The sequence below is a fragment of the Tauraco erythrolophus genome, chromosome 15 (genome assembly GCF_009769465.1).
Source record: "Tauraco erythrolophus isolate bTauEry1 chromosome 15, bTauEry1.pri, whole genome shotgun sequence".
NCBI classification, from domain to species: domain Eukaryota; kingdom Metazoa; phylum Chordata; class Aves; order Musophagiformes; family Musophagidae; genus Tauraco; species Tauraco erythrolophus.
In genome coordinates this window covers 11,452,579-11,596,757 of record NC_141479.1, presented here as the reverse complement: position 1 = coordinate 11,596,757, position 144,179 = coordinate 11,452,579, and the positions used below count along the sequence as shown (strand labels likewise).

General features: G+C 42.4%; 2 protein-coding genes across 7 annotated transcripts; one reads left to right on the top strand and one right to left on the bottom strand.

The window, feature by feature from the left end:
- The first annotated feature begins 67,215 nt into the window (after window positions 1–67,215).
- SLC7A10 (solute carrier family 7 member 10) lies at window positions 67,216–108,837 on the top strand. The gene is made up of 11 exons (XM_086620683.1): window positions 67,216–67,327; window positions 93,426–93,630; window positions 99,237–99,388; window positions 99,955–100,080; window positions 101,080–101,233; window positions 102,900–103,023; window positions 103,119–103,222; window positions 104,355–104,451; window positions 107,640–107,789; window positions 108,114–108,291; window positions 108,710–108,837. The coding sequence occupies exons 1-11, from the start codon at window positions 67,231–67,233 to the stop codon at window positions 108,835–108,837; spliced, it is 1,515 nt and encodes a 504-aa protein (XP_086476809.1). The 5' UTR covers window positions 67,216–67,230.
- A 5,472-nt stretch (window positions 108,838–114,309) lies between these two features.
- LRP3 (LDL receptor related protein 3) lies at window positions 114,310–142,415 on the bottom strand. Of its 6 annotated transcripts, XM_086621190.1 has the most exons (8): window positions 141,988–142,029; window positions 137,114–137,161; window positions 131,698–131,829; window positions 131,258–131,396; window positions 122,551–122,759; window positions 121,181–122,267; window positions 119,867–119,999; window positions 114,310–118,929 (listed from the first exon to the last, which is right to left on the bottom strand). In XM_086621190.1, the coding sequence occupies exons 3-8, from the start codon at window positions 131,744–131,746 to the stop codon at window positions 118,117–118,119; spliced, it is 2,430 nt and encodes an 809-aa protein (XP_086477316.1). In that variant the 5' UTR covers window positions 131,747–131,829; window positions 137,114–137,161; window positions 141,988–142,029; the 3' UTR covers window positions 114,310–118,116. The 6 variants fall into 6 exon arrangements, with proteins under 6 accessions (XP_086477316.1, XP_086477313.1, XP_086477312.1 ...); XM_086621187.1 differs by lacking the exons at window positions 131,698–131,829; window positions 141,988–142,029 and adding an exon at window positions 142,328–142,415; XM_086621186.1 differs by lacking the exons at window positions 131,698–131,829; window positions 141,988–142,029 and adding an exon at window positions 141,398–141,756.
- Between the last annotated feature and the right edge of the window lie 1,764 nt (window positions 142,416–144,179).

Sequence of the window (144,179 nt, the reverse complement as noted above, 5' to 3'; positions counted from 1 at the left end):
AGTTGATAAAACCTCCAAACCTCTACCTGAGTGCTAGTAACTAGTTCAGAATCAGTGAAGTTGATGCGTTTTTCCTATACATATCGCTACACACGGAGGTCAAAAAGGCTCTGCGAGTATACTGTAGTACAGTACGCATCACATGAAGATCTGGCATCAGATACTTTGAAATACATACAGTATCTATGTGATCTAGTTTGATTTCTTAATCTGAAATGTCAATTCAAGTCTTCTCTCAGCTTCTAGGGTTCTTCCCAGAGGGCTGTTCAATCCTTACACAAGATTCTCCTATGTACTTTATAAAAGGCCAGGGAGTCTAGATTAATATTCAAGCTGTTGGAACAAGCAACAGGTCTCTTCTTAGCTTTTTAAGTCAAACATCCATCCATCCATCTCCCAAAGGATGTTTAACTGCTAGTACATCTGCATTTCACAGTGGTCTTGAGAGAACCCAGCATATAACAAATTTGACACTAGTTTGTATATCTAATACTGAGGTAAGACATTTCCAAATAGCTGCATTTTCTTAATGTAATACTAACCCTTTTCCATATTTTCCAACTCAGTCTCTTCCACAGAAGACAGGTATGCTTTATTTTTAAACATCTGTTGCGGATAATAACAGTAGAAAAAAATATTTAATAGGAATAAATATGACAGAGATCTTATAGGGTATAACCCTTAATTTTACCTACCTCTGACCAAAACATTTAATTGTGAGGGTATAATTAGGTTCACTGTGTCAAAACCTTCTCTGTCAACTATATTCCCAATACAGAGCATTGTCCTGTACCCTACATTTAACACAGGTGATGGAAAAGGATTCTAGCCAGTTCTATTCCCTAAACCACAGAAGCTGTCCTTCCACAATAATCTCTTGATCAAACCACCACATTGTTTTCTTGCTTAATATGACAGACATAATAAAACATTGGGGGCTTTGAGTTTCTTTCCAAAGTTCACAAGGTATGTTGGCTTGTACAAACATGCTTTAATGACAAGAGCTAAAACACACTGGAAAAATATGCAGCAGCATTGAAAGTGATCCAGGATGAGCAATGCGATATTCAGCTTTACTAATTAGTGCAGAACATAGTTACTAACTTACCAATATCATTAACACATTGCATGCAACTTTGCATAATAGACTGTAAACTAACCACATTGTAATTCCTGAGAACAGATAAGCGCATTTGGTAGATGAGGCTCCTGAAGAAAATTTCCTTAGTCATAACAGGATGCAACTCCTCTATTTTCCCTCCCGATCACATATTTTTTTTAAGCATATGAACTATTGGACATAGGTTTTTAATTTTTTTTTCCAAACAATTAGAGAAGCTGATAAGAATTTGTGCAAAGATGAGTGAATTTCCTGGATAAAGCATTAAAATATAGGTCACACTCAGTCACTAATCATCTTTATATATGCAAAACTCCACAACACATAGATAAGAGAAGATAAAAGCCTGACAGACTCCCAGTTACTTACCTTTCATATCACATTACTTATTTCAACTGAATTTGAGAAGAAAGGGTATACAACCAAAAGAAAGATAATGCTGTAAATAAGAGAAAGTTTTATATATTTTAAAAATTCAGGAATCAAGAGTTTTTTGGCTAACAGCAAAACAAAACCTCTGCCTGAGTTAGCCTCCTCTGTGGCGGCTGCTCCACCAAAGTTGACACAATAACTCTTAACCTATAAGTGGCCAAGAATCTCCCAGGAGCTTCCGCACAGCATCACCTCCATGGCTAACCTACCCAGGTATTTACGTGAACAACACTACTGAGCACAGATGTGAGCCCCTGCTCTCCAAAAGTACACACACTCTAACCTTTCAGTTTCACAGTTACCCACGTCTGCAATCATATCTTATAGTACTTTGGGCAGAGATGCTTTAGGACTCCTTTCCAGACAGCTGGCCCAGCTGCAGGAGAACTTGGCTGTCTTCCAAGAAAACCGTGGCAAAGGCATTGCAGGACTAGCAGCCATTGAATGATTTAGACTGTCTATAAGGTGGCACAAGTTCCAGTCCACATGACAGGTAAATCAGTGCCAAGACAGGCCACTTCAGCAAAATTTGTGCTTAAACCTCCTTGATACCTAAATCAATAAACTCTTACAGGGATACCAAAGGGACTAAGTCACGAATTCAGCTAAGATCCAGGTTGGCAGTGCAGTATCCATATACTCTGACTAAAATGCGCCTTGTGGGAAGTGCCCCCTCCTCCTTGAGTTTGGCAAACATGGTGCGTCTAGAAGACCTTTCACATCAGTATATACAACCTGAGGCAAAAGTCACCCACTTTCTCAGTTCTAATCAGATGCCAGAAAGGACTGGCTGAAAGCAATTTTTGTCTCTTCCTCCCTCCTTTCTCTCTCTCTGTCCCACGGACTTTGCTTAGGACAATACTTTGTGATTTGCCTGCAGCACGGTCTATTCCTGACCAGTCTAGGACATGGAGACTCTAGTGTGGTGCTCTTTTCCAAATCCTCTTGCACATAATTAGTTGATATTTAAATACAGTCAGTTGGAGTTGAGTATGTTGTCTGTAAACAATGTGAAGGGAGTGAAAGAGAGAGACAGTCAAGCCAAACAACTTGACATCCTGCCAGCCCAGCAGGCATCTGAAAGGAGTTTTCAATTTCACATCAACATTTTTGTTCCAAGAAAAAAAGAGAACTTGCACTCTATTTAAAAACTGTTAAAATTCTATACACTGCCTGAAAAGGACCGTACTTCACCTAAACTCCTCACATTTTATAAAAGAAGCAACCAATCGACACAAATTAGGAGCTATGATGTTCTTCCATCCCTACCCATCAACTCTTTCTGCCAAAAGGCTTTATATATTTAAATGTACTGGAAAAGATTCAAACCTGCCCTTTAATCTGGTGTGAAATGTTCTTCTAAGTTAGTGTGTAAGTTTCAGCATTTCATATCATGCCACGTTCTCCTTCACTTTTTATCCTGGACCACATGCTTTCATCTCTGTAAATGATGCCTGTAAAAATTTGATTCATTTGCCAAATATAATAACTATCCAAGAGTGATTTTTGTCTCTATTAATAAATTGAAAACATACATGTTGTTAAAAATAATCATACCTCTATTTCATTTCCACCACTGAAAGTTTGCAAGCCTGTGTCAGGCTAGGTAAAACTACTGGGTTCCTGAAGATACTTATGCAAGACAATTAGACAGATCTTTTCAAAATTTAGAATTTACAGACATCTAGCAAACTTTCTGTTATTATGTCTTCCCCTCTGCATGTTTTTCCTTTTCATCAGTTCTTGCAGTCAAGTTGATGAAATACTTTAAAACGTACTCTTGTATTTTGAATAAAATGATTAGAGTTCAAACAAAAAAGCTTCCGGAATATTGTCTCAGTAACACTACTCCAGTCCCCTAATGTGTTTTATCCACAAATGTCTTCGTAGAATCATAGAATGGTTCACGTTGGAAGGGACGTCAAAGATCATCTAGTTCCAACCACCCCTGCCATGGGCAGAAAAACCCTCCACTACACCAGGTTGCCCAAAGACTCATCCAGCCTGGCCTTGAACACTTCCAGGGATGAGGCACCTACAACTTCTCTGGGCAACCTGTTCCAGTGCCTCACAACCCTCAGAGTGAAAAATTTCTTTCTATCTAAATCTAAATCTGCCCTCTTAGATTAACAGGCATATGAATTTTCTGCTAGTTCTCCTTGCTGGCTAGACATTATCTGAACTTTAAAAGCCACACGGACTTCAGCACAGTCCTGAATCTGAGTTGATAAGCCTTGCTAATGAGGCAGGCTTATTAGCTTGGGCTTGGTACTGTGCTACTGCATTTGTACTCACAGCCAGCCAGCTCAGTGCACAAGCAGAAGAGCGTGTGAGCCTTTCTTCTCTGGTAGACATATCCATTGCATTCTACAAAAACAGTACCCGTAACCTGCAGGCAACTATGCAATGAGATAGAAGCAATACCTGTCAAAACACAGACTCAACATTCGGCACCCACAAATACTGCTATTGCAATAAGAAGGGTTATAAGCCTGTAAGATTGGCTCATCCTCAAGAGTACAGTTAATCCAGGTACACACACCATGTGCAATGCTATTCCACCGTCTCTATAGAGTTCACTTAAAGCACTTTCGTAGACGGCTTTTATGGACTTTGAAAGTGCTCCAGGTACTCCACTCAGCTTAGAAATGTTACGATCTCAGTGTGGCATACACCATACAGAAAGCAGCTGGGTTTTCAAACAGGTTCTCCTAATGTTTCACACTCTCCCTTTTTAAGCCTTCTTTCCCAGGAACTCATGAATACTTCTTCACAGCTGAGCCTTTCCCATCTCAGGCAGCCACATCTCCCACCTTTAAAAGAAATACACTTCACATAGTCTATAGATTATAGTATTTACATTGTCTATCCCACATCATCTTCTAAACTGAAAATGCAGTTTCTCAGGAACTACAAAGTGTGGTGAATTGCTTGGCGTTCACATGTGTAACATGCTAAATTAAGATGCCAGAAAATCTAGAACCTGTGTGCTTCATCCTTTAAGGTTTTGGCCACAGAGTAAGTCACCAAAGCAGGCCAACAGTCACACAGAGTTGATCTACAAGCATTTGATGATTTCAAGAATGAGTCACAAATGCCATCCTAGCATAGGTCAGATATTTTCCTTAAAACCAAAAAAAAAATAATTGGGAAAAACACATCTGCTTTAATACACTGCTTACATGGGGAAAGCTGAGCAGCAGTGCCATCGGTTACTGCTGATATGAAGAGTGTCTTCCTTCTAGCCACAAGGTCACAGCAATTAGATGAACTCTGGCTGCTGGTGTAACATATTGTGCACTAAGATGCTGTCAGAGGACAAGGTATGCTCAGATGTTTTTCATAAAAGGTAATAGGCTGCCCAGAGAAGCTGTAGAGTCTACATCCTCAGAGATATTCAGATGTCTGGACATGGTCCTGGGAAACCTACTGTAGGTCACCCTGCTTGAGAAGAGGGTTTGTATAAGGTGACCTCCACAGGTCCCTTCCTACTATAACCATTCTGCGATTCTGGAATGATATGGCTCCTTTCCAGAGACATGAAGATAAAATCCACTGCTTCACACTGACACTACTTCAGAGCATAAAGTGACAAACCATAAGAATGAACATGCAGTGCAGATTTTATCACATTTTAGAAGTGGCACTTAGGAATTCAGCATGCCACTCCCTTGTCAGGGCTTTATCAGTTCCCTTTAGCCATCAGTCAGTGCTGGTCCTTGGTGACTCAAGTTGCCTATGTGGTGCTTTCCTGTGGTGCCACATAGGTGACCCTCTGCCAAAAAGGACTCAGTGCAGAGCAGAGTTCCTTACAGCACACCATGTCCTCTTCCTCCCTTGCTGGCAGGACAGCAGGAGCAGCAGAACAGATACGTAGGTTGATCTGTCCATACAAAGATCTACTTTGCACCAAGGGACCCTAGGCTGGTAGTTCCCAGGCAGATGAGTCTAAACTGCAGTACTTGAATCTCACAAAGGAGCCACAGCCAAGCTAAGACTCAAATCTCTCTCTCTCTTTTTTTTCCCTTTTTTTTTTTTTTTCCAAATACAGGAGCTCTCCTCTGGGCAGAGTTTCTGCACTGTTATTCCCCTCTGATATTATGTTTGCCAAAGAGCTAAAGGCTTGAAGAACATCTTCTGCCTCATTCCTCAAACCATGGGCTACACATCATGAGCACAGCAACACATCCTCAGCCCTGGGTCATCCTCCTCAGATGTCCCACATTTTGCAGGACATCAGTCATGTTAACGCCAGAATACAGTTCATGGAAACATGAAGTCCTTTCCTTTTATTTACTCAAGTTATTTACTGAAAATAAAGGAGTCATTAATCTGAGATTACAAAGAGTTATTTCTATGGATGAGATCTACAGTGTTTTAAGATTTTGTCTCTCTGACTGGAGCTTGTGTCCACAGGAATGCTTTCCCAGTTACATGGCACAATTACATTGGTGCAGTTAAACCTCTGTAGTTATATTAGAATTACTTCTTCCTCCCTGTGGTGACTTTTATTCCAGAATAAAGGTGGGGTTTTATGTTTTATTTTAACTACTTTCAACTACTAAATGAATAAATAAACAAACAGACAAAAAGGTGTTCTTGTATCTGTGTAACAGTGCCCAGACACAAGGCAAGATCCACACCACTCCCTTAGTTTCTCTGCACACTAGATTTGACCTGAACACATTTTTTTTGCAGACAAGCCCCTTGCTGCTGTTGCATTGTACAAGTTTTCCCCAGCTGCTGGAGAAAAATCCCCACAGGAGTTAAGGCCCTGCTGTGCACATGCATCAGGCCCTGTGCTCGCTTGGAAGTACCTTTTTATCCCCTCAGTAGCCATTCTCGCATCGCAAAATGTCTTACTCCAGAAGCTGCCCTGTCGGAGTTACTGTAAAGGGAGCATTTTCTATAAAGAGTAAACATACACCAGTTATTAAGATGGAGCTACTGTGGGACTCTTTACCCGTTCAGACCTAGACTGGGGCTGCTCTGCATTTGCAAAAGCTAGACTGAAGCTTCAGTACGTCCTTACTAGAGACCCTCCAAGCAGTCTGCTCACCGCCTGCCAGACAGGGAGCCACAGAGAGGCACCGCCTGCACTGGAGCGACAGCAGTAGCAATGTACAACTCTTCAGAGATATTCATCTTCAGGCCACTGAGTCTGGGTGCTTTGTCCTCTCATGGTAGCAGAACAGTAATGCAGAGGCAATTCATGGATACAACAGCTTATGGACCAAAAGCAAAAATTTCCACGTCATTGTGACTGTCCACATCGAGGGAGGCTGTGGCCCACTATCGGTCGAGTACCATGTGGACAACTCTTAGTGAGCTTCACCTGGCTGTCTCCAAACTCATGTTATAAACTGCTTTTGAAAGGCACTGTCATCCTTCTCCTGCCACCACCATGGAACACATTGGGGTCACAGCCACTATAGCAAAGCAGGACCAGCTGCAATCAAACCTGAGCTGAAATGATTGAGTGACCACTTCCCTTCACCACACCACGGGGAAGATGAAGGTCCAAAAGGTGGCTCAGATGCCTTGCCATAACCTGGGAGGGGCTGGGATAGCTGCAGAGGTGGTGCGCTCAGCTCCCTGGAGGGAAGGTGCGCCTGGAATCACTCATCAAGAGGTTCCAAACCAATTAAGAAGAGACGTTCACAGGCTACATTGTACTTTCCTTTTATTTTTTTCTCAAAGGAAATTGCTGGGCCACAGTATCAATGAACTCGTACCTCTTTTCTGGAATCACATGCAGGAGATTCTATTGGGGAAAAAAAAAGTCCACCACAGATTTTTCCGTGAAACTTTATCACTGGCAAGAGTTCCCAGTTTGTTCCCAACTGAACAAAATCCCACAGTTCTTGTTCACAGATAACTCCAAAACTATCAGATCTCAGTAAAATTTCTAAAACGAAACCATTTTCCCAGTACAAAACATCATTTCACTGAAAACAATCTTTTTTCTCTAGCTGCATACTCTACTTGTTAACATTTACCAATGGGAACTCTGAAAGCAAGTTCTTCTGCATTAATTTTAAAATTTCACTCAAAAAATATTTCTTATATAGAAATTTCCTGCCTTTTTTTTTTTTTAAACAGGAAGGACAACTAAAAAACCTCAACTTTCTAATAGTTGTTTAAAGTATCAGTTACTTGTTTGAACTTGTTATAGGAAAAACACTAGGAAAAAGACAACACTGACTGTATTTGGTTTATGTTACAAGTTAATATGCTATTAAAATGTTTAGGCCTTATTATGCACTTTAAAAATGTTAGCGCTTAATGTGCTCTGATTAGGGCTTAACAAGCCCTTTAAAAAGTTACAATGTTAAACCACCAAATCACATTGTCTCTAAGGAGTAAGAGGCTTAAAAAAATCTTCTGTTCTTCACAACCTAACCCTTACATTAATAAAAACAAAATCCAGCCATAATGAGTTTATACCATATATCAGAATGTTTTGACATCCTTAATGACTGGGAGTTAAAAAGTTGGCTTAACTCTATGTGCTAGTGTGTGCTTGTTTGAGTGTAGGAGTTAAGGTTAGTGGTTTTCTGAAAGCCTTAAATAACAGAGATAATGGAGATGAACATCGTGCGTTTTTGCCATAACTGGTGTCTGGAATCCTATTGCCTAATTTAAAGGGCCAGTTGTGTGACTGTGAATAATTGAGAAAATATCCATTTAGCCTCATAGCTGTGACGCAGTGGGCAGAATACCGAGGTAGTGACACTGCCTGTGAAATCTGGTAAATTCTGGTTAGTACCCGCTGCTAAGCACTAAGGCGCAGATTTTCAAAACAGGTATGAAAGTGTACCCACAGTGGCACTGGGGGACGATGGCACAGACTAACAAACCTGGGCCAGACTCTGCTACCTTGCTCAACCCACCAGTATTACATGCCAGTAGCAGTCTTGCAATGGCACTGGTGGTCATGGATTTCCAGTATTAGACACTTCTTACAGTCACACTCTCATAATAAACAGCTTTCGTTACTATTCCTCACTTGGAAAAAAGCTTCACAGCAAGGGACATCTGTCACAAACTCCAACATAACATGACAAACTATTAACAGAGTAACAATGTTGGCTTCATGAAACTGATAAAATAATTGCAAAGTACAACATTTTAGTTGGGGGAAGACTTGTTCTGTCTGTACAACAAAGGAAACCTGCAACGGTGGTCAGCGGATGTCCCCCACCTGTGCACAAAGCATTATGGCAGTAAACGTGATAAACATGTTTCTTTGTTCTGCTCGTCTCATTTAAATGTGGGTAACTCTCTGGAATTCGAACGATCACTTCAGTGTATGCCCAGCTTTCTTGAAAACTATAAATCTGGGAGAGATCCAATTGCAGCAAAACAAATCCACATGACTTATCCAGCTAATTACAGAGCATGAACAGTGAATTCTAAAGTAATAGCCATGGCAGATAGTTCTCGAGGTTGAAATACGTTTGCACGCTCTATTCATCAAATAATTCCAAATAAATAATTCAGCAAAATGCTCAGTCTTCATGGATAATTAACAGAAAAAGTGGCCTAATTAGCTCAATAAACTGTTTGCTGCAATTAACTCCACTAAGCTTTAAAGGGCCATTCTTCATGGGTACAGTTTTCAAGAGGACTATTAAAGTATTACTGAGTATTTTCCAGTGACGTGGGATGTATTTTCGAGCTGAGGACTGTCACAAATCAGACCATTTCAAGACGTCGGGAGCACTGGTGGCTCCCTGCATTTTTTTCTCACAGCAGATAGCTCAAGGTAATGTCATCAACTTAACTCACACACACCTCTGTGCTACTATACCACCCTGCTACATTCAAGCCCACAGTGTTTACTCACTCCTCGTTAAACTGGATCCAAATTTCTTGCTAGATAACATGACATGGAGAATTTTTCCTGCCTTTGGTTTTACTTGTTTACTAACATCAGCCTATTGTGAAACACATGAAAAATGTTCAAAGGCTTAAAAAGTTCTTTCCCTTTCTCTTGAACTTTCATGTTCTGTTAATTTTAAATATGTGGTAAATCGATTTTTTTCTTTTCCATATTAATTTCCCCATGTTCTTTTGCATTAAAAAAAACTAACACAGAAGAATGATTCCATCTGCTTTGCGCTCAGTTGTTTATGCCTTCAGAGACACTGGGCTCTGTGCATAGTGCAAATAGAGTGCTTCAGAGCTACTCTTCCCAGTCCAAATTTTCTCCAACCTCAAGAACCCAAAATCACAAGGTTAGATTAAAACTAATTATTATTAATCAAACTCATCGAGTAATCCAGACACAAAAACGCCCAGTGCTTTAGATTTCTTTCCATTTTTTTTTTATGATCTGAACTTTTCTATTATACACATGGCACATTTTCAAAGTCTTCTGCTTAACAATTACAGCCTAAAACTTCTAGGGGAGAGAGAGAGAAGAGACAGAGAAAGAGAGAGGGAGAGAGCAATAGGAGAGAAAGACAGGCAGATAGCCATGGGATTGCTGACTCAGCAGGTATTCCTTGCCCATGAGGGGACTGAGGTACCAAGGCCAGGGATGGGTGCCTGGGCCAGCACCTGGCAGAGCACCCTGACGTGCCCAGGCAGCAAGGTCAGCCTCACACTTCCCCATTTTTTGGGGACATGTGGCTGTGGGAGCTACACGAGCACAAGGTGCACGCCTGGGGCCAACGACTCCCCAGGACAGTCCACAGGCAGATGTTCTGCACAATTGCCTGCACATTTCCCCTCTGTGGGCCCATAAAACACCCCGGCCCATCTCCCTGCTCTCTTTTGTGCTCCTCTCTAACTCGTTAACTTATTTCAACAAATTGGGATTTTTTTTGTCCTGTGTCAGCCTAGTCTGGGTGCAGTAACAGCCGACCAAGGCAGAAACTTTGCAGGAAGGAGTTTGCGAAGAGGCACAGGGCAGGAGGACCTGGCAGCATGGACGTGCTCCTTTATCTGGACTCCACAAGCTGCTTTCCAGCTTCCTTCGCTGGAAGGGGGCTGGTGTGAGCACACTTTGCTTCATGCGTATTTCACCCTGCACCTGGGACGCTAACCAAGGCTGGCAGCACGCTACAAGCACAGGAGCTTGCAAACACACCTGGTGACATGCTGTGGAGCGTTACTGCCCTGCTTTTCTGCAGAGCAACAGGGAGCGCCATTTACTGCAGTGAAGAAACTATTAAAATTCGGATCCTGCTAATACTCCTTAATAGGCAAAAGGCAGAAGAGTGGGGAAGAGAGCAAACAATATATAACAATGTTTAAATTACAGCAAAGTACATTAACAATAAATACTCCCCTGTCAAGAATATGTCATGTAATTATAGTTACTGCACTGAACAGAGGTAACCAATGTTTTGAGAGGGTTGTTTTGCACTCCCAAGATGACTCTCCTTTGGGGACAGCATATGTGAATAATCAGTCAGACATGGGGTATCAGCTGTGAAAAAAAAGTCCTCCAGTGCAGAGTGTCAGTTGTGATGGCTAGAAAGTGAGCTCCCTCTCCTGGATTCGACCAGAAAGTTAACATACATTGCGCTGATCTAAACCAGGGCTCAGGCGTTCTTCCGCATTTTTGTTCTTTTTCTCCCTAGTCCAAGAATCTCAGTCACGGGAAATCTATGCTTCCCCAAGAACTGGGTCTGCAGAGAGATACAGCGTATCACCTAAGCAATGACAACAATCTCGCTGCCAAACTTACTGTGACCTTCGTTAAATTGCCATACAACTGTAGGATGCAGAATACGCATCTGCAGAGCCCGAGCAGTGTGACCTGCTGTCACAAAGGGCCAGGATCCATAAAAATGTCATTGAAAACCAAAAATCCCTCACGGCTTTGACACTGTCCCGAAGCCCTTCTGCAGGCAAAAGGACCATTTCTGTGAGTAGGAATTGGCCTGGACAGAGTGCACATAAGGACAGCAGGACTTCCTGCCTGAGCTAAGAATTTAAGAACTAAGGCAGAGGTGGAGACAGAGAGCAGATCATAAGAAGAAATTTTACTGGGGTTTTAAGTGTTTTTACTAGGTGTCTTTGCAAAAAGGATGAAGTATTGCACAGTTTTCAGACCACATGGGAACACAAAGCACTTCTATTTGGAGAATTACAGCTTCAGTTTGCAGATCACAGAAACTTGGAAAACTGAGATGCAACTAGGAAAAGAATGAAAATGTAGGTGTTGTAGCTCCCTTACCATTTGGGATTTGATCAGATTCAGATAAAATCGATGGCAAAGTAACTAAGAAGTTCCCTTTGTTTTAAATGTAGGGCTTACAATAGCTATATGAAACTGCTCATACAAAAGTTTAAATAAAGTTGTTTTCCTGTCTAACTAGAATTTATTAAATGCTAAATAGAGTCCTTTAAGATTACATAGAATCTTTCATCTGAGAAACTGAAATTTCTTCACACTTTGAATAGTACCCTTTGAGATAAACATTTACTACTTATAAATGAGAAAACAAGGCAGAAAACAAACAAACAAAAAAACAAACAACAACAAAAAAAGAAATGCACACAGGACAAGTGATCTGTCCAAACAGGAAACCATTAGGATTAAAACCCAGACTTTTCAACTCCTCTATCTCTGCTTTCACTACAAAAAGAGCCATTCTAAAATGGAGACATTTAAAAAAACAGGGCAAGAAGAGACATATCTATGGACAATTCAACCTCCTCCAAGTTGGAATCACCTCCTGCAAGAGGCTCGCTCTTTCTACTGAGCAGTGAAATGCCTTCCAGCTCAGACACTCCAGTTAGGTAGTCAGAGCCTTTTAAGAGCAGTATTGCCAAAGAGTTTTAGAGCAAGCATGGGAATCCACGCCATAATAGGAGAGGTTACACCATGTATCTTACTAGCTGGGTAAGAAAAACAATCTTGTTATCCAAACTCAAAAGCTTTAGACTTTATATTACTATTATACGTAGATATTCATAGATACACACAGAGCTGTCTCCAGGGGTGTTGGTGCTGTATAAACACTGAGCTAGCTGAGGTTACTCTAGTTCAATTGCTCAGATAGGACGAGCTCCTGAAAAAAATTGTGAATCTCTGTTGCTGAGCTTGGATCCTCCAGACCATCTCTCACACAGCCATGACTCAGTCGCAGACTTTGGGGCCACTTTGAAAAAACTCCATTACTCTGAGGCTTCAAGGGGTGAGAGAGTCCCTTACTGACTGGCAGCCTTTCCCACCACGAGTGAGGTGCAAATGGGATGGATAGTGTTGTGGACAACGCCTGCATTGCCCTGCTCACCAGATCTGTCAGTATGGAAGACCTTCATAAGAGACAAGACATATCCAAGCAGTTTTAATAAAAGTAAATAAAAATCATATTAAAAAAAAAAAGCTTCCTCTACAATAAGCACAAAACAACATAAAATTTTATGAACAAGAAAATATACAATCCATTTCAGATATTATTTTCAGTATACCATATTGAAAGACTCTCATAAAATAAAATATTCTACCCTGATGCCACACAAATTAGTAGCTAGGTTAGGGCTAGTTGGCTAATACTAGCATTAGATGAGATAGCTTATAAAATGTGCTCTCTTTGAAACAGCAAAATATCACACACAGAACAGCCATCTCTCCCAGGAAAAGGTGCAGAATTTTCTGCCTCCTAAGAAGATCAACAACTGTTGATTTTCACTCCTGGGATCTGGATGAAGTTTGGCTGTAGCAAGAGATCAACTAGAACACTTCCCACCTTTCAACTCAAATTGCACAGGACTCATTAGCCTTGATAAACACTGGGGAGGAAAAGGGACAGTAAGGGCTATCAGCAGCCCTGATCATTACGTAGGAATTCAGTCAAGAAAGGAAGAATAATGCTGGATAACGAAGCACAGAGATACAGAAAAGATACACGCATACTGAAAACCTTCAAAGAGTCCTGCAAATAGCCTTTTGCATTAAAAATGTTGATTAACATCTGTGGCATGTATGTATATCCCCAGAGACACACGTATTTTGAGGCAAAAGGAGGACTCAAGTTGTTCTAAACTGTGTTTTCCTGGCTCTCTGCTCAACTGGTATCTGTAAAGGAATCTTGGGAATGGAGCATGGAGCACAGAACCTCTCCCAGGACTCAAGCTAATGACATCATTTCTATGTCAGGATCAATCTGATTTGCCAGAAATTATTTCAGCTTCTTCAACTTCTACAGAACTCCTGGAGAATTAAATATTCCCAAATCTTAGTTTTGAAAAAGCTGTACCTTAAATTTGGCCCTATTTATGTCACAATACTGTACAATCTGGCAGCATTTAAACACAGATCGTTTGTGCTGAGTGCACAGTAGTAACTAACAATACAACCGGTCTTTTATTCTGAGAATGGGGTAGAAGAATTTGTAAGCATGTATAATGTTCCAGGGTTGTAATATTACACATCTTGGAGATTTACTGTAATTCGTATTGATATGAACAACAACAAAAAATTCTTTCTGAATGAAGTTAGTGAAGACTTTCATTCTCTGCTGCATAATCTGATTCAAGTTTAACCTCAACATTAATATTAGCTGTGACAGCTATATTAAGAAACGCCTACAAAAAGTAGCAGCTCTACACTCTCAAGTTCCTGCAGTGACTGTTGAGCTCTTTTCAGTCAAATAATGTAACTGAAAATAAAAGCAAACTGTTTATTTTTTACACATGAAATGTGTATTTTTATGCTTTGCTTTTGCAATTTTTTAAAAAAAGAAAGGAAATCATGTCCATTATATTAAGCGTTTCCCATAAACTCCCCCGATAAGTTCATTGCCAATATTTTTGTTGCTAGTTCCCATGGAAACCAATACAATGGCTTTCAAACATGCTTCTTAGAAAGGACTATTCCAGTCCCATCTTTCAGTCTCTGTAGATTTTCAGTGATTGCTGAGATGTCCTGATGTTCAATGATGCTATCCAAATAGGTGTCAAATTTGATAACAGTGCTATGTTAAAATAATCCTTTTAAACACTATATGCACACTAGTAAGAACTTGTCAAAAAAATGACAAAAAATTATCTGTTAATTTAAATATAGTATTTTACTTAAAGTTACAATAGAATTGTTTACGATTTAAAGATTTAAAGCCAGCTGATCACTTTGGTATTCTCAGCTTTTCCATTGCTTAAATTCAGAGCCCCCCTACTCCCTTTTGATTCCACATCTCTGCAGTCATGGTGTAACGGGAAAACTAGACAGAAAGTAAGAGATGAAAAGTTCATATTTTCAAAGACTGGTTAAATTTTAACCCATTTCAACTAATTCACAACTATCTTTAAAAAAAAAAAAAAAACAGACACACACAGATGCAAACAAAGCTCTTAATGGATAGGTCACAGTCTGTATTTCTTCTAATTAGCATCTACGCAGGTAGCTAGCATGTGCAATGAGGTGCAAGACAAGCACACTGCATACGAGGCTATTTAAAAGCTAACAGCTATAGAAATAGTAGAGCAGTGAGACATAAAACCTGTATTTTTGAGATTAATGAAGAGGCAGATGAACAAATACTTAAGACTTTTTCTAATTTACTTGATAATTTGAATAAAACCAGAAAAAGTCTCAAAAATTGTGTCTTAAGAACTTGAGTTCCCAGTAAGGAATGAAAAGTCTAAGTAACTGGTTTTTAACAAGTGTTTGCTGCCATGATCCATTTGCAAAAATAGCCTTGACTTTCAGTGAAAAACTGTGAATCATTAAGCTAAAGCTGGAATATTAATGACAGCCAGTAATCACTTTGAAGTTTTATGCATTTGGCCTGTTTGGATGTAAGCCTAGCTTTTCTGGTCTTTTCGATTGGAAGCAGATCCCCCTGATGTCGTCCTGAGAACTACAGTGAGACTGTGTCCTGCCACTCTTCTCCCCATGTTCCCACAGTGCTGAGAGAAAGCCAAATGCACCTGTCCTAATGCCGAAGCACGTAAGAGAAAGAGAATATGCATCTAGGGACAGCATGAAGGTCTGTGGCCATTCTCACATCACAAAATGGTTGTGAAAAAGTCAAAGACGCATCCAGTGACTCAGGAAACTGCACTATGTCATTAATCCTAGACTCTGTTTATGAGACCTGTGCAAAAAAAAACCAGCCATTATTATCAGCTTATGCTCTGTCAGCTATGGAAGAGTGGCTTAACTCCTACTTAAATAAGCATGCAAAACATGGGAGGTGATCAAGAGAGTGTCTATATGAGAAGAGAGTCTCTTTCTTACTCGGAGGAAATCCAAGAAGTACTTTGTCCTGCTTGGAGACAACCACCATTGCTGAAGTAACTCAGCTGCTCCTCAGGACTCCCTGTCAGACTCTCACCATTTCTGGCAAACAGGACATACAGTACGTGTTTCTGTTCTGTGCTGTTTCTCGGTACCGCACCACTCATAGCAGGAGCTGAGCAAGCACTTCATTCCAACTAAATAACAGTGCCCCATAGAGCGAAGAGGATTTTTACTTTTGATTTCGATGAAAGCAAATCACAATGTATGTGATTGCATTTCCTTCCAAACCATACACATTGAATCCTAAGTGGTCAATTAATGTTACTTAAAAGCATATATATCATCTCAGTTCCTTTATACAGGTCAGATGTATTTGAAATGCTTCTTCAGTATTATGAAGCTGGTTAGCAAAAATGTCTGAAGTTCCTCTTTTATGGAGGGTATATCTTGTACAGAAAGTGCTGCTTTTGTTACATCTTGAACCCTCTTTTTGTGACCTGTCTCCTTAGGTTAAAAGGGCAAGGGTTGGCCAGCAGTTGCTTTAATGAAGGACTTGAGCTAACTTATAAAGGCCATAATGTTCCTCTGTTCACAGTGGCAGTGTTCAATTTACCCAGCTAATAGGTTATTTCAGTTAAACATTCACATCCTCCACAGAGTGAATTTCTGAACTATGAATGCTATCTGTGCTATTGTTGGTGCACCCTTTCAGAATCTATGGTGCATCAGTACATGTGGTTTTTCTGTCCAAGCATCCTTGAATAACACCAGAGTATTTGTATAAACAATATGGCAAGAAGGGAAGCTAAAAACTGAAACCTAAGATGAAATTTGAAGATATAATTATAGTTAAAGAATTTGTGTTTGATTACTGGGCTTTACATCTGGGAGTGTCCTATTGCACTCTCATATTTATATAATCTTGGCAATCTGAGAACAACTGGGCAAAAGAAAAAACCTATCATTCTGCACAGATGTGAATCAGCAGAATTGTGTCTTCTCAACTGGGAAGTGGTTTAAACTTCCCCTTTCATCTCCTATTGTTTTTAGAAAATTGTCTTGTGATTGTTCTTCAGCTACACAAACTAAGCCACTCCCTGGATAGGCCCAGGATATGCTCTGATTTCATTAACAATTTGAAACAAAAACCAAGGGACCTGGCAGTAGGATCAGATATGTACCAAGAGATATGACACCATCTCCCTGGCACAAAGGGGTTTTTTCCACTTCAAGCAATGCTGAACTTTGATTAAATGCAGATAGCCAGGACATAATCTCTTGGCTTCAAAAGAGAGATGCTTGTCCTCCATTCTTCCCTTGGCAGTACATACGTAGTACAACACAAGACTAAGCCACCCTCTGCTACTTCCCTTGCAAATCCCATGGCAGTGAACCCCAGATGGTATCTGCAAGCTACAGGTCTCTCTGCAGATTCGGGGCCTCAGTGTGCCTCAGATCTATATACAGAGAGCTGCAGGAGCTCAAAATCTGGGGGTAACAAAGACAATGTTACAAAGAGCTCCCCTCACCCAGATGCACCTTTTGCTCAGACCGCGACTCCCACTCTGAAGTATCACACACATTGGCTGACTGTCTTCATACTGCAGCAAGGCCTACGATGCATCTGTTGAAACGTCCACCAAGCCTATCCCTGTTTTATTTCACTGACAAGTAGAACCAACGTAGAGAAGGAAGGAAAAAAGATAGAGGAAAACGACTCTCATATGGTCTGCTACCAGCACTGGCTGACAGAAACACCCTGCTGGAAATTTGTTTGCCTTTATCACAATCAAATGCATTGACCTTCATTTGCTTGCCAGGAATTGTTATATTTTCACTTTCTTTCAGTGGAGATGGTGAAAAGAGATGAGCGACAAACGAGAGATGAGCACCTATCTAGTATCTGTGTCTTTACCATACCTGGTAAGTCTATCCATGCGTCAAACTTTCGTCTTAGACACCAAATTATACCAGGATACTAGACGCATCCCAGGAGTAATTCCAGGAGTGTTAACCAGATCGAGCTCATTAAAAGCACACTTGTCTCATTTGGGGTCACTAATATATGAAAATTGCCCAATTACGGCTTTCAATTTAGATATGTCAGAATTCCTAGGTGACTGAGTTTTGAAGGAGAGGGACAGAAATTGCAGTATGCAGCATTAATTCTGCAGAAGAGCTCCCATGGGGAGAACGGCGAAAGCTGCTGGGCTGCAAACAGCTGGAGGCACAAGGGGATCTGCAGGGTAACACCTGTGTTTCCCTGTATTTTCTCTCTTCCCTCAGCATCTGCTTCTGGCCGTTGACAGAGACAAGGCACAGGGAAGGGAGAGCTGAGAAAAGGGGCTGAGGCAGAATCTCCAGGAACAGCAGCAGTCACTAAAAATCTTACAAGTTACTTCTGTATTTTTTGTTCCTGTTGAATTAGAAGCTATTAACTGGTCATAAATTTGATCGGAGAGATTTATTATTTTTAAACTGGGAAAAAAGCTGAAATTTTAAAACAAAATTTCCCTTAGTCAGTAAATGACTTGAACAGACTAAGGGAGAAGTGATTTCATGGCTATTAACATCAGAGCAGTCAGTTGCACAGCCTTCACATGTCATTGTAGAAACAAGCACATAAACAATCTCCTCCCATTGTTTGTAGTAATCACAGACTGCTAAATAATTTCATGTCATTATTTCAGTTGTGCAACGAAAAAGGGAAATAACAAATGAGGTCTAAAGCTCCTTCTATGTGTTTTGTTCTTGTATTTAAAATTTGTCCTTTTTTTACCTGTTGAAGACAAATCTAGGATTGACCCATGGTGTATGTGAAAAGAGGACAGGCATGGTTTTGCCAGAACAAAAGCACATCCCAAATCTGCTTTCCCCAGAAATTGTGCTAATTTATACATTAGTTTTAAGATTTGATGGATGGACCACTCAGTGGATAAGGAATTGGCTGGATGGTCACATTCAAAGAGTGTGATCAATGGCTTGATGTCCAAGTGGAGACCAGCGATGAGTGGTGTTCCTCAGGGGTTGGTATTGGGACCTGCACTGTTTAACATCTTTGTTGGCGACATGGACAGCGGGATCGAGTGCACCCTCAGCAAGTTTGCCAACGACACCAAGCTGTGTGGTATGGTCGACACACTGCAGGGAAGGGATGCCATTCAGAGGGACTCTGACAGGCCTGAGAGGTGGGCCTGTATGAATGTCATGAAGTTCAACAATGGCAAATGCAAGGTCTTGCACATGGGTTGGGGCAATCCCAAGCACAAGTACAGGCTGGCTGGAGAATGAATCGAGAGCAGCCCTGAGGAGAAGGACTTGGGGTGTTGGTTGATGAGAAGCTCAACATGAGCCGGCAATGTGCACTGGCAGCGCAGAAAGCCAACCGTATCCTGGGCTGCATCAAAAGTGTGGCCAGCAGCTCAAGGAAGGTGGTTCTCCCCCTCTACTCTGCTCTCATGAGACCCCCACTTGGAGTACTGCATTCAGCTTTGGGGCCCCCAACACGAGGAGGACATGGACCTGTTGGAACAAGTCCAGAGGAGGGCCATGAAGATGTGATCTGAGGGATGGAGCACCTCTCCTATGAAGACCGGCTGAGAGAGTTGGGGTTCTTAAGGCTGAAGAAGGGAAGGCTCCAGGGAGACCTTACAGCAGCCTTCCAGTACTTAAAGGGGGCCTACAAGAAGCTGGAGAGGGACTTTTTCCAAGGACATGTCGTGATAGGACAAGGGGCAACAGATTTAAACTGAAAGAGGGGAGATTTAGATTGGATATAAGGCAGAAATTCTTCCCTCTGAGGGTGGTGAAGCACTGGAACAGGCTGCCCAGAGAAGCTCTGGATGCCCCATTCCTGGAAGTGTTCAAGGCCAGGTTGGATGAGGCTTTGAGCAACCTGATCTAGTGGAAGGTGTCCCTACCCATGGCAGGGGGATTGAAACTAGATTATCTTTAAGGTCTCTTCCAACACAAACTGTTCTATAATCCTATGATTCCAGTTCTCTCAATGCCATATAGAATCGAGGCTGTGGAAAATGTGTTAAGTCTAAGTTTTACTGACTAGCAGAATACCATTAAACTTTCTAATCTGTAACACTGAGAAAGCCTGGACACTTACCACCAAGGGAAAAAGGAAGTGTCTATTATTCAGTAAAATTCTCACCTCAAGCTTGGTAAACTCCTTTAAAGTAAATTAGTGGTTAGGGTACCTAGAAAGCTAAGAAAGTCAAACAAATTCCGAATTCTATTCATTCATGTTTGCATTCTGATAGCACATATTATGAAATAGATCCTATTGGTTTGGGTTCTGTTCAAATACAACAGAAAAACAATCCCAGCCTCCAGGAGGTAATTAATGAAATGGATAGAATAATTCTAGCAGACTTAAGCTCTGATTGTTCACCCGTAACATCTACAACATGCCCTGTAGATGGGATGGTATCACTGCAAGATGAGCTTATACATCAATAGCAAGATATTTGTTCTTCTCGCTTGGTACAACTTGGTATTGATCTCTTACTGCTGACACAGATTAAAGAAGAATGTTTTCAAACAGATCCTTTGCTTTTGTTTTGTTTTCCAAAACCACATAGTAACTCTGACCTTAAAATAGATATGTTGTACCCTTGATTTCCAAAGCCTAAATCTAGAACCAATATTAAAACAATATTTTAAAAACAATTCAGAAAATAATTAGAAAGTCTCAGATCATTTTTATGCCAACTTCGTATTGCAAACTGGTGTTAACTATCTCATCATTCACGAGTGCAGCACCTGAACACACTGAAACGCAGAGTGACTGATGAGTTGCACATTTCTCAGTGTGTGTAGGTAATGAGCAGGGAGAAGAAGGAACGTATCTGTTAAAACTACTTTAGGCCAAATATGTTCATCCCTCATTCACTGCAATGTCACAAGATGCTTTGCATACACCAGCATGACTTTAGATAACCCAGGGGCTACGACAGCTCAGCATCAGAGTCAGCCCAGTCTACAGTGTTAGCTGTTTACTTGCTCAAGCTGAACCTAAGAATTAGATACTTTGGAGGAATGTATTCATATCTGTTGCTTTGACAGCACAAGGATTGCTTTTCACTATAACACACTTGAAGCAGAGACAGGTCTGGGCAACGTGAACACCCAGTGTTGAAAGAGAAGACGACCTTGTGGTACCATTGTTTGTTCTTACTAATATACTGAAATTGTTCAACAGTATTCTCCATGAACCACTCTGGAGAAGACAATGGAAGGAATTATATGTCAAGTTGCATCTTCCCCACAGAATCTATGACCAAGTACAACACTGTGGAGCCACCGAGGGTACTATTACTACACTATCATCACGGACCCAGGCAGATGTGATGTTAGCTAAATGCAAAACAGCGCAGTCATGACAGGAAAATGCTCTTCCCAGGTGAATTTATCTGCTAAGTGGCCTACACAGAATGTTTCCCATCACTAAAAGCATTCATTTGGGGAGATCTCAGATATTATGGCCCAGCCCTGAAGAGCTGTGTGTCCTAGTGACTTGGGCCATGGAAGTGGGAACTAGAAAGAAAAGAGCAGAGTCCCATTGGAAAGAAAGGGTGGACAGGCAACTCGAAAGAGCAAACAAATGGGGAAGAACTTAGCTAGGAAGAGGGAATATAAAGAGGAGGAAGAAAGAATGGAGAGACAAGCTAAAGAAACAAGAATGCCACAAAGGAGCAAGGTCAGCAGCAGAGTGGAGGAGGGTAAATTTACTGGGAAATGCTGCTTTAGTCATCCCGAAACTGTTAAGTGGTCAACTGGTTTCATCTTGAGAGAATTAGCAGGGGCAGAGGGGGAGCAGATTCACAAAACTGCCAGAGGAAGTGGTGGTGTTAACCCCCTATCACCAAAAGCTTGGCTGTCAGCACACTCGCTCAGGTCGTGTGGGATCAGTTGCCTTTTGGCTGATGGCACCTGAACCAACATTTCGGGAAGTGCCTTGCCCTAGGGCATTCAGAAGGGTGTATTGAGCAGGGAGGGAGGGATGGAGCAGTCTCTCATGTTAATGCTATTTCACTCTGTATGAAATACTTTCATTCAGCATGTGTGAAGGATGAGAGAGCAAAGTGAAAATTACTCCATTACCTGGTTGTTGACAAGATGGATGAACAGGTTCAAGTTGCTGAATAGTGAGTATCTAAGAATTTCTGCAAAGTGGAACAGCGATCAAAGGATAGATTGAGAACAACCAAGGGAGCCCAGACTACATCCCAGTGAGGGCAGCTGCATGCACTCTTAGAAGATGTTGCTTCCAGTTATGTCAGGCAGAATAGGAATCTGTAATCCTGAGCAAGTTCTTTAACTGCTGGGCAACTGGACAGAAAAAGGTTACTAAAAACCTTTTTGAATGGTTTGGAACAAAAGGAGAATTTCACCTGACAAACAGCAGCAATTCATGTGGTTTTTAACCTGGTAAACAAAAACTGTAATTTAATGGTTTGCAGGAATATTTTTATTATTACCATTATTATTATTATTGTTTAGCTTGGTGACCAAGCCAAAAATTGATTTATTGTATGGATTCATAAAAGAGAGGAACAGAAACAGTGGTTTTTTGGCTGTGAAACACAGGAAGTTTCAGGAGAATTCAGGCATCAGCAGTGGGGAAGCTGCAAAGAGCAGCCAAAATCAAAGGCAAGAAAGCTGAGAAAGGAAAAATAAGACACGAAGAGGAAGACCTAACCCCACCCTATTCCTTTTGGCACCACAGGCATCCAGAGTACATGACACATGATTTCTTCCACTGTATTATGGGAGTAGGAGGACTCAATTTCTGCCATGTCTTCTTCTTATCTACCATCTTCCACCTATATTTAAGATTCAGCATCGTCAGAATTCAGATTTTTCTCTCTTGTCAACATTCTCTTGTCCCTTCCCATTTCAGTCTGAATGTGCTGGGGTTACCAGGGTTTGCTTTGATCCTGAACCAGATCTGAAGATATCGGCATAAGCCCTGTTCAAGCTGTGAAAACACCCTTAGGTTAAGCAGGTTCTTCAACACTGCTCAGTTATTCCCTCACAATTGTGTATCAAAATATGTAGTTCTGTTTTACAAAATAAAACAAAACAAAACTAGTTAGGCAGATGCAAGCATGATGTCATTCATTCATTTATCTCATTCTTCATCCACACGTAAGTTCAAAATCATTCAGTCTAAGTAATTGTAACACTAAAATCATTCAGAGACTTTGCAGTGAAATATCACTCAGAAAATACCAGCCCAGATAGTTCCAGAGGGCCAGCTGTGTGACTGTGTTCTTTACGTCTTGAACACAGTGGAGCTTCTGTGTGCAAAGTGAACATAATAGTGTCTTCAGGACTTCAAGTCAGCTGTGTTACAGAACATAGCAAATATAAAATATATAGCTTGTGTATCGCTTTAAACCGTCTATTGCTTCTTTTATACCATCCAGTAGAAAATTGGGATTTTTCTTGTTATTTATCCTTAACGTGTTTTAACGTCCTCTCTTGAAACATATCACAGGGTGGTTTAACAGCACACCACGAGCATGATCAGTAGCAGCCGTACAGCTGAGGAATGGTTTGAGCCCTTTGCAGTGCACTATATTCATGTCACTTCTGTGGTGACCCATGGGAGGTACAAACTTACGAAACATGAGATTTGTGTTGAGTTTTCATGACAGGTTAAATAAGTCAAAAGTCATTGTGACTTATTAAATCATTTTCATGCATGTCATTAGGATTGCCTATCCTGTGATAATTGCACAGTTATGGTTATGAATCTCATAATTAACCTGTATCTTTAAAAAAAAAAATAGACCAGTCAGAGAGCCCTAAAGAAGGATTCCTGTGGTGCACAGCATTATGCGCAATTACTACACATTAACACAATCTTAATTATTAATCTTTTATATTTGCATAGTACTTTTCATCCAAAAGCCCTTTGAAAGCTACATACAAAGAATACAAAAAAAATGCTGCAATCTCTAGAATCCTGAGGCAAGAACTCCCTGTCCCAGGAAGCACTCAGCAGATGGGGATACAAGCTTTTGGCCATTCACACCAAGGCAAGCACTGCCACAGAGGGCAAGTACCACAGGACATTTGAAATTCTTACAAAAGCAGAGAGGAGCTCTACTTAACATTTGTCTTACTTTGAAGAATGTAACCGTGAGATATCTTAGCAGTATTTTAATACAAAATGCCAGACATCATATTTGATGCTTCAATTCTGTTTAAGAAAATACAAATTTCTGAATCAACTGAGTTGCACACCTTTCCCAGTCTTTCCACTTTGTCACTTCCGTGCTGCCCCTTTATGCTAACAGCACATTATCCAGATAATAAACTCTGTAGAACAAGTATTGTTCTTTTTTTTTTTTTTTTTTTTTTTTTTGCACTGTTATGGGCCAAGTAGTTTGTCATCTTCTAATATATGTATTGTTAGGCTTACATAACAGCTGAAATACACTAATGTGTTTGGCAGTCAGAAAACACCAGATATCAGTCAATTAAATCAAAGTGAGCTTAAAGTGGTCAACTTGATAGGAACTCTCCCAGTCGTTTACCAAACACATCATTCAGCCTCTCCACTGTCAGAACTTCTCTAAAATACCACAACAGATACCCCAAGAATAGAATAGTTGTCGTTTTAACACATATATATCATAATCAGACAACAAGTCCTGTTGAAGCGGACGCTGTGATGTGTTACATCACATCTGTACACCAATGTGTCACTGAATCAGAGATGTTACGCACTGCGGGCACTCACCTCCTTTCAGGGGGTCAGTAGAAAAGCTGCTGCCCAAAACAGCTCCCACTTTCACACCATAGTCACGACACTGTTGTATAACCAGACAACAGCAAAAGTGAATAAATATATAAATAAATATTGTCAGTGCTGTCTCCTCACTCCTGTTTACATTTTAATGAAGTCTTCTAATAATAACTTCCAGTTTCCTCCATTTCCAGCAAGCCAGCACTCCATAAATATTGAGTCGTACTATTATCTGCTGATGTACCAGTTTTCTATAAACAGAGAAAATCCAAACTTATCACTGGACTTAGCTGTTGAAAAAAGTTAATATAACTAAATAACAAAACAGGAATGTTGTTTACTTGTTAATGTTCTACTAATGAAAAAAAGCTGTTATGGCTTTGATTAATCTAGACCGTACTGGACAATTCTGGCATAACTTTCCCTGAAGAGTGACTATTGATTTCCTTTTCATGCTACACTTTGATACAATGTATCTGGAATCTAGCCCAGGTTTCATAACTGCTACTATCTTCACATTAACAGCCTGTGCAAGATTAGAAATAGCTTGTGAAGATATATGCAAGGGTGAGGCAATCCAAGAATTTTCTCCATTTCCACAGGTTGAGCTTTTACATCTGTCTGTGTAACAGCTTTTAAGGAATTAAAGGTGTTTGTAGGCATGATCAAATTCATCATTTGCAACTAATTAATTCTGCCATTGTTTAATCTTTTAGCACTGTATTGTTTTTTCTCTTCTCTTCTCTGTCTGTATTTATAATACCTGCCATAGATACAGTAATTACCAGATACTATGGGATGGTGACTCCTTTATCAGCATGAGCTTGGGAGAGCCACAGTCTCATAAACGGTGAAGAGTAATACCAATGGTGTCAAGTAGATGCCAGTAAAAATCTTTGTGCTACTCCCCTCCATCTCATATTCTCTCTAATGATGCCCTATATAAATCTGTATTCTGTATGGATCTCTTGTTACTATTTATACACACACAAGGCACAAGCACAGCTTGTCCAAACACTGAAACGCTAAAGTTTTCAGTGCATCTTATTCAATATGCCATTTGAAACTGGGATGTGTGTGCAGAGGTCACAAGGACAAAAGGAGCAAAGAGAAAGCCTCAGAAAGAAACCAAAGTAGCTGGCTTGGTTGGCAAAATCCAAGAGGGGTCAAAAATCATTGTTTATGAGTAAAGCTACAGGAATATGCACTAAAGAAGGAAAACCCATTTAAACACATAAACAGTGTTTGCTCATTGACAAATGAACATAAGCTGGCCTGGAATACAGTCAGCTGATATTCAAAATATCATTTCTAATTATCAGAGCAATCAGGCTTTGGAAAAGCCTTCAAATCAGAGCAGGCAAAAAAGGGTAACTGATTTGATGATCTTCAGTACCTCCATAAAAAGGATCACACACTGAGGGGTCTGTGTAGAAGGGTCTCGGTCTAAAGGTCCATCAGTCTTCAGTATGCACACATGATGCAAAATGAGGGACATATTCATCAAAGGAAGTAAGTACTGACAGAAGCCTGAGACGCTAATCATAAATCATTTCTCAAATAAGTTAAGCTGTCTTAAGGTCTCTTTGGTGGGCCGAAGAGTGGATAGGAACAACAGGTAAGGCAACGGAAGCCCATCCTCAGTGCGTTAGAGATTTAAGAGAAGCCAGACAAGGCAAGTCTGCTACAGCCCCATATCTCCTACCTGGCACTGACATAGTGGCCACAGTGGGCACACAGAGTCCTTTGACTGTCAGCTGCACTCCATTTAGACAATTCAAAAGTTGCATTTCTGCAATACTGAATCAGTGTTGCTTTCCTCCAATGGAACTTTACCCCTAATCTAGCTTAAAAAATAGGAAACAACTTTATTCCATCTCTTCTTTCAAGGAACAAGTTTTTGTGACAACATAATGAAAATCTTTATCAAAATGTACAGGGTTTTAATACCATTGACACTGATAGATTTTTGCTTTTGCTATGTTTTCATTTTAATTGAATTAAAATATGTTTATTTCAAATAATACAAATTAGTAATACTTCATTAAGCTTTCCTCTTTTCAGTTCAAACGACACTAGGTACTATTACGATTATTTAGCACAAGAGTTGTTTTTAAGGTAAATTCAAAGTGTAAACTATAAAAATCAACCCACAGTGAACAAATAATTCAGCCATTATTAATGTTAGCGTGTGTTTATAATGCAATATGTCCATGACAGAAATCAGAAGTACTCCTTTATTGGAAATGTATATTTACTGTGAACTCCCAAGCAAACTGGAAATAGTAATTTATCAACGGAAGAAAAATACAACCATACCTTTCCTGTTAATTGTTAGAAACTGGCATAGTCAAGGGCAATGAGATACCCATTCTTACAGAAAATCTAGTTTATGGATCTTCCTTTTTGTAAAAATATCACTGTTAAAATTGCTCTTTTTAACTCTTGAATTCTACATTTATTCAATGTCCCAATACAGTAATAATAAATTGCTTAAGACAAAAAAATGTTGCGTAAATTTAAGACTTTTGCACTCATTGCTGCCACAGTCTGCGAAGCACTCACTACCATGAGGAAATTTTTTCTATCTAGGTTCATGCTGGGCAAAAACATTAGAAAATGAAGCTGTTATTCAAAAGAGAGGCTTACTGTTACGCAACATGTTCAATGAATATTTTGCAATTGTCATGAGCTCCAGAAGGACAAGACGGGTGTCGTGACAATGACTATCAGACAGAATAGAAAGCCTGGTGAACTGCAGGCTGAAGGGAAGTCTGAACAGTGCTCTGGTGTTGCAAAGTGAGCGCTCATCAGGTTGAGAAGTGAGAATGAGCATTATGCACCGAAGACAAAGTTACTTCTTCCCCCTGGGTTATTGATAGCCTTAAGCTAGAGCTCTCTGCTCAGATGTGGAACACGGGGGGGAGGGGAAAGGATTCAGCAATTGTAGCGCTCAGGGAGCTAGAAACTGGTGCAGGCAAAACGAAAGAACTAAAACTGTCTTCTCCCAACAAGAGAAAATCAAGTACTAGGTAAGGAATTTTCAGGTACGTAAAAGATTTCTGCTTGGACAAGTACCAAGCAACATTGCACCTTACTATTGGGTAGTGCTCTCTAACATAGAGTAGCAGGGGAACGAAGTGACCTGAGGGCACTGGAGCTCCTTTGAAACCATTTACAGAAGCCTCTGTCTGAAAGTTTTAGGAAGATCTGATTCTGTCTTGGAAGAGGAATAGCAACAAAAGGACCTTTGCAGCCCAATTGGTTTTGATTTTTGTTGTGTTTGTTTTTTTTTTAATTAATGACCTTAGTGTGTATGGGTTTTCTATTTTTGTTGTTCGAGCCACAGAAATAAGTAAGAGAGAAAGGGAAACAGTGCCCACTCTCAGCTTCCAGTGACACTGGACAAAACAAGTAGCAGTATTTGCTTCATAGCCCTGAAAACACCAAGTCACATTCTGGATTTGGTTTCTGCAAAAGCTCATTTCAGAAAGCTATAGGCCTAATGGGAGCATAGACTGGGCTTTTCCATCCATAATCTAGGTTCCTGAAAAGCCAAAAAAACATGCTGAACTGAGCTACTAAGAGGTTTTCTAGTGTGGAGATCAAAGGTCATGGGAACGGGCCATATTTCAATGAACATGCTCCCTGTTTTGAGCAATGAGATCCAGTCTCATACGCACAAAGTAGATTATTACCCCCTTGACAACCAGTTGCATTCACATGGAGACTCACTTGAAAAACTGGAAAATTTGCTTCTTATATTTTAACTGGGTATTATAGTAAAACTATAGACAAACACAGGACGAACTACAAACAAAGGAAGCAGAAGTTTTAGACCAGCAAAATACACGCCATGCATTTTTAATAGTGCAGGTGATTAACCAAGTTGTCAGGGACGTGTACTGAAGTCTTTACATCAAGGTCAGATGTCTTGGTACCTAACTAGAAGATACTGGTTTCCTGCAGGTATGGCTTGATGAAAGTCTATGGCCTTTGCCATACAGGTCAAAGCATTCCCTTCCAGCCCCAAGAATGTGATTAATAAGGGCAGTAACACAGTAGGTAAAGGATGGAACAAAGGCAGCCACAGGCAAAAGCAACAATTAATAAATAACAGTCTGCAACACTCTAATAGAGCACTTCACATGTCCAATGTGATAACTAATTAATCATAGCAACAACTTTGTACTCTATGCTGCCTTTCATCCAACACCTCAAAGTGCTTTACAAATGTTAATTAATATGTAGGCTGTACTTTGAGGAAAGAGATTATGGCATTGGCCCCAGTCAATGTTAATTTGTTCTTCAACAGCAAGGCTTGTGAAATCTGGTCGACTTTCCCAATGAAACATAAAATGTGCAAACCTTCCTGGCAACAAATTTGAAAATGTGTTTCTCTATTCAAATATAAGCTATTCCATTGTATTGCTGACAATATGGCATGCTCCATCCCTTCACGTTGTACTCCAGTATAACCTCACATAACACAGCATGGTTTAAATGTAAGAGGAGATTAACTTTTCACAAGAAAATTGGATAACTGGTATTTTAGTCTGAACATCTGGCACATTTTAGCTAAACTGTTTCTTTAAAAAGCTATTTCTTTGCTATGCATTCACGTACTACAAGCGTTTGACTAACTTTAGCTCAACAGCTGAGACAGAAAGCTAACTTCTTTGCTGCAATGACCAGGCTGAGGCTACCCAACATGACTGCATGTCTGCATATTTTAAAGTTATTCTAATTCCTCTACTTAGCACTGTAAATTTACATGACATTTTGTATATATTCAACCAATTTCTGTCATAGAATCAATCTCCTGGCTTCAAAGGAGTGTGTGCATGAATGAGACACACAGGATGTACCCAACATCCCCATTAAAAACAATCATAACAGATTTCTCTTTAAATTCTTTGAGTGCATTAATATTGTGCACACATTCCAGACTACAGAGTTGCTGAAGCAAAACTTTTGGGGCCCCTATGATCAGAGCTTGAAAGGTCAGCTAGTTCCCCTCTGTTACACAGGTTAAGTAGAAAATGGTTAATAGTTGGAAAGCTATTACGAACTGTCTCAACTTCTCTCGTCTTGTCTTCTTAAAATCTCACAATAGAACATCCAGACAACCTTAAATTTACACTGTTAGAAAGCTCTATTTATCCTGCAGAATAAGAAATCAAGGATACATTCTTATCTCATTCAGGTTTTGTATCAAACCCATCTTTGCAAACATACTTTTTAAATACAAATGCACACACATACATTTAAGTTGTTGGAAGGAAATACTAAGGAGAAGCAATACCAAACTAATCTAATCACTAAAACACTAACGTTATAGAAGGGGCTGCCTAATATTCTGCAACAAACATTTACCATTTATTTTGGGAACCACTTCACATCTTCATGACCTAGAAAACTACCAGCAGTGCAGGAGAGAAACAGAACTAGCAATTCCTAACTTTTGAAATTAAAAGAGTTCACAACAAAGCCAAGTTTCACTTCAAGGGCTGGAGAAGGGAAGGGGAAAAAAAAAAAGAGAGAGAAGAGTACAAGAACTATCATTGAACAGGTGTCTGCATAACAACAACATGAGTAGAACTAATAAGCTTAATTTCAGTGAGCTTTGAAGTCAGGTGCAGGCTATTAAGAGAAACAGTGGGTTAGCATTCCTGGGAGCAGGTTTACTAATAGTATTACACAAATAAGAAGTAATTTCTTTACGAATTGAATGGTCATAACCAGCTAGGCCTTACAGCTTTCCTTTATCAATAAAGTGAGTAAGACAATCCAAATCACAATCACTTTGTGTGTGGCTCTGTGTATGTGTGTGCATGTGTAGCAACTTCTTGTAAATTATGCAGAGCATCTACCTGTGTTACATTTACCCTAATTGGTTTAGAACTTAAAAACCCAGATAATGTAAACTGGAGAAAGATGAAAACCCTCTATCTAGTGACCAATATCATGTTTCAATAAATCTGAAATATTCTTTAGTAGTAAGGAACAGGAAAGAGTCAGAGTCAAACTGTTGCTTGGATTGTGAAGCAAGCAGCCTTCTGCTGCTCTTTAATCAAGATGTATTTCAACTTCTCATCCTTTCTCCCATCAAGGGACCTGACAAGCAACTCCCTAGCTGCTACTAGTCTTAAAAGACAAAGACAGCATGTCCCAGTGGCACAGAGAACTTTTGACATTGTTCTCTTTGGGGGGTTTCTTTGCGCTTTTTAATAAAAGGAAGAACAATCTTTTTATCTTTGAGATAATAAGGAACTTAAGAATAAATGCAACTTCCATCTAAACACAGTTTAAGTGCGTTGATGCAATATTTCTTTGAATTCTTAAGGGTACACAAACAGCAGCCTCCTGATTTCAGCAAAACATGGCCTTCACTTCATTGATCCAATATCTTCTCCCATGATTACATCATTTAAATCCTTTAAGACTAAACATAAAGACTGTACTCTAAAAAACTAGCATATATGGCATATCTGGAGATAGTAGATGCCTGCATTGAAAAAAAACCCTATTCTTCCACATATCTTTCATTTCACTAAAAATGCTGAAGCTTAAAGAAGAAACATGATTACATCAGTTTGTGACCCACTGTATTTCTGGTCAGAGTTTTTTCTTTTAAACCCAATCTAGATACCCATTGTCAAGGTCAGAGATATTAAAAGTGATTTGTTAGATGTAAAATACTGTTTATTATAGTCTAAAGAGCAAGCTAGCTTGAAATAATAAATTAGTGCCAGATGAAAAACTGCCAGAATTCTCTATTATACATGCCTTTCCCTGGAAAGTATCCCAGATTTTTTTTCTTGATAGGCTCTTTTACTAAAGACTCCCTAACTTATGGAGTGTGAGCAAAAGTTATAGCTTATAAAAGGGTCAGTGAGGAGCATTAAGGGGCTCTGAAAACAACAACAACAAACAAAACTCGTGTATAAACTGAGCTGTGGCTGCAGCCTAAATGGTACAAACTGATGAACTGTAACAAATGCTAAGAAAAACTTCTGGAGTTCACTCACATAATTGCACTGAGTCAGATACTTGTAGCATCATCAGAAATCTGAAAACTACATGAAAGAAGAAACCCAAATTATTCCTCTCTTCCCCACACTCTGCATTGCTCTATGTTGCTTTACAGACCACATGCATCTGAAAGAAATAAGTAACTTGTCTGAACCATGCATTTCATTCTTAACATGAACTGAAGTGATTTGGGAAGAATGCATCTTGTCACCATGAAAGAGAAAAGCACTGCTGATACTAGCAGGAAGGCTGAACTATAATGAAAGACTGTTTCCTGTCCCAAGGTAAATGTCGCCAGGTATACTGCAAATGGTTATCTGTTGCTACTCTTCAATTCAAAATAACATACTTAGAATTTATGTCTTTTTTGTGAGACCAAGGAGAAATGGAAAAGTCAGGCTCTTTCTCTCATGCATGATTATTGATTTCACCACTATATGCTGAGAAAGCAGGGTGGGACCATTGGTCACCACAAGTCAGCGTTAGCAGCAGGGGCGTAAGGAAGTGCTTAAACCCAAGCAGCCGGCTGTGGCTGGGAACCGGGACAGAGAAGGGGACGACTAGAAGTTTTCATTGTACATGTTGCAAATATCGTGTGGTTCCAGGTCTGTTGGCTTGCTGCGTCCTCACAAATACGCCAAAAAGTGCCATCAAAAGCAGCCTGCCAGCAGTAAAGCAGCAAAGAGGCCCCCACCGGAATGGTCAATGCTGAAAATAAAAGTCATGTTATATATGTTTACATGATGTAAGTTTGGAGTGTAGAGTCCAATAATTCTCACTGGCTCTTCTCTCTCACTTCCGTTCTTGGCAGCTAGATAATAAGTTCAGCCAAGCAACTTACTTAAAATGTACTGACATGAATCCCCATAGTATAAATAACATACCTTACCTATGAAGGGTGATTATGTTCCCTTTATTCTTGAAAATAACATCTTCCCAGCCTTTTCATGAAAATCAACTGTTTGCATTCTTCGTACAGTTCATAGTATAGTCTATAAACACAATACTGAGTATTGCTGTTAATAACTAGAAATTTGATGTGGGCCCAAATCTAAACTATGGAGCTGACACCCCAGAGTATAGAGGAAGTTTCAATCTGAACATTGCATCTCCAGTCTGTATCTGCGGGAAATGAATTCACAAAGCAATAATAATATCATAAACAGCACTTAACGTGTTAGGGCTGATTCTGCCAACCCGTACTCCTCCAGTGCGAAAACTCTTGGCAGGTCTTACGCACTGCTGAAGTCTTACTGAAACTCTCTAAATGGGATTGAAGAATCATACCATTGCCAAAGGATGACCTTAACCCTTCTTGCCTGTACCACTGAAATCAGTCATCATGCTCGCATAAGCAATACAAGCAGACCAGGCCATACATCACCCCTGCAAGAACACCAGTCATCTGATCTTTGTCATCCTCCCTTTTGGGATTTTATCACTAGTGATTTTTAAATAAAGGCAGATAAATCTCATGAACACAGAAGTCATGAAACACATTTGGGTCACCTTCTGCAACATCACAACTGCTCTGCAAAATGAGATCCATTTTGTTGATACTTTCTGCAGCGACAGTCCAGTTCAGCCTGGCTGTACGTCTGTCAGGGACTGGCCTGGAAGGTATGGTACAAACCGAGAAGGAAGCCAGCAGAGGCAAGTGCTGTGTTACTGGAGGAGGCGCAGACATGCTGAACATGTTGGAACAGTACAGCTCTGCTAGCTAAGATCTGTCCCCTGTCCTCACACTACTGGCACTGGCTGCAGTTTCATTCTCCAGCTGGCTAGATGTGTGCCTTCCACAGCAGACCAGCATTATCCGCCTGAATACACATGTTTCTTGCTTTCAGACTTTCACAGCTGAGACTTTCTTTTCTCCTAACATATCTACAAAAATTCAAGTTTTGTCTGTATCTTAATGCATTTGCTGAATATGAATTCCTGGAACAATTCTTTACCTTTCAGTCTTCTACAATCTTCAACGAAAGCATTAAAAGTGAGAGTATAATTTGGGCGAAATTTCCAGACAGTGAAGAATGCTTTCTGTGCAAAGAACAAATTGGCATACGCAAATACTGCATACGGATAAGATTACTTGCAGGGACAGGTACCATAAAGGTACTTGCATAGACAGGTACACAAAAATACATACAATACCCAACTCGTATACTGTCACACAATGTTTGCATAAGAAATTCAGAGGTATATCTCCTTTAATTTATTTGTTGCATGCACTATTAAACTTCTGAATTTTTAACATGTTTCTCCACTCTAATGTCAAACTGAACTTCCAGGGATTTATCATGAAAGAGGAAAGTGAGTATTTAAAACAATGGAAATTGCCTTAGCAACACTCAGTTATTATCACTTTTCAATCTAGGCAAGTCTCAAAAGCTGAGGAAAAAAAATCTAAACACTGAGACATATTCTTTTCAAGTTGGAAGTGAAGGATGCCAAGAAGTAATACTAAATTGCAGCTGCCCTAGGAAACCTAGTTCAAGACAAGCCAGACTGACTTGGTGTGGATTCTTTTCACTGGGGCAAAGGAAAATCAGCAGTACAGGTTGAGATCAACAGAGTAGCGTGGTTCTCAGAGGATGTTTGTCTCACATTGACCCTCAACCAGAACTTCAACAGGTTCATGCCCTGTCAGAAGTGATGCAAAACCTTCACAGAGAGGGAAAGATAAAACAGCACTTAGATGGTATAGGACATGCGAGCACCAGAGTTCAAGAACCTCCTCCTTGACCTCAGCAGTCACAGGGCTGATGTGACACAGCAGCTCCAACCTGCTGAGAAGGAATTGCCTGCTCTCCTTGTCATACTTAGCCCTTTATCTGCTCCAGGATAACCAACCAGAAAACCTTTAACTGGAAGACAACAAAGCTAATAGGAAAGAGGCATGACTTTGTATGTTTGAATGCTCATACACAAACACTTACGGCTGATCTCTTCCCTCTTGACACATTCCCACCTGCAATTTGAAGGACACATCACAGAATTCATAGCATTTGGGATTTATTTACTTGCTGTCTTAAGGCTTTCCTTAAGGTAACTTGAGTATAAAAGATTTTAAAACTAAGCAAATTAAACAATTAAAAAACCCAAACATCTCAAATGGAATAACCCATGTCAGCAAAGATAGCTAACAGCTGACTATCAAGCAAAAGTAACCCATATCTTTGTGGTTAAATGCACAGAAGATGAGCTTACTAAAATATATCTTCATTATATAAATATAACGCGAGTTGGAACTCTTTTCTAGCAGAACCATAGCAGATTTCCATTAAAACTGTTGCTGGAACTCAGCAATACAGCAGACCAGCTTGGAACTCATCCTCTTGCGCTTTAAGTGTTACACGTGGCTTTTGATTTCACTATCAGACAAAAGTCTCAGAAAAGCACCTTTCCAACTAGCTGCTGAGCCATTGCACATTCCCTTACCACCCCTCAGCAAAAAAAGACACAACTTGGGATAAATACATAAGTACTAGTTGTACAATCATATTGCCCATTACTTTTAATAATGTTACCTCCATTAATTGTAATAATGTTTTCACTTGTTCCTGCTGTCTAGCAACCCCTGGCAATTTTCAAAATTAAATCTTCTCTTCATACAATGATTGAGGAACTGAAACACAACAGCACCGTAATATTGTTAGAGCTTCACTGGATCTGAAATCCTGCAAACAATTTCACCTGAAGAGTGGGGATTTTGTGATGGACTTTCAGAGCTTATATCTGAAGTGAGATGGTCTCACAATACAAAAAGCAATTCATAAGATTTGCTTAGCAGTTATGTAGTTTTTCATCCACAAACGTCAAACACTCCAAAGCAGAGGCAAAACTTCCAGCTTTATTTCACAGACAAGCAAACAGACAGCAAACAGATACCAACTCTGCAGAAGAGCTGGTACTGGAATCCAGGTCTCCTCACATTTCCTGTTCCATGACTTAAGCACTGGGACTACATTCCTTCCATTCTCTGGGCATCTTTCCACCTTTTAATTAACCTCCAGTAGCAACCATTAACTTGCCTGGAATTACTAAAGAGAGGGGAACTGAAGGTCATCTGTGTTTTTGAGGAGATGGAATAGAAGCCCACCAGCAATCTAATATCAGGCTCACTCCTGGCAGGGAACGTTGCCACATGGTTCTTTCAAACCTTCTTTGGCAGCAAAAAGATACTGCAATGTAAAATACAGCCAGGAGTCATGAAGTCTAATGAAGAGGCAGAATGAATTCCTAGACTTTTTCCACCTCAGTTCCACTGATACAATGAAGTGACTCCCAACAAACAGCGCAATTGCTCCGAGTGCCAGAGCATGAATCAGCACATTGGTCATCTCTGACCAAGGATTCTCCAGTGGTTATCACACTATTCTGTAAGGCCTTTGCTCTGTTCAGATCTCCTGTTGCCAGCAAAATGAAACCTTCCGCGTTTTATTTGTAGGATCTGTCATAGCACCTCATTCAGGGTGAAGAAGTCTCGCACTAACTTATTCTGCATATTTCAGTTCTATATTGTCTCAAATCAGTTCAGACACTACAAGAAATCCAATAAAATTTATCCTTAAGCACCGGAGTAACAACGTTAACATGCTGTCATGTACAGTAATTGAACATATGCTTCTTTCAGGATTCTGGCAGCCAATGTTCAGGGACTGCACTGTCATCATCTTGTATTTTTTGACGCTTCCTTTTTGACACGGGACAACTCTACCAATAGCCTGTCACTCAAGGCTTTGCAATAACTAAATTGAAAATATAAGGTATTTTGTGTCCTGTGCATGTTTAATGCAACTGAAGTAAACCAAAGTAGTAGATACAAGCATTCTGAACAGGCCCCTTTAATTTACAAATATGTGTAGGGATCCAAGGATAAACTCTCATGAAAGATGCAGGCATTTTACAGTATCATCTAGGAGGAAGGCAGGTACTTCAGTACAAAACTGTGATACAAAACCTTGATGCCTCATCTGGATATGTCTTAATTCCAAAGGAATCCTTAATTTTTACTGTATCATCTTGTTCCTTGAGTTCTGCTCAGCACCTATACAACCGCTAACCTGGGTCAGGATGCTAGAATTCAGTGCCTTCCCATCAAAGCCTCTTGACTTGCCAGATGGTCTCAGCCATGCCTGACAACAATCAGAAAACCTCACTCTTTCAAAATGCAGCCAGAGTGCAATGCAGACTCTCTTGAAGCACTCATGTGCAGAGCGGAATTCAGAACTCACTAGACCAGAAAAGAGAGAGAAGTCAATATGAACCTGCCTCCCTAGCCAGGTGCTCAGAGACCTCACCTGGGAACTATGTGGAATTGGGACTGGACCCTGATTTCCGGTGAATTCTTTAGTCGCTGACAGATTCATTCCCTCCCTTGCACTCAAGTCTCTCTTATACAGTCTTGTATTCCTTCTTCCAGGCAGCTGACACAGCTCTTCGGGGAGGAGGAAGATGCAGGCTGGAGACTCTCCTACCTGAGAAGGCTCCGAACATTGGCTTCCTCATTAAACTGCTGGACTATTGTATATACAAGTGGGTAAAATACCTTTTAAAATAAATTAGTTCTACTCAATTCTTTGAAAGAACAGGAGCCACCATCTATCCTCAGGGAAGTGGTCTGAGGTATGAATCCACAGCTCCTGCTCTGTATCAGCCCACTGAACCACCTGCCTACATATTCCTGCTGGAGACCCAGTGCCCTCCACATGGAGCCAATACAGGGCTCTACTCTCTCATACTGGAGGATACCCCTACAAGACAGGGTGTAAAGCCTCTTAGAAAGACAGAAACAAGCTCTCAGTGACTAAGCTCTGCTACCAGACATGATACAAATGTGTCAACTTCTGCTCTACCTAGGCTGGTTTATCCTCACCAGAAGAATGGCAGACTGCCTCACAGGAACAATGCACTAACACAATTATACCGTTTGCCATATCCAAATTAGCTTGTTCAGCAGTTGCCTTGGTACCACTGTACAGCCCTGCGCTGCTCCACATAGGGCATTAAGCCATCACTGGAAAGAACTACATTCCAACATGAATCTACCCTCCAAGTTTGAAAGCTCTTGACAAAGGACTCAGATCAACAGTCTCCCTCCATCTCACTAAGTACCCACATGAACACCAATTCTTGCATTTCCCTCCCAAATTAATCCAGCTATGATCCCTTGCAAATTGATCAGTTCCTTGATCCTGTCCACTACGCTGAAAAACATGGCATGGCAGAAGTTCACTCAGAGGATGAGAGAGGTGAAAGGGTAAGGGAGGAGCCTAAAACATGAAAGTGTCTGCCTTAAGCACATCAAGAGTTGGCTGAGAGAAGATGGGGACAAACTTGTCTGTCTTTATGGCAAGACAGCTACGTCACCAATCCGTATAAACAGGGAACTTCTTTACTTCCTCAGAGTTGTAGCACAACATCTTGTAGAAGTTGCATCCCTGAAAGGCTCAACTTACTTCAACTCCATTAAACTGGAAAACATTAAAAGCTTTCTCTGTATACAATTTTTAGCAGCCGCTGTCAGCCATTAGAAAACTAGTGTCCTTTGCAATCACAGTTGTCTCAGCTCTGTACAAAACCTAATGTAAAGCTACCTGAGTCCAGCTGTGACTTACCAATATGAATATCCTGAAAGTGCTAATATTCCATTTTTTTATACACTATGCATCTGTAATGAAAGAATTAAGAGTGTCTTTTAAAATGAGCATAAAAATTACCCTGACCTTGGATGAATAGGGAGAATAAACTTTGACAGACAAAACCAGAATTCTGCAAGAATATCCAACAGACCTTTTACTGCGTTACAGTGGTTACAGCCAGCACTTCTGCAACAAAGGGGAGTTTCAATTACACTGGGGCACCAGGCACAGATTGAAACTCATATTTCCTTATCTATTTAAAGTTGCTCAAATAAGCATAAAGTAGTGGTGTAATCAGAGAAGCTATTTCCATTAATCTTTATATAGATATTATTTTTTTCTTAAATCGGGCCATAAAGTTAGTTCATAGGGATGATCTTCCTTCGCATGCAATCTCACAAAGCACACAATACCTGTGGGTTTACCCAGGCAGAAATCCCACTGAATCTATGGGGAATTTTTTCCCGATTATAGAGCACAGAGTCATTTCCAGTATTTTACATTAGTTACCTCTGAGATTAGCATTGCCAGTACTGGAGCAACTTTAAACAGACAAGCAGGACTAACTCCTTAGTAGCTTTCAACTGAATTCTGCTAGCTATGACATTTTGTTAAGTCCAGGACTATAGCTATTATTAAGGTCCCTGGGTGTATGCTAGGGCAGCCCAACATGTGACATTCTGCATTTAATTAGAACTTAAACTGAAATACATTGAAACAAAAGTCAGGATAAAAGGTGCCCCTCCCCTTCATTCAAAAGAAATTATACTCTTCAACACACATGTGAGAAAATTACATTGTTTCAAACTCTAATTAGGAAAAAAATAGAAAAACAATCCAATTACCTCACATGTATTCCTGTAAGTTATTCATACAGCGCATGTGAATGCTGTATCTTCGTTACAAATAATACAGACACAAATTTATACCTAGTATGCCAGCAATTGCAGTAGATGATGTAATGCATACAAAGCAGGATGCTGAAGAGGACAGACTCATTTGGTAGATTTACCTGGAAATAGGAAAAAATGCACAAACCCAAGATACTCCCATTAACTTCAGCAAGCTTTGGATCGGGCTCTACTTGCCTGCCTAATTAGGGCTCTTCTGGCTTCCTGGCAGCAAATTTCCAAGAGGCCACCCTGCCAAGACCTCTCCTACTTGCTGCTGACTCTACTACTCCCCCTCCCCAAGGAGGTGGGGGTTCTACAGCACAGAAACCAAATACATCCTTTCCAAAACTGCCAAGACATGTATGAATCCAAATGTGCAATCCAAACTTCGGTCCAGCTTTAACAATATTGCCTTTGTCATATGGAAATTATTGCATGCTCTACTCCAAGGAAAATACAGATATCTCAAAGTCTGCTCAAAAGCCCAGCTTTTAACACTTTGAAGTAATCTACAAGAGTCGAAAGCTTTGGCTAGCTTTACCAGCCGGATTTATCCGATGTGTTTTAATTGCCATCTAGCGGGAATAACGTGCCACTCCAGCTCTCGACGTTTCTAACGTTGCAGTCCTTCACAGAAAATCCTGTTCTCTCCATCCCAGACGAACGTGTAAATTTGCAGGACATATCTGCCCATAAGGTGTTCGTTCTGGGCTGGACACAGTGACCCATTTTGTCTGGGCCAGGGGATGTCTATGAAACCAAGCATGGTGATGACTTTTCATCCTCAAAAACAAAGTTATACCTAATCTGGATAAACCCCACACCTTTCTAAGGTCTGAGAAACAAACCATTTCTTTCTGCCATTCCCAATGTGAGGTTTTCAAAGCTGTGGGAAGACTCAGACTAAAATGCCAACAGCCTAGATGACATTTACAGCTACTCTTAGGCATTGGTAATGAGAAGATACTGCAATGCTTAGGAATCATCATTCAAATCCCAAATATTTATAGGGAAAGAAAAAACATAATTCTTCACTTACAGGTTATTAAATCTTTAGGGCTAACTCGACAAGTAGGCTAGCCCTAATTTACAAACATATAATCAAAAATATTTTCTTATTTTCCAAGAGTAAAGCACTGAGCCTACGAGCAAACTCATTAGGCAAATGCAATTTCCATTTATAAGAGCTTAGATTAAGCTTTCTAAATGCCTCATTTCTATCCCTCCAATTAGCATGCCACATATGGAAGATATTATACCAGATACGCTTCACCTTTTGTCCTCAAAGCTATGAGAAGGACCAAGTGTTCCTTATTTCCTGATGAATCCTTAATTACCTGCAATGTGACATACTCCTCCTTCTTTCTTTTTGATCCTAAAATCTGAAAAGCAAAGCCTGCAAGGCACTCTGTCTTTCTCTGACCCTTTCATTCTATATTTTTTCCAGTCGCAGACTTTAAATAATAAACACTTGCAAATGTGTACTACCCATCTGCATTCCCTTTCAGTTTGTCAGTCTCTTCATAGACCTGGTAGTCTCTTTGTTAATGGGTCAGCTAGATTCATATCCACGATCATATCCTCAAAGGACAACAGAGATGTGCTGACAGCAAACTGCTGTCTGCCCAGTACAGTGCCAGAACCATCAGACCCCAGGCAGCCAAGTAGTCATTGGACATTACAGCACAATCAACATTTAGTTTGTGACATGACCTCAGATCTCAAATCCTGTGTCAACATAGACATCACAGTCTGACAGAGAGCAAGGGAGAAACAAGGAACTGCTAGGATCATCAAATGTATCTGTGCCTATTCTCCGCTCTGAGAACATTCCAGTACCACACCACTCCTTCTGATAATAGCAAAGTATATCAATTAACATTTTTTAGCTAACAAGCCTTACAAAACGCGTGCTGGATGGCCGAGCCCAGAGAGTCATGGTGAATGGAGTTAAATCCAGTTGGTGGCCAGTCACAAGTGGTGTTCCCCAGGGCTCAGTTCTGGGGCCAATCTTGTTTAACATCTTTATCCATGATCCGGACTAGGGGCTTGAGTGCTCCCTAAGTAAGATTGCAGACAACACCAAGCTGGGCAGGAGCGTTGATCTGTTCAAGGGTAGGAAGGCTCTGCAGAGGGATCTGGACAGGCTGGATTGATGGGCCAAGGCCTATTGTATGAGGTTCAACAAGGCCAAGTGCCGGGTCCTGCACTTTGGTCACAACAACCCCATGCAACACTACAGACTTGAGGAAGAGGCTGGAAAGCTGCCTGGCAGGAAAAGACCTTAGGGTGCTGGTTGACAGCCGTATGAACATGAGCCAGCAGTGTGCCCAGGTGGCCAAGAAGGTCAACAGCATCCTGGCCTGTATCAGAAATCGTGTGACCAGCAGGTCCAGGGAAGAGATTGTGACCCTGTACTTGACACTGGCAAGGCCGCACCTTGAATATTGTGTTCAGTTTTGGGTCTCTCACTACAAGAAGGACATCGAGGTGCTGGAGCACATCCAGAGAAGGGCAAAAAAGCTGGTGAAGGGTCTGGAGCACAAGTCTTATGAGGAGCAGCTGAGGGAACCGGGATTGTTTAGCCTGGAGGAAAGGCGACTCAGAGGAGACCTTACCGTTCTCTACAACTACCTGAAAGGAAGTCATAGAGAGGTCGGTGTTGGTCTCTTCTCCCAGGTAGCTAGTGATAGGACGAGAGGAAATGGCCTCAAGTTGCACCAGGGGAGGTTTAGGTTAGATATGAGGGAAAATTTCTTTACTGAAAGGGTGGTCAAGCATTGGAACAGATTGCCCAGGGAAATGGCAGACTCACCATGCCTGCAAGTGTTCAAAAATCATGTAGATGTGGCACTTCAGGATATGGTTTAGTGGGCATGGTGGTATTGGGTTGACAGTTGGACTTGATGATCTTAGAGGTCCTTTCCAACCTTAACAATTTCACAACTTGGCATCCTATCCAAAAACACACAAGTTGCCAGGTAAGCCAAAGACAAGACGCCTACCTGCAAAAGAACAGTCAACTAGCCCATGGCACTTTGGTATCAGCCTGGAGTTAACAGACCTTAATCAGGGCTGCATTAGCATTTAAGAAACACCTTTTGTGTAAGTTGGGAATCTTGAAGTCAATATCTGGTCTACGCTAGCAAAGAAGTCTATTGCATTAAGTTGACAAAAGCTCACATTGGCCAACCCTATCCTACACCTGTCAGGATCATCAAATGGTACTAAATACTTGGGACAGAGACGGCAAAGACAATCATACCAGTAAGACTGCCAGTGTTAAGGACTTTGCTCAAGAGTGGTTTTACTAGAGCAGGACAAAAATGCAGCTTCGGTGGACAAGCTGGGTCTGTGTTTTGCTTAGGTAGCATTGTGATACACCTACAATCATCTGCATGCTGTACCTATAAAGATGTGAATGGCATAAACCCATTCATCTCCTTTTTATTTTTATGCTCTAACCTGCTTTAGAATAGGAGGGCACCAAAGCAGCTCAAGCAGTTTTCCAGGCAGTACGTTTAACAGAAAGATAGGTGAGTCGGCTTCATCACATCTGTGGCCTTGACTGGAAGAGACTGTCTCTCCAGACACGTTTATCTCATTGCAATTAACACAGGAGTCCTGTGTTTTAGAATAATTGTACGGTCACACTTTAGAGTATATGGCAAGTGAGGACACAAAGAGCATGAGCTGCCTATAACAATAACCTTATTGAAAGAAGTTCATTATCCCAAAATGATCTGATCTCATTTGTTAATACTGCCTTTCTATTTAAGGCTCATGACCACTCAGCTACAAGAAAAGCCCAATCACATGCTCAAATCCATGTTAAAGTACAAGCACAGTTTATAACTCAACACTTTCTGAATTATTATGTCCTTGGGACATGGAGTTTCTGCTACAATCAGTTATTTTTATTTCTCGTGTAGCAGCAATTCCATCTGGAAACAACACAGTTATCTGCTATCCAACAAGACAGCGTGCTTCCATGTGCTACGTGTCATCCTGTGGTATCTCGGTTTTCCCTGGACTTCAATGTTTCAGTTGAAAAAAAAAAAATATATGGAGAAACAGGAGTGGCCTGTTGCATAAGGTATGCTCAGCTCCTCACTAGACTGGCAAACAGCTAAGGAGGCACCAGGCACTGATTGCTAGCACAATTTTCTGAATGGTTGCTCTGTAATGCCATCTGGGTCAAGCCTGACCAGCTACAAGGAAGCTATCAACAGAGACCTTCCAAGCTGTGATTGCTTGGCCACTTCACTACACTTAAAAGCAATATGACCCATCTGATACTTAAGAGCATGATTCAAGGTGCTCCAAGTATCAAAACAGACAGACATTTTGTGACAATCTACTAATAGCCATTAACATTCTCAAATGAAGAAACCCACATCTCAATGCCAGTATTAATTTAATTACTTACTGTGCTCATAGGGACTAACTTTAAACCATACAAACAAAACTGAAAACCAGTAAGTACCGTGGGGTTTTTTTTCAAAACATGGTTAATAAAAGAATAGTAATAATGTATCAGAAAAACACAGACGCAACATAATAATTATCCTTCACACTTGCACAGCACGTTTCATCTGAGAAACACAAAGTACTTGAAAGACTAAAATTAATTCTAATTAAACCTCTCAGCATCCTATGTAGTTATATGACATTTACCGAGCAGTAAGCGAGACTCAGAGGTTTGGTAAATTGCACAGGATGATACAGCTTGTCATTTGTGGAGTCAGACCAAAAATCAAGATCCTGGCTTCTCGTTCTAACTGCTAGGCTACCCTGCCTATTTTGTTCAGCATCAGGTTTTCTGCTATAATAAAATGACAGATGAGGCAAAGGAAAGAGCAACCTATTTATATTCAAAAATTGTGAGATTTAATGGCAAGCTAAATTGTTTTAATAACTGACTATTTTCTTCAGGCTCTACATATGCTTCTCCATTCCCCATTTTTCCATCTCATACGTAGTCTAAGCATGTTGAATCAAGCACTGTCAGGATAGACATTACCTGTGGAAGGGAAAGGTTTTGTCCGTCCACTCAAGACGTGTTTTCCAAATCCAGAATGATTTCAAAATACATGTAATAGAGTGGCCATCACAAGTAGAATTTTCCATTAGAAATAATTGTTAAACATGCATATTTAACTAACTGTATTTTAATGAGACTTTTTTCTTTTTAAATAGTATTCCATCTTCAGGAAAGAAGGAGGGAAACTGAAGAGGCCAGACAAGAGAAGAGATAGTGAGGGATGAAAAAGAAAGAAGGTGCCAATCAGATAATTGCTTAGACCAAAGATAAACACTAAAGTATTAGAATAACATTCCACATTACAAGAGATGTAACATCTGCAAAAGAACAGAGTTTATTTGTCTTTTTTCTTAGCTTCTTAAATAATTGTAATGTAGGAAAAAGCCTTTTTCAATCAGTGAAACTTGTTAAATGTGCCTCACATCTGTTATTTGAAAATTATTAGCAAACACAATGATCACAGCAATTATTTGCAGGTCATTAAGGAAAAGATCTCATTTACAAGAACCAACCATTTTGAATGCTGGTATCTCCGTTTCAACAATGTCATTCAAGATGTAATTCACTTGCATAAAGAATTTGGTACACAGATGTGGACATTTGGGAAATGGGGAGAAAACTATTACTAATTCACAAAGAACATTCAAATTTCATAATCCATACATAATTCCCACTGGGCAAATGATGGAAACTGACAGTGTTTAAATACAGTTTAACACTGTTAGTCCTCCCTACATGAAGGAAAATAGGATGGAAAATTATAAATCTGATTGTAACCAACCATAAACGGACAAGATCAAGGCAATAACAATAGACAGGACAAATCATTATGCTTAAAATAAATTAAATTGAGGCTATTTAAAAGTACGTATGCTGAATTCACTCGTTTTTCCATAGAGAAATTACTTATCCTAGTGAGTAGAAAAAACATCTCCCACTTTTGTGTTGCAGTATTGAAAAATCTGGCCTACAATAAGTCATTTACACATATAGATCACAGAATAGCTGAGATTGGAAAGGACCTTTGGAGGACCCTAGTCCAACTCCAACACTCAGCACAGGGCCAATTAGAGCAGGTTGGTCAAGGCTCAGCTTTTGAACATCCCCAAGAGTGGAGACTCTGCCATCTCTTTGGGCAACCTGTTCTAATGTTGGATCATCCTCCTGCTAAAAGAAATTTTCCTCATGTCTAGCTGAAACGCCTCTTGTTACAATGTGTGATCATTGACCTTGTCCTTTTTTTTTTTTTTTTTGGCATGTCACCAAGAAGAAAGAATAGAAAAGTATTAAATAATTCCTTGCTGAGCCTCCTTTTCCACAAAGAAATGTGTTTTAGCATTTGCTATCTGAACTCCTGGATCTCACTATATAACCTGCAAGTGTAAATATGTTTGGTTTTTTCTTTCTTCCTAAGTTTTTTTTGAGTTGGAAACCAGCTATTTCATGTGGGTTTTGAGCAAACTGTAATTAATTAAATTGAGCAGCTGGAATCATCAACAGAAAAACCTTAGCATGCATACTGGAATGAAGGAGTAAACTAATGCACAAAAAAAACCAGATGACAAACTACTGTAACAATAAGCTGTTAAGTTTTATGATAAATATGTAAGTCCTGATTTGGGGAAACATGCTTTAATAATTCTCAGTCACATTGTGAAGTGATAAAGAAGCAGAATGGGAAATTATATTATTTTATACCATTGCTGTTTACCCCTAAAATGTTCCAGAAAAACTTTCTAAATGAACTCTGATATATTGATAATGAATTATCTGCATAGAACACGACTGCAAAATGTGATACAGATTCCTGTATATTGTTCCTGGTCCCCTGAGAAGGGAAAGGGGACCCCAAAATAAAAAAAAAAAACGTAGAGTAAAAAGAGCTGATAATCCTTAGCTGTCATTAATGCCAAATACACTGCTGCTACAGAACCCTCACTTACTACCCAGATCACCATGTAGAACTTCATTCTTTGCTATTATTGGTTGGGTACCAGGTACATGATGTACACAGATAAAAGATGATACTGGGAGAACTGTGTGTTAGAGAGGGAGCACTGAGAGCTGCTGTATTGCAATAGCAGAACACCTTGCCTCACATTTACCAGTCTTTTCCTGAGGAAAACGTCTTTCATATAACTTCCATGTCCTAATCTAGCAATAAAACCTTCCTCTTTTTTTTTCACTCTAGCAGCAGCTTTTCCTGTTTAAAATATTTTGCAATTTTGTTCAGTCTCTACATGAAGGGGGGAGGGGAGGGAGGGGTTTATTTGTTTATTTTTAAGTGTGGAGCTTTTAACTGAAACTGTAATGTTATGCTGATACAGGACACCATAAGGAATAGGACAGGATACCATTCTCTAAAGGTGAGAGAATTGCTTGTTTTCTGCTTGTGCTTGCTACACCTGAACACTCGTACAACAGAGCTAATCCTGTTTAATAAGCAGACACTTGTTTTATGAGAGTCCTGCTTTTACAATCCTGGTTTTCTCAGAGTCTGTAATCCCATTTTTATTCACTTCCATCTACAAAATAATTCAAACTTCCACACACTGATTCTATTTGCAAAATGAAGAGATGAAGAAAAAGGAAAAGGAACAAAAAAAAATTGGATTCACTCCGCTGGAAAAATCCTAAGCTCATGACCAATGTCACTGAGAGAAATCAAAACACAAAAAGCTTTTTTTTTTTTGTCCCCACAACAGCTGTTGAAACTGAGGAGATCAGAAAGGAAATAGTGTGAGAGGGTTTCTGCTTTGCCACAAGGGCCTGCTATATTATTTTCCATGTAGCCATTAACCTCTGAAGTAATGGATTGACATGTCAACTATTTCATTAGAGCGACACAAGAAGAAGAATGACTGTGGTTAACACAGAGCACTGAAAGGCAACAAGAAAAAGGTCCTGTTCCTGCCTGATACATCAACAGTCTATAAGAATCAGGGTTAAATTTGATCAATGTGAGGCTAAGATCCCAGAAGTGTCAGTTCACAGTGTCCTGCCTGAGACACCTAACCTCTGTCAATCTTTCAGAGATGCTGAGAACCAATTGTTCCTATAAAGAAGACTGCATTTGTGATTGTCCACCATGGTCATCAGCATCCAAAGCTAGGCATCCAGATTTTGAAGATTTACTTTGCAAATGTAAAGGTCTCAGGCTCTAGGACTCAAAAAAGTTGCGTTTGAAGTGTTTACGTGCCTCTCAAAATAATTTAGTGTTTCTGTGACGCCAGGATGCAAAATTTGTGATGGGAACAGAGGCCACTGGCTAAGTAATCCACTAATACAGGTAAACAGGCTTCCCTTAAAGAGCTGCTCAGTGTTCTCAGATGAATACCACTGAAAAAACCCATGTTAGTGTTACGAAATAAAAATAACCAAAGGCTCGATACAACAGGTGCTTACAGATTCTGTTAACGAAATGATACAGTCTGAGTTCCAAGCAGTAGGCATGAGAACAACATATATATTTATATATAGCTCTCACACATGCATACAGTTTACAACATTGTGCAACAAAAGGGTGTATGTGTTCTTGACCTTCTATTTTTCCTCACAGCATTTTGTGTACAGCTTAGCTCCTATATTTGGTCTAAGGCAAACAACTACATTGCCACAGATTCTCTGTCACTACTAACTTCTGTATCAGTTTTCATTTTCCTACTGTGTAAAGCGCTGCTTATTTAGTGTATTTCTTACAGAGGTCTCAACCTTATTGAAATAAGGTCTCAAACGCTCTTGTAATCTCAAACACTGAGTCGTTGCCCAGCCCTCCACACAGCTACACGTCATGCTGCGTGGTCGAGTGTGCCCGTTTCTGCTGGAGGGCACAGTGCAGCAGGTACGCATAGTGCCATAGTTACTGGAAGAGCTTAATAAGATTTTTTTCCAAGCTGCCAGAGTGTTTTAAAATAAGGGCACTTCTTTGAGGACAAAGAGCAAGAGGAGGTACAGAAGCAAGCAAAGATAGGGCTCTAGTAACAAAATGCTCAGGATTTGAAAAAGGAGTCACCCTGTCCAGGCCGCTTGGATAGGAGCTCTCCCTTATCCTCAAAGACCTAGACTCCTACGTTGATTTTTTAACTCAGTGACAATACTAAGGGACTTTTTGTTGGGGTTTGGGTTGGGGGAGTGTGTGGATTTGTTTCGGGTTTTTTTTAACATGAAGACCATTTGTTGCCAATAAAGATACCCAAGAGCTTACATATCACTCTTTCTTTTTCAGCTTTTTCTTAAAATCAGATTTTACAACATAATAGGATATCTCAGAATAATAAAAGGGGCCCATAGTGCAGGGCTAGAGCACCCAGACACTACAGCAACAAAGTAGCTCACTGTTGAAAAACCTCCATCAGACTCCAAGAATTAGCTCTATAATAACCATTTTGTTTTCAAATGGTTGGTCTCACAGATCTGCACTCTATACTCCATACTTTCCAAGGCAGTGACCGTTGTATTCCAAAAAGTCAAGTTTCTGACAACTTATTTCTTCCCTTACTACAAGTCTGTCCATCTCTCCAGTCTTCTCAGCATTTCCCCTGGTATGGAAATTGCACCAGCCTATTACCACACAAGAACTATTTCAACTCTTGAGTTCAGAACACACCAGAATCATCGTCCATACGGGTCTTTTTAGACCAGTCTTTGCTCACATCCTCTCTACTAGAGCAGAAAAAAATGTGATAGGTGATTTCCACACAGATCTTAGATGCTTACCTATATCAGATGACTGGTTTCAAAACTTATTAGCACTTATTTGTTATTAGTACTTTGCTCCTCGGCACTGCTACTGAGTCATGAATATTATCAGGCGGTGAAAAAACATTCATTTGCAAAAGCACTAAGCATTAGGCTTAGTCTCACATCTAAGATATACCTGGGATCACAAATTCAGCATCCTCTTCTTGATCTCACTCGGAAAGCTCACTCTCAGATCCTAGAGTACACCTACCAGATTGGACCTTGAAGAAGGCACATGTGACGACAGACAAGCATGGTACTGCTGGTGACCCTTCCAATGCAACAGATCAGTGCACCGAGAATTTATCTGCAATGTAAGACATCCAGCATACGTACCGTATCCTGTGTGAGGGCTGAACTATGTATTCCTTCCTAGGAATACAGCACTCAGACAGGTGGAGGACAGCAAAACCAAACAGTTTCAGTAAAACAAACTAGCTAGTGGCCTGTCCTTGACAAGCTAGCTGGGAAAGCAAAGCTGAGCATGTTGCCCTTGCCAAATCATCCACCCTTTTCACTAGGTGACAGCCCTGGTGTCTCATGCAGTGGCACGGGGTTTGCAGCACAGGAAGTGTGGAATGAGGCTGTGTTGGTCTGTGGTTATGCACAGGACCACAAGGGTGCACAGGACCCTCACCTGCCGCATGCACAGGTCACAGCGCTGTGCAGCGTACATCATATGCCGGGCTCCCACTCCATGTGCTGTAGCAGCCCTTCATGAATGCAGTAAATCAGAGCTGCGATGCCGAACGCATGGAACAGAACCGCAGTGTATCATGTGCAATAGTCCCCAGTTAGAAGTAAAAAGAGAGTCAGTTTTGTGGTCTACATTCCGAGATTCTGAATATAGTGAATTAGGTTCAATCTCCATGAGAGAAACTGATTCCTGGATCTGAACTTTTATCCAGAAGCATTCAAACTCCACCTATTCTGCCTATGTAACACAAGCTCACTGGTCATGCCACACCACCTAAAAGCACTTCATGGTTAAATACCTAGGATACAGATTGTCAGTCTGGGTCCTATCCTCCCAAAATATGGCCACTTGTCCTCTTCGTCTCTGTTCTACTAGCTATGTTTTGCCCTCAAAGAGAAGTGAAGAGAAATTGAAAAAAACAGATAAATTAAGAATTTTCAGGGAGAAACCAGTCCTGTGTACAGCATACATGTGTTTATGGGCACCAGAGTGACCTTCATTATCCTTGGAGGCATAGGAGAAAACGCGTTTTTATTCTCTTCAAGTGCCTGCCTCCCTGATTCATGTTACCTTTTCACCCCAGTTCACACTCTTGCAAAGAACATGCAAAAAGCAAAGAAAGAACCATGTACAACTAGGGGCAGTGCCCTGTTTTACAACACAAAGCAGAGGGCTGTAGGCATTCTTTGTAAATTGAAAAGCTAGCAAAAAAAGGGTGTGTTGGGGTATACGAATTTTACCTTCATAATTACCCTGTTATTTAAAGCTAATGAATAATTACTACAGCAACCTTGCTGTCATACAGTATACACCTACTGACCCACAGCTCAAGATGAAACCAGAGAACCACATTTGGGGCTCAATCTTCCAAACACATCGTACTGAGTTTAATGCTTAGTTTGCCAGCATCTCATGGCATTAAGCACCATTGGGTGGATCAGATCCTTCACTTGGCATTCTTTGGTCCCAAAACGATTTCAAGTTAGTCACGTCTCGGGTTTTTTAATATTTCAAAGTTCTGGGCAATAACTCTTCCAATCATGTCTACATTCACCTACTGATTCTTTACTGAAATTTCTTCTAGCATTTAAAGCTTTTTATATGCTGAACTTTCCTTCAGAGGTGCTGCTGGAGGGGAAAAAACAGAACCAAAAACCTTCATTAGTACAGTGATTCACAATAACTGAGAAATCCCAAAAGTGAAAGTAAATTCGAATAAAGTGAGCTGAAAAATTTTGCAAATTTTACAATACTAAAGCTTTGAAAAATTAAGACACTGAAGTGTCTATATTCTCCTCTGCAAATCTTGCAATAGGGCCAGTACTAGAAGAGTTTAAATGCTGCTCCTATAAGCAAACTTAATCTGCATTTGCCTTTTAAGCAAAGCAGATTTTCTGACTACTGTGTGTTGCTACAGGAGAATCAGATTAAAAATAATATTTGAAGAAAAAAAAGATAGAAAATACTAACCTTGAATGTGCTTTCCCTATATTATCTCCTCTCCAAGGGAAATAAAGGAGAGAGGTTGATTCTAGTGAAGAGCAGTGCAAAAGCAGATGAAATCCCACTAAGATTCTGGGTTATCAGAAAGGAAGAAATACTTTATTACCCTCATGGAAAGCAAGTAGACTTTATTCAGCTGTATGATCAACAATGAAACCACTGTTTCGTACACACAAACAAAAACAGCAATAGGCCTGCTTTAGGTAAATGTGAGGTTTAGGAGAGGGGGAGGGTTGGGTTTTTGTTTGAGGTTTGTTTGTTTGTTTGTTTGAAAGACATCCTTGGAAGGGTGCAGGAAAAGAATACAAGCTGTCTCACACAGCAAAGCTCTGGGCTTAGCTCCCTTCTGAGTAGAGGGAAAAGAATGTATGCAATGTCTCTTTTGCCTCTCCTGCTAATTTTCTCCCCAGTCTGTGGTACAGGCAGCCGGAAGAGAGGAATAGGCCAGCCCTTCTCTCGCCATCCCAGGGGGAGAAGCACAGAAGCATCATAAGGAGCAGAACCCAGCATGTAGACTCAAATTCACTCCATCTACAAAGAAACACTTACTGTCCCTGTCATCACAGTTCCAGTGTTCTGGCAAAATATGCCTATTTGTGCATTATCACTCCATATAAAACTGAAACGCAGTTATTAATTAGGACTACCTAGATTGTAAAAGAATTTAACACTAATTTCTAATGCTCATCACTTAAAGCCTCCTTTTTGGGCTGCTTTTCCCTCTAGTCTAGGCAACATGCAGATGAGCAAAAGGTCCAAGTAAGAGTCTGTCCCACCACAGGGTCTTCTCTGCTGGGTTCTGAGCTACCTCTTCCCTGGGAACTGTTGCAAAACCGTTGCTTGTTGCTTTACAAGAGGATTGCAGAGTAACACAAGAAAGGTCCTGACAGATACCCTGCTGTGGCCATTAGGAGGGGAAAAGCTGCCTATCTCGTCATACTGATCTGAGTTTATCATGGCTTCGGTCCCCTCAAGGTTTTTCCACCTCCTCCTCCTCTCTTCATCAGGAAGGGGATGGAAAGCATGAAGAAGAGAATAACGAATGTAAGCCATAAAGTCAACAAGGATTGAAAGGGATGGAGGTGGAAGAAGGAAAGGCAGCTTGAGGATGGAAGGAGCAGTCCAAGAGCTTGTTTGCAGGGGAACAAGTGAACTAAACAGGCAGAGTCAGGGCAAAGACATCACTGACTGTCAAATGCCTCTTGGGATGCTGTCTCAGGAGTAAAGCAGCACTGGTGTTTGTTGCCTTACAACACACATCTGGCCATCTTGCTCCCATTTGGTTCAGCAATCGACACACTTTTGCATGTGTGCTTCCCAGTGTTAGCTGACTTACACTAGCTCTCCTGAGAGACCCCATGGAGAAATGGGGAAAGAGAGGCAAAGAAAGGCCAAGCAACTGAAGCTAGTGATTGCACATCCCAAGCCCGGGTTCTCAATTCACTTAAAAAGAAAAAAAAAAAAAAATAGATAGTTGGTTAGGACAAACATTGCTGAATCTTTGCTATTAAATGAAACCAACTCTCATTATTTCTGATGTGCCTTGTAATTGTGACAAGCAGTGTAAATGCAAATGCACTCTAGGTAATTTTAGTTTCTGAAACCACATAAAAATGAAGCAAAATTTGGATTTGGAATATCATCCATGTTGAAGCAAAGCTTTATAACACCTTCTGAGACAGCCATAAAACTGTTGCTGCATATCAAAACAATGAAAAGGCAGCCCAGTGCGTGTTAATGTGGCAGCTTTACAGTACGTTACGCCTCTTAGCTATTTTTATAGATTTATAAGAACTGAATTTCCCAGTTGTTCTGCCTACCCGCAGGCACCACTGCCATGGATATAAGTCATTCATCCACTCACTGCATGCAAAATGTTAGATACTGAGCTCCCAGGATCAGACCGGTTACTCACAAAACTGAAAGGACCACGAACAGCTACCCTGTGGGGAAACACTCAAGTTCAAAGCTATCGTTTTCTTCCCTTAAAAATATACTTCTTTTCAGAAATGCAGAAGCTCTGACAAACCACAGAAACAGAAAGAGTGAAGCAGCCAGTATTTCAGTTTGATAATATATCCTAGTACAATAACTCAACACCAAAAAGGGTGGACATGGGAGTCTGGATGAAGTTTAAGAATGCTACAGTTAGGGAAAGGTGCCTGTAATGAGCTTTATATTTGTACAGTAAGCAAATCCATTATTCAATATCCTCAATAGTAAATGCTAGATCTTATGGATTAGGAGTTTTTGTGAAGCCTTTGTAACATGCTTCTCCTCAGCTCCATTTCTATCTATCATTAGCTCCTGTTTCCATGGGAGCTCTCCAGGCAATAGCCTTATAAAAGTCATCTGAATTACTGAGGAACAGGGAATAAAATACCTGCAGGGATTTCGCAGCTGCGCCCAGAGGTTTCAACCATTCTATACATTATTTTCAGACGATGTCCAGTTTCCAGGCATTTGGTCCACACAGGGCTATCCTGTTGATCTATTGTGTCTTTCAAGAGCCAGTTTCTTGGTCTGTTGGGTTTTGATTACCTGACAGGAACTTCTATTTATTTCCTAGCAATGCAAGCAGAAAATCTCTCATGATTTAATGAGTCTACAGGTAAAAATAATTTTAAAATACATGCCATCCTCAGAGATCAAGTGGACTTGCCACTATTTTAAATCCTGTATGGTTTATTAAGCAGAGAATAATATATGTCATAAAAGACATTCAATAAACCAGAAGAATGCTATTTAAATGATTTGTGGATGGTCATTCAGGGAACATTTAATGCATTTCCAATAGTGGAGAATTATTGAATACATATCCAGAAACAGACAGAAGTAGATATAAAAAGACTACTGGGAACTCATTCACCATCACAAGTCCTCAAAACCAGACACTTAGTTGGGTGCCCTATGAACTGTAAGTTTGGTGGCAGTAGAATTTTAGATGATCAGAAGCAGACACCAGAAAAAAATCATCTTTTTGAGTAGTGTCTCTATGAGAAGCTTCAGAAAAAAGCTACAGCAAATCTGTAATGAAGACTTTAGCACCATCTGCCCATAGAGTCCTGAGAAGCCAACTTCTGACTCATCTGCTCCATCAGAGCTTCAGGCTGTAGTCTCAGAAGCACCTGCTCTTCTAAAAGCCAAAAGAAATTCAGATGACCTAGATAAGTGTGTGACAGGGATGGCAAAAAGTAGCATGCCCTGCAATAAAGGAAGATCTTCAGTATCAGAGTATTCCTAGAGCACAAGCTAAGACTTGTGCTACTATCTGAGAAAGCAGAGACACATGAAAAGAAAAAAAAAGAAAAAAAAAGGGGGGTTGCAAACTGTAGCCAGAGGTGCACAGAGGAATTATTTTATTTTGGTATAATGCTGAGCTTCAGTGAAGCATTGGTCCGGAACTCAGTTTCTGTACATTCAGCTACTTTCTAGGGTGAGAGAAAACAGCACAGATGATGTGCTGGTTTTTGAGAAAGGAGTCCTGGTACTGGTGTGGTCAACAAGTATCATCTAAAACTTAAGATTAAAAGGAATTTCCCAAGCTTCAGTCAAGATACAAACACTTTAATTTACAAAGCCCTAAGAAAAAAAGGGCTCCACCCAGTCCCCGATCTACAGAGCCTAAATACTTAACAAAAACATGGTCTTGCAGATTATTCTTTTTTCAAATGGGAACAATCTACTTTTCTAATTAGCAAATATAAGCAAGCCTTCCACCTCCTACTTTCTCCTCACACCACCCCCCACACCCCCATCTCATCTTCTACCTCTTTGTGACTGAGAAACACTTCTCACTCTACTGGGGATAAAGCAGATATGACATTGGCGAAGCTGAAAACTTTTCATATTTGCTTGACAAAGGACAGCAGCTCATATCAGGAGTACTTGGAACAATAAAGGCCATGAGCTAGAGTGCTAGCTCTGAGACTTAAAGAAAACTCAATCTCACCTCCTGTTCTGTGAGTCGTCTTTTGCAAACTTGCCTGGTCAACCTCCCCAGTAACACCACCTACCCCAGAGGGCTCTTGTAGAGCAGCTGTGGTAAAGACTGTGAGGCATGCTGAGGACAAGGGAATAGATGCCAGCAAGGAACTGCTCTTCTCCCTGTGCACTGTGTTGCTTTCCCTTCAAGTTAACAGGAATTGAAGCAAAGTCTTTTGTAATGAACATAACAAAAGACAACGAGTTGGCCTCAAAGCAGTAATAAAAAAAAATTTAAGAACTCTTATAATAAAAAATACATTCATATAACTAGGTTTTATTATTTCCCACAGTTTTATTTTAATATATGACTCAAGGTGTGGAGACGAAGGTGTGATTCAGAGCAATAATGGGACTTTAAAAAGCTTGTGCCACGGGGGTGGGCTAGGGCCTCTGGTTGCCAGTTACAGGAAGCCCCTAGTCAAACAAAACTACTACCCAGGTTTGTGAATGCTTTGTCTACATAAGGTAAAATGTTCCTGAGGCATGGTGGGTACACCAGGAGGAACGGCCAGCAGATGTGTGTGTGTGAAGACAGAAAATACTGTGACTAGAGACTAGCAGAAGTGAAAGCTTAGATGCTGTTAAGCATTGGTAATACTTATCAGGTACCAGAAAGAACACCTACATACATGCTGGTTCTTAGTCTTTGCAGAGTATTTAACCATGCCCTTTAGACTTCAGGAGGCTGAGCACCCTGAAATCCATGCACCACATGGTGCCATCAGCAATCAGTGCTGGGGAAGCAAAGAGAAACAGGTAAAGCAGATGTATCCAGCCACGGCAGCACACAGGTGCTCATCCAGCACACTTGGCTTTGGCCTTTTTGCACACACCTGCAATTGCTCCATTGAGAATCACTAGCATTTCAGAAAATTATGCTTGCTCCCTTTCCTTCAAGGGGTCATCTTAGGAATTGTCAGTGAAGAGAAGCAGATGTTGTTTGTGAATCAGAGGAGTATACCAAGCCTCACAAGGAAGTGCAGCATTCAGCCATAGCCAAGTCAAACAAGATTCTTTGATTTGTCACTGGCTTCCCCAAAGCCCCAAAGATTTGCTTTGAGCTCAGCTTGAACGGCCAACAACTCAGGTAGAAAAACACCAATTTGTCTGGGCTGTCAGCAGCTCCCTGAGCTATTCCTGAAACACTACAGGACTTGACTCAACAATTTGAGACTTTCCAGCTGAAAATATTCCATGTGCCACAGGCTGACTGTGGTTCCAGCTCAACAAAGCACTTAAGCATGTTTCATTAAGAGCACTTGCCAAACAGTTTGGTGTCCTATAGTTCCACAGACAATACAAGGTCTAGATTATCACTGTTTTCAACACTATGTGCCATGTAGTGCTGGACTTGTGCATCTCAGTGCTTTAGAACTCGCCACAGCTGGACACTTTGACCTTTTGAGCAAGATTTCCCAAGAAAATGAGGGTTTGCAGCCATGCTATAGGTATGTTTGTCCACATCTTCCAAGTTTAAAAAGAGGATGAAGACCATCAGGAGGGACACAAGCATATACGCAGAGGGTCAAGAAAGGACAGTGGGCAGAGTACTGAAGGGAGGCAGAAAGAAGCCACTGAAGTTAGGGTGAGCTGTGGGGCATGAAGGCACCCTGCAACAACATTTGTTGTATGAACAGACAGAATACCACTGGAAGAGAGATCAGTGAGATTACAAGCAAAGAATGGGCTCTAGATTCTGGTTCCCTCTGTTAGAGACACAGCCTTTCACTAGCTTACAAATTCCCCTTGCATTTCTTTATTGTGATGTGCAGACAGCAAGTGAATACCAACACCTGGCTTAAACTGCATCTTTCCAAGGGGTTGATGTGTTCACATGAAGGATGATTGGCCAAATGCACGCACACAGAGAACAGCCCAGCTGCTTTCCAACATGATCTCCTTCTCTATTGGCAAGTTGCTCCAGAAAGAAGAAACATGCTGCCTTGAAGAATCTTCTGCTTCTACTTGCATTTGTGCAGGCTGTTCCCTGTTTGGATCGAGAGCCCTCTGCACTCTCGGTAACCCTACAGAGAGGTGCAGCCAGAAAATCTCATCGCACCCACCCACCTTCTGAATTTTGTCAGGCAACACCCAAAGAGCCTAACCCCTTTCTAGGGAAAAGGGCAAGTAGGAGAAAAAAATCTGATGCTATCATCAAAAATGTTTTGGATGATGCACTGCACAGCAAATCCCCTACTCCTGTGAGGATACTGTCAAAGCCTAACGTAAAGAAAAGGCATCCTGTCCCTCCTCCACTTGAAAAAGCCCACCAGTGGTAATACCAAAGTACAATACATAAGACTACAAGTCTCCAGGCAGACTGCAAAGGGAAGGAGACATCTGGTTTAGAGATAGGCGACCAAGTCCAGAGAGGTAAGAAATTTGTCCAAGATCACATTAAGCGCCAGCGTCTGAACATCACTCACTGCTTCCTGGGCTGGGGCACACAGCGGATGTGAGTGAATGGGCTCACTAGCAATCCCACCTACCTGTAGCATCCCTGCTCCCATGCAGCTTTTCTTTACACACAAATTGTTTTGACTAGGAACCATCCACAGCTAGCAGGTTATAAATGGCCACCCAGAATCGAAAGAAAAGCACCAGTTGTGCTGCAGCACTCTCACAGGCCACATTTTTCAAGCAGTGTGAGGAAAGAAAGGGTTGGTGGTGCTGGTCCAAGGCACTTGAGTGGGACAGGTGTACACACTATCCACATCTCCATCTTCCTCTGCCTTGTGTGTGAACAAAACTTAAAAGCAACCCAGTCCTTTCTGTCTGAGTGCACCCGTACCCTGCAGCAACCAGAAAGGAGGGGTGGGGGATGGCCTGATGTACTTGCGAGAGCCTGTCATCTCTGTCTCAGCAAATTTTGGGTCTGAGTTTGTCATTAGTGGGGAAGCCAAGCCCAGATTTTAACCTCCTTGCAGGTCTGTTTTCCCTGTTTACCAGAGAAAATTATTTAATAAAAATTATTCCAGCAGGTTTACAGTGCAGTTTCTGTGAACTCTTTTAATAGTTAAGTACTGGAGGGGATGTGTATGAACTCTAAGCACAATGCACTTAAACCAAATATACATTTCTGTCTGTAAGACAGCTCTTCATCTTACGTATAGATGAGGTCCTGGATAACAGGATAATTTATTTTATTTGTGATTCTCTGTGCTAATATTCACCAAAACATTAAGTGAAGAGCATGATGCATGTTCTAACTTCGTTATTCTTCTCAAAAACAATAATATTGTATAGATAAGAAATTTTATCATTTCCTGACTATTCCATGACACAGTAGATATGCCAGCTTACTAATAGAAAAGGGAAAAAAAAAACTTCTTTGTATTTGAAAGACTGTTAGACAACCTAGTGTGCCAAACTGGCTTCCCCATTCTCTGAAGTACACAACAAAATAGGGTTCTACAATGGAGCCTCCACTCTGAGCCACTCACAGTGCCCCTGCAAAGCACATCGTGTGGCTCCACTGGATGCCTTGAGGCACAGCAGTCCCATCTACGCTGCACAGGCAGGGAACACACCTTCGCAGGAAAATACGGCTAGCCTAGCTAGCAGCTGAGACTTGACAGCTTCTTATAGCACCTCTCCAATGAAACAGGCCACAGGAGCACACCTTGTCTCTTCCAGGGAAAGCCAACAGGCTAACGTAAAGCCTCTCACCCAGGGCATACAGTTCACAGGCCATTTAGAAAGCTGTTTCTTTCTGCGTCTCAGCTGTTAGTTAACACCTTCCACTTGAGACCCAGTAACTGGCTGTGTAAGCACTTCTAGTCAGTTCTAGGGCAAAGTCAAACAAGTCAGTTCAAACCACTGCCAGATGGCTCAGCTAACTTGTTTTATTTTGTCCTGGAAGACTCAGGAGTACTCACAGGTCAGGAAGAGTTGAGAGGGAGCTCCAAAATCCCAGATGAATGGACCTAACTGGCACCCTAAGCATTAGTCCCTTTGACCGCAAAGCCCAGATAGGTTAGGATAAACACCACTGACTTTTCCTTGACACAATCAGTTATCAGGAAGACAGCATCCAAAAAGGCAGGAGGCAGCAGTCTGCTCCATTGTATCTCAGTGGTAAATCTTTGGAGCAGCCTGGAGATTTCCTCTGGCACTGACTTACACCCTACAAGCAGAGAGCTGCTCTGCCCCAGCATCTTGAGCACAGGCCCACTGCACACTGACACAGCCATGCCTTGGGGCCCCAGAGAAAGCAGAGTCCAGGATCCACTCCCCAAACCATTGCAGGAGTCGATAGAGTGCTCAGCAAGAGCACAGCCAGCAGATCCCAACTGCGGCCACCTGACACTAGCAAAATGAAGCAGTAGGTTCAGGCAACTTAAACAGAATCAGAAACAGAACTCAGAGCTAACACCATCAGCTGAAATTATGTTATTTGCAGTCTTGAAAACAGACTATGCCTTTTCTATGACCTGTGGATCATGGTGATAATGGTGATAAAGGTTAGTCTGGTTTGAGAACAACCTCCATCCCTTTGCCTAAATTACAATTGAGCCATACTCGGACTGGGAGAACACATGGCAGAACAACACCCGGCACTCTGTTCTTCCTATTTTGCTTCTTCATGTAACAGGCACAGACACACAAGTGGATCACACAGCCAACACTGGAACGTGTTCCAGTTGCCCTCACAGAGATGGCTCACTCCCTCGGCAGCATACTATGTAAAATTGTGCTTTGCAAATATACACTGAAGGATTATTGAATTTATTTTAATGACAACGTGAACCCAAACCCACTTCAGTGAGACTTTTACTACGACAGTGATTTGAATCTTAAACTTAGATGCCAAACTTTGAGAAACAAGTACTTAAAACAACCAGCGCAGGAAGCAATTGTTGCAACTTCTACTTTACAACACTGAGTTACAGATCCGGAGTGCCATCTGCTGGGCTTGTCGGAGGAGGACAGGAATTCACCGAAAGGAGGGACGATTCGAGCCGTAGTTTTCGTCTCCGATAGGGAATGTGTTTCAGTAGATAAAGGGGAAGTGGTAGATATTAACTAATTTCCTTTGAACTAGAGCTGGTGGTACCACTCTGGTGGTACTTTTCCTTCTGAAAAGGATGTGAAACAGGTTATGGTGAACCTCAAGCTAAAAAACTAAGTCAACAGCACAACCCTGTCACACCAAAAAAATAAGTCCCAAGCTGGGAGAAATGTCACTTGTAAGAAATGGAGGTGACTATTCCAACTCAGTTAGCAGTTGTGATGCAGTAGCTTCAATACTATGTCCAACTTAAGACCCCATATTCAGAAATTGAAGCCAGTCCTGAGGACAGCAATAAAGAACAGGGTTTAGAAAGCATGTCCTCTGAGGAAGCAAACCAAAGAAATGAGGGGTCTTTGCAATCTAAAAAAGATGAGACTAAAAGAAATGTTCTAGCAAACTGACAAACCAAAACATAGTACAGAAAAAAATAAGAGACCATTTCCCAGTGACCACTGAGGAAGAAAAAGACAGATTATGTTAATAGCAACAAAGAAAATTTAGATTGGCTATTTAAGAAAAGCTTTTTAGGTATTATAGTTGTGAAATGTTGAAATGCTACAGTATTGTCAGAGATCTTTAAAAAAAGACGCATAAAACAAATGCTTGTTCTGAAATTGGTCATCCTTTCAGGTCCCTTTCATCACTGCATTTCAGTGTACTCTGATAACACACCAATTGTACCAGTACTTAACTGAAACTAGGTTCTTTCAATAACCCTGGCTCTAGAAACCTCATTCATCAACAACCTACAAACAGCTCTTTACATAATCTGCTTACACTCATCTACTATGAGCTGTCATGAAATATCTTTGAATGAGTGATATAATTTGAACATACAATGGCCCACCTCATACATCTGGAAATGTAGAAATAGAATTTTTACACAGATATCTAAGTGTCCAACAGTTCATACCTGATGAATAATTTACCTAAAAGACAGAAAACATTCTGACCACCAGAATCTACAGGAAAAAGCCTGCTGCTCAAAGGGAGCTGTAAGTGTGGTAAAGTATCTGGCCCTGACTTTTCTGTACATTGCCAAAATACTGCCCTTTGTAGAAGCTGTGGAGGGAATTAACACTAGGCGAGCCTCTGCTGCGTAAAAGACCCGCATTCCTCCTAGAGGAGTTCAAAACACAGTGACACTGCCTGAACAATCTCCTGAGCTTCCTAAATCATGGGATTAAAGTTCCCAGATCTTGAAGAGGACCATGAAAGAGTGGCATCAGTCAGCCCAAACAGTTAGCCTTACCTGCTAAGGCTCTTCCCAATGCCCAACAAATGCAACACATGATAGAATTCAGAAGATATACTTCATTGTCAGAAATAACTCGGATCACAGAGCTTCGCAGAAGACATGATTCTTAGCCTGCCTTTCCAATTATCTCATCCAGGTCCCCATTCAACAAGCCTGGAACATACCCTGAAAGTTCAGCCCACTCAGAAGCCACTGTCGTAAGCCTGAAGATCATGTATTTGCTATGTCCAGCTCTTGGTTACATTCCTGCCCCTTAGTGACATGAAAGGGAGTCTTCCCAAAAACTTGAAACAGAGGAAGAGACAATCAAATGTTTTATTATAAACACAGACTTCCCACTACCTTACTGCATGCCAGACATATTTTGTTAAAGATGGTTGCTGGATTTCTATGTATAGCCCTGCGTTCCCAGCACCCACACTAACCCTTATGGATCAGTGAAGGAGAACTCCACTTACCTCTTGGCACACCGTGTTTAAATTGTCCTTGAGAGCAGCGCTTTGCTAGGGCAAGGCAGTGGAGGGCATGAAGGGCCTTCATACCTGTTGCCAGAGAACGGCTCACGCATTCTGATTATTCAACTCTCACATTATCCTTTGGCAAGGTACAAACATAAAGGAGATTGTTGATAAATAACATTTGTTGTGAATGAAGTTTGTAATAATTGAGGATGATATAAACATAAGCCACAAATTATTAGGAACATATTTAATCACAGGAATTAATTTTACCTGGCTCTGATGCTTAGCTAGCTTGCATGAGCTAATGAGCCTCTTTGACCTATTCTAGAACTGTTCTACACTTGGAGGAACTTCTTTCCCATTGCCATTATTGCAAAGAGTAGCTACCTAAAAAAAAAATACACTCTAGACAATTTCCTCCTTTATTGGACTAGAGGAAAATATTCTGCCTTCCCTTTCAAATGTACATCCCCCATTTTCTTGTTTAGGTACTGGGGAATCACACAGGAGTCACGTACTAATGTGGCTTCCTCTACTACAGTTTTCTGAAAACACAGAGGTACAATATCATGTTCCTAGAAATACAAAGAACATCATTTTTTCCACCTTCATCATATAGAAACTGAACATGATAGAACAAGCTGATGGAGAATGGGATGCTTTCAAGAAGTAACTGATCCACCTACGTTTAGGATTGCCTGTTGGGACTCATTCACATTAAAGTGGAAAGGCTTCATATAGTTCCCTCCTGCTGATGTCACCTCCCAGTAAATGGGCCTTCTGCCTGCTTGTATGCTTGCTCACTACCACAGAAAGGTGACAAAACACAGAGTAACAGCAATGCTATTGCAGTGGGATCCCACGGCCTCAAGTCAGTTGTCAGCCGTGGGGCTGGCCAAATGTCTCTAACATGGGCTTGGTGCAGGGCACATCCACAAGGACAGTTCAGACCAGAGTCTCTCATATTTTGTACGGATGTAACAAACTTTCTACAGACACTATTCAACACGGCAAACCTTACTCTCAAGTTTATTAGCAATTAAGAATCACTTTACAATCTCATTACTCTCCAAATTTCCTTTTGCTAAACCAGTCAGCTAAACCTTATTCAAAGATACACTTCAAGATAGTTTATTCTTCCAAGTAACTATTTCCCAGCTGTTGTTTATGGTGGTGCCATTAAATTCAAAGTTGAATTATGGTTTAACAACTATGGTATGTTTTGGTTTTGTAGGGTTGATTATCTTTTAAGACAATAGAAATTTGTTTAGGTGGATACAAAAATGGAGTGAGACTAGAAAGAACATCTACTATCATAGAGTCTTTACATTTCTTTAACCTTGCTCTCTTCCCATACACTTCACATACATTAAAGATCATATTCATTTGAAAACTCAGTCACAGCATCCCTTCATAAATGGCATATTAAATTCCCTTTATAATTTCTTCCCAAAATACAAAAACAAAACTGCACTGTTTGCTTCTCTTTTTTAGAGCATAAGTATCAATGAATGAATCAACTGGTTCCATCAACTTTAATAATTTCTGTACATTTCAGAACATGGAGAAAATGAGGACGACAATAGCAACAAAAGAGAGCACATGCAAGCTTCATTTCATCCTCTCTGTGCAGTTGCTATGCAGCAATTGCCTTCCTACAAAGAACTTTGGCTTTTTTGCTTACTAACATTTCGTCATTCAAGTAGATACAGTATGTTCAGATCCAAAACAATTTAAAATAAGCCTTTGCTCCAAGAGCTGTGTCAGATAACTACTAATTAGAATGTACATGCTCTCCAACTTGCTCATTTTGGAACTATATTAAAAATAGAACAGAATATACAACCTAAATGAGCAGCCAACACTACCACAAAAAAGAGAAAAGTCTTCTCTTCACCCTCATGCAAAAAACACAGCAAAGAGAGCAGGCACTCAGCCTAAAAAAAAAAAAAAGAGCATTTTTTGGCAGTTAATGTGGGCAACCTTTGTCACTGCTGTCTTTTCCAACAGGTTCCTGGCCCGCTGCTGTTTTACACTCCTGTGTTTTGCTATAGATGCAGGCATATCGAAAGCTCATGTTGTAAACAGCCACCTGCTTAGTCCTTCAGCAACAGTAAAACACTCAGAACTTTGAAAAGGGAAGTCATTTATTATGCACACACTGGGAAAAGAATCAGTAAATCATTGTTCTTTATATGGATTTGGGTATAGAATTTATCCTCTTTCCAAGGCCAGATGAGAAAAATGAAGTACTCTACAGGAGTCCAGGACTACAATCCTAAATTAAGTTACCAGCACAGATTTCCTGGCTGTATGCCCTCACCTATGACCATCATCCCACACACCAAGTACTCAGTCTCATGTGGCAGGGAGAGACGGCACTGCTGCTGCACAGTCACCATCCTCTTCCATCACCAGCACAGCTGCACCCAACCCCGTTTGCCTACCCTGCTTAATACCCACACTACCTGGTAAATAGGCTAAACTTCTTACAAGCTTTTTTTGCCTGCACTAAGAATTACATTCTGGTAGAGATATCACAAATAAGAGAAATAGAGATACAGGTGTACTAGACAGTATCCAGGCCTTGCTCAACTCCAATTAGATGTGCCAGTTCAGTAATGTTTCTGCTACAAAAGGTTTTCTTGGGACAAAGTTGAGACTTCACCCCATGGTTCTCCTGCACCAGTGCTATTCTTTTAGCCTTGTTCAAAATGCACCTGATGTGAAACTGCATAGGAAGACAGAATGCTCTTAAGGTTCCTCTGCTTTTCTCAGTTTTAATGGTTTGTTGGCTACCTCTCCTAAGGAGAGTTTTCTGGTGCTTTTCTGTTAGGTTTTTGCTTTGTTATTACCAGTAAAATACTTGAAAAATGTATTGGTAAAGTCACCCAGTTGTGCCTCGTGGCTTTCCGCAAGTAGGAACAATCACAGAGCAAAGTATTTGTATCAGCAAGCAGAGCGCACACATGTGTGAATACTTAGCATTTTCCCTGGCAAAGCTCCCTAAACTGGCTAGAACGTTTAAAAAAAAAAAAATCCTGTAGCTACTGCACAGTTGAGTTGAAGAAGATTAGAGTTAATTGAATTCTAGTATTCATTTTCATCATCGCACAGCGAGTACGCACTGTTCCTCGCTAATCATTGTAAGAAGGCTGACTGGGATTTTTCTTCCACACAATACCACAAAGATTATACACATATTTCAGAGTAAACCAACATTTCTACCACAGCAAAAGAAACCAAGTGCAGTGTTATCCTTTTAAGCAGTCATTCATTTAACAGATTCTGTAGTTGTTCTGTAAAGGTTAATTGATCCTAAACTTCATTAGGCTCTTAGAACTCAGCAATACAGATAGTAACACAGTTAGCAACACCACTCATTCCCATATTTCTTGATTTTTGTACTTTTTTTATGAAGTTCAATCTATTTTTTTTATCTTTTACAAAAGAAGTAGACTGTCATAGACAACTTTCATGGAGTAAATCATAATGTCCATGTAAGACTAGCACATAGAGACCTGCAGAGGAACTAGAAATTACTTGAGTTACTACCAGTGGCAAACAGCTCTGAAACAATCTTTTAAGCCACCTAGAAGAAATACCTAAAACATCAAGTTACTTTTGAGCATCTGAAACTTCATTTCTAGTCTTCGCATTTCCCCGTCTTTAAAAGGAGAACAGTAGTACTGTTTACACAATTCAGAAAGTCATTCTTCTTATAAAATGCTTCCTTATAAAAAGTACATAGTAATTCAATAAAAGGACGTTTTAAAAGTAGTTAGTAAGGCAGTTTGTTTGGAAACAACAATTCCACAGAGCAATAGATCAATTTAGGAAACAAGTCTCAGCCTCTGAAAATCAATAAGCCTTCCTATAAAAGCAGCAATATAAAGCAGCTTTATAAAGTAAAATCACTTACGATTATCAGCTTTGTAGGAATAGTCCACTGATTTTCTCAGATGACTCGCAAGTTTTCAGGTCATAGTTCTCATTCTAAAGTAAAACAAAATCAGACTGGTGTCACCACAGAAACCTCCCACCTTCCTTCACTGAGATAAAGGACCAAACCTTCCTTTTCCCATAGATACCATCCCAACCGTGTCCAATTTCCATCACTGCATGGGTTACCCCATTAATGCACACTATCTCCTTCCCACACCTCCCAGATATCACATAATCTTCTTCTGAAAATTTTCTAACCTATGCATTTTCAGAATAGGTCACCCACGTGGGGATCCTCTCTGAACACAGAATTGCTCTCAGGAAGGCACTCATCTCGACTTATAAACAAGGAACAAACTAGGGATTCCCATCAATAAACCCCTGGCTGTTAGGGCTTGTGGGAAGAGCCTCGTTTCCTAAGCTACAATTTAGTTTTCTGATTTCATCTGAGAGCAGAGGAGACATCATCCATTGACTCTTATGAAGGCAATTTGTTCACAGAGCAAAAGATTTGTGAATTACAACATGACATTATTTCCTTACATTTACCTTGGTATTCCTATGTTCTTGCTGCAATGAAGTACCCCAACACTTATGCTCCATCCCCTGTGAGAGGAAAGGAAGTATTTATGATTTCCTTAAGTTTGCCAACAGATGACTCCAGCTGCAGTTTATCCCAGCGAGGCGCTGGGGGGGCCGCCCTCGGCTGCAGGTGCCAAAGGAGCGGGTGCACACGGGGGCTGGGGGTTCAGCTCCTGTCGGAGAGGTCTGGAACAAAGTGGGAAGGAGAAGAGAAGAAACTGACATGAAAAGTGCAGGCAGAAACAAAGCAGCCAGCGTTCGGGCACTGCCCCGTTCATCTAACCGTGCTCGCTGGGCCACAGGCTGTCAGCGCTGATTACAAGCGATAAAGCTTTTTTCCTTTAAATCACCGCACTGCCACAACGAACAAAGCCCAACAGTACGTGGAGTGAGAGGATCCGTGTGGAGACAGCCCTGTGAAGGTGAGCTGTACGCGGACACAAGCTGGTGGGTCACGAAAAACGCCAAACCAGCCGCGGGCACGCCGGCTGCCGGGGCAGACCCCGCTGCCTGACCAACCGAGCGAGCCATTTGCCGCTCGGCACTCGCCAAACTGCGATAACTTTGGCGTTACCGCGGCCGTTTCGCCCCGCTCCTCGGAAGACGCTTCTGCAGGTTTCTCAGAGGCGGCTGTCGCGCCCGGCACACGCACCTCGTGCGACCCACAGCCCTCCCCGGGCGCTGTCGCCCTCCGAGGAACTCGGGGTGGGGGGACCGGGGACCCCCCGCCCGCTCCCCGCAGGTGCCTCGCCTCAGGGAGGCGGCGACAGCCCCCGCACCTTCCCGCCGCCGCCGCGCGCCCCCCACGGCAGACACTGCCTCCCCCCCCCCCCCGCAAAAAGGCGGGGGGCGGCGCATGCGCGTGGCGGCTGCAGCGGGGCAGAGCGGCGCGGGCAGCGATGGCCGGCGGGCAGCAGCGCGGCGCGCCCGGCGGCCCCGAGCGGGTGGCGCTGAAGAAGGAGATCGGGCTGGTCAGCGCCTGTGCCATCATCATCGGTAAGGGCCCGCGCCGCCGCCCGGGACCCCTGCGGGGCAGCGCGTCCCGCCGCTCCGCGCCCGGGGGCAGCGCTGCAGCCCGTCCCGCTCGGCTGAGCCCCGCGCTGGGGCGGCAGCTCGGAGCCGATCGGCGCGGCGAGCGGCGGCACCCGCGGGCAGGTGTACCGGGGCGCCGGCTCCCCACCGGTTACCGGTACGAGGAGGGTTACCGGGCGATGTTACACGGGACGGTGCTTCTCAGCCGGCGGTGAGCTGGGTGGAGGGAGAGAGCGGCAGTCGGGACGGCGTTTCGGTACCGCCTGTAGCGCGCGGTCCTTCTTGCGGTACCAACAAAACATGAGTACAGCCCCCCTCTACCCTGGTCGTTCGGCTGACCACAAAATCGTGAGATTTCCTAAAGCGTTTTCCCAAAGGAAGCTGTTAAGGCTTATGCAGCTCTTATTTCTAAGGCTAATGCAGCTCTTATTTCTAAGGCTAAACCAAAAGTTGCTTCTTTTATTTGAGATTGAGATTCTTCAGAAACGAAGGTGGCAGCTCGGGCTTTCGGAAAGCCGCCAGAGATTCCAGGACCCGCAGAGCCGTGCGGGAGTTGGCAGCGCTGCGCTCTCCCGCTGCCGCGCCCGCGGAGCCGCCGCCCGTCAGCGCCTTCTCCGACGAACCTCCTGGTTTGCGTCTCGGAGCTGGCAGCCGGCGGGGCTGAGCCTGCTTCTCACGCTTCTCCCGTGACGGAGTCTAAACGGAGAAATCGGGGCAGGCGGCGCGCAGCACCTTCCCTCGGCCTGCTCATCACCGCGGCGTTTGGGCTGGAGAAGTGGGAGCGAGCCTGGGGAAGTCTCCCAGGCGAATACACCCAGCCTCTACGAAGGCAGTGAGCCTCACCACCCCGTGGCACGACTTGCAGTGACAGTCGGGGCAAGGTCCATAGCAGCACGGAGAGATGGTGATGGGCACCACTGGACCTGCCTTGTCTGTGGGAATATGCTGTGCAGTAGCAGAATCGTCTGGGACACTCTGTTGTGTCTGTGAGAATGATGTCCCCAGACTTGAGGAAGAGGACTTTACTGCACACTTCTATAGGTTATCATAGTATCCTACTGCAATTTTATACTCTTAGCCCTCTACACCTTTATGCCCTGTATATAGGTGGATAAGGTCTTGCAAAAAAACAGAAAAAAAAAACACCACCAAATTTTAGTGCCATTGAACGGGATCTTGCATCGTAGGTGAGGCTATTGTATGAAAGGCAAATATTTCATTCCATTCCCATAGAGAAATACTAAAATCTAATGGGCAGCTATAATTGCAGTTTGTGGGAAGATGTGTTTTAGGTATATAGACGTACTTTTACATTGAATCCCTCGGCATATTTAAGGGGGGGAATCTAGTTCTGGATCTCAGTGGAGCACAGTGGCCTTGTGTAAGAGTCGGGTACTTGGGGTATTCAGGAAGGCACAGTGCTGTGCACTGAGTAACCTGCAAGTAAGGCTCTTCCAGCGTTAGGTATTGCCTGAGTTACTGCTGGCCATAGGGAAAATTTATGACATCTATATCATTTGTTAGTCCAGCTATTAGGTAATTGTATCTCAAGACTGCCACCGTGCTCTTTCAGATCTTTTCCCAGTCAACCTTTCATCAACCTGACTCATTCGCAACACATTGCAAGGAGAATACATATATAACTCTTGTACAAAACAAATCTTGTGAACAGCCTCTCGTCTAATCAAAGACGTTTGAGTAGGAAAAATATTGACATTTATGATAAATTCTAGTACTGTCAAGTGGTTTAAGTATTAGAGAAGGTTATCTGCATTGCCAAATAAAGCCTGAAAATTCTGCTGCAAATTCCCCCATATTTTGATAAAAGAAGTTTGAAAAACTTGGGATCCTATTTTTGTGTTTGGTTTGTTTGTGTGCAGGTGTGTGAAATTACGTTATGTATCACGATGTCTTCAGTAACAAAGTAATACACAGTAAGAGTGTAGTATGGCTTTGTAGATGTCACTACATTAAACATTAAAACCTATAATTAGAGGACACTGTAAATTATACCAAATCAGCTTGCAAGCCATTATTGGAGTTCAATAAGACTCTTTCAGCAAAAAAATAAACTACTTGATCTGAATCAGTATTAGGCAACCAGTTGGGTCACAAATTTTCTGTATGATAAAATTTACCATAGGGGAAGACTTCTTTCCAAATGATCAAATATGGGGGGAAAAAATGGGTGCAGTCGGTGTCATAGCTTTTTGAACTGACGATACACCAGGACTCATGTTGGCCATCATCATGGATTTCCTATTTTTAAGTGAAGGAGAGAAAACCTTTTACCTTCAAAGGCTTAGACATCAAACTCTGATGTGTCCCATGGCAAAGTCATATTGCTTGAGAACACCAAGAAAAAAGAAATCACCTTTGAGAACATCTCTTCCTTCTCTGCATGGAGCTAAAAGAAGTTTATGCTCTATTTTTCTTTAAATGTTCTTGCAGGTTATCTCTATTCAAATAGTGTAAAAAAGTGCTGCAGATACGGAAAACGTAAGAGGATATTTTTACATTATCAAATAGAAGTTTGATGCTGGGATCTGCCAGCATTACACCAAATGTTCTGTTTGGTGTACTGCTCTACAATTCTAATCAGCTGCAGGACGGATAGAGAGAATTATGATCTTCTAGTAATTAGTAACAGGAAGAGGAAACATGAGGAAGTATTTGGAAAATACTGTAAATATGAGCCTATAAATATGTCATTAATAAGCTGCGGTTGCCTTCTATACACTAATTCTGCTTGTTTAAAATAAAGCATTATATGATTTGCAGTTGGAGGGAGGAAAAAAATCAGATTGTTTTTCTGGGTGCTCCCTAGCACAATGAAATGAGGTGAAAGAGAAGGCTTGGAGGTGGGAGCACCGTTATCTGGAACATTTGAGCGTATTCCAGTAATGTCAGGGTCTCTCAATATTTCATAGTCCATTAGGACCCCATGAAATTTCACAGTTGCATCTGAGGAAATAAAAGCTACCTCTAGATGCAGGTACATCACTCCATCCAGCTTAAACGTTACAGGCTTCTGGCTGTTAGAGCTAAGGGGGTGCTCAGCCTGCCCCGTGAATGTGGGACGTGCTGGTTCGGGGAACAGTGACTCTGTTACAGGAGGGCAGAGCAGCCCTCATCCTGCCAGCTGCCCTGCACCTCCCATACCCTGTGCTAATTCCCTGCAAAACAGGTGTTCCTTTTCAGTCTTCTTTCCATGTTTTGAATTATAGGACAATTTTTCTTACTACCTTTACAACTGAGATATTTGTCAACATAATACATTGCTATGCCATCTTAATACACTCACAAAACTCATCCTTTCAAATTTTTATCCTCTATAGAGGTTTGAAAAGCTGTGCTGTAAGAAATACCAGTTCATCTAACAGAAAATATTCAGAAAAAACAGCAGAACAAAGAACATCAATTAGGAATGTAGTATACCTGTCCTATATTCACCCCATAGGACAGTCTCCTGATTTCTCCCAGTAGCCTGGCTTTTTCACAACACAGAAGACTATCCTTCATTACTTCATTATTTGTATTTTTTAATTTGCATACAAACAAGCCTAATTAGAGAAGAAAGCTGTTTCCAAAGGTTGTTTCATGTTGAGGCAGAAGACAGCTCTTTGGTCTGTGCTAATGTAAATGCAGGTACTAAATACAAAAACTTTTGGTTTAATGCTAAAAAGAGACTGATACTCAATGACTGTAAAACTGAACACAGCATTTAGAAGTAGTAACAAATCTTTCTGGCAATTCTTCTCTGCCACAGAATTTTGGAAAGTGTCTGAGACTTCCTGTAAGAGTACCCAAACCACTCTGTCTCAAACATGGTTATGTACAGTGAAAACAAATCTCTCATGGGCTCCAACTATTAATAGTCTTCTAGTGTACTCAATTACACTGCAAATCAAGCTTGCCAACACTCAGATGAAGTGATACAGCTTAAAAACTAGTAACATGCGTGCTTTATTATCTACTAGATAATAATTTACAGATACTATGTAATTGCTTGAAAACCAAATTATCATTTATTTAGCAGACACAGAAATCTATGTCATATTTAATTCAACATTTATTTTATGTACTTTCTACATAGCTGGCTTTATATCTCATTTGTAGAGCTATATGTGTGATCAAGATTTTTGCACATGTATCTTTTCTATGAACAGAGGCATGAGCTATACAGAGAAACTTATTCAGTGCCTCCAATGAGGGTTTTGCCTGTGTAGATGAAAAACTAAGTAAGAAGCTCCATGACTTGGCTCTGTGTAGTTTCGACCACATTCCACTGTTCTTTAGGAAAGTACAAGAATTAGAAACAGCAGCCTGATTAACGTCTGACACCAGCCTGGTTCTTTTGGTCTGAATAAGAAACTTCACCTTTCTTACATTAGAAATGTACATTTAATTGTATACAGAAATTGCACGTATAAGACATTTAACAGAGATGTTTGACTGCTTAATACAAATGAAGTAGCTTTATATAAAAGTTAAACGTCTCTTAAAACATTTGTGTATGTGGCTTGTAAAACTGCATTAAAGTAGCCACAGGGTCATACTCACATTAAGGTGAAGTCTGTTGTATACACGTGAATGATTTTATGATAGACTGTATAAGACCCATTGGAAGACCTACAAATTGAGCCACAATAAAATATGTCAGCTAAAATTAAATACATCTCCTTATTTTGCTGAGCACAGGTGGTCAAGTTATCTGCATCAGCTGACTTAGCATTGCTTAAAAAAAGGCTTGCAGGGCTTATTCTACTCACTCTCAAGCTTGGTATAAGATCCCTTATAAATGGGTTCCCAATTCAGGTCCAATGATAATATCAAAACCATGTTCAGCTGACCAGTGAGTGATATGTTCTGTTATTGCTACTTCTGGAAGTAGCTTTCTGGAATTTATCTGTCCACATTGCCCAGAAGAAAAGAGCACACACTCACTTTCTTCCATAGCTGATGTCAGTCAGCCACCTTATGGATGGTCTCAGGGGAATGCATACAAGCTGAAAAGCCCCGTTATGTTGAAGATGCTTCCTTATGTCAGAGTTGTCATAGTATGTAGTACAAATTACTGTCCGCATCACGATAACCCATCAAGGGAATGACTAGATAAGTTTCCTGGGTTGTCATTATATCTGTCTGCCTGGTATTTACTAACAATTGGATATGCGTCTACAGGCAAGTTTTCATTTACATAAATATCACTTCCAAGGGCAGTGCTCCAAGATAACACCGAGTTCAGAAATATAATTGCACTGGATGTGATTTTTCCTCCTTGCCATTAACAGAAGACTGTTTTCCAGCCTTCCTGCACATCAGTGCTCTCTCTCCTTACCACTATGTCTCTTGCTGTTCTAACATGCCCTAAATCCCACAGACACTCTTTATAGACAGAAACCTAGTACAGGATTCAGCAAGCTGCTAGCTTAACACTGGGGAAGAACACATGGAACTGGGGATAGCCTTCCTACTCACCTTTCTCGTAACATAGAAGAACTTAAGTGGAAATGGATAGGTATTAATGCCAGCTGCTTGATGAACCCTCTCCAACCATGTTTCATATGCCACTGTTGATTAAGGAGACTGCTTATTGGTCCTCAAATCAACTGGTACCCATCAGATCCATCTCTTTTTCAAGTAACGTATCAAATCATTAGGAGATCATTATTAGTCAGGCCCAATGGACTTCACTGGAGTAGTACCCAAGTTACAGGACTGCAGCAAAAAGTAAGTTACATGCGAAAGAAGAAAAACACCCACATCCCGATGTGATTTCTTCTGATTTCTAATCCTACCCAGGGAAAATGGTGGTGTTGCAACAAAAACCTTCTCCCTCTCTGAATCTGTGCGAGAGCATTTCACTTTTATAGCTAGCTGAAGTTTCAGGACACGCTTTTGTTCACTGACTTGTGAGAGTAATACAGATTACTTCAGTGGGTCTCTCTCTCAAAAAAAAAGTAGTGTTTCTAAAAGGAAGGATTCACCCTTATCTCTGTTACACACCTTGCTAACTAATATTTTGAGCATTCAGTTCCACATGGCACTTGCTGACATAACACACCAAGTATTTACGCATACATGACTGTTGGGGGTTTTTTTCCAGGACAGTAGTTCAGGATCTAGGTCTGGACTGTAGAGAAATGTAATTCAACATCTTGTCCTTTTATAAATGCAAATTTTGGTTAAATAAAGGCAGCAGTCAATATTTGTTCAAGATAAATGTCTCATCTTCCTTACTAGCGGGAAACCACAAAGATGCTTTTGAGGCACTGATGAAGGGTTTTTTCCATACAGTCCAGAGTCTTAGGCTCGGATTCAAAACTACAGAAAATTACATGTCCTGGTTCCACAGGTACATCAAAGCTGATAGGTCTCTGTAATTTGGTGTGATAGCCAGTACGAAAAAGAGGTGCATACTACTGAGAAAGATCAGACCTTGCATTCTGAAAGAAACCTAGGGATGGCCATCCAAAATGCATCATGCGAGTTCATTTATGATGTGATATGTTTTAGGGGTGATACTGTGTTCTCATGTTATTTGAGGCTGTTCCAACCTGGAGGTATCCATCAGAATTGTTTGGGGTAGCCTTTCACCTGAGTTTAGGGAGCTGAAAACAAGGTGCAGTTTCACTTGCAAGTAAAAACCATGGCAAAGTTCAAATTAAGCTTGGTAAAAATCCAGGGAGATCCTGCAGCTTCTCTGGGCTAGCGGCTTACGTCTGAGATGGAATTTACAGAAGGAGGCAAAAAGGAGCTCTAATTAGAAATTCCTGGCATTAAAAAAAAATAAAAAGGAAAAAAAAAAAGAAAAAGAAAAAAGCTTTATCTTTATATTTTTATTAATTGAGTCTTTCTGGACATACAAAACGGGTTTATCCACAGATGTGCCTTTCTGCTGTAGTCTGTACCCAGGAGGACTCAACATGCGAAGTCTCTCATGTACAATACAAAGAACAAGAGCCAAAACAACAAAAAAAAAGTGAAAAATGTTGACATGAATAAATGCTTCCTATATGATCTTTAGGAACAGCAGAAGGACATAATGAAGATCTTTTGAAAAAAAAAAAAAAAACCTTGATCTGTACTTTATAAAGTCAGTGATACTCAAACAAAACTTGCAACATTTGTAACACAATTCTGTTTCCAGGTTATTGACTGTCAGGCATTCATTGACCCGTGGTTTCGGTTTGGAAGGTTTTAGTTTGGGTGGATTTTGCTAGTTTTTGTTTTTCCCTTCTTACCTTCTAAAAAAGTAGAAAATTCTGATTGGGGTGCAATGACTCAGAGGGCTGAAGCAATGGGCTTTCTGCAGTGTCTGTCAGTAGTTTAGATACGCTGCAACAGAAACTACTCTTCTTCCTTGATGGATGAAGAAACCAAAGGTAGCATCCTTTGGTAGTGTCTTACTCCTGATCTGGCAGTACAGTGCCTGCTTTCAGCAGTGCCATAAATCTCCACTCGTGTTCCCTTTTCCTGTGCCTCGCAGCTCATTTCCTTCTAGCATAATGTAGCCTTTTCTGTTGAGAAAGTCTGTTCTGCTTTGGCAGGCTTACAACGAGCACAAACGGTTTGGTAGAGGTTTAGCTTTTTTGTGTTTGGAGCTTTTTGTGTGCCAAACTCTTCCTTTCAAGACCCTGTTTTTTGTTGGGCTGCAGAGGGAGTTTCTACTAGCTGCCACACTTTTTTGTCATCTTGATTGCAGCATGATAAAATGAGAAGGCATTTGTCAGTACCGAAGTGCCCCAAATATAAAACATCCTAACAGTGTTGTTTTTTCTGCTGGTCCTGAAAAACCCAGAATTCTCCCAAAGAGTTCTTTAGCAGATGTTCCACAGCAAAGAGCAGAGAGCCAGCAATCCAGCATGGGCTGAGCATCTCAGCATCCTAATTCCTTTTTAAATGCCTGTATCCCTCTCTGCATAGTGAGAAAGCATAGAGAATATGCAAGCCCTGTTCTCCTGTAGAGAAAAGCTGTATGTAATGGTAAATACATTTCTTCACATGCCAACCTCACAAAATCTCTTTATGTAGTATTAGTTTATTTTCCGGATGTGTTCTTCTGGCACTGGCCTCTGCAAATCAAGGCTGAAAAGCAAGATTAGAGGAATGATTGTCTACAAATTGTTCCCATCTTCAGGAACTTGTAGATTCTGTTTGTCTGATTTCAGGGTACTGAATGGCTCAGTCTAGTGTTAGGGTAAGCCGATTAAATTCTTGCTCCTGGACATGGTTCATCATCTCTTTCAGACAATAGAGACAAATTCCACTGGATCTCAGAGAAAGAAAGGTAGAAAGGAGTATACTGGTGATGTTTAAGCCTGGGGAATTTCTGTATCATTGAATAATGGAATAACCCCCATGGCTGAACTGCTCTTATTCATTTAACTCTTTCTTTAGAGTAGTACCCAAACATATGTAAAAACAAAACCTTTCTGCATCTGAAATTTAAGTTGAAATTTTTTATCTAATCCTTAAATACTGTTTTAATCACACTTCAAACATGTGGCTTCAAGATCAATAGCATAAAACATAGCATTAAAAATCAGTAAGACTTCAGAACAGTTACTTCTGACTCTAAGAAATAGGTCAGTGATCTGGATGAGTGGCAGTTTTTCTGCTGTTAAAAAACAATAGCTCTTTCATCAGTTACATCAATAATGTAGATCAGGCCAAACATCTTAATATAATATACCACAAAAATTACATTTGAACAATATAACAACCTTATTTAGAGTCACAAAAGCCAGGAAAAATCAATTTAAGGAAGGATCTAATTCTATTGAATACACTGGGTCAGAGAACTAAATCCACAATATAATGTGATCTGTGACAATGAATGTCACAAGGCTGCCCGTCACAAAACCTCTGGTTCACCTGTGGCGCTGGATAACTCACAAACATGTTAATTGTGCTACATTAACTCTGGGTCAGATAATCACACAGAGATGAGCAGTCAGACTAGAAAAAGTTGCTCTCTAAGTATAGAAGTGCATTCAGACAGTGGAGGACAAAGTTGAGCTCTGAATACTGAAACAACTTCTCTATAACTTAAGCAGTTTTGCAAAAAGGTCATTGCACTTGAATACATGTTCATGAATGACATAATAAGCTACAGGTGTGACAAGAAAAAGCATCATTAGTTGGCTAGTCTCTTGCAGTTCCTAAGTGTCTTTCATCTTTTTGCTGTTACGTTGTGCAACCAGCATGAGACAAGGAGAAAAAACTATTAGCACGTCATATATGATGGGTTTTCAATAGTCTAATATTGTGCTGTGAGATTGCTCCTGCTTGAGCCCCATGAGGAAGCTTGATTAATCCAGAAGAGTATTCCTTGCCTCCCTGCCAACCCATGCCTTGGGAAGGATCAATATGTGCCTCTCTATAAACCTGAAGATAATAACTGCCAAGGAATATGAGGACTTACAGCTTTAAGCTGTGTGCTTTTATATCATAAAAATTCATCCTTTTGTACAAAACACCCAAGGGATCAGTTTTTCTTAGGGAGTTGCAAGGAATGGACCAAGAAGAATGAAAATGATGGGTTGAGTTCCTTCTCTGGATTATTTCAAAATTCTTTAGCAGCTCTCCTGAGAGGTTAACAGAACAGGGTTTGCACGCTTGTTTTCAGGGAGGTCATCTCAAACTACATTTCATTTCCATTTCCCCATGACTTTTTTTTTTTTCTCTATCCAGATTTTGTCCTGTTTTGATAGCAAACTTTTCTTTCGTAGTTGGGGTTTCAGGTCTCGTTTTATCACTAATTTAAAACAATGCAGACAGTTCTGATGTTCATGAAAGGCAGGTGAAACCATTTCAGAAACAGCATTCTAGGACTCCATAAACACAAAAGTTTCTTCATTTCTGATACCCTTAAATGCAGTCCGAAAACTTGAAAAGCCACACACTTTGGAACCATAAATAATCAGCTCTTTTTGTAAGTGTCTTGAAAATAGTAATAGCATTAGTTAGTACAAGAGAACAGAAAGTATCCAAGCTTGTTAAGCTTCCAAACACTGTACTTAGACTCAAGTAAATTAAAAAATAGCTGAATCAATGTATCAAAGAATAAGGGAAAGTAGTATTTGATTCTGGGTGGTGTCCTTACATGCCTAGCCTTCAGCTTGGAAGGGATTTCTATTTGTATGATAGAATTAAAATATTTGTAATTTAAAAAAAAAAAGCTGACAAACTACTTTTTTGTACTACTGCTAGTAGATCTTGTAGCAATAAAGCCGTTTCTTATGGTAAACTCTGCCAGAGACCAGTAGGACACAACGTCTACATGTTTGTTGGTTGTGGACATGGCCGGTTCCCTAGCAACACATTAAGATTTAAGCAGACTATTACAAAAGGTACCCAAATCCCACATATTACAAGTGCGTACAGAAGGAATAGCTCCCCTTTGCGCACTCAGGCTCCTGACGATGATTAAAGACCCTTTTCTTAAAAGATCCCAAGTCCCTCAAATCTTACTGAAGTCAAGGAGGACTTCACCACCTCATAGGATCAGGCCCTAAATTAAATTAAAGCAGCTAGGTACGAAGCACATTAATCCTTTATTACTTACATAGCTGAGCAAGGCTGGCAGTTGTTCTACAGTGAAGTTGGGTGAGAATGGACCGTACTGTGTTCAGGTTGCACAGCACAGCTGAGAGCGATGGCAATAAGTGTAATCTGTTCTCATTAATTAAAGTCACAGGGGGCCAGTCTTGTACGCTCCTTTTACCACAAATCTAATAATGAAAATACTTGTCATTGACCAAACATGGTGAGGATACAGGAGATGACCCAGCATCCCGGCTGCCCTTCGCAGCAGGTAGGGATCATCCTCTTGATTTCAGAGGCAGTCGAAGTGCGCACAAAGGCCAAGAGGAGCAAATTCATTTCCAGCCACCAACTCACAGGACGTCCCTGAGGGCAGGTCTCTGAATACACCATCTATTGAATCCCTACATTTCTCTTTGTGGTCTTCTGAAATAGTCTGAAGACTTCTCAGCTGAGATTTAGCTGCTCAAAGAACTGAGAAACCCCCAAACCAGTGTCAAAACTTCTGTAAAGTGAGATTTAGAAAGAACTTACTTCAAGCAGAGGTCTATTGCTTTAGGAAAGAAGAAAAACAAGACAAATCAAACATGTCTGATCTGTGACGGAATTAGACCAGAAACAGGGTCCTATACATTGCAATGGCAGGGGCGTTCAGGTCTGTGTTCATCTGTTTCTTGCAGGATTAGCTAATTTAATTCCATGTTTCTGTGTACTCAGAACATTCTGTAAACAAGTTTTTCCAGCCAGGAGGAAGGAATGACATCTTTTTGATGAAATTTTTATACAGCTGGTCAACTGCTAGGACAAACCTGATATATATAAAGACATCAGTGAGAAACATGAAGTCTACTAATTCTGAAGATACTTAATTTCAAGAGATAGTTGTGGTATTTGCTAATACAGGATTCATATGCACAAAGTAAAATTATATTGCTAGCTCTTAAGATCATATTACAACAAGTCTGGCATTTTCCTTAAATTCCCAGATCACAGGTATTTTAAGAACTTCAAGAAAAAAGCTGCCATTTCTTTTGGAAATTAAGAAGTTTCTAGTTCTTGTCAGTAAAATTACCCGAATGTATTCTTTAAAAATAAATAAAAGATTTAAAAATAAAGTCAAGATACAAGTCAGCACCAATTTCTAAATATGCCAGGACACAACTCAGCACTGAAAGTGAGGCCGGTAGAAGTGTATACTAACCTGTTAAGTATTTGCAAGTCTCATTTAAACTCAGGTTGAGCTAGTTACCAAAGTGCACTTAAAATTAAGTGCAAGCTTTAAATTAAATATCATTGTGCAATAGTTGTGCCCACTCCAGGAAGCCTAAATACCACTTTTTTGCTTTTAAATTCCACCTCAGTTCATTGACCATAGTGAAACATAAGCCTATCTTTGTATTCTTTGCTAAAACAGAGACAAAGCCATTTAAGATGTAATGATACCGTGCTGATAGAGGTAAACTAATTACACCAGAATTTGCTAACACAAATTTACAAACAGAAGAATGTAAACTTGAGAGCGGGAATGATTTCCAATCAAGGAGCTGTGAAACATGCAAGAACAGCAAACTTTGCCAAAGAGCTCATGTCTCATATACATCTGTGTCCAAAATAAGGTTTGTGTAAGATCCCAGGCAAGGACAGTAGAGCTTATAGGAGATTCTTAAGCAATCTTTCTTCCCAAAAATGTAACCTGAGCTGTAACACAAGTTGGTGTATTTGGATGGCTTGTTACTGCTGTTTTCATATTGCTTTGTTTTAGATATATACTGCCTGGAGTTTCAATTCAGGAAGGCACTTTCAACATTTAACCCCTTTACTGTTCAGGACAATATTGAAGACTAAGCTTTAACTTAAAAGTTTAACATACTTAAATTCCCACTATACCCCTTCAGAGATTAAGGATCAAGTGGTGCCCAGTTTAGAGATGCTCTTCTAAGGGATCCCAAGTTATAATGTCATGGGTTTGCAGAGCAACTTAAGCATGGTCCAAAAATCCACCAGCTGGCCTGAGTCTCTGCGCACTTTTGCAGAGCTCATCTCTGTGGGGTCAGGGTAGAAGGCATAAAACCCAATTATTTAAGAGAAAATCCGAGGCAAGGGTGGGAATTAAGTTTTGCCTTATTTACAGTTGAGCATATCAGTTCAAAGTGTGTCCTTTCTCCAAACTTGCTCATTCCCGTTAATGTTGCCCCATGAGTCCTGCTGTGTCCCTGTGCTGCTGTGTAGCCCTGGGGCAAACATGGCTCACGTATGGGTTCTTGGTAGCCACAGCCAAGGGCTGAAAGGGCACCAATGCATGTAAACAAAGTTTTTAATTCTTGAGGAGGAACATTTTGCCCACCAAAAAGCTGCAGAGCGATGCTGTGCGAGGTAAGCAGGGAGGTGCCGCAGTGGCTGCAGAGCAGGGTGGGGGTCAGAGAGACAGTGCCAGCTTCCAGGCTGGTTCCCTCCACTAGAGCCTCAACTCATCTAACAAAAAAGATCCTTCTGTGCACTTATATTAGTGTACTGTGGAACTCTTGAAATTGCATACTGCCTTTTTTTTTCCATCTTTCTAATTAGGCAAATGATGATACTTCTATGAGGACTGACAGCTTTCAGGAATGGAGAGGAAGAGGCTTTCCCACTGGACAGCAGTTGCTGATAAATTTTCCAAACTGTTTGAGTAATCCGTTTACCGTGCTCAGTCACAGTGAACAAAAATAGAGTTAGAGGAAGAAAAAAAAAAAGAAAAAATAAAAAAAACCTAGAACATTTTCCATGAAACAAATTATGCTTCAAAGATGGTGTGAGGGTTCCTGCCATTGGCATGAGTGGGCCTGAAAAGTCTGGGCTGGCAAAAAGCTCTGTCCGTAACACTGTCCTTGTCTGACCCGCAGCACTCCTTGACACAGCTGAACTCTTTGGATGTTATTAAAGTTAATTTGGTGAGCTTTACAGCAGCGTTTTGTAATTGCTTTTCTTCTTGATAAATACTGAAAATCATTGCAAGTGCAGAGGGCACCATGAGAGCCGTCCCAGAGGCACAGCTGTTGCTTGCGGGATTTCTCCGCAAAAGGAAAATGCCTCCTAGTCCCTAGGAGAAGGCTTTTCCCAATGTTTCTGCCTTATCGTTGCAGTGTATAGAGGAGGGCATAGGAGGCTGAGGTTTGCTCTCCATGGTAATGAAATGCAGCCCACGTATCCCAACACTGGCAAGAGAAGAGGAGAACAAGTCAGAAGTTAAGGAAGTAGAGAAATCAGACCAAGTACAAGAGTCAGAACAGAGGAGCAGGAAATAAAGCAGTGGACTGTGTGCCTGAAAAGAGTAGACAGAGCCTGCAGCGGGTGAAAGGATTAGCAGAATAAAGAGAGTTTCAATTTAGAACAACAAAAATCCTATCATACAGGCTTTAACTTCTCCTTTGATATAAACACGTTGCAGCAGCGTTACTCAAATAAAACGGAATAAAGCCGTGCGCTAGCAGACGTCTGTCTTCTCCTTTATTGTTTCACATGCTCCTAAGAGGCCTGATCCCAGCATCTCCTGGTCATTTATGTACCTTAGGTCTGTCCTCTGCACACATCATCTAAATGTTTGGTCTCCAGCACAGGGAGTCATTACGCAGGTGGGAACCAGCACTGACTGATGGGGACAACCATGTCTCCTTCCAGGTGCTCAGCAGGGCCCTGCGGTTTTGAACACGCAGATTTGTAAATCAATCTGTCGTACCCTGTGCGTGCCCACCTGCATACTCGGGAGAGCATGGTGCTTGCACACCAGAGAATGGGATCAGAGTTTCCAGTGCTGGTTTTGGTTAAAGGAGCATTTGCATTCGACTCTAAGTACTACAGTGATAATATCCCACATCATATCTTTTACAGGGAGGTCTTTGCAGTGCAGGTATGCCCTTCCTACAAGTACAGTTGGCACCTGCTGGTGTAAGCTCCTTTGAACGAACGCTATTCAAGCAGCAGATTATTTTGTGATGATCATGTTACCAAAACAGTGGCTTAACAGCTTTCTTGATGAAGTTTGGCTTGGTTAGCCGCCTTCTGCAGAAGAAAAGCATTTGACGAGTTATTACCAAAGTTTACAAAAAGAGGATAAAAGACCATCCTCTTTCAGAAAGGTAAAAATTTGAAACTGCCACATTTTCTGGTTTTAAGCTTTTGGGTACCTGGGCAGAGGTTGAGCTGCTAATGGTCTGAGCATGGTCAGCCTCCTACAGTAAGCAGGAGTCTTCAGCTGAACAGCAAAGTACTGCAGTCCCAATAACGCACCTTGCAGGTCTTGCAAGTACCGCTTTCCTCTGAGGCTGCTTTGCCCTACTGGTGGAAAGCAATTCCGAACTAACAGTTCTTATTAAGCAGTCTGGACACCTTAAGCCAGAGCCAAATGCACAGCTTACAACTTTTAAAGAACTATTCAAGTGGCCCCAGGTACATTAAGGGTCCTGGGAAGCCTGAGGTTAGTGGTTCTCACTGATTGCTCTTCTCTAGATCGTGAATTTTTCATCTAATTGCAACACAGGTGCCTAGCGCACCCCCAGCATCACCCACCACAACACAGCCGTCACGTACCAGTAGCATCCACTGGGCAGTTCTGCTCATCTTCGCAATGTAATCACTCTTAAAACATCAAAGAGAAGAAAGGAGAGGTTCCTCTCTCTCCAGGGGAGGATACAGGCCCTCCTCGTGCAAACAGGGGTGATTACAGTACCACCGGGGAAAACAGCAAACCAAAAAGGTGACCGCCGCAGAAACGCTCCCTAAAGCTCAGGTTAGGAGTGGTATTCCATCCACGCCAAATAAGAGCCGCCTTCCAGCCCCTGACATTTCCCAGCTGCTCCACGGCGCCTCTTCCCTGCCGTTTGTGAGCTCGGTCCAGCGGCGGGGACGGGGAGCGGGACGGGCCCCGGCCTGTCTGTGCGCGGGCCAGGGCGATGCCCGGCACGGCCTGCAGAGGGCAGCAGTGCCTGCGCGCGGCAGCGGGGCGGGGGCCGCGCAGGGCGGGGCCGCGCAGGGCGGGGCCGCGCACCGCTGCACCCCGGTTTCTGGAAAAGAGGGAAGGCGTGGGAACACCAACCGTGTTTCTCCGGGGTTTTACATCCACTGGATGATTTCTGTTTGTTGTGCTTAAGCGAAGCAGTTTTGCAGGAAACTGAGCCTGGGTCAGTAAATGCTCTAGTCTGTAAAAGGCAACACTATAAATTGCAAGCATCCTGGTGAGGATCCCGCAGCTCGTTTTAATATACAGCTATTGCATTTAAATATATAAATATTAAAATGATTGACAAATCTCCATAGTGTCTTATGCAATAGAAAAATCTACCCCTAGGACTACAACTGGCTCCCTAAGACAGCATCAGTTATTAGTGAAATTATACCCAAAAATTTACTTTGCTTTACTTGCTTTTATGTTCTAACCACGCCCTCATTGTTAGAAAAATCTGGTTCTTTAGATCCTTGTGGACTACACCTGTATTATAGTGCTCAGAAGGCAAATATCTTCTTCTAAATCTATGACAAGTTACAGAAAACACTTTTGTCAGTATTTTACAGAGCCTAATTTTTAAAAATCTTTAAAGTTGTGTGTACCATAATCAGATTATAAATTCTTAACCCGGTAAAATCCACTTGGAATGCTGGAATTACAGTTTATAATGATTGGTCATGTTCTTACTTGCCAGGAATTTTAACATAAATATTTGAACTGAAGTCAGATTTTAAGATCATTTAATTTCATTAAATACCAACCCCTGTAGACATGAAATTATCACTGTTATTTTTATAGCCATTTTTCAGTTTTTCTTTTGCAAGCATATTAGCAGAGGAGCCATAATTCATTTTCCATTGGTACAGTAGTTATATTTTTTGCTCACATATGAAATTAAATGGCTATTATTTTAAGGCCAAGTTCTGCAGATTCTTTTATTCTTCCTCCTTTCTTCATTAAGAGTTTTCTGAATGCCATTTAAAAGCAGAGAAGTTCAAGGCCATTACATTAAATATCTAAAACACTGCCACATAGCCTAAATTCATGCTTGACTAGAGGTTAAGAAAATGCACTTGGAGTGTTTGCTGGTTTTAATTCAGTGCAGCCCTGTGTCATAGTAATTTTTTAGGCCTGGATGTTTTGTTCTTTCAGAACTTCAACTTACCCTTTGTATTTTAAGGAGGGATGGAGACACACACACGCAGTCTTCTAAAAATCTCTTGTATTAAATGGAATAAACGCTGGAACAGGTTGCCCAGAGGAGTTGTGGATGCCCCATCCCTGGAGGTCTTCACAGCCAGGTTGGATGAGGCTTTGGGCAACCTGATCTAGTGGAAGGTGTTCCTGCCCACGGCAGGCGGGTTGGAACTAGATGATCTTCAAGGCCCCTTCCAACCCAAACCATTCTATGAAATGCTACAATTCTGTTAATAAACTGGAGAAGAGCAAGGCAAAGGCTGAGCAGCACCTTGTGCCTATCCATCCATCAAGCACCATGGCACAGCTTCGGTACTCGGCAGCCATCATGCTCTCGGCAGCGCCAGCGTGTGGGTCAGGGCAGAGCCTGAGGTCAGCCAGGGCGGAGAGCAGCAGGTTTATTTACTGGAAATAAATAGAGCCAGTGGAACTGCCTATACTGCCGCAAGATTTCTGATTAGCATCAAAATTATGAGCTACACATGTTCCTTCTTGGCTGATTTTGTAGGTGTGTCATGGCCCGAGTTCACAAACAGGCAGTGATAGTCAAAACGGGTCTCTAATGTCCTCAATTAGAAACGCTTAACTTCTGAAAGCCAATTAGTAACTGGCAATTAGCTGGAGTGGAGGCTGCTTAGTTTAGCAGTTTTCTGCTAAGTAAATGTATAAATAAATATCCACAACAATTTACATCATCATTATTGACATAATCCACCCCATGTAATTTGGATTTAAACAATTTGTAAAGCAGAACTCCTTTTGACTAAGTTTTGTTGTTGTTGTTGCTAATAATCTCAAATCTTTACAATATTTCATACTCAAAGATTTATTTATTTATTTATTAACTTCCAGGCAGGATGCAGAGCTTCAGCATTTGTTTGTAAAAGACCTATTTTAAGCAGTGACTGTCATCTTCTTGGTCTGAACAATGTCTACTTAGATATGGGAGTCCTGAGGGGATAGGTAGACTTTTAGTCGTTCTTCTATTCACAGCTATCAGTGAAAACTGTCTCTATGTACTGTTGAGGATACAGTATACCAAAAGAAAGCTGTAACTGAAACCAGGCTGGTCTCAAACATTTTCATTTTAAATAAAAATAACCTAATTTCCTACAGCTTCATAAAAAAAAAAAAAAAAGACAAATAATGGCTTACATTCCACACTGGCACTGAGAAAGGATACTGGAATTGCCCTTCATAGCTGAGATACCCAGAGACACACTCAGACCATCTGTTACAAGTGTGGCAACGAAAAACCCAATATGCAGCAGGGATATAATCCTCGATGATGCTGACTACTCTCTTCCTAAATCCCACTCTGATTCGGTGAACATGGGACGCACCTCCGCAATGATGCTGAAGGACACAGGACGCCCGGGTAACGCAGGCTTTCCCTCCGCCAGCGCTACCTGCCAGCGGCTGCCTTCCAGCATCGCATCTCCCTGCAGCATTACCTGCAGCGGGCCACCGCGCGCTGGGGGACCTGCCTGGAGCTTCAGCGTGCCATCTCCGAGCACAATAAACAGCACTCGATGAAAGCAGGAGCCTGGCAGGATCTATGCTCATGAACCATACACAGTTTTTCAGGAATGTTGCCTACTGTAATCCTTCACTGAACAACTAGTCACAAAGTGATTTGCCTGACTGCGGCCAAAAAAATAGGCGCAGCATTTCTTTGTTGTTAATGTTTCACTTCAGAGGGAAAAGAGCTGCTGAGACAAATTTCTAGTCCCTATTACAGACCCATTCAGAATTTCAAATGTGTAACATAGAACTTTAATGAAACGCACAAGCAGTAAAAAGGCATAAGTGATATTTTTCTTCTCTAACCACACAGGAAATTGCTTAGTTTATCAGAAATATGGTCTCTAAATACAATCAGTAAGGCCGTTCCTAAAGAACTGCTGAATACTTTGAACAGGCTGCAAGATCCACTGTTTTTACAGTCCGCGAGGATTGTGTGCTGCAGATAAATAAAAGATGCCCCAAGGACTCTGCGTGCTAAGTGAATAGGCAAAGTATTACCAGGTCCCTTTATTTTCCTCACAAGCACAGTGATATTAGTCTGTCACTTCAAAGTGCAGTTCTTGAAGTGTTCTAATGAGAATTCAGTTTTTGTTTAAAAAGTGAGTTTCAACTCCCATAGCTACATAGAAAAACATCAAAACCTGACCCCAAATGCACTCTCATAGTTCAAAAGCCAGAGGTGAACTGAAAACAATGGATTTTTCAGTAAAGCCCCATGCCCTAATTTCAGGTTTGTATCAGGGTTCCTGAATGGTTTAGATCTACACGAGGTGCTGACCTACAAGCGAAACAGCATGCTGTGTGTGAGAGAGACTGGTCTGGGAAACCCAGTGCCGTGTACAAAGTGCAGCTGGGAAAAGATTTGTTCGATATTAAAAAATAAAATTAAAAAGGCATAAATTCCTATATCATAGGATTTTTTCTTTATTGTCTGTATCTTACTGTCTCACCTTAGTCAGTTGCTGCAATATGCAGTCTTTCCCATATACAGCACATCATTTTATTGTCTTTTAGGTGTTTGTTGCATTACACACACACAGAGCAACTCGTGGTGTTATTCCACAAGACTCTCAGCTTTTGTTTTAAAAGTATGTTCTAAATCCTCATGAGTTTTTTTAGAAAATTGTTGAAATTTGAACCATGAAGCCTTAAAAAAAAATACAAAATACAGAAGGTAGGTAAAATAGCCTGAAATATACCACTTTTAAGATCTTATTCAGTGTCATGATTTTTTTTTTCCTTTCCCCCCACCCCGGACAATGGGAGTGATTTCCATATCCTAGAAAAATGGTAAAGGAGAAAAAGACACAAAAAAGAAAATGGAAAAAAAGAAGTGGCTGTGTCTTATCATCTCTCTGGTCAAGTAACACATCCAGCAGCACTGTGCAGCTGAGTGAGAGCACCCCAGGGGTGCAGGATGAGTGTGACTAGCAGTGTGGGAGCAGATCACCCAAGGTCCTGCTTGCTCTGGCAGTCCTGCCAGGGTCATCTTTTTCACACCAGTAAGCAGCTTTTGAGCAATTTTATGGGCCAATTTCTCTAAGTTAAGAACAAAAAGGCTTTTCTTTAACACCAAGGAGGCATAGCTGTGAAGTCTACCTTTCTCCTCGCCCCTATCACAGACCATGGTTATTGTGAATAAGCAAAAACATAAATAAATTCACAGAATCTGGCAAGTTCAAGGCTCTCCAATATCTTTTACAAAACACTCAACTGACTAGAGCAGAAAGAGGATTTCATTCCAGAGGTCAGTATTTTTGCAAGATGTCTCTTCAAGGCTCATTGGTACTACACAATACAGTGCTGGGTCGAGGACAGCTTCTGTCCTGCAGAAAACTGATACTTATTTAAGGTCAGGAATTTGGAAGGGCTGAGCAAGTGAGTTTTGGTGTGGGTTTTTTTCCTTTATTATTAGCAGAAACATTTTCACATCCCAAGGGACAAGGCTTGGGCCAGCACACGGAGACAAATTCAGGCTCATCATCCCGCTCTTCTCCCCCACAGCACACTTCACCTGCCCCATTTCACAGGGCTTCATCTTCTTCATTCTCCACTTTTGTGGCTGGCGTAACGCTTTGAGCATCTGTGGTGGGCTTGGGGCACACGGCACCACGAGCTCATAATTTAGCATTTTTAGATGAGGTGCAGTTTACTGCAATTACTTAGTACTGATTTGTTGGGATTGGTCACACAACTTCCAGTAAATGGCTCGTACCTCCCAGGCAGGGTTAAGGCTGTATTATTACCAACAAGAATTTTTTTTATATATATATATACATACATACACACACACTTCTAAACAGCCTATGCTATATTTATAAGATATGTCCGTGGTGTGAACATATAGGCAATTCAAGCTTCAGTTTCCTTTCGGTTCAAAGACGTAGTTTTGTAGCAAGAAACTCTAGTAGAGACCATGAAGGAGCAGAGAAAGTGGCTATTTTACAAGGAGGAATTGATTTTTTCCATCTATTCACATTTTAGAAGAAAAAATAAATGCAGTGAGTATCAGGAGTACCAGCACTAGTGAAGATGAAACAAATTACCCCTCACATAGTGAGCACAGTAACGAGAGTCTCCCTGGACTTCACAGCCTATTTCTTTTTGCTGTAGAGTTGCTCACCAAATTCCCCTCCAGTTCCTGCTGACCAAGGGTTGCTTTGAAACATCTATTTGTAGGTAAAGCATCTGCCTTACTGCTAAGTCTTCTGGCCTAAGAACTTCTGCTAAGGAACATGAGAAGCAGAATTTTCAGGAGGTCTCATGAGGCACTTTCTGACATCTCATTTTCTTGGATCATTTCAGCATCTTCACTATATGTATTTTTAAATGTGTCCTACGCTGAGTGAAGCAAGGTACTTCCCAGGCACATTTACCACATTCATGGCAGGTTTCCATAAGAACATTTTGTTGTCGGAAGGGGCGTAGCGCTTCCACTCCTGCTGATACGGCTTTTGCACATGTTGCAAGAGCAAAATAATAGGAAATCCATAATGAGTTGCAAAAGAATTTTGCCTTATCTTATATTCATTCATGAAGTACATCAGATTTTTTAAGTATGATTAACTACTTAATTTGACCAAAAAACGCTGTGAATGTTTTTATGAAAGTACCATCCAGAAGGCTTCCTGTTCCTTCTTGTCCTGCTCATTCAGGTAGCTGCATCCAGAAAGCATTACCCTTAATTTAAAAAAGGATTTTTTTTGTAGTAGTAGTACTAGTTATTTCCGCTCAATACAGACTTACACACAAGGAGGACTGCTTTGGCAGTCTTGCCATAACAGGAGGGCCTTGCACTAAGCCATGCTGTGGACGCTGCAGCAATTTGGGTTTGAGTCATAGCCCCAGTGCCGGTGCCACTCAGTTCCCAGCACCAAGGCAGCCAGGGACAAGCAATGCCCTTTCCTCGCAGCAGAAAACCCAAAGTGCAGAGAAATTTGGGGCTTTAACAAAGCCAAATGCAAGCATTTAGAAAAAAAAAAAACACACCATAGACTTTCTGTCTATGCATTGAGACTGCACTTTATCACCGCTATGCCAGACGGCTGCCGCCACCTTATCTCACACCGCACACGCTCAGCTCTCACCCCCTCGCCAGCGCGTGAGCTGCAGCGGCGCTGGGAGGTCCCCCCCATCAACCCTGCACAGCACAGGTCTGCAGAGACGCCACACTGCGACGTCACACACCAGCTTTAAAGTGTGCTAGATTTCTTGTCCGTTACTAGTTTGGGGGATGCCACGCTGCGTTTTGCTTTTATCCTTTCTCCATGTGCTGACACAATGACAAGGTGACAGCGCGGGGGTGGAAGCTCTCGCCCAGAGCTTGCTGAAGGATGGGTATTTGCATCTGCTGTTTGCTGCCAAAAATAGCAGCAAACCTGAGCTAAGGTGGCAGAGAGCTCTGAGCAGGAGGAGACAGCCTGAGAGGAGCCAGGGGACGCATTTATGGTCTATTCTGTCTTTGGGCGATTCCCGTTTGGCCAGTACTGGGCTTGCCACAAAGGAGTACTGTCCCATCCCAGAGCAATTAAAACCTACAGATCTATTGTGGTGAAAAGCGGTATGTCCAAGTTCAGCATGCTCCCCAAAACACCACTGGCTCCTCCCAAAATCACAGTGTTTTCAGGCGCGCTGATCTGTGAAAAATAGAGATACACAGCTATCTGTGCTGGCAGGTAGAGGACGTTTCTAAGGGTCCTGTGTAACTTAAGGCCTTCCTCCATATGCACAGGTATAACTTAGAACCGCAGCAGGGCCACAGAATTTGTCAAGACGGTTTCTAAACTCCTAAGGCAGGTATTTCTTTTTTCGGCTTAAATTCAAGATTTGTTAGTTCCTGAACAAGGCACAATCAATCTTCCAGAAAAGCTTGTTTGTTTTAAATATGTTGCAACGCTTCAGCTAGCGGAGAAACTATGACCAAAATGCCACATAAATTTTATCAAGTATTATGTATGTTTTAACAATACATTAACTCCTCATCTATCTCCCTGAAAGATTCACCACGCGCTTCCAGCCGTGTAGCTTCCCAGTAGGGAGACCCAGAACAAATCTATTAGCAATATCAATATATTGTGTGACTCATCGCATCAAAACCCATTCCTTCAGCACGAGCTGCCGTGATTAATGCCGTAGCAGTGGTTAGGGCTCCCAGTGCTAGTTCAGCTAAGGGATAGCTATATTTAATTTTACTGTTATTCTAGTGTGCTCTAGTTTTGATAACGTCTACATCCCTCATCTGTTTTTTTTTAAATGCATAGAAAGTGCTTCTGGTCCTGGTGGCTGTCCATCCCACCTGCACCAGGAGGTCATGGGTGGGAGATGCCTCGGTCTGCCCTTGGGGACTCCCTGCCATGGCCAAAGATCTCAACACCACCAAGATTTTCCTGAGCTCTGCCCTCCATCTCCTCCATCACTGTTTAAGCCATTTATATTTGACTTAATCTTATCTGTGCATCATGGAAATTATAAAAAGCAGCCCATGCACACAAAAACATATTCCTTAAAACTATTGTCCATGTATTTGCAGATTTATCTTCTCTTGGTTCAGCTCCTCACCAGAGTAACCCCAGTCTCTCACACCATATTTTACAGTCTTTGGACTGGGAGCTGCTGAGCCCGATCTGGCCACCAGCTCCAGCAGGGAAGAGCGTAGGCCAGCAGGGCTGACTGTCGCCTTTCTCTTGCAAATCTCCCCACTCCCCGCCCATCCTACTCCTTCCCATTTCTCCATACTCAAGCCTTGGTGCCAAAGGGGTGTTCCTGCACCTGGGCCCCTCATTGGGGTGGAGGGAGGGGACTCGCAACAGCTGTCCCTGTGCCAAAGGAGCATTTAACACAGCCTTCGAGTCAACCTGTAATCTGTTTCCTTGCACATGCAGCTCCTTCCCGAATGCAAACCCGCTCCTGCCCTGCATTTCGCCACTTTTTAAATGAGACCTGTCGAGATGGCCTCTGCCTTCGCCCAGCACTGCACCTGGCTGTGAAGGCAGGGGCCAGACGTAGCGGGAGGGTCTCCTGCATCACTGCTACAGAGGGACCCCATGGCTCGTGCTCCAAAAGCTGTCCTCTGTGCAGAGGGCTGAAGGGCAGGTGGAGCACTGTCCTGGAGCCAGAGCAGCCAGCTACCAAAGTCACTTGCTGAGCCCTTTAACAGTACACTAGCAAATCTTTTCTTTTTCTTTCAGGGACGATGTAAGATTTAATAATGTTGCTTTAAAGGCATTATCAAAGTTTTGGTAATATTCAGTGTATATCCTAACATGATAGCTGTGACTCTCAACTTTCATCTAAAAAGAAAATGAGTCTGGCCTGCCTGTGTCTGTGGAAGGACTCTTGCACAGGGGAACATGGCCACCAAACTTACAAAATAAAAGGAGTTGAAAAAAAAAAATTCAATGGCTTTTAAAATTGTTTTGCAACTTGCAGGGGTTCTGCATCAGTTTCTTTAATCTGTGCCAGTGTTTCCTTACTGCTGCCTTTGGCCAGCCTCACTTGAAGCCGCCGCACTGCAGACTGGGCTGCCCGGAGGCACTTGTAATCTGGTTGGGCTGTGCAGTGAAAAGCCAGCTTCACACCAGGCACGGCCCTCGTATGCCGCAGTGCCCTTTCACAGGCTGATGTGACAGCAAACAGAAAAGGCACAGCATGTGTCGACCACCCCACTCACAAACATACCTTTATTGCATTATAAATTACTGTATTTAGCCAGATTCTCTGGTTTGCCGTTGCAGTTCTAGACTAACACTTTAATACTCAGGGAATAGCTTCACCTGTGGAGAGACCCTCATGCCACAAGCAGCCCGTTGCTTCAAGAAACCCAAAACCAACCCAGCAGGATCCAACAGCAGCAGCAGTGCTGTTCTCACAGCCTCTCACCCTCCTGCTCTCACCAGGAAGCGGCCACCTGCTTATCAGTTGCCCAAGTTGTCTATTTTCTACCTTACTTTCGTTTCAAACCACAGAGAGAGTATCTGCTCCAACATGTGTGCCGCAAACACACAGCTATGCATGAGCACAACCAGGCCAGATCAGCTGGATGAGACGCACTTCCAGAAGCTGATTTAGAAAAACAAGGACAGAATTGAAGCCAAATGCAGCAAAATTTGGCATAACTGGATGTGTTTAGGGAGCTTGCTATACGTGGCAAGCTGAAAAGCATTTATAAAGCAGAGGGGAGGAAGAGAGCCTAGGTTTGATGACACACAGGTTCAGACACTGCTGAGAAGCTGGTTTAGATGACAATGTCTCATTGATGGCCAGTAGGCAGTATTTTGTTTTCGTGACTAACAGATAAGAAATGCTTTTGAACAGCATAGGCTGAAACTCAACTCCGTCAGTGAGGATTTTAATGCAAACTCATAAAGGAAGAAAGCACTCAGCAGAGTCCTGTGACAGCAGGGTCTTCACATTCTTTAGGGAAGAGTGCCATTTAGGCATTGCTCAAAAAATCCCAAGCCTGACAAAAAAAAAAAATACTCTCCTTCCAGACCCTGAGCAGCTATGAAACACCTCTTGCAGAGCAGTTCCCGCTGGCGTGGGAGAACAGGCATGGCCTGGCCCCGTGCAAACACAGAGCATCTGTGACATCCAGCACTTCCCTTCCACACACCCAGCACTACCTCGGCTCACCTGCTAATCAAACAAAATCAGCAAGACAAAGTCCATATTGTCTGATGTTTCAGTCACCCCACAATATCCTTTTAAAATCTGTGGGTGATGACTAAGCAGCACAGGTATCGCAAATGCAAAACGTTAATGGATTTCTAATATTTGAGACTTTGAGATTACTTTTTCAAGCAAAATCCTACATCTGCCCCAGTGGGGAGAGCCCCTCTTGGCTCCTGCCTTGTAGAGAATGCTACATGGGATTTTTGGGCTTCCCACCCCCCTGAAGATGGGCTTTATTTTGTTTAGATTCCTCTCAGGAGGAGATTAAAATCTTCATTACAAAGACACTTCCATCTCCTTTCAATAAAATGTTTGGGCATGGCAGGTGACAGCAGACAGCTGTGCAAGCCGTCGGAATTCGCGCTACACACACACTAGTTGCAAACGAAGATGCTCACCTGAGCCTTACCGTGCTTCAGCAGAGCTGAGCCGGCGCTCACCTTCCTTGATTGCTTTCCCCAGGGTGTAATCAGATAAAATACAATCAAGCAAAATGGGAAGAGAGAGTTTGAGGAGGAGGGTCCTTGGTCGAGTGGGTGGGGGCTGTGGGTTTGGGAGTTTTTATTAAAAAAAAAAGAAAGAAAAGTGTGTTTCTTGCTTTCTCGTGCCTCACTGCAAACCTTTTGTCCTTTCCAGGTAATATCATTGGTTCTGGGATCTTTATTTCACCAAAAGGAGTTTTGGAGCACACTGGCTCGGTGGGACTCGCTCTCATTATTTGGGTGCTTGGCGGCGGGGTGGCTGCCCTTGGCTCGCTGTGTTACGCTGAACTGGGAGTCACTATCCCCAAATCGGGAGGGGATTATTCCTATGTCACAGAGATTTTCGGTGGGTTAGCTGGGTAAGTACCTTATCTTTATCAAGTAATTTGAAAACACGTTCATATTAAGTATTTTGTGTGGAAAAGGCATCTGACTCAAAGAGACAGGGAACGTTTGTCAATAAAATGCTTTTGCAAAATCATTCCTCCTGTTCTCATTAGAAATACCAAATCGCCCCTACGCAGAGCTCCCGGTGCTGCCTTCCAAGGGAAGGCGATGGACACTCTCACTTCCCTCTCCAAATCAATAAAGTCCGTGACAGGAAAGAACAATACTACAAATGATGCTGTGTCCAAGTGCCATTCCCATGTGCCAGTCATGAATGATCAGCACCTTGTTTTGAGGAGTTCCGTACACGAGGGAAGCCAGGCTGGAGCTACATACCGTGACCCAAAGCTGCTTTGCAGCGCTGCTTCGCTTACTGCAACTGTACAAAATGAAAGTGTTGTAAATACAAGGCAGGGGGGAAAGCTAACACAGGGAATGATTTATCTTTCAAAATACCACGAATGGAGTAGCGTGGCTAAGGGAGGAAAGGACAAGTGAGAAGAAGTCATCATTTATATTTGACTGTATATTTTTTTTGCATATTCAACAAGAAAAATCAACTGCCAGCCTATACTCACAGCTCACTAGAGAGGCATCAAAACTTTCTGGCCAGCTCACTTATTTGCAAGTAAAGAGGCCATGCCACGTGTTGGCGGTTTATTTGTGAAAAATAAGGACCATAACTGCAAACTAGAGAAGGAGGAGGCAAAAAAGACAAGTATGTTCCTTCTCATTTGAGATGGAAAACAGGCTCCTAACAGTTGAGCTGGCTCAAAGCAGAGAGTTCCAGGCTGCAGCAGCAGCTCACTCTGTTTCCAGGCTTGTGATGCAACATGAAAAAAGCACAACTTCATCACCTGAAGGGAAGCAGTGCTCACAATCTTGCCTTGCAAAGAGACTTCACCTTTTCTCCAAAGAAAATAAACCATGCCAAAAGCATGACAGAGAGTTGCCTTAGTCAAGAAGCCTCCAGGTAGGTTTTGATGTAAAAAGGAGGGGGCTCAGTCATATTCTTCAGTAAAGCCAAGCTGGGATGGCACCTGCTGCACTTTGCTGAGCCACCACCTAAAACCTGCACCTTCAGGGAACTCTCACAAGCCCCTTCAGCTTTCTGTTTTGAAAGCCCATTCCCCCGCAATGCTCATGCACGGGGCTCTGAGCTGAAAGGGGCCCATCAGGAGCCTGTGCTGCAACCTCCCCTGGGGAAAACAAACACTCCCTTCTCCAAAACTTCAGCTTTCTACAGCAAAGGGTATCAAATTTAGCACACAAAGCTTTAGTGTATCTTTAGTCCAACCAAAGGATTTTCTGAGATTTCCTCCCAACAGCAAATCTAGATGGCCTGGTCTATTCACACAAAGCTGTTTATTCTAGGAGCACGTGCCAGACTCACCCAGACCCCAATATTCCTCTTGGCTTCAGTCATCTTGTCCCTGCCCTCCACATCCTCCCCATTTATTATGTTTTCCTGCATATCAATATAAGGAACAAAGAAGTACTGTTGATTGTGACAGCCACTACAGTACTAAACGCCCCAGTTTCTGTGCATGGCAGTATGTAAATAAAAATTTAAAAAAGGTAACACTGCTAGGTGTGATCTAAGAAGGTGAATGGAATAAAGAGAGAGGCAGGACAGGGGCATCTCCTGATCTAGCGGAAGCTCAAAGCTCTGGCTGCAGAGTAGCTGCTCTGCTCCGAGTCCAACTGAAGTACATTCAGTGGATGAAATGCCGCAGTGATGGCAAAACTCAGATGGAGGGTACCCTGCAGGAGGGACCCTCCCCAGCCGCTCCGGCCAGAGGGAAGGAAGAGGCAAAGGGGGGGCTCCTGCCTGGTACCAGAGAGCAGGCTTCCTGCTTTCATCTTCATTTAGCAATCATCTTTGTTTTAAACAGCATTTATGTTTGAGCACACTAACCACAGGGAACGTGTCACATCCCGTGGTGCCAGAGCCACCTGAGCACAGCTCATCTGTGTCCGTAGGGGTGTACATGTCTGTACAGATCATGAAAAGAACAATACCCAAAACAGTAAATAATAGGCCTTATATGTATCTATGCAGAAGAAAATTAATAAATTCAGCTTCATAAAAACCCACTAGTGCATTTCTGATAAATATAACTTCTGAATGCTCAGCAATAACACTGCAACTAATGTAGCTGTTTCACCAGCAGTGGCTAGTGACTGGACATCTGGTCCTTACTGAAAATCAGTAGTATTGAAGTCAGCAGAGAGCTCTACCCCAAAGCTTTGACAAGTGTCACTCCAAACTGCAAGTAAAATGTGCTTCAAATATACTTCTATGTTGCTATTGTTGTTGCTGCAAAACAAAGTTTCCAAAAGCAATAATTCTTTCAGCAATTTAGGATAGTATTAATAATGGTCAAACTAGTTCAGACTTCCCTAAACCAGTTTAGCTTTTCCCATGATCCGTACTATAACATCTATTTCAAACTGTTTTCTTTAGTTAACGATGCACAAGCAGGGTACACTCTAGTTTTCTATTTTCACAGGCTGCTTTGACTCCATGATATTTTGTATCTAAAGTGAGATCCTTTGAGGAGTACAGGCACATCCCAAACACACATTTGAAAACAGATTTCACTGGGTCCTCTAAAGTCTGTTAGGAATCCAGATCAATCTATGCCATTCATTTCTTTCCACAGAGGAGGATATCAGTATGCAGAGGTGTCTGCAAAAAATCCAGTTTTGGTCAGGGGAGGACTGGCACTTCCACATGAATGCCACACCTTCCCAAAAGCAGCATGTCCCACCACAAATTGTCACTTATTCCAGTGTATTTCTAAAGTGGAGAAAAACAATCTAATTAGAGACATTATCTAACACACATACACATGGATGGGAGGATAGCTGTTAACTTCAATGGACTTGGGATCAGACTCAACAACAAAAAACACAGCAGAGGCCATCCAGCTGGCAGCTATTGACACAGCCACTGGTTGCTCTGAATACAGGCAGGAGGTTGTTTTACCAGCCCTTTTGCCATCAGCACATGCAGGAGCTCAGGTTTGCCATGCAAACACCAATGCTAAGAAAAAAAAAAGGGGGGGGGGGGGGGGGGGGGGAATGACAAGAAAAGCTACATCTTTCTTTTTCTCTACATTCAGCTGTCTCGAGCCTGCTTCTAAAGGCCTGATCGCTTCTTAGTCAGAAATGAGAATGGATTTAACTTCTCAGGTTCTTGTAGTGCTGTAAATTACTGAGTAACTGTGAAAGCCTCTCAGACAGGGTTCAGCTCTGACACCCTCCATACCATAACTCAGCCCTCAGGGCAATAATTCCACCACTTCCCATTTGAAGAGCCAGGCAAAGTAACTCCAGGTATGCCACAATGAGATTTCCCTGCTTCAAGCTGGGCTTTGGGCTGGTAACGCTCCCTCTGGGCAGAAAGCTCACCTCCTGCCCTGCAGCTTCCACCTCCATCCATCAAACGGCACGCCCCACGATAGTGAGGACATCTGAACTCAGTTATGTCTGCAGGACATTTCAGCCCTGTGTCACTTAAATTAATTATAGCTGATCTGGAACAGTTGTTCTTTGCTAAGGAAATCATACTGTTAACTCTTCCTACACAATAGATGACAAAAGGTGGTGCTTTAAAGGTAAAGACTTCCTAGAAGACTCAGAACATTGGGTAATCATAGTGGGATTAATTCCCACTCACCAGCCACAGCAAATGCCGCCTTCCCATGAGCAATTTAACAGAAGAACAGCCATCCCCAGCCAGCCAGGCCTCCAGATCCTGATCCTGCCCCTGGCAGCTACCAACAGCATAGCCCGTGGCCAGCAGAGGAGCCCTGGCCCCAGCAACAGGATGCTCAGGGACATGGATGTGATCTGAGGGACCAGCCTGGAGATACTTTTCTCAGAACCAGGCTTTGGTTAAAACTTATCTGCAGAAAAGCCAAGATAAAAGTGGGCCTACATCTTAGGCAAGCCTCCTTCTTATTTTAAGGCCATCCCTCGTTTGAGCTTCCCATTTGACAGCACAACTTCCCCCTCTGCTAAAATTCTGCATTTACTTTAATTGGTGTTATCAGTTCTGCATGTATTTCAATTCAGCATGAAAGAAATTGACTGTCAGAAATCTATTGAATTATTCACATTCCCATTAAGCCAGATTCTACCCAAAACCAACTGTAATGCACTCTATATCACAGCATAGAAGCAAGAGCAAATTTTGCCTGAAATACTGTTTTCAGAGTCATTTTCCCCACTGAACATTTTAATCAGAGCACAGTTCTCTGCCTACATAAAGCACATGGGCTAAGATAAACATGCTGGGAAGAACTGGTGGCCTCTGCCCGTCAAACCCCATGGCCCCACAAGTTTTCAAAAAGAATAGTGCCGTTGTGGGAAGGTAACCAGCTCTTATGTCATGCCAGTTTACCAAATTAACTCTCTGGTAGTTAATAAGAAAAAGGAAGCAGAAGATTGCCCCATACTTCTCAGAAACAACAAGGCAAAGTAAAAGATGGGACTGAGAAACACTCACCACTGCAGCCAAGAAGCACCCAGCAAGGAGCACTGCCATACCTCAGCACCCCCTCCCTCCCAGTTATCAGCCTCAGGTGGGGCCTCTCAGCACTGCCAAATTTCAGGGGCTGGCAGCAGGCAGCATGCTGGAAGGGAGCAGCCTTTAAAAGAGCAACCCATGTCATCAAGAAATTACACTGCCTTATTTAGAAATGTCATTTCTGATCCTCGTTTGTGCTGGGCATCCCTGCACACTACATCTGTACATGTATCTGAACTAATTAATGCATGTATCTGTATTTACATATATCTGTGTGTATGTACCTGGCAAGAAGGATTTCACTTTCTTGCAATGACTATTTCTCATCACAGAAATGATAATACTTCAAATGTTTTGAAACACTAACCAGATCTACTGCTGCTTTTATAAGATAAGTATTTTTTCCTTTTCCCACAGTGGGAAAACCAAAATACCTCACACTTCATATCTGTAAGCGTACCTTGTTTGGTGCAATCACCTTCAGCTGCAGCTGAAGTCACACAACCAGGTGGGGGGATCCCAGATGGGCAACGACAGAACACTGGCACTACGCTGCCCCGGCTCAGGTCGTAGATGGGCCAACCTGGATGATGACAAGAAACCCCGCAGTGACTGATGGGGAGCCAGTAGCAGCCCCGAGAGTGCAGCTAGCCCGCAGCCAGGGGTCCTGCCGAAACCCTTCAGAGATGCCTTCAATGCAGAGACTGGTGTCTGCTGTGGTAACGCATCAGCCTGGGAGAAACAGAGATGCTTTGACATACAGAGCTAAATGAAAGCGTGCCCACCGGGCATAGCCTTCACTCTTCCATATGACCCTAAGCTGTTCTTTGCTTTAAAACATTTAAAGTCCAGATTGTGCTGGGAACGTAGGAAAAGGGATGAGGAGAGACACAAGCAGGTGACTGTTAGGTGTGACCAGGATAAAGGCACTTGGTTCCGATGCCTCGGGAGCTGTCCTGAAGCACTGCCCAGCTGAGCACACATCACCTCCCTCAGCACACCCCCAGTGCTGCTTTCTTGTGCTTTTTCTTGTCTTTTCAGGTTTCTGCTGCTGTGGAGCGCGGTGCTTATCATGTACCCGACCAGTCTGGCTGTCATTGCACTGACCTTCTCAAACTATGTCCTGCAGCCCGTCTTCCCTAACTGTATCCCCCCCTATAATGCCTCCAGGATCCTCTCCATGGTGTGTTTACGTGAGTATTTGCCTCTCGCACACACTCAAAGCTTGCCTTGGTTTTACCTGGCACCATTCAAGGGGCACAACCCAAAAGGCAAGCGGGGAGCTCCCAGGACAGGCACCATGGCTGGGGCGGGATATTCAGTCCCTTCCCACTCGCCCACAGCAGGCACAGTGGGCTGGAGCGGGGCACGACAGCACCCGAATCCCTGCCAGTTCCGAGGAAAGTGGCAGCAGGTGAGATCGTGGGATGGGGCAGTGCTGTGCTCCATGCAGAGCCATGGGCGCCTGGCATGGGTGACCCACCAGCACAGGTTACCCACCACCATTTAAGCCCTAGTTACTAGAGCCGGGGGAGCCCGAGCAGCAGTGCCCGATGAGGGAAGGCTGCTGGCTGCCAGGGATGCCCCTGGAGCTGTGAGTCTCCCAGGGAAAGGCAACACTCCACCTCACCCTCGCTCCTGGCCATGCCAGAGCTCCCTGAAGGAACGTACGTGTCAGTCTGTGGTTTTCAATGCTTTGACTGTGTGTTCTTAAATAAACATAACTTCATTTCACTGAATCCAGTCTTTTGCTCTCCAGTCCTCCTGACCTGGGTGAACAGCTCCAGCGTGCGATGGGCAACGCGCATTCAGGATATATTTACAGCAGGAAAACTCTTAGCCCTGGCCCTTATCATTATTGTGGGCTTCATACAGATCTTTAAAGGTACTCTGTGAGACAGCTCTAACACGGGTATGGTACTGTTGATACACTCCATTCTTCCCACTTACTGCACTGTTTTCTCCTTACAAACGGACCCGAAGGAGTGCTGGGATTATCCGAGCTGCAGGGCTGTGTGCCCACACAGCCGGGGAAAGGATGGCGCAACAGAGAAATCAGCTGTATCCCCTTAAACAAGTCCCTTTCCAGCCCGCCTTGACGGTTTTGATAGAACAAAGGAGGGCAGCTGAGGATGTTTCGGAATAGTTACTGAAATTTTTAATCTGTCGTATGTTCCTTATATTTGAAGTGCTCTGGGTGTAAAATGAATAAGCGATGCCTTACCCAGGGCAGGAAGAACACCTGCTTCATTTTGGGTACTAGCCCAATTTCCTACAACAAGTCACTTAAAAGACAAAAATAGTCAAAAAAAAAAAAAGTGACGCTGATTCACCGACTTAATGGAAAGCAGAACACACAAAAGGCTCACGATGTTTTTATCGAGTATGGGATGAGTCATACAAAGGAAGACAAAATACAACATTTACAGAGAGCAGAAAACTTGTTTTCTCAGTGGTAATAGCCCCACAATCTTGACAAATCTTCCAGCCCCACAGACTTTTTTTTTTTTTTTTCAGTATTTCTGCTAAACATCACCACAGTCTTGTAAAAGAACAGATAGGAATTTGCCCTGCCAAGGAGCCATCCTAAGACAAGGCAGGCTGGCAAAGGGTCCCATGAGTGACGGGGGTGACGCCATCACCATGGCACAGCTGGCAGTGAGGGGTGTCCATGTGCACAGCCCCGGCTGCTGCCCCGGGACACCGTCCTGCAGAAAGCACTGCAAGTGCCCTGCCAGCCCACAGTGGCATGAAGAGCATGAGGTCCCGCATCCAATAAGGAATGAAGAATAAAACCAAAGAATAAAAAGCAAAAGTTTACCTATTTTCTGTTGTCTCAGGTAGGTAGGGGTGGCTTAACCTCTCGCTTGCACTCTCTGTGCAGGACACTACGAAGAGCTGACACCAAGCAACGCTTTCAATTTTTGGATGACTCCATCCGTGGGGCATTTGGCATTAGCTTTTCTTCAAGGGTCATTTGCGTTCAGTGGCTGGAACTTCTTGAACTATGTAACAGAAGAACTGGTTGATCCCCGCAGGCAAGTATCCGTTTCCCTGCCATCTGCATTTTCTTGAAGTGCTGAGATATTGGAGCCATCTGGTAACGTTATTCATTTAACAAGCTGCAGCAATGTCCTTCTGTGTCTATGGGACCGGTCTCTCTAAAGGAGAGAGAGATTTTTTTGTTTAGAACAGATAGCAGGCAAGTTAAAGAAACACTGAAATTAAAAATATACTGCACAAGGCATTAACTGAATCAAACCAAGCTATAGACAAAGCAGTATCTTTGTGGCACTATTCAGTCACACAGTGCTGCTGTAGCAGAACGTTAACTCTTGAAGAGATGCCACACAAGTACCTATAGGGAGAATCCCTTCTATTAGGAAAATGTTGAACTATGCTGGAAGTCGCTTTGCTTTTTCACCCAAAGGGGATCTCCCACAGGCACCTGAAGGAGAAGATTATAAAGTTGTGGCGTGGTGAAGGCCGTGCTCCCTGCCCCAGCTCAGGGCAACCGACGGCGGGTCACTGCGGGTCCTGGGTGTGGGAAGGGGCTTGGAAATGATTTATCATGAGCAGGCTGGGAGAGCTGGAAGGAAAGTGAATTTCAGTTTAGTAAAGCAAAGCTCAGATATTTCAACATTTCTGAGCTGATGAAGTAGGATGACAAATGCCAAGAGCAGCTCTCGGAGCGTTTGTTTTTCTGGGCATCCGATGCACACAGCATTTAAACAAGGAGAAATTTAAGTTATTACACAGCCTGGATGGGAATGAATTAAAGCTGCAGCCCTACAAGACGCTCTGCACATGCCTTCGCACTAGTGAGTGGCAAAGTGCTTGTCCAGAGATCTTGGCAGGAATAAAGAAAGTGTGGTAATGTGTTCCCTCAATAAAACACCAACATTTTAATGGACCACCACAATTTCAAAGCTGAATAATGAAAAGTCATTACTTAAATATGGCAAATACGGCCTTAGCTAAGAAATAAAAAGGAGTGAATTACCTTTTTTATTATTATTTTTGCAGCCCTGAGAGGAAACTAAAATATAAAAACCAATTAGATAACAAAAAACACTGCCCATTTTTACTGAATCTGTTCAAAATCACAAAGGTTAAATACGTTTTTAAAGTCTTTTTTCCAAATCTGACACACGGAGAAAAATCCATTATTGTGGTAGGTACAGAACAGTTCAGGTGTCCACCTCTAAGAAGGGCTCTGGATTGGAGGTTGAGTAATCTGTGCTACTGTAATTTGCCACGGTGTTGTATGGCCAGAGCAGGTTTACAGCATGGGATGGGCCAGGGCAGCCACCCAAACCACAGGAACCCGTTTCTTTTCAGAGCAGGTGAAGGTAAAGCAAAACAAGGCATTTTCTTCCACCCCTGGTGCCTGTACATTGGGCTTTTGAGAAACAGCTATTTCATTTTTCAGCAACGCGCTGCCTCGATCCCAATGAACGGCCCAGAGGGAGCATGTGGTGGTTTTGTCCCAGGGAGCTCCCCTGCAGACGTGGTATTTCATAGCACTTTGAGCCTCCTCCAACCTGCAGCGGGTCAAACAGCCGACAGAAGTGCTGCTCCCCACCAGAGAATCAGCCAACGAACCCACCCAGCAGGGTGACCTCCCCCGGGCCGTACACGGTTGTCGTGGTCTCGCTGTGCATGACTGTAATTTCTTATCTACCCTCCTAATTCTTTTATTAGGAACCTACCTCGTGCCATATTCATATCCATCCCATTGGTGACATTTGTGTATACGTTCACCAACATTGCATATTTCACTGCCATGTCACCCCAAGAGCTCTTGTCCTCCAACGCTGTGGCGGTAGTAAGTAAACCATTCCCTGGATGTCTAAAATACACTTTGATTTCGGACCTGTGCTTTGCAGTGTATTTCAGTTTCTCTGCCTTCTGTTGCTTTAGACATTTGGTGAAAAGTTACTGGGCTATTTTTCCTGGGTTATGCCAGTCTCAGTGGCCCTATCTACATTTGGAGGAATAAATGGATACCTTTTTACCTCATCAAGGTTAGATGGAGTACAATTTTATGAACATTATCTAATTTGGGGAGGGGCTGTTTTAATTTTGTTTGCTAAAGAAATGCTAGCTAGACATTTTGGATGTTGTAGAGCGTGAGGTCATTGTTGGGCGTGTTGGATACATTCAGTTATGAATTGTTCTGTTTCGAGTCAGCAAATGTAATATCGAATCGCGGCATCTCTTGCAAATTAATCCTTACGAGCTACTGAAAGCGTCTGCAGATGTGGAATAACTCACAGTATGAGCCAAACATGGCTTTAGTGTGGAACCAAAGTCATTTTACATCAATAAAGTTCCAGTAGCTACAAGCTAAACTGTGCTTCGCTCAAAGAGCAGCTTCAGGGCCTGGGGCTGTTCCCAGTTACAGACATTTTCATTCCTGTGCTGGAAAAACTCCTTTCAGGCAAGATGCTTTGCATGCACACTGCTGTTGGTGAGGCCAGATTCTGTAAAGTCTGTTATACTGTAGTCTATAAAGTCTATTTATATTAATTGACATCTCTGAACTTAATTAAAAAGTTGTAAAATTTTTTTGGAGGAAATGATTCAAGTCTTAAGTACCTTGGGAAAGTTATTTATCTCAGCGCTTTCATGAGTATAATGAGATGCGGTAAATCTATGTGCATATGTAACAGGTTATGCACTTAAAAGTAAAATCTTAAGGCATGTTATACCTTATCCTAAACCCTTTTGACACTGGAAATATTATCTATGAGGTTTTTATGCCTTGGCTACGTATGGTGGATCCCCACACAACCTTCACAGTATTCATGCCACCCTGGGTAAGGAGGCAACGCTGCCCAGCAGGCAGGAACTGGGCAGATTTCGGTCCTCCTCCTTCTCCTCAGAGGTAATTCGGTATCTTGGAGCAGGTCACCTCCCAGACGACGTCAGCCATTAAAGGCCTCGTGTCCTGACGGGTCTTGTTTAACTGACTTACGCCCGGTTACGCCGGTGGTCCCTAGTCACCTCCCCAGTCGCTGCCCAGTGCCCACAGCGCATAGCTCCCTTCCACAGCCAGACTGATGCGGGCAGTTGAGATTAGAGACGTCGGATGGCTAGATATTGAAAAGGCTGTTGTACACCCAGTGGATTCAGCGTTCCTATTCTTATTTCCAGGTTATGTTTCTCCGGCGCCCGAGAAGGCCATTTGCCGTGTTTGCTTGCCATGATCCACGTCAAGCACTGCACGCCCATCCCCGCTCTGCTCGTCTGCGTAAGTTTTACCATCCCTGCTCTGTAACCTGCTTTTAGAAATACTGAATCACAGAGAGCAGAGCTGGAAAAATCCATGAGAGGCCATTTTACCCCAGAGAGGGAGAAGCGAGTCAGCCTGGGACGCTGCCAGTGGATGCTGGCTGAGCAGCTCCAGCAGCTCCAGAGAAGAGCAGCCTTCAGCCCCAACAGAATCCCTCCTCCTCCCGGCCACCCTTGACGCCTGGAGGGTTTCCCTCACCCCTAACTTGAGCTGCAGTTTAAGCCCATCACCACTTGTCCTACCCACAGCAGGGATAGAGACTGCCTTTTGAAACAGAGATACTGCGTTTAAAAAAAGACGAGCTCTTTTGACCAATTTTGCCTGCTTTCCACAAACGTTTGGCAATCCCCATGGTCACTGCTAATCCCAGTGGTGCAGGGCTGGTTTAGGTACTACCACCAAAGCCAGAGACATGGCGAGTCCCAGGGAGACAACAGAGTGCTCCTAAAGTTGCTTACTGTCAATGAGCAAGACATCTTGTGAGGGATGATGGAGCAGTGCTCTGAGGACCAGGGGTACTTATTTCTGTGGCCAAAAAATTAAGTAAGGACAAAGATTACAGGAGCCCTGAATAACACACGTGCTGAATGGTATGTCAGGCAGACCAGAGGTCACCTGCAATGGTCAGAAACCAACGGGCCAAGTGCTGGGAGGGTTTGGTGCTGGTCAGGTTGCTGGTGAGCTCCCCATGGGCTCCTCTCACTTTTTATGCAGCATAACTTTCCATGATACTACTGACTTACAGAAGTTATTATCTGAAACAAAGAGAAAGCTTCATACACTTTTACCAACAGTGAAGCTAGAATACGTGATGCATTTTGCTGTAGCATAGAAGATACTGAAGAGGAAAATGACTCCCGGTGCTGCCGTCTCCAGCTGCACGACCTGAGCAAGGGAATTCCCTGACGGGCATTTGCTTGAAATCTCCACTGCATCAACTGCTGCCAGCTGCAGATTTGCCACTGGTATCAGAACGGCGAGTTTTTGACCCCAGATTCACCAGGAAGGTGCACATTTATGTGCCTCCCGGCTCTAACAGCAATTCTGGCACAATACATCCAGACTGGATTTCACCAAAGAAGCCTCCTGCACGTTCCACTTTTATGGCAAAATACATGTCTAGCCGAGGCTTTACAGCATTCCCAGGGCTTAGTACCCCAGCACAAACATCTCGTGTTGCCCGTGCGGGGTTTCAGGGTAAACCGCTCCCCAGGCAGCCGAACCACACCGGTCCCACCGCGGGCTCTGTCAGGCAGCTGCGCTTCCCCGGCGCCGGCGAAGCAGAACTCCTTTGTCCTTGGCAGTCCACCGGCTGACGTAAGACACTGAGTCTCAGGGGCCGTTTCGCTGCGGAACAGCCCCGAGAGGAGCGGGCTGCCGGGGCCGCGCCACGGGGCGTCCGCCAGCCCCCGCTCTGCCCAACCCACTGCCCTTGAGTGACGGTGCAAATGACAGAACCAACGCTGCGTATCAATTCATCATTTGAAGGTGTTTTCACGCAGCTCAGGATATAACAAATCCTACTAGGAAATACTAATTTCTTAACAAATACAAATATAAAAGTAATATAGCGTGGGCAGCTACAATAGCAAACTGGGTCAGACTTCAGGCAAACCTAATTAATGCATCATGTTCCTTTTTCTTTTCCAATGAATCACACCTACTCTTTCCATGGAGAAAGGTTTCTTTGTACACGGAGAAAGGCCTTTTTAACATCACCGGCGAGACCTGTATTTTTACTAATCCTTTCAAAAATCAAGGGGCCAAGCTAAACGTAAAACAAACAGACTGGAGGACTTCGCAAGCGCGTGGGGAGCGGCCGGCTCTCCCGCCTGCTGCGCAGCTGCAGCCAGGCGATCGAGGGGAGCAGCACGCCCCTCTGCAGCCGCGTACCGCGGGGGGATCACGCCCGCGCCGTGGGATCTGACACATCAGTGTCACCCACGCACGAAATCCCACCGTGCCGAGCGGCATCGCTGCAAAACCCGTCGGCGGCAGGAGGGGGTCGTACACGCATCCGACACCGCGCGCCTGTCCGAGGAAAGCAGGGAACGTGTTATACGACACCGATATTAAATGCTGTCCTATTTTAAATTCATTTTGTGGTGAGACTGCTCAAGGTGCTGACATCGCCCTGCCAAGCCTGCAAGGCTTTAACGAGGGAACGGAGGGACCAAAAGGCCATTTGATTGTGGTGGTGCTTAATTCCTGGTACCGGCGGTGCAGAAGCCTTCCCTCCTGGGAGGGCTTTGCTATTGAAACAGCTAATTAAGAAAAAGGGGCATGGGCAAAAAGAGACGCTGGAGTAACACAGACCAAAATCCTGAGCGCTCTCTGGAGGGATTTGGATATTTAGTTTCTCTCAGGCTCTGGCCACCAGCAGACAACGTGCACAGGACCGGTACATGGTGCGGGCAGGGGCTCAGCTCAGCTCCTGGTGTACTGACAGGCAGGGGTACAGGACCCGAGGAGCAACCCCCTGGCCCCCAAGCCAGCTCTCCCGGCTCAACAGACTTATGCGGAAATACAGTACAAACAAGCAAGCATAGGCATGGAAATTTCCACCATCCATCTGCCAATTTCCAAACATGAGTAATGCCCAAAAGATGAATGATGCCGGTCATCTGCAGCACGAGCTGTGGGCCAGCGGGGGGAAAGGGCAAAGCTCTTACTCTTTGTAATTTACAGGGTGTCTGCAACAACGTAGTGCGCTGCCCACAACGTGTGAGCCTGCAAGAAATCTTTCTTTCGGCAGAAGTCCTCGCCATAGGGTTCAATAGCTTTTAATACACACCAGAGAAATGGGTGGAGTGGGGGGACGGAGAGCTCTGCCCGTCCTCCCAGCCCTGCCTGCCTGGCCACAGGCACTGGAGCCACCTCTGCCAGCACCCCGGGGTGTATTTACAAACAGACCCGCTGGCCTCTGGCTTCAGCATGCCCCAAACAACCCTAAATCCCCATTCAGCCCCAGCCCCGGTGGCACAGCTCACGGATAACGCGCTGAGAACAGGAGGCAGCAGATGGCCAGTGGGAGCCATAAACAAAAGGAGTTTAACTGCTTCCGTGGGTCTTTTGCTTGATTTTGCTGGTTTTAAGCTACCTTTTCCAGTAATGACTCAAGTAACGCTATGCTTCTCTCTTTGCAGTGTTGGGCCACTCTTATCATCATGCTTGTTGGAGACACATACACGCTCATCAACTACGTGTCATTTATTAACTACCTCTGCTACGGAGTGACAATTATAGGCCTGATCGTGTTACGCTGGAAGAAACCCAAAATCTTCAGACCTATCAAGGTGACAACATTAAAGCTGAATCTCTTGGTTGCAATAGCAGTGCCAAGGGAGGGATGGGCACACCGAGCCCTCCATCTTCCTGTGCTGAAGAAGGGTTTATTTTTTGATGTAGTGGTAACTTTAAGATCCCAAACCACGTCCCAAAGTGCCATTAGCTTGAAAATGGGATACACAGGCAGACCCCTTGTGAACTTGCCTAATGGACAGAGAGGACAACAGTGGTGGAGGGAAGGGGTGTCCTGCAGCCCTCCACAGCCCCCTGCCACCACTCAGCCACTGCTGCTGTTCTGCACAGTCGTGCTCTGCTCTGCTCTCTCCTTGTAGGTGAACCTCCTCGTCCCCATCACTTACCTGGCGTTTTGGGCATTTCTGCTGATCTTCAGCTTATACTCTGAGCCAGTTGTCTGTGGAGTCGGACTCATTATCATTTTAACTGGAGTGCCAGTGTTTTTCCTCGGAGTCTACTGGAGAAATAAACCAAAGTGTGTAAATAGGCTAATAGGTAAGGCAGCACCGCGGTGCCTCGCTCCACTCCTGGGGCTGCTGCTTGTGCTGGGGTCTGCAGGGATCTGCTGACCCTCTGAGGCAGCGGCACTAAAGCAGCCAGGGAGCTGCCAGCATGAGCCCGACCACAGCTCTTGCTCGCAGGCAGTCCCTGGGCACAAAGTGGCCAGACAGTGCTCGCCTTTGGGCAACTGCTTTGCTCACTCCTGGGCACGGGTGCCTCCTTTCATGCCCCTGAGCAGCTCCCCATCCCCTCGGGTCGCTCACGGCAGCCTGTCCCAGAGCAGATACACAGGAGCGTAGCTATGAGCACACGAAGGCTACGTGAGCCGTTGGAAAGGACTAACAAAGGCCAAGAGGCGCGTTCGGGGCCACGTCGCGTCACCGTTAACCCTCCGCATGTTTGCTCTTGGCAGAGTCCGTGACGTGCTGGGGCCAGAAGCTGTGTTTCGTGGTGTACCCGCAGGGCGGGGGTGCCGAGGAGGAGGAGGCAGCCTCGGGCCGCGCTCGGCAACCGGCGAGCGAGACTGCGGCGAGGAAGTAACGGCGCAGCTTCCAAGGCTGAAGTGGCTTCTTGTTTACATGCTGATTTTTGCAAAAAGTTTTCTGTAAAAAAAAAATGTTTTTAGAGCTCCAATAGTGAAACCCATAAAATGAGCTACACCTTTTATGGCATCTGTAGCTTTTAGTTTTTCCCTAAAAAAAAAGAAAAAAGAGAAAAAAAAAACAGAAAATAAATAAAATATAAAATAAGGTGCTGGTTGTTTCTTTCTGGCAGCGTACTTGCTCAGCACGGGAAAGCAGCACAGATACAGCTCTGGAATACTGATTTTACCGGCCGTGAAGGTCCATCAGAGACATAGAAATTTAGGCATTTCAAAAGTAGGGCAGCTCCTGACACAAAATCAAAGTGGAGAAATCAAGAGAACGTGAAGAGACCTTGGGACACCCATCCCTGCAGGAAAACTCCTGTTGCTGTCCCTGGGTGGGGTGAATCCCCATATAACAAGCAGGATATCTAAGTTACAATCTGAAGGATCATCCCTCCAGGTACCCATCAGAGCACGGTGCGGCCGGCGCAGCACCGGAGCACCAGGGCGTCCCGCCCCACAGGGACAGGGCCACTGTGCCAAGCACTGACCAGCCTGGGCCAGCCTTCAAGTGAAAGGTACAAAATCAACTGCCTGCTTGAATGTTCAGGCATCATTTGGTGACACAGGAAAATATATCCAAAAGTAGTGATAAAAATCTCAAGTATCTCAATTTAGAAGTGTTTTTGCAAAGGCAGAGCTGGGTTCCCGTATCCCAGATGGGGACAGAGCTCGTTGCACTGCCCAGGAGCTCTTGCATGAAGCTCAGCACGATCCAGCTGCCAAGGTGGGGAGGATGGAGATGTGGAGAGGTTTGCAGCAGAGTCAGCAGTGGGAACACGAGGAAAACATGGGACTGAAGCCTGACATTTCTCCTTTTTACTGAAGTGTCAGGTGATGTCACGATGCTTTAGAGACAAATTCCTCATTCCAGCTATGCTCAGCCAAGTAACAAGCCTAAATCATTCTCACATCAGATGCTCCTTGGAAAGTGTTTTGCATATTTTATTTGTGGCAAACACTAGGAAAAAATCTAGTTCATGTATTTAATTAATATAGAGAGATTTGCTGCTGTAGCAACATGGCCACTTTCACACCAAAGAATCTTTTGAAAATGCAAAATGCAAGAACATCTCTGAGCAATATTTTGAATTGCTACTATTCTTCTGCAACTTTTGAAAACAAAAACTATCGTGTTCAGTGGCCTTGGTAACAGCCATGTGAATTTAATTTTAAAAGTATCTTTCTATGTGTTACAGACCCCGGTACAAAAATTAAGGGTTCATTATCTCTTAGTTTGTCAAGTACCACATGCTCTGCAAAGATTTAAGATAGACTCAAAATAAGGAGAGAGCTCAAGGAATGTATCTTTCCAACACAAATAATTATTCAGAAGTATTTTTGTTTTTAAATATCTATCCATCTCTCTCCAAACTTTCAGACAGTAAACATCAAAAACAACTTACACTCTTCTCTTTGTATAAAGCTATTAATCGTAAGAGATTAAAATACATATTTAGCTAAAGAAAAAGGTGTGGGTTTGTGTGTACATATGCACACATGTAAAGAGAGATTCCCCATTTTAAATAATGTTATGAATATATAAAGTTTGCTAATGAAAATCATATATATTCACCTTGCTTTTTTTTTTTTCCCTCCCATATTCACAGCACACTTCTATTTATACTGGCTAACAGCACCTGAACACTTAACCCATGTCAGAGGCTCTCGTGGCCGAGTCATTTTCCACAGTTCAAAATCCACTTTCTGTGGTATAATTTCCAACAGATTAATTTTTTCAATAACTTTATTATCTAGCAGGAAAATTAAATGTATTATAGCACCAGCAATAATGATTGCTTTCAGAACTGCTAAGTTTTGGTGTGGTTTTATTTTTGTTTGTTTAAACAATTAAGGTATGGAAATCAGCCAGCACAGAAACTTTGTGGTTGTTGAGACAAGTCTGTACGGTAATGGGAAAGGTAATAATAATAATAATAGTAGCAATAATAATAATAATAATAATAATAATAATAATAATAATAATAATAATAATAATAATAATAATAATAATGTAACTGCTACCAAGGCTTTCCTTGGCTCTTATTTAAGAAAAACAAAAGCAAAATTAAAGGCCCGATTGCCTCATAGTTTTTCACTGAGTTTGGCTCAAATTTTCCCTGATTATACTCCTACGCTTTAAAACAATCAACATTTGCCCTTAAATCAGGAGGCTAAATTTATAACAGGATGGTTCAGTAGAGCTCTTCTTCGAATTACATACCAGTCCCCAAAAGGTGTTCCACAATGTCTTCTTTCATTTTTAGGAACAGCTTCAGCTGTGCTCCCAACATCACATACATTATTTTTACAGACTTCACAAAACTTAGTTCCTAACACGTACAATTTCTAACCATAGAAATCAATGTACAGAACTAGAAGGATAAATTCATATGCTAAATGAAATTGAAGAGTGTGCTCAACCCTGTAAGTGTGATTCTTCCAGAAGATGAAGCAACAGGCCCAAAGGAGGCATAACTGCCAGTATTTTAAAGCCCAGTGAAGAAAAAAAAAAACCCTTGAGACAGCTGACACTACAAGCATGCCAAGAATATTGTGACACTTGATATGGAAAAGCAAGTTGTTTCCAAAAGAAAGGAGTTTAAACAAAGCTTTAAAAGGAATGCAATATTATGTTAGACTATATATTATATGCTATTATATTTATGTAGCATAAAATATTAGAGGCTGTAATGGAGAAAAATTCTCTGTGCTGTTTATTCTTTTAGCACTGGCAATAATACAGCATTCAGAGAATTTCAGGGGAAAATGAGATAACGTGAGTACTAAAAAGAGTATTACCTGTAAGTCAGCTTAACGCGCAGTCAATAAAAGATGTATTGGATTATTTTTATGTGCATTATCACAATATCAAGAAAAACAGCAACAGAATACAATGTTATCATGCTATGCACTGTGAAACCAGAGACTGGGAAGATAGACCCTCTCTCAAATAAGATGACATTTAATAGGAGATAGGAGCTGGCTGGGCAGCAATGGGAAGCACAGGGAGAATGAGGCAGAGGTGCTACTGTTGGCCCAGCTGCTCTCAAGTGTTTTCATAAACTTGATACAGGAACTGGTTGCTTTCAGTTCATGTTAGTACATAAACCAGAAGAGTTTGACCTCAGCAGGGTCAAGGAAAGAGACTCGTATCAGTTCAGATCTTTCGTCCAACTCAAGAAGGGTTGATGATTCACTGTGTATTTAATAACACGTTTGAGTTGGAAGCATCTTTGTAAAAATGTATCCAAAAACGTGCAGACAAGATTTCGTTAGCCACCCTCAATCACTGAAAGCGAAACCCTGACTCAGCCTTGGGCCACGGGGCTGGAGCTGGTGGCTCTAGGAGACCACCACGGCCTGGCGAGGAGCTGCGGTGGGTTGGGAAGCCCAGGACAGGGACCGCTGCCATTGCTTTTCTGAGCACATGCCAACGCTGTGCAAGCAAGCGTGCCTCTCCATGCCCAAGAGCTGACGCTAAGTAAAATGACTCATCTTTGAGGGGAAAGCAAACAAACGAACAAACAAACAAACAATCCCCAGCAAATGTGCTGTCCCACGCTTCGCTTTCCAAGGCCTTTGTCAAGATATTTCTCATGTTTCACTCTCCTATTTGTGAATTCTTGAAACCTTGAAAACAAAACACATTTACTTTCCAGCCTCTACGTACCAAGCACCGAATGATGAGAAGCTAGCAATTATTCAGCTGCTGAGTTTTATGAGAGATATTGAAGTACGTGTCATAAATGAACATGTGAAAAAATAAAGAGTAAACCTTGTAGGGAATTTGTCTTTTCTTAAAGCTTTAGAGTTCAGACGGCTGAGCCCTGTCTCCACCTCCAACTCCAGTTGTGAATACAGGCAAAGCCTCTTCGGTTTTTTAAATCTCCCCTCCTCGGTCCTTCACACATCTCACCAGTGCTCCAACTTCAACAAGAAATGTCTGCACTTCGACAAATGAAAAAGGAAAATCCAAGGAAAGGATTAGAAAGTGACCAAGAGACGCTGAGAAGCCAAAAACAAATTTGTCTCAAAGTCCTAAGGTAAGAAAAAGTGATATAAGGGAGGGAGACCTAAAAGGCATTGTAAAGGCAGGAAACATGGAATGAAGAGGGAATAAAGCATAAACCTCTATGGCTCACATCAGCCTTGGTCACCATTTAATCCCCATAGCCAAGAACACAAGAGCTGGAATCTGAAAGGAGGAGGATGGCCTATCGAACAGAGTTTGCTAAGGTAACAGACTGACCAGAGACAGGAGATGAGGTTTCTACCTGTGAGGTTCAAGTCCCGGGCAGATACCCGTTTGTACTGGATTTTACATCCTAACACCTGCCTAGGAGATCAAAACTTAGTTTCCTGCAAAGACCAAAAATCTTAAATAAGCAAAAGCAGTTGTTCTCCCTCTCAGAGAAAGGTCTTATTAAAAAATACATTATTCCCTCAAGGCTTTTTGAGTTAGATCTTACAACAAACCAAGGAGCTATCTGTTGCATTGCACAGGCTGTCAACAAACTGCTGCAAACGCACAGGTATCGTTTATTACTCTATTTCCATTTTATGGGCTATATTTATTTCAGCCTCGCTTACACCAGGATATGGTTTGTAGTATTACTGCTTGTGCCACTATCAGTGCAGCTGAATCAGCACCTCATGACAAAGCAAAGCAAACACTTTTTCTACCAGGTTAGCAGGTATTATCCCTCTGCATTGAGCTGGGTCCGCCCCTCCTTCATCGGATAAACCTGGGCCTCCATAAAGTCTGCTCCATTCTCTTCAATACAGATAAAGATTTCCAAGTCTGTAGAGTAAATCTCTGTCAACACAAAATAATTCAGCCTCCACCTTCTACTGAAAACCAGTAGGATAGAGCCATCAGTGCCGTCCAAAGCACAGACTGAGGAGGGGAAGCATCAGCAAAACAAGCATTGCCCTCAGCAATGGGAGAGAGAGGCTGTACTTCAGAAATGATTTTTTTTTATTAACCACCTGAACAGTCATATGCTTCAGGGCTTCTTCTTGTTATTTGAGGTATATGCACACATGCATTTTAGAGGCAGTGGTGCACAACAGTGAATTGCTAGTGCTAAGATTTCACACATAGTACCTAAAAAAGTGATGCATCTCCACAACTTCAGCTACTGGAAAACGCAGGTAGTAAAAAAAAAAAACCAACCCAAAACCACCAAACCAAAGCCAACCCCCACCCTTCATACTCATGTCAACACACGGAGCCATGGGTTTGCATATTCAGAGTCAGAGTCAAACAAAGGCTGTGGCAGGACAATTTAGGCACCTTCCATCCTTCCATCTCTGGTATTAGAGTGACAGTCAGAAACCCATAGCCTCTGGGCACATGAAATTTTATTAAAAATTAAGAGAGTCAAAGCAAGAGCAAAGTATGATGATGCCCAGCATCTTACTTGCTTAGTATCATTGTCCAGGAACCAACACTGGCAACCATGATGCCATACCTGAACCATATATCTGTACATACATTACGGCAAAATGTTGTCTCTAAATGTATATATACATATGTAAATAAAAACCAAACATCAAAGCAGAGAACAGAAAGAGAAAACAAGTACATTTAAGGGATGTTACAGAGTCATACACAAGCTGGAAGGTGCCAGAATTTCAAACAGAAATATTCCCCATGTGTAATAGCATAATTAATGCATTCAAATAATAGTTTTAATGCTCCCTATGAGCTTCCATTCTTCCTAAACCAGTGTAGGTATTATTCTCTGTTCAGAGATTCTTTTTAAGGAGGATTTTTTGGCTGCTTGGACAAGGGAGTTTTGTATCTTAAAGAAAAGCTATCTTAAAATTTTTGTTTCCTTTCTGTCTACAAAAAAATCTTTAAAGAGTACAGAAGAGCATTATTAAAATAAGAAAAATTTTAACAAGTTTATTAGCTGATTAACTTTAGGTTGTATAGTCATTAGAGTGTGATATTTTCCACTGAGCAAAGAAACGTAACAATGAGATCTTTTGATCTTCCTCTTCACGTCTGGCATAGCAGCAGTTCCCCACTTTTTTTTTTTTAATTTTAAGCAGTTCTGAATATCAGGAGACAGCTTACATAAAACAGAACTCAGGTGTTTTCGAGGATGGTTGGTTCACTGCTTAATGCTTACGAAGAGCTGGAAGAAGGGCAGACATACACTACGGCAGACTTTGTGGCTTCTTCAGGTATTGACATTCCAGGACAGTGCAACACACTTGTTTGTGCTCACAGCACAGATAGAGATTTCTTCTGCAAAATGAACTGTAAATTTGTGACTCTTCCCTCCAAGAAATGAGCTAGGGGAGCTGTGAGAGAATACCATCTTGCAGAATACAGAAGTTAGGCGCTTACGAGGAGCACCCAGCTTGTGTATCTTTCATTGATGCAAGGCTATAAATTCCAGTAGTGGGGGCTGTGAACATTTCTGTACACTTCAAGCATCATATTTTCATTAACCTGGATTCTTTTCAGTTTCTAAAAATAAAACCTTCTCAATGAAACTTCCACTGAGTTACCAAATGGATCAGTACATAAAATACGTGTGATATATGTAAGAAATTATGTGAAGTTATACATCTTAAAATAAAATACAGTGCTAGCTGTTCAGGGTTGATCCCAAAATACAGCAGTATTCTGAAGTACATATTTCAACTTTAAGAGCCTTACAGTGGTGATAGTTTAAGGCATAGTATGATCAACGTTATTTTATTATAGAAATACATTTCTGTAACAGAATTAAAATATACACTTATTTCTAAGGTACTTCATATCTGCACAATATTAACCTTGAAATAATCTTCCTCCCAATTACAGAATCATAGAATGATTTGGGTTGGAAGGGATCTGAAAGATCATCTAGTTCCAACCCCCCTGCCATGGGCAGGGAAACCCTCCACTACACCAGGTTGCTCCAAAGCCCCATCCAACCTGACCTTGAACACTTCCAAGGATGAGGCATCCACAACTTCTCTGGGCAACCTGTTCCAGTGCCTCAACACCCTCAGAGGGAAGAATTTCTTCCTTAGATCTAATCTACATCTCCCCTCTTTCAGTTTAAAGCCACTGCCACTTGTCCTATCAATATTATAATTAAGTACTTTACACATACAATTCTATGTATTTAAAATTACCTTTAGACAAAAAAAAAAAAAAAGACTCTAAAACCTGTAGCCTTAGATGCAAACAACCACCCTGGCAGTGTAAGGACTACAGTACACAGCCTTGCAAAGGTAGAACGTACCCAAAACGTCTACAAATGCTACGAAAGCAAGATCTCTTTCAAAACTACATTTAATTTGACGAAATTAATTCTGATCACAAAAGCACTTGGAAAAAACATGTGTGCAGTATTTATTTAATGCAAATACAACTCTTACTTGTTACACATTTTGCCACAAGCCCTTCCTGCTATTAATGCCCTTAAGGAATTTGAATTTTCTGCTTCTGGAATGCACAGAATGAAACCAATTTGCAACTGAATTAAAAAAAAAAAAAAATACTTCAATTTAATTCTTCCATGTTACATTTCAGTAAAGCCAAAGTCCTAGTCCTTGTTCTTTTTAAGGCACTCCCCCAAAGAGAGTCCTAGCAAAAGATCCAGAGCAAAATATGGCTCAGTTAAAGGAAAAAAATCTTTGACGCTTTGATGTAAACTTAACTGTCCACTGCAAAAGCCTGTTTGCCTTTACAGCCATGAAGGTCCTGTGGACAGCAGAGCCCAGGTCCACAACTGCCAAGTCCACCTCAATATTACAAGTTCAGTTAATAACTTCAGGCAACTTGAATTTCTACAGCAATAAACAGGCTTCAGAGCACTCAGGTATTTACAGAGCAGCAGCATCAACTTCCTTGTTAATTCCTATATAAAGCATTTTAGTTTGTCACTGCATCATGGGGGAACTGAAGCTTTTGTTAGAGCATGGAGGAGCCCAGCCAACACCCCAACCATCACAACAGGGCCAAGCTATCACACAGTAATGTTCTTCCATGTAAATAACTTGCTTGCTTTTAATTACACTCCCCAAAAGGCACCAGTTTACATTTAAGCATTGTACAATCCACTCAGTGTCAGCTTTGAAAATGGCACTGATCTATTTCAGTTCTTAAAAGAAAAAAGCAAACAAAATAGCATCCTCTAAAAATAAAAATGATTTATACATCTGCACCTAGGTAGCAGATTTACAAGCAAACTTGTGAAGCAGATTTTATTTCAAAATGAAAGAGGAGTCTGATCCTGACAGTTACCAAGTGCTCAGTGCTTCCTACTGCAGCTAACGGGAGCTGTGAAGCCTCAGTATCCTCCAGGGCACGCTCAAAGTAGTATAATCATACAAATCCCTGAAAACAGAAGGGAGGAGAGGAAAAAGAGGGTAGGGAGGAAGCAAACAATTCTTCAACCTTCACAACATCACTATGAAGAGAATGCAACATATGACAACACAAAAAAAAAATATTGCTGCAACTGGGGTTCAATGCTCTCCGCTTATACCGAACTCTGCTAATCTCTTACTACAAAGCTTTAGCAGGTAAGACACCAGGTATCGTCTGGGTATTCTATACAGAAACTTTGGTTTTAGTGGATGCTTCAAGGTACATATGGCCATCAAAACATTTCTGAAGGGAGTAAAGGAAGTGAGCAATTTCTATAAAGAGGAAGCTATAAAGGACTTCATTTCCTTCAAAGTATTTGTAATTAAAATTATTATTTAATCAAATTATGATGCCTAAAAAGACAACATTCTTTCTGTTTAGCACTCAAGAGTTACAATGACTGATGCCTGCCCCAGGTTCCAACAGAGATCTCTCTAGTTTCAGTAAGACCACTTGAAAAGCAAAGAAACACTAATTCCCTGAATGCAGAGTGAATAAATGCACAGAAGAAGTATCAGAGGATGGAGATGCCTCCAAACTGCAGTGACACATTCTTGCTCTCCTAGCCCCTGACATCGCATACTGGCCTATTTCTGCCCCACTGGAGTTTCAGGAATAGCAATGAAGACAGAAAACTTGTCCCATTTAGTCTTGTACTGTACTCCCTGGGGATTAAAGCACACTGGTTTTAACAGACAAAGTTGAGGACACAGACATACCACCTATCAAAGTGCACTGTCATATAAACAATGAAGTTACAAAATTTACAGGGCCAAATCAAAAATTTTTATTAGCAAACAAGTAAAGATTCATCATCACTGGTATTGATTTCAGAGAGGGGTGTAGAGGACTCTAACATTGGCACTTCCACAGAATGGCAACAAGCCGCATGAATACCCAGAGGCTCCTCCTGGTACAAGTTGGGGCAACATTGGTTTTGTCCATCCACTTGGATATGAATATTCATAGGGCTGTCTGAATAAGCAGACTCCCACTTTTTTAAGGGTAACCTACATGGCTCTTCACTCAGCGGATGACTTCTACTTAAACTACTGCCCTCTGGGACAGTCCGCCTGGATACTGACCCTCCATGGATCGTTTCTGTAACACTTTCAGACAAAGGATCTCTGAAAGCCTTTCCTGAATCCACTTTACTGGACTGCTTAAGCTCACTGCCAGAGGTCTCAGCACCTAGGGATTTATCCGCATGTCCAGCCTCAGGCTCTGCGTGTGCAGCTGTGCAAGTATTCGGTAAGACACTGGAAGGCGATGGCTCTGTGATTTCAGTCTCTGGCTGCAGGCTGCTACATCCAGCTTCTTGTAGGCCCCTGGCTTGGCCATGGGCATCTGCCTCTAAACTAGGTCCTTCGGGGGAAGGTGGAGAACTCCGAACAGTCCCATCAGCACGGTTGATGATCCCATCACCCAGTGTAGTCTGTGAAGTGCGGGCGGGAGTCAGGAGCGGGATCTGTCCTCTCACCCGAGGTCTGTGGAAGAGTCTGTTCCAGAGCCTGCCCAAGCGCCGCCGGGATGAGCTCCGTCTTGACGAGTGTCGTCTCATCTGCCTCCTCATAGCTGTTCGAATGTTCTGCAGCACAGAAGCCTGTAACACAGATGTAACAAACTATGATTTCACACATACTCAAAAGACTTCTCCTAAATCCTGTTCTTCCACTAATATCTCCACCTTATCAGAACTGTCAGACTTGATCCCTACACTTCCTTGTATTTTCTAAAAAATTCTAAGAATTTCTAAAAAGCGTATTTTCTAGTGAACTATTTAGGAACATCAAAGACAGCTCTGCTTGTACCAAAAGACTCTCTCTTGAAAGTGCTTCCTTTGTGACTTTAAGCTCTACTTGTCCACCCAGGAAGATGCTTCACTCACACGATCAGATCACCACTAAAGAACCAGTCTGCACCACTGAGTCCTCTATCATCAGCAATAGCAGAGGATCCTCAAAAGCTGATGACAACAGCAGAGAAGAAAGGCCAAGGCAAAATACTCCACTTGAGTAACAAACAAAAAGCTTTATCATACTAGGAACTGTATCACAGTTGGATATTTTCAATAGGGCAAAGGAGATTTTCAAGAACTTGGTCATGAAACAGAAGAATGACTTAATGGCTTCCCAGTGTAATGTATTTGTAAATGAAAAATAATCCCAGAATTTCCCAAAAATACTGCTAGAGACCTTACTTTCTTATCGCTTCAGGCACATTTACAGTCTCAGCTTGAAAAGCCTTTTTTCTGTTTACTTTGACCTTTCTGTGTCTCCCTTCATTTTATCTTGATGTACAGCAAAACAGCATGTGCTTAGCTCACTGCTGTTCTCTAGCAAACACATTTAATGTGTTCAAAACTATCCACAGCACCAAGATGCAAAACTGTGGTTCTTCAGCTCCAAGTAAAACACAGATTTTTACATGACTTCCATATAATTAGCACAGCTACTGAAAGAATACAGTTCCAGATTGATTCTGTCTAATTTATAGTAGTTTGGTTGCTGACAGGTTCATTGGCACTCGTGTCTCCATACTTGTGATGCATTGTACACAGGGAAGTCTTCAACTGGGGGGATAAGTCCTTGTGCAATCAGCTGCCCATAGGAAGGTGGAGCTTCACGCCGCACAAACTCTGCCTCGAGTCGCGTCATCTGGGTCTCAAACGCTCTGGAAACAGAACCAGAGGGAAAACATGGAAGAGAAGTAACAGTCAGTTTGTCCTGCCTCCCTCACATTAATGTATAAAAGCAGTGCAGAGGGCTTCATGCTAGCATCAAAAACGCAAACTTTCAACTGAGCTTTGTGAAAATCTTGTCAGGATGCTCAAACAAACAAAAGGAGTAAGATCAGACGGTATAAGCCTCAGTGAATCAAATCAGTAAACTCTCTGGTGCAGTCCCAGGTTGGACTGGCAAGTGGAGTTTTTTCAATCAGGCAGCTTACATTAGTAACACTGGTAACTTGTTCAACACAGGCCCAAAGGTTATTTTTGGAAAAGACAACATTAAGAACTGGAAACAATCACACAACGGGCAGCTTGCAGCTGTAGAGCTTTGGCTGTCCTGCCAGAACCAAGGCACCAAGGTTCCCAACACAGCACAGCGGCTGGTTTCCAGCTCCTTAATCATACAGATTTGATCAGGACAGAATGTAAAGCACACTGTGCTGAAGGCACAAAGGGTGTCAGCAGCACGGCACAGAGCTGGTGCACATAACAAGGGATGGGCTTCCGAAAGTCCCTTACAACTCTCTCCCAAAGGACAGAGCCAGGCTTGCACAGACACAGAAACACACACCCCATCCATACGGCAAGGTATACAGGATCTGGGGAAAAAGGTACAGCTCACACCGATGGGAACGGTGGAGGTGAACAACTGCTCAGAACAGGCCCCACCACTGCAAGACTTCGCTTTTAGTAGAACTGGGAACTAGAGTATTTGGAGAGGGCAGGGGGAGAGTTATTCAGTTCAGAGTCAGCAAAGACATCACTGTCACAGTTCAGTACTCAGTTTTTGGCAGTGCAAGGGGTTTGTTGCAGAAGGAGGTGAGAGAGGAAACCGGTCAAAACAGTTTTGATTTAAGTTAGATACAGGTTCTGCCAGGCTGCACAATAAATGTGTATTTCTCATAGCTCACAGAAGAGCTGACATTCCCCTCACTGTTTCCGAAAATCTTAACTGCTCTCCTCTAAGCCTAATGCTGTGAGACAGCTATTTAATTCTCATCAATTCCTTGGATTGATTTAACAGTATTTTGCAAATTGTCTGGTTAACAATTACTTTTTTTCCTTTAAACAAAAAGGAAAAAAACACACAGCTACTAAAGCACCATAAAAGCGAGATGCTTACCTGTATTCCCTGGTCCTCAGAGAATATAATTTAAATGCACAACCCAGTGCTATCACCAGCAGCAAGCCACACACGAGACTCCCAATCAGAGCAGCTGTGATGACCTTCCTGGGAACGATCACCAGGCAGTTATGCTCATCACTTCCATCCTGGCAGTCTTCTTGGCCATCACAGCGCCAAGTCTCAAAGATGCACAGATTTGTACCACAATGGAAGTTTCCTGGTTGGCAACTAAAGCAGTTTTTTTCATCCGAGCCATCTGGGCAGTTCTTTTGGTTATTACAGCGGTCAAGTATTGAGTAACAAAGCCCACTGTTTCCTTCACAGGGGTATTCATTCTTCTGGCATGCAGGACAGTTCTCCTCGTCCTTGCCATTTGGACAGTGCCACCAGCCATCACAATGCTGCTTATCTGTGAAACACTCCTCATCACTTCCGCAAGGATGTTCCCAAGGAAGGCAATAGCCTTTCACCTGATAGGTTGCATTGAACCCATGGCCAGTGCTCTTGGAACGAGCATGATATGAGACAGTGAGCTGGCCCTTTGACGACTCCACACTCACCGAATGCCTATTGTTGTGGTACGAAAACGTTTGCATTAATTTATCACCTCTCTCTCCGATGCCATCATACACCTTCACATAGTCGTTGTAGCCTAACTGCAAATCAAGCTGCAACAATACATGTCGATTATCTTGTGTGTCCACATACCACGTGCAACGAAGGTCTGATCTGCTGTGATCAGCACGGAATAAGTCTGGGGAAGCAAAAGATCCATAAAAATTGCCCAGCCTTTTGCCACAGGAAAGATCAGGACAATTATCTTCGTCCGAACCATCACTGCAGTCCTTAACTGAATTACATCTCAGCTCATTCATCAAGCACTTGGTGGAGTGGGCTGCACTGCACTGAAACATTCCTGAGGGACAGATGCTGGACGGAGGCTCTGTTGGAGGGACAGTGCAGTTTCTCTCGTCTGAGTTATCACCACACTCATCCATGGAATTACATTTCCAAGTATCGGGAATACACTTTCCATTTGCACAACGGAATTCATCTGACTGGCATACAGCCTGACCTATCTTTCCTGTGAAAGAGGGAAAGGAGAAAAAAGTCAGTGTCAAAACTTTTGGAATCCTCTGATGTCACTTTTTAACATCTACTACCCTGCATGCCACAAGTCAATCCGTCAGGCCAGTACACTTCAGGAATACTGTTAAAAATACAAGTAGAAATAGTATCAGTGTTACCAAGCTAACACCTTACAGTCATCAAGACCAGTCCAAGACTCCTGTCAACAAAAAATAATACCATCTTCAAGTTTTGCCAAAGAGAGTATAAGCGAAGCCAACAAAACTGTGAGGTTTTACCTCTGATATAAGAAAGGCGAAATCCCTGAGCCTGTCCTGAGCTTGATGCATCCGAGTGAAAAAATATCCAAACATGGTCCCTTGCAGAGATGAAAGATGGAGGTATGGAAGATCCACACACTTTGTACTCCTCCCTCTTGGAAGATGGGCCAATCATCAACCAATCTACTGCACACTTCTGAGAGTCTTCCAAATCAAAGTTCTTAAAACTGTTAGGAACAAAAGAAAACACAAGTTTCAAAGAGGTCATGTATCTGGAACAAAGCCAAACACAGGAAAAAAAAGACTGCAACAGCTGACTTTCTGCACCAACCACTGCTGACATAAAGAGTTCACATCCAAAGGTAATGAAACACCTACAGTACCTTGAGTACATATAAACAGAGCACTCAAATTCCCCCAATTTGTAAAAGCAGACATCTCACAGGCATAAACAGCATGCCAAGTAGCTCCAAAAGCTGAAAGGATGATTCCTCTTCTAAAAGAGTCCTTAAACAAAACTGCTTCCTAAAATACAGACATGAGTGAAAACAAAATTCCAGAATACATTATATCGAAGGTAGCTTAATTTCAGTCTTTTCCAACCTTAAAAGCTATGAAAGTATGGGACGAGAGGAGAGACTACTGTCTTGGAAAAATAATATGGAGCAGTGCAAAGAACCCTAAAGGATTAAACACAAGAGACAAAAATCAACTCTTCAAGCTGCGGATAGGCAGGGAGAGGGCAAGAACAGAACAGGACTGTAAGGGGTGGAACCTGAACCTGAAGTCTAACACTATTATTTTTTAATTCAAAGACTAAAACATTTCCTTTCTGGGAATGCAAACAGACAGCAAACAAGGCTATAACCTTTTACAGCCAAACCTCCAGCCCTTACGCTGACCCAAGCCCGTGGATTATTCAATAGCAGCTTACTAGTGCAAAAAGGTGCCCCAGTTGTTTGCAGAACATTGAACACAACCAGATAATAGTCCCTAACCTGTAGTTCAGGAACTATACAAGGTATTTGTTGTCTGATGAAAGAGATTGCATTTGCATTCAGTAATCTGCAAAGACAATAGCATTGCACAGAGAAACACACTCATTAGGAAAGAGCACCCTGTTCAGCACACTTAGAAATGTATTTTGGTCCTCTTTCATATAACTCAGCTATACAAAATTAACTCAGTAGAAGTCTGCATGTACTCCATGCAAACACCTAGGCAGAAGCTTCAGAAAGGATGAAAAGCTGCTACAAAATACAGGCCTCCTTCCACAAAGGACTTTTCACAAACATAAAAGACTAATTCTTTGAAGAAGATAAATGGAAAGACAATTTTCTGATATCACTGTGTATTTACAAATGGCTGTCAATGCCTGCCAGATCTTGCCATTTGAAGGTGAAAGGGAAAGAGTAGCAACTACATCAACTAGTCAATTCATTTAAGCAGAAGACCTACACAGATCAGTAGGTTCTGCCAAACATACCGGCTTAGTAACTCTCAAAAAAAAATTCTTAGTAAGAGAATGAGAAGTAAAGGAGCGCTGAAAGTGTTATGTTAAAATGGAAACTAAGAGATGTCCAACAACATATGTGCAGGCAACAACAATCCACCCAGAAATAATGTCCTTCCTCTTTTCTAACTCTTTTTCTCCCACCATGCTTTATGTGTCTTCCCAGCTGGGAAGAAGTACTCCCACAGCACCTAATTCTTTGCTATGAGCGATCTCATCAGGCTTCTGAAACCAGCATATTCTGCAAGGAAGTTTTAGACGACTGTGCAGTCAGAATTAAAAGATATAAGTATTCATCCATGCAAAGGTAAACTAGGGAGTATCTGCAAAAAAAAATTTTAATGACCAAGAAAGTGTACGAACAGGCACTACAGCATGAAAAGCAATTATACAAAGCATCAGTGAAATTATGGGCATCCATGTCAAGTCTGCTGCAAGATCTATGAGACAGCATTACTGAACCACCACATTGGGTTTGCTCTCTGTAACTCATTTCGGCACCAGACATCAACAAGGGTTTCTATCATCTACTTGGAGGATTGTTCGTAGGGTTTCCTTGTCATAAGGACTTTTTGGATAAGTATTAAAAATACCTATCTGCCCAACAACAAAAATTGTTAAGAAAAGGGAACAGTCACTAAATCAAGAAAGGAAAACTCAGAAGCAGGAAGGGGTGGCAGGGAATGATTAGAAAACTTCTGCTTGTGCGATACAAACAAGATCATTTACTAAATCTCTTGATCTCTTGCTTCTATAGTTATTTCAGATGTACCAGGACCAACTTTAAAAACTTAAACAATTTGTTCTCCTATCCTACCCAGTTCCCATTACTCCAGCCAAGTCCCACAGCCACTCATTTTTCCCACTCTGCTGAGAAGAGATACTTTTGTATATCAGGTAAATAATTCGCCCATCATGTTGTTAACACAACACTGACTGCACACACCCAGGGGACAATTTGCCTATATAAAAAGCTGTGTGCACTTTACATTAAAATGCATTTCTTTCTAGGAAAAAATAAAATATTTAACACTTCTACGATCCACACAAAGGAAGAGTACAGAAAGTCAGCTCACGCACATGCCTTGTTTACAAACTCCTCTGCAGACAACAGCGAGATCTCTGGAGAGCCTGCATTGGGTACAATTAACAGTATCTTCTACCTGCACCTTGAGAACGTAGGATTGTACACTGCTAGAAAAGGGCTTTTTCTGGTTTATTATAAAGGGTCTGGAAGAGGAAGAAACTTTAGTTCCGCCTTCCGAAGTGGAAGCACAGGCGTACAGAGGACAACCGATTTTCTTGAGTGTCAGTTGTGGATCTGAAATTGATTCAGAGCAGAACCCTACACTTCTCCACCACAAAATTCAAGCTTTAGCCACAAAACGAAGTACAAGGGTGATGAGGCAGAAGAGACTTGCAAGCAAGTAACATATTTAACAGCCTCCCCGAAAATACCATGCCTCTCAGGGATGCATGAGCTACTGAAACAAATGCCTTGGTATTCGAAAAAGGGCAATGCTTTTTCGAGTCACAAGAATAAGCTTTTTAAAAAGCAGTTAAGCATCTTAATCACAAGAGTTTCCAACACAATTTCTCTGAAATACAGACTCAGAATTCTAGTTCTGACGTAAAGATTTATATATAACACATACCATAGCAGTTACAAAATGCCGTTTCTAAGCGCAAAAGCAAAGTCAAAGCAATTAAGTTCTACTTCATGCAAACTAATCAACAGACATACTTTGAACAAATTTTACTTTGGTTAAGGCAGTCACTCCACTCCAGCCTCCTTTTAAGTTATATTATCTCCAATGGAAGCAAATTTTGCCCCATTTAAACTCATGGTGATTTTTACTCAAGACCAAAAGTATGATATATTTGAACAAACCCTCAACCAACCTCACCCACAAAAAAAACACTCATTTGTAAAGAAAAACGAAACAACATGCATACGTATGTTTGTGCATATAAACATATAAAATTGGTTTTCACTTTATAATGCATTTGGAACAACACAGTTTTGTGTAAGAAGTTTCTGCCATAGTAATCTAACATTGAATAGCCCACCGATTTATTTCACCTAAGAGTCCTGAACAGCGCGTTCAGTCTCTGCTACTTCACTTCTCTCATCATCTGTAATTAGACCTAGCACTCCTGTTGTTACAGTCTTCTGAAGAATAATTCGATCCTGCTACCAACAAAATAAGAGTGCAGGGAGGGACATATACTTATTCCATTGAACCTTCTCAAACTGGAATGTAAATTTTTCTGTCAAAAGGATTAGCCCAAAGGTTGAGTGATTGAGGGTATGCAGTGGAAATAAGGGACAGTGTCTTGTGCTCCTACTGTTTGTAGTACTGTAGAAACATCTTTGGGAAAGTACTGAACGAAGTCTGCAGTTACAGTTCTTGAGGGAGGTCTGAGGCTGTACGTATCCAAAACCCACATCATTTTCTGTGATTAAAACAAGAAACAGAATCAAGTCATACTGAAACACAGAGTACTGATGGATAATGTCACCTGTATCTCACGCAGCACCAGTCAGTACCGCAGTATTTTTAAACATCTTGGACAGGGAAGTACAGGGTTTGGGAGGAAAAGCACAAGAAGAGTCGGTTCAGTCACTAATCCGCTCCAGTGAAGCACGTGTCTGAAGGAGCGGGACATGGACCCAGAGGTCCATCCTAGCGTGCAAGCTGCAGTGCACAGTGACACTGAACGCCAGCCCCTGCACCCCTCACCTACCGCCTTCCCCATCCCACCGCATCTGCTCCATGGGATGCAGACATCGCCCCCTCCACCCAGGAGCTTCACTTACAGGACAACACTCCTCTGCTCTGGCATCTCAGTGATCAATGATGAAGGGAAGGAGAACCTGGCTTTCTTCCAGGCTTTTTTCCCTCTCCACGACCACAGCACACAGCCCTAGTTCAGAGGGCAGGGAGAGGAGGAGCACTCGGGCACAATACTGCAGGATTCAAACGCTGGTAATTCAAGCACTTAGAACTGTAATATTAACAAAGTACAGAGCCCATCACTAACACAGAGAACATCCTTTAAAATGCTTTCTCTCTTAGGCTGTTCTCACTGTTTCCTGTGATCTCCAACACAATACAGGAATAGAGGAGGAGACTCGTGTAAAAGATCAAAATTATTGGACCAAATTTTGCAGGTTTTGTTTCATCTGAAAGATGCTATTCAAAAGCACTAACTCCAGTTATCTTGTTTTCGGAATGCCTCTTCTGCAGCTAATTCCTTTTAAAAATCTCCCAATTTTATACAAAAGTATAAGAATAGTCTATTAAACACTGGAAGCATTCAAACTCTGAGGATCAGAACAACTCAACATGAACTGACAAATGCAGCACTACATCTGTTTTTACAAAATTCTGCAGAAATAGGGAAAAATCATCTGATTTTTCTTTCAGTGGTACAACATTGAAACAAGGTTACCTCCAACACTGAGCAGGACTCCCGGAGCTTACAGAAAATTACAGGATTGGCCATGTACCAGATCTTGCCTGTAAAATTACTCAAGTGAAGCAACAGTAGCTTACAATGATATTTTCCTATTAAGTACCAAGTGTTTTTATGTTGCTGGAAAGAACTTCATTAAACCAGCTTATCATAAATATTCATTTACACTCTGAAAATATGGAAAAAAAAATGTTGTACCTGAAAAACTAAAGCTTAGCAGAGCTAAGCTTTTTGCCATCTGCACTGAAAGAAGCAGTGGCAGCTAGGAAAAAAAGGTAATTCTGTAAATAATGTACAGAATTCCCTACAACCCTCTTAGTAATTTAAGCAGAAGCAACTACAGATTAAAGCAAAACAAAAAAGCATTCTTAATAACTGGAAAAGGACAAACGTGGGATGATCAGGAAAACAAACAAAAAAAGTGTAAACTGTTGGAGGCCCAGCAGACGTAAAATCTGAATGAAAGTAACTAGTAAATAAATAAAAAAAAAATGTCCTATTTGGCCCTCTAAACTCATTAAAAAAAATGGAGAATAAATATTATGGGTAGATCAGTAGAGCACAGTCCCAAAATAAAACAGACCAGCCAATTAAGCAAGAAAAGTTACTTCTATTTGCCAACCTCTCACAGCAAGTGCAGACTGTGAACAACTGATGACTTAATTGGCTCATTAAAGACTTCTGCTTAACTGCTGAAGCACAAGGACCTGGAAGTCGGGAAAGCTCTATTCTACTCCCAACTCCCAAGCACCAGCTAACTGTGTAACCTTAGGCAAGAGCCACAGAGGCTGCGTTTTCAAAAGCTTAGCACATGCAACTGAATGAAATAAACGGCTATTATGAGTTTTTTTCCAATTAATGTCAAGTTCTGAAACACTGAGCTCGGTAAATAGACTACGAAGCAGTCCCTTTAATTCCTCACACAACTGCAGACCAGCAAGCCTTTACATGAACAGGCCTCAGTTTCACATTGAAGCTCAGATGGTATCTGAAAATTTCAAAGTCAATGACATGAATCATTGAAGCAAAAGCCAATGAAGGTGTTCTCCTCCTCGTAACAGACAGCTTGAGTGGATCACTAAGTAGATCACTTTTCAATATTCTTATCTTGAATTCTGAACACAGAGAATATTTTACTCTCAGTCCCATAAATTCATATAATAAAATGCAATTCATTTATACTTTGTCCACACCAGGTTAATTGCAACCATCAGGCAACAGCAATTGCTGAACAAAAATGATTTAGATCTTCTCAGGTTAAGGAAACATACACAAATAAAGCCCGTAAAGGATGGTACAAAGGCAGTTACTGCATATGATATCTTTATCTGATCCTACAGGATTTTTATGTAGTCTTCTGTGAAAAAAAGGCATAAAAATAGAGAAAAGGGGGTGGGGGGAAATCAAGCAGCTTCCAAAACAATAGCTAAACAGACTGATTACCTGAATCTAAAGTGACACAACACAGTCCTGAAAAAGTAGCTACACGCTTGTTCCCAGGTCCCAACGGCACCACGCATCGCACACACAAACTTGGAAGAAAGTATTGAAACATGCATAATTAACAGAGAGGTATAAGCACAAAGAACATCTATTTCCTGTTCTTGTGAAGTCTCCCCCAAGGATTTCTAAAAAGTAAACTATAAAGCAAAACAATAGGCAAGGAAATGTGAGGATATGAAGAAAATCAATACAGACACATGAAAGGCAGATATTAAGACAAGGCTTCTAAAGGACATGCCCACAGGAGCCAGCATCTTACATCCACATGTAGATCTGGGCACTGTTCTATTGAAAGCTGCTGAATAACACGTTTATAAAAAACGATCATCAACTGCAAGCATTTTAGAAATCACAACTACTTTCCATCACAATTTCATCCCTGAACGACTCCTGCTGTATCTCAAACATGATGCTTATGTAACATTGGTGTCTTATTGTCAACGAGAATTCAAGATCAAAGGAAACGCATTCAGCGTAACATAACACATAGGAGGTGTGGTTTTTTTAAACCTTTTAAAATCCAGATGTTATCACAAGAACTATGTTTGGTTTTCCTAGGAAAATTTTAAAAAGCTCCTTTATACCCTTATCAGCACACTGTTAGGACAAGAAGCATACCCGAGTATTAAGAGGAAAAAATGTTTGTATTTGAACCCTCTTTCCCAGACTGCTCTATCACACGAGCCAAGGCAAGTCAGCTGCTGCTTCTACGTCCTTGGCATTACAAGGGCTACAACCTTCCACAGAAATCCTCCGATGCTGTTAACGTTTTGCATTTCATACACCGGAGTGAGTCATTCCAAGTACATCTATAGTCAGAAATGTAACACCACGACACTACTCCCTCGGATGCAAACACATAGCTCCCATTGTTTGCATGAGCATAGGAGGGCAGGATACGGCTGTGTATCCAGTGACAAAAAACAAACCCATTAAGGAGAAATCTTTGAAACCATATTGTTAGGCACATATCTAAACCGTATACAGACATTATCACCAGTTTCCTCATCTTACTTTCCTTTATTTCTTTAGCCTGTTACGTTTGTATTTGCAGAAGAAAACCCTAACTAGGAGCTGTGAGACGTCTTCATAGCATAAATTGCAGTACTATTCTCCAGAGCCAAGTCCTGTGTCTCATTTGTATGCTTCCTCAGAGTTTCCAACAATCTCTGCTTTGAAACAAACTCCTCAAGTCCGGTACAATTTAATGGGGTTTAAAAGCATGTTTCTATTTATGGATCTCAAATGCTGGCAGGTATCTACTTCCTTACTTTTGATGAGTAGTTCCTATTTTGAACTATGGATGGTGAAGCCCTCCTATTATTCCATCTGTGGCAGATTTGTTTTTAATTGCTGAGCATCTGCAGTTGAAGAGGTTTGCAGTCCTTTTAAGCAGCTGAGCAAAGAATGAGCAGATGGTGTCAAATACAACAGTACTAAAAACCAAACAAAAAACCCTTTCCTAGGTTTGTTTTTTTCTTTTTTTTTTTAAATAAGAAATTCTTGGTTTAAGAAGAATATTATGATTAGCTCAGAGAAATTAAGCACATTCGCAGTATGCTGATATCTATAGGCTAAACATTCTGAAAAACCATTTGTAATATATTTTAGTCTTTTCTGAATAATATTTTTATAGAATGAGTGGAAATTGTGCCACAAATGCTAATTATGATTTAATTCTGTTGGAAGTAAATATTAAGCAGAAAAGCATGTGTCTTTTGGTTAACAAGTAACAATAAGCAATGATTATCTTCAACTGTCAATTAAACAGCACCATTTCAAAACATTACAGAAAAAGCCATTTTTGCTCTAAGAATTTTACATATCCCACTGAGGTTGTTCCAGGTTTTTAGCCTTCGCCTATTCCTATTTATAAGCAATGAAGAGAAGGGGGACAATTTAATGTGAGTAAACATATCACTGTTTCCCACCTCTTCATCTATCAGAGGTGGATGAAATCTCCCACAGGTATTGTGAAGAGAAATATATTAAAAGACTACAAGCGATTTGCAAATATAACAATGGATGTCAGAAGTAGCCTACAGAAACAAGACACAGTGGAACATTTCTAAAATGGGAGAGGTGCCCGACCTGCAATCATCTCCAGTGTAATCAACTTCAGCTTCCTTCGATCATTCAGTAGCTCTGACTGGTATATCAAATAAGAACCCGCATTTTGTTTCATTTCAGCAAAGCAATCCTTTATCTCCACAGAGTATGAAACCATACCTAATTGTTATCATGTCTCCACGATCTCCTTGAATATACCAGCTACAGTTTACAGCTGGAGGATAGTTCAATGGCCAAGAAGGACTATAGATGACTCCCCGTCTCTCTGTGTGCTGTTCCAGTTCTCCACTGCAAGGACCTGTTAATAAGGGGGAAAAATATCATTGTTAATGCTTTGCCTAATCAACAATTCACATTAGCTACAAGAGCTTTCATCAATTTCTTGGGATTGCAGACAAATGAGAGTCAACAGTTTCATCCTCTTGCTGCTTTCTTCCCTGCCCTGGTTTTTAATTAAGACACCCACTCTAACTGTAGGTAAGCATAACCTGCATTTCAATGCAGGATCAATCAATAACCTTGTATGAATCTACCAAAGGCTACAATCAATATTACTGTATGGATCTGCCAAGAGAGTGCAATACAGAAATCCTTCTTACCAGCTTCCCAAAGCCTGGGTACATCACCCAGCAACTGAAGATGATCCATATTCAGTGTAAAGTATCTAGAAGCTCATTTTGTTGTAACATGTTCCTGGACATGTTGTTTATTCTCCTAACCACACAACAGACCTGAAGATTTTGTAATGGTTAAAAAAAAATCCTCAACAAAAAATAAAAAAGTAAACTGAACACCAATGTCAAATGTTTTCACTAAGTACTCTGAATTCCTTCTGAATTCCCATAGATAGGAGAAATTTTCCAGACAGGGAAAGGAGCAAACAGGGCTAAATAAAGCTCATTATTTTCAAAGCACTTTCAGATCTTCCTATGGAAAAGAGCAGGCCAATTAAGGCTACATCAAATACTTATAATTCATAATTAAGCAATTCAAAAATGAAAGTGAAATGTTCCAAGGACAAGTGGGAAAACTGTTCTGATGGGAAAACGTACCCTCAGCAGACAAGAGGGGAAACTCTGGGTAATGCAATAGCTATTCTGAACATTCTCCGAAAATATTTTTAAACTATTTTTAAAACAAATTACTATCTAGAGCATGACTTGTAGATTGCAGCTGAATATACCAATTTTTGACAGAAGATTACTTTCTTGTAGCTTAAAAAGGTGGCAAAAAAAAAAAAAGGTCACCTATACCTGAAGTTTCCTCATACACATACACATTCAAATATACTGTGTTACAAATCACAGATTTATAGTATCGCTTAAAATTCAGCCACGCAAATGCAACATTTTCAGTTCAGAGTCAGGATCCGATTTAGCTGCACCGGAGCGACGGGGTGAAGAGTGCCGGCAAAGCCGCCTGGCTGCCTGCGGCGCTCCTGGCTGCGGCTGGGGCCACGCCGCAGTATCCCTCCACCAGCAAATCTGTGCCTGGCACTATTCCGTTTGTTCACAGTAAGCACTTTTGAAGTGAGAGCCACAGGAACATAAAAAGCATGAGGTGAGTAACTTACCTGAGGCAAAACATATAAAAAGCCACTATTTTTACTCTCCAAGCAGGGCATTCCACTGAAACATATGCCATGTAATTCCTACTAGTTTCAAAGGCCACAAAAGCATACAGAATACAAACATACATGAAAACATCTCTTTTCAACACAAATATTTTGCAGTAAAGCAGTTACCAAAAACAATAACATTTTTGTTAGCACATTTCTAAAACCAGAAAGGCTCCATGCTAGATGCTGGCAAAATACTGAGATGCAGATGCAATTACAGAATTATAAAAGCAAATGTAAGATCCACAGGACTTCTCAACTCTAGTTCTCAGTCTGTTTAGGTCTCTAAATGTGCTCCTCTACACACTTGTCACTGCATCAACGTATCATAGCAGCATAAGAGGACCGAGAGCTAGCAACCACATAAAAGGAGCTGGAAAGACTGCATTTCGTAACTGCCAGATTACTAAAACTTCTCAATGGGAAGGAAACAGAATGCACAAAGCAGAAAGAGCAAACACACCAGCCAGCACTATCCAGAGGCTTCCAACAACACCTCTGCAAATACTTCTGTTCCCCTTGTACCAAATACTGTTCTGGATTGATATCCCCTATTCCTACTATACGCATTAGGACAGAGAACAGAATCATAATTACACGAAGCTTATTTTAGTTTCCATTCTGAGGAAGCGCCATTGACACCCGGGTGACTCCGCATGAGCACCTCCACTCGTGCATTCATCAGTGAAGTTAAGCAGAGCTTTTATCCTCCCAAATACTTGTTTCTCACTTTCAGGAAGTATTTACAAAGATCCTAAGCAATAGTTATTTAAAGTATACCAGCTTTTTTGAAGTAACATCACTAGTATTTTTTCTTTTGCAATAACGTATAGTCTCCTAATTTGTAAGCAGTGGATCTGACATGACATGACAGTTCAGGTTCTTGGTGGGAAACGCTTTTTCTTATTAACACTGCACATCTGCTACGAACGTGGGACATGAAAAGAAGAACAGACAAAAGAAAAAGATTTTCTGTTTGAACAGAAGAACTGTAGCTGTAAAAACCTATGGACATAAGCAAGGTTAAGGGCTGCACTGACACTATATGCCACTTTGGACAGTTCATCTGGCAATGGTCATTGTTGCTCAATACTTTCCCATGGCTTTACCCCTCTGACACAACAAGGATTTCAGACTTGCCCTACTCAAAATTGAAAGGTCAACTGCTTTGCTGTTACAAAGGCTTCTGATTTGAATGGACCACTAATTTGAATTCATATTGCCAAAACATAATTATGCTATTTTAAGGATATGTCTACTGTCCCCTAAACCTGCTGGAACAAACTGGGGACACACCCCCATCCACTCTCCCCAAACTACTATTGTGTTTACCCAAAACTCAATTAATTGCCTTATGCTTCTGATGCCTTTCAGTTCCCATCATTGCTCATTACTGTCATATTTGCAATATACCAATAGATCTCCTTCCTAAACAGTCATCTGCCTCTACTCCTTGTGCACTGACTGCTGCGTGGCAGACAAGTTGCAGTATCCGAATGCTGCTTTCAGTAGCCGTTCTCTCACCTACACAAATTTTGAAAGAAAAATCTGTACTAAACAGAGCCTTCAGTGCTGGCAACAAAACAGAAAAACCACACAAGGGTAAAATTTTGTATTGTTGGGGTTTCAGTGTCAATAAAGGGGCCCCACTTCCCTCTTCAGCTCCTGGCCATGAAGCTCACAGAATCACATACATGCCTAAGCATTGTGTTATTAACTTGCGCTTCGGCATGACAGTGTGATTCCTTAAGGAATATAAACAAAAGCCCTTTTCAAATTGCCAAAACATCTAAAGGAAAGGGAAGTCTCTAAATAGGAAGGTAGAGTCCTGGATTCTGAAGGTCTTTTCAGCAACAACACACGAGAAGAGCGGTGACGTTTTTTCAGCAACTATTCTGTAACTCTTTTTCTGCAGCCTTTCTGCCCAAACCCAGAAGAAAAGTGAAAATCCAATTTACTTAAAGCCCCAAATGGCTTACATTTTCCACATTTAGGATTACTGAAGAAACGTAAGAGAATACCAATCCCTGGATTGGCAAACCAACCCACCAAAAATCTTACTGAGATGGTGCTTTTAAAAAAAGATAAATTCTTAAGACAGACAATAATGAATCTTTCATAGATTAAAAAAAAAAAAACTTTAAACAAATGCCAGAAGAGGTTTGAGTTCAGAGAGTTTCTGTCAAGCAGACATGAATCTTAATGAGGCTCTTTCTGTAATAATCAAATGGATTTCTTCTACTGTAAACAGCAGTAGATTCCCCCCGCCAGTTAAATGCACCACAAATACTTGCAAGAAAGTTTCCAAAGCTTTACATGAATAATACTACTCCTATTTTTGCAAAATTGACTATAATACAACAGACGTTGAGCTCCACCAGAGGACAGTGCTGGGGGCACTAAGTTGTGCAGGAATAAATTTTCAGACGATTCCAGCAGAAAATAAATCCTGCAGTTGCACACTCTTCTGCAACGCCATGGGGTCTGCCCTCGTCCCAAGGGACACACCCCAACCATCTGCTCTGGGATAAAGGATGGTTTGCACCTGCCACAAGGAACCTGCTCTCAAAATCAAACACGCTTCCTCAGTAGCTATCTCAGGGTCAGCAAGAAACTCTCCTCAAGTTCTCCAAACACTCCCGGTCAAGGAGAGGTGGCACACATTGCTTAATGCAGATCCTTTACACGTGTGGAGAGAAAAGGACTTAAGGCTCCCCTTCATTTTAGCCAGTTTCCAGCAGGCTGCTTCTGGCCTCGATATCATAACCAGCGAAGGCGCAGCCCAAGTGTTCAAGTCACCGATCTGACAAAATCTGAGCTTGTGCCCCGCTGGATCAACAGGCTGAACTGGCTCACTGTGAGCCCAGGGAAAGGGAGCTCGGGGGGAGGACTGCTTCCTGCCCACAGCCACAGCTTTCTGGCTTAAAGTTGTCGTAAAAATAAAGCTGGGACGGTGGGTCAACTTGCATTCTCCAGAACTCATTATCTCTGCTATTACTAGCTTTCTGAAAAGAAACCACACTGTTCCTTATCGTAAAGATCAATGCCAGCTTCTTTGTCAGGACGTGTTTAGAACAGCAAGCGTTCCTCCCAGTTTTTATCAGGGCTCCTAAGGAACATCTCCTGCGAGATGATTACTGGCAGGGTCATCTGCCTTGTGACTGCACTGTCCTAACCTGTTACCCTCCAACACACAGGTAAGAGAAGCTACACATGGATCACATTATTGCAATGACCTATTATGATCATTTTTCTCCTCCGCTCCAGTGACGCTGTCAGGAGACAACGTAACTCAAAACTGCATCCAGACAAGAAAACATGCAGGCTACAATACTCCGAGGTTTTCAGCATACTTGAAAGAATAAAAGCCAAACGTTACAACTTTCTGTTTCTAGCAAAAGAACAGCATTAGAAAGCAGGAGAGCCAACTGGATGAAGCATTACATATTTCAGGCTGAGGCAGTAGCACCAGTCTAGGCCAGCCACTGTACAATTACACAAGTTACACTTTGTAAACTCATATCATACAGCCAATGAATGGCAAACTCCATCAAAGGCCAAAGAACCATTCAGGCAGAACAGACGAGGACATAGATGACATTCTGGATTTTTTTTTCCAATGAAAGAATGGAAACACTGTGTTGCAAACAACATGTCCTATATGGTTCATCCACACTTCCCCTAAATTAAATTTAAGGAAGTTACCTAATCTTAAAATTGCTACACTTTCCTGATTTAAACCTTCTCTCAAACCCCCATGTTGACTTGAATGCTCAAGCTCCCACATTAATCAACCCACTGCCTTAGAATTATTTTCATGTTTTACCATTTCCTTTCCTCCTGCTTCCCTTATTTGTTTTTTCTGTTTTAATTCAAGTTGAAACCTCTTTGGGCATGAAGTATGCCTACCAACGTGACTGCAGACTGACAGCACGAGAGGGCCCTTATCGCTAAGAGGACCCTGACTGCAATGTCCCTGTAATGTCAGTAAGTCACAGTACTGCTATCGAGAATGAAATTACACTAAGTGCTGCGATTCTGGTTGAATTTCCACTTTGACATTCATGAGACATTTTTTAAATTTTTGGTTTTGCTCCCCTGGGAATGGGCCACTGTCCTGGCTTGACATTCCCAGGCACATTTCCTAAACATAGAGTTTTGCCTTGAACATATCAGCACGTACTATGACCTCAAGCTTACCATTTTTTCCTAGCACAGTGACACTGATGGAGTCTATAACCCCAGGAAGACTTACAAGTCCTAAGCTTCCTAAAACATCATTGTTACTCTCTCTTAAACAAAGGTCATACTGTCTTGTTAAAATATCTCTTTGAGTAGGGAAGAAACAGTAACAACTCAAAAGAACAGTAAATACAAATAAGAAAAGTACATCTTACCTAATGAGGTAACAGCACTTTCTATTTTCCCAGACAGGAAGAGACTCACTGCGTAAAGACAGAAAAATAATGTTGATAAAGGTTCCAGTGGCACAGGGTGGCAGTCAGTAGTTAACCATTTCTAGGTGTTTGCTGGGGTGTTAATATAAATACATTGCAGTGTTCCAGCAAGAACTTTGCTTATCTACACAGGCAAGCCATGTAATCAACTGTTATCCTTCACTGTAGCTATAAAAAAAAAGTCAACACACAATGTTAGTTTAGCATCTGTCAAATATGCTACCAAAAGAAAAAGCTGTCAACCTATTCTAAGTTGTCTTCTGCAGGAGTTTTTTTAACTGAGGAAGACAGAAGAACAATTACACTAAAACATTCATCATCAGAGCTGGCCACTTCACCCGCTTAAATGCTGGAAAGTAACTAATGAGATTATTACTTTAAACACATCTCCTCTGAACAAAGCAAAGTTTGTTACATCTCTCAGGTAAATGTCACCTTGAAAATAAACTGCTAAAGCTAACATCATTATCTTGGCTAATCAAAGGCAATGAAGTTTTCAAAAAGGTCCACCAGTAACACCAAAACAGGACGAGGCGGTGCTCGCAACACATCTGACTTACAAATTAGTCCCCAAATACTCTTTGCTTTCTCAGAAATCTCCTCCCACAGTATATACCATCAGAGTGTGATCTGGTAAGAGTAATTATTGCCAAAAAGAATTTCTCCTGAGTCAGTGTTACTCCAGAAGTCAGTATTAACATGTAGTTCTGTATTAGTTTCCCCATACATTCTTTAAGGCACTTCTCTTACAATTATATCGTATTTCACTAACTGCTCTCATTGTAGCAGTACTCTATAATCTACAAAGATAGCCTACTAATAAAATTATAGATGTTTAAAAGAATTAGAAAGGTTTAAAAGGTTACAAAAACTTAATTTACAACATCCCAGCCCAAGCACTCACTTTGGCTCTATTTTACATGTGCTAAGTCCTAAATCTTTTTATAGTCGATCTGTTGGCAAGTGTTTAGTAAAAAACACCATTAAAAAATGAACAATAGGAGAAAAGAGGAAGAGAAACTGTCCCTGTTCCCAAAAGTCACTCGGGAAGCTGATGACAATTAACATTATTTATGTCTCAGAGTAGCACGTATGAGCACAGGCCCCCATTGTCTTAGACACCGTCCAAACACATCACAAAACAATGACCCTTGCCCTGACCACCTTCTGGTATAATTTAAACCAGTACAAGAGGGAAAAAGTATCTAGCACTACAGGGGTGGAAACAGAAAAACTGATCCCTTAGCTTGCCCGTTTGAGCCCAGCCACGGTTTTCTGTCAGTGGTGGATCTGAACTATCACCAAACTGCAGCAGCCCAGGTGCCTACAGCAGTCCTTCCCTGACTTACGTCTGGATGTCCACAATTTGGACCTTCTCCTTCCCAAAGCCAGATCTCCACAAGCTAAACGCAGACAGCAACTTCTGCAGGCACACAGATTGCTATGGACCTCTCGGGCTGCGGCCAGGCTCTGCAAACCGGAGAGAACAACCACTCCTGGCACCACCCGTTGCAGAGGACTCCGGAGTACGACCACAGGGCCAAGGGCAGTGACTTTCAGCTCCTTCTAAGTGGTTAAGGATGGAGCTTTTAGTAACGCACGAGGAAAGGAAGGCAACGCGATGGCAGCGTACGTGTGCTGTGGCTTGAGAATAAACAGGCCTGAGCTGCAGGTTTGTGTTAATAAGCATTAACACCATGTTCAAAGGACCTTAACAGCACTGATTTTATTACACAATTAACGTGTGGCAACATTTGTTATACGATAACAACAACATGCCATGCAATTATTTCCTTTGTTTCGCGGTGCTGGCTTTCTCCGACAGGTCAGTAAGCGCACCTAGGAGCAACGCTAGCATCCTGCACCCGGAGACAGCTCGGCTCCGTGAACTCCTGCTCTGTGACAAAACAGCACGTCTGTTTGGGACAAACCTTGGATCGCAGCGATAACGGCGACACATTTTCTCACACCGTATTAAAGCACCGCTATTCCTGTAACCATAGTAATAGAGTCATAAAGACTGAGAAGAAATTAACCAGTGATTAAGTCACAAATTTAATTTCATGAAAATTAAAATATTCTGGTTTGCTGCAAAGACAGTACATGAATACACTCTGCATAACTATTACCACCACAACCAAAAGGAGTGTTTGAAGATGCAATGTATGGAAATATCTGAGTGTGCACTGCCACTCTACGATCTTTCTTCATGTTTCCTACCCGAATCTTCCCGATGGCCATAACAGAAGACGAGCTCCTGAGCAGAGGTTCCCCCACATGCCTGATGAGGAGCCTCTGTGCCCTTTAAATGGAAATAAGTGCCATGAAGACAAGGGGTGTGACAGAGTGGAATTAGCCAACTCAGAGCCGTGTTACTCTCTTCTGAGGACTGTTAAACAGACAGCCCTAGTTTGCTACCAGAAGGGCGAGAGTTACAGGCAGCTTTGCCCGCCAGGCCTGGCAGGTACCTAAGGAAAGCTCTTTTACCTCTGCAAACGCAAAACATCTACTGGCTGCTGTTGCAAGTTCTTTGCTCTGATTTTCAAACTCTTTCACACTAAGAAGTCAGCAGTCGAGAACAGTTCTTTAAAATAAAGTCTAAGTTTCACATCAGGTACTTTCCCCAGCAACTGAATAAGCTTACGGTTTCCAGTACATCTGTTTTCCTCACTCTCGGTCTCACTCAAGACCGTCAAATCAAACCACAAGAGTGCTGTAAACCAGCATTTTCTGAAGCACTCAGATCTCGAAAGTGTCAGAGGGCCAAACGCAGGAACGGCCACTCCCTGCTGGTTTTCTTGTCTCTTGTCAAAACAACATCTTGTCAAAATAAAAATAGGCAAGATACTAGGGGTGTATTAGAAAGTTTTCTAGATGTTCTTTTTCCTAACTGTTGGGCAGAGCTATGGGAAAGCCAGAAAAAACAGAAGCAGTTCAGTTGGCTTGAAATCCATGTAGGAAACTTACTGTGCCATTCATTTGGATTGCTAAATAATTCTCAGGGTGAGGTTTTCAGCTGGGAAAGCAGTTATTTGGATCAAAAGAGAAATTTACATCTTGGCACCTCAGAACCAAATGACAGCTACCAGGCTTTTCCCACAGCCAGAAGGAGAGACACCAGCTTCGCTGTTTTGATTACTTCCTATTTGATAACTTTCTATGTCCTCCAGAATTCCTCAAGAATGAAAAACAAAATGGCCTTGTGAAAGAACAGTTAAAAGAAACTCAGTTCCAGTCTTCGGAGCTGCAGTTTACAGACGAGGTCACATACAGCAATGGTCAGTGGCAGTGGATCGATACAGACACGAAACACCACATACAGCCTACGGAAAAGCACAAAGTAAAAGAGAAGAATGGCAAGAAGCAAGAACCAAAAATAAGGACGAAACGAAAGGACAGACAAGCAGGAAGTAAAATACAAAAACAGCTAAAGCAGCAGCATTATATTCTTATAGGTTCACTGAAGCAGAATATCTTACAAGCTTCCCACCTCTCATGTTTCTCAACTTCCACTACTGTCAGTTGTGCAAGGAATAGGAATAATACATTCCAGCTGAAAAGAAGAGCCAGACGGTGAAATTCTAGAAGTCATAGAAAGCAGAAATCTAATAAACTAAAACTACAGCTAAATACAAGAAGTGTTCTCACGTAAACTTTGGAGCTTACATAATCTTTTATTATCTTATTGGTCATTTTAATAATTATCGTGCTATTTCTTTTAAATAACAAAAACTTTAATGAAAGTCTGACTGGTCACAAAAAACCCACAAGAAATTCAGAGACATGGCGGAAACTTGTGTATCTTTCTCTAACTTTAAATAAACAACGCAGCAGACATTATCATCATGCTGTGCACATCTCTGACATCCCTTTAACTCTCTGCAAAAAAAAACCCTTGTACTAGCTAGAACGGATGCTCAAGCTGTTTTGTAGTTTAGATAGCTTTTTACATTGCACTTCCGTTAATTAAAATAGATACATTTGAAGTAATGAGAGCAGCTTTTAAACTTCAACTTCCTACATTTTTCTAGGCAAGCACTGATGCTAAAAAAAACATTTTTACAAAAATAGAATGAGCGTCTGGCCACAGATACCCATTTCTGATAATTTATGTAACAAATAGTAACTGCCATTGGGGATTATTAAAAATGAGCTCTAATCCACTTTATCAGCAAATAGCTGTGGTTTTAGCACATTCTAGTTCGAGGAGCTGTAACAGTTTACCAAATAACTGCCAGGAGAGTTCAGAGCGGCCCCAGCACCACCAAGCTGCACGCGGTGCTTCTGACAGCGCTGCTCCACCAGAATCCTTCGGCAGCATGCAGGAACGGAGCAGTCAGCTTTAATAACTCCCAATTTCTACGTGCCCCTGTTAAATACACGGGGCCCTTCGCTCGCTCGTTCTGGGCACAGGCGTCAACGCTTCTCCCTAACAAAAAAAAACATCTTCCCTGACAGAAAGGGCTGACAGACTGGAAACCAGTAATACGCTTCATCACGTTGCCATAACTTAACACCTGCTGCGAAGCACAGCGGAGAGCAATTGCTTCAAGCAGAAGGGAGGGAGGAGAGCAGAATATGGCAGAGAAACAAGGGGAAAAAAAACGTTTATCCACCCTGCCACTCAGAGAAGTGACAGGCAGGCGAGAAACGCGACCGAGCGCCGGGCAGCCGAGGCGGCACCGCGGGCAGTTTCGTAACCGCCCCGGGAGCCGCTGCCCGCATCCCACCTCCCAACAGCTATAAGTTTGGAGAAGGCACCCATTCTCTCTAAACTTTTTTTTTTTTTTAACCTAAAGGCTCTGCGAGGTTACCGTAGCGGTTTCAAAGCCAGGGGCAAAAGGCTGGTTTCCGCAGGGACCGGGCAGAACACCGCTCGGCCTCCCCGTCACCGGGGAGTGGCCTGGCACGGCGACCCGGTCGGCCGCCCTAAGGGACCCGCGGCCCCGTTAGAAACACGGGGGGGCGGAGGGGGAACCGCAGACCCGGTTCAGTGTGTCGTCGCCCCGTCCCGCTCCCCCTCGTCCCGGCAACCTCCCGCAGCGGACGAGCGGGCCCGGCAAGCCCCCGCAGGTGCCCGTGCCCCCCTCCCACCCCCCCCCGCCGTGCCCGGACATGCCCCGCCGCACGGGGAGCGGCCGGGCCGGCACTCACCCAGGCAGATGGCGGTGAGCGGCACCAGCGCGCCCTGCCGGAACTCCGCGGCCGCTGCCTTCTCCATGGCGGGTCGCCGCCGCCTGCCCTTCAGCGCGGGGGGAACCTCGGCAGCTCCGCGCCCGCCTCGCCTCTACGCCGAGCCGCGGGAGCCGGCGGCGCGGCCGGCCCGCGGTGCCCCCGCAGGCCAGGGGGCCGGGAGCGGCGCGGGCGCCTGCCGCCGCCGCCGCAGCAGCTCCATGACCGGCCCGCGCTCCCCGCTCCGGGGCAGGTGGAAGAGGACAGACCGCAGCGCCGCCGCCGCCGCTCCGCCGCCGTCGCCCCACGTGACAGGCCCGCCGTGCAGCTGCGGCGGCCGGGCCGGAGGGCGCGGGGAGCGCCGCCCCGCTCCGCGCCGCGCACACCTGGGGGCCCCGCCGCGAGCCGACGGGCGGCGCAGGCGGAGCGCGGCCCGGGGCGGAAGGGAAGGCGAGGGCCGAGCCCGCCCGCGCAGCGCCGGGCCGCCCGGTTTCCTGCCAAGCACGGGGCGCCCCGCTCCCGCCCGGCCCCGGCTCCCTCCGCCGCCGGGCCCGCGGCCATGGCGCGCCCCGGCAGCCGCCTCGGGCAGGGGGCGGCAGCGCAGCGCCCCGCCGGGGCTCGCCACTGCACCGGGCGGGCTGCGAGGAGCCCGCGGCCCCATGGCGGGAGGCCGCGCCCAGCGCCGCCGCGGCCCGCCGGCCCCCCCTGCCGGGGGAAGCGGCCCCGCAGCGCGGGGGCGGGAGGAGCTGCGCCCCCGGCCGCTACCGCCGGGCCGGGGGAACCCCCGGGGCCCCGGCGAGCCGGTGCGCCCTGTCCCGACAGAGTTCCCTCCGAAGCTGTGCGGCGGGCCCGTGGGCGGCAGCGGGGGCGCGGGGAGCCGGCTCCTCCGCGGGTCGCGAAAGTGAACCTCGCGTCGAAGGTTTTAACTCGGGTGTCATCGGTAACACGCACAGGGAGAAGAGCCTCCCCAGAAACTCGGCTGTCCCCGCTCCCTTCAAAGCAGCTGCGGGTCACTTCTCCCAAGGGATGGGTCCCAGATCCTTCCGGGCCCTGCAGAGTGTGAAACTGAAGTGACCTGGTCACACCGAGAGGGTTATGTATCCACAGCAAGTCAACACAATTTCTACCAATGTAAGTGACATGCAACCATCCTGTTCCACTGAAAAGGGACAAAGTCCCACAGGTTTACAACAAGCACCGAGAGGACAAAGTTAACCAGAGACTCCATGAGCAGAATAACAAAACAGCGAAAGAGACCCTTGTTCAGGCGACAAACTGCTGAAATGAACCAGCTCTACCTCATGTATTTCCTGAACTTTTCAGTGTTTTCCCGTTTGCAGGTGCTCACGTCCTCCCCCAGAAAACCAGTACCAGCTCTTCTGTTGGTGGCACAGCTTCTCTCTTCCAAGGAGCAAAGCCCCAACGGCGCTGCTGCACTGCTCTGACATGAGAGCTGCAGCCCGCCAAGCAGTTTGATTCAGCTACAGCAGCTACGGATACCAACAACAATAGAAAACTCCGTGACAGCACCTTTTCTTAAACTACGCAAATGAGGGCTGTGCTGCAAGGCACAGTCTAATCCTCCAGGACAAAGATGAGGTCTTGCTGCATTTCATGATAAATACAGAAAAATTTCCCTACATGCTTTAAAAAAACCTGCATCTTTGCATTCTGAGACTGTGTCACAAGAGAGATGCCAGAGGTGCAGTCTGTGGGTATTTACAACAGAAACTCTCTGATCACTAAATTACATATTGATTGGCAAATTCAACATCATGAAACAATCAGTAACATATGTTATTCTACCCAGTTTCCCATGAAAGGGATGCAATTC

Bases quoted from the DNA above. Each gene is read 5' to 3' on its own strand.
- SLC7A10 (XM_086620683.1), top strand. From the start codon at position 67,231: ATGGCCGGCGGGCAGCAGCGCGGCGCGCCCGGCGGCCCCGAGCGGGTG. The intron at 103,024-103,118 runs GTAAGTAAACCA...CTGTTGCTTTAG, and splicing joins CCTCCAACGCTGTGGCGGTA to ACATTTGGTGAAAAGTTACT. The intron at 103,223-104,354 runs GTTAGATGGAGT...TCTTATTTCCAG, and splicing joins TACCTTTTTACCTCATCAAG to GTTATGTTTCTCCGGCGCCC.
- LRP3 (XM_086621186.1), bottom strand. From the start codon at position 141,494: ATGCTGCCGAAGGATTCTGGTGGAGCAGCGCTGTCAGAAGCACCGCGT. The intron at 131,397-137,113 runs GTAAGATGTACT...CCTTATTAACAG, and splicing joins AAGTGCTGTTACCTCATTAG to GTCCTTGCAGTGGAGAACTG. The intron at 122,760-131,257 runs GTATGGTTTCAT...TGTTCCTAACAG, and splicing joins GGAGACATGATAACAATTAG to TTTTAAGAACTTTGATTTGG.